The sequence below is a fragment of the Motacilla alba genome, chromosome 5 (genome assembly GCF_015832195.1).
Source record: "Motacilla alba alba isolate MOTALB_02 chromosome 5, Motacilla_alba_V1.0_pri, whole genome shotgun sequence".
Lineage (NCBI taxonomy): Eukaryota > Metazoa > Chordata > Aves > Passeriformes > Motacillidae > Motacilla > Motacilla alba.
The window spans coordinates 9756912-9891127 of NC_052020.1; the positions used below are offsets into that span (position 1 = coordinate 9756912).

General features: G+C 49.0%; 6 protein-coding genes across 12 annotated transcripts; 2 read left to right on the plus strand and 4 right to left on the minus strand.

The window, feature by feature from the left end:
• Positions 1–4627: 4627 nt before the first annotated feature.
• IVD (isovaleryl-CoA dehydrogenase) lies at positions 4628–19751 on the minus strand. Its single transcript, XM_038138909.1, has 12 exons — positions 19588–19751; positions 16597–16686; positions 15304–15355; positions 12109–12278; positions 10596–10689; positions 10209–10345; positions 9588–9684; positions 8419–8512; positions 7221–7302; positions 6649–6753; positions 5940–6012; positions 4628–5826 (listed from the first exon to the last, which is right to left on the minus strand). Exons 1-12 carry the CDS (start codon positions 19717–19719, stop codon positions 5693–5695), a joined length of 1260 nt encoding a protein of 419 aa, XP_037994837.1. The 5' UTR covers positions 19720–19751; the 3' UTR covers positions 4628–5692.
• Positions 19752–20018: 267 nt separating this feature from the next.
• KNSTRN (kinetochore localized astrin (SPAG5) binding protein) lies at positions 20019–24199 on the minus strand. Its single transcript, XM_038138910.1, has 8 exons — positions 24040–24199; positions 22959–23091; positions 22748–22804; positions 22451–22538; positions 21280–21400; positions 20907–20959; positions 20706–20780; positions 20019–20176 (listed from the first exon to the last, which is right to left on the minus strand). The coding sequence occupies exons 1-8, from the start codon at positions 24101–24103 to the stop codon at positions 20045–20047; spliced, it is 723 nt and encodes a 240-aa protein (XP_037994838.1). The 5' UTR covers positions 24104–24199; the 3' UTR covers positions 20019–20044.
• An 856-nt stretch (positions 24200–25055) lies between these two features.
• DISP2 (dispatched RND transporter family member 2) lies at positions 25056–44714 on the minus strand. Of its 4 annotated transcripts, none has more exons than XR_005257095.1 (9): positions 44436–44714; positions 36803–37249; positions 34479–34508; positions 32469–32592; positions 31531–31646; positions 31146–31264; positions 30133–30230; positions 25940–29419; positions 25056–25846 (listed from the first exon to the last, which is right to left on the minus strand). XR_005257095.1 is itself a non-coding variant. In XM_038138334.1 (9 exons), exons 3-9 carry the CDS (start codon positions 37207–37209, stop codon positions 26000–26002), a joined length of 4314 nt encoding a protein of 1437 aa, XP_037994262.1. In that variant the 5' UTR covers positions 37210–37249; positions 43039–43182; positions 44436–44714; the 3' UTR covers positions 25056–25999. The 4 variants fall into 4 exon arrangements, 3 of the variants coding, with proteins under 3 accessions (XP_037994262.1, XP_037994260.1, XP_037994261.1); XM_038138334.1 differs by adding an exon at positions 43039–43182 and having other exon boundaries at positions 25056–29419; XM_038138332.1 differs by having other exon boundaries at positions 25056–29419.
• Positions 44715–53843: 9129 nt separating this feature from the next.
• On the plus strand, positions 53844–82413 carry CCDC9B (coiled-coil domain containing 9B). Of its 2 annotated transcripts, XM_038138335.1 has the most exons (14): positions 53844–55954; positions 58209–58322; positions 58724–58828; positions 59549–59611; positions 59998–60162; positions 63368–63517; positions 69372–69446; positions 71279–71463; positions 72734–72795; positions 73301–73354; positions 73779–73884; positions 74445–74502; positions 74841–75650; positions 80131–82413. In XM_038138335.1, the coding sequence occupies exons 1-13, from the start codon at positions 55934–55936 to the stop codon at positions 75618–75620; spliced, it is 1938 nt and encodes a 645-aa protein (XP_037994263.1). In that variant the 5' UTR covers positions 53844–55933; the 3' UTR covers positions 75621–75650; positions 80131–82413. The 2 variants fall into 2 exon arrangements, with proteins under 2 accessions (XP_037994263.1, XP_037994264.1); XM_038138336.1 differs by lacking the exon at positions 59549–59611 and having other exon boundaries at positions 53851–55954.
• A 4645-nt stretch (positions 82414–87058) lies between these two features.
• On the minus strand, positions 87059–88108 carry INAFM2 (InaF motif containing 2). Its single transcript, XM_038138338.1, has one exon. The coding sequence runs from the start codon at positions 87931–87933 to the stop codon at positions 87547–87549; it is 387 nt and encodes a 128-aa protein (XP_037994266.1). The 5' UTR covers positions 87934–88108; the 3' UTR covers positions 87059–87546.
• Positions 88109–93857: 5749 nt separating this feature from the next.
• On the plus strand, positions 93858–130579 carry PLCB2 (phospholipase C beta 2). Of its 3 annotated transcripts, XM_038138924.1 has the most exons (32): positions 93863–94389; positions 97888–97965; positions 99509–99577; positions 106797–106937; positions 107604–107683; positions 107972–108025; positions 110060–110135; positions 110489–110589; positions 110896–111062; positions 111246–111392; positions 111638–111795; positions 113707–113789; positions 114148–114232; positions 115343–115514; positions 116280–116377; positions 117066–117162; positions 117280–117364; positions 117635–117759; positions 118741–118895; positions 119221–119385; positions 120343–120442; positions 120686–120790; positions 121743–121825; positions 121918–122014; positions 122187–122240; positions 122768–122978; positions 123175–123346; positions 124329–124405; positions 126046–126141; positions 126441–126498; positions 129286–129372; positions 129595–130579. In XM_038138924.1, exons 1-32 carry the CDS (start codon positions 94306–94308, stop codon positions 129865–129867), a joined length of 3633 nt encoding a protein of 1210 aa, XP_037994852.1. In that variant the 5' UTR covers positions 93863–94305; the 3' UTR covers positions 129868–130579. The 3 variants fall into 3 exon arrangements, 2 of the variants coding, with proteins under 2 accessions (XP_037994853.1, XP_037994852.1); XM_038138925.1 differs by lacking the exon at positions 122187–122240 and having other exon boundaries at positions 93862–94389; XR_005257195.1 differs by lacking the exons at positions 124329–124405; positions 126046–126141; positions 126441–126498; positions 129286–129372; positions 129595–130579 and having other exon boundaries at positions 93858–94389; positions 122768–123072; positions 123175–123293.
• The last annotated feature ends 3637 nt before the right edge of the window (positions 130580–134216 follow it).

A 134216-nucleotide genomic window follows, 5' to 3' on the forward strand; every position in this document is an offset into this window, starting at 1 on the left:
CTTTCCATGAAGAAATTCTTCCTGAAAAGGACCGTTCCTCCTGCCTGAGGAACAGCAGTGGCCAAGGGCAGGCTGCTCTGCAGCAGTGCTACTTCAGTTTTGGGTTTGGTGGGGACCTCCGTCTCCTGCCCATTGTGGCAGATTAGTGCTGGAGCCAGCAGGGTGGTTTGGGGAGAGCTCATGCTCTCGACCTCCTCATCCTCTTCAGAGGCTCAGGATCATGCCCTTTCTCCTGGATTCCTTTGGAATGACAGATCCTCAGGCAGACCCACACCTCCGGGTCTGCCCGGAGCTCCACGTGCCGAGGGGGAGCCGGCTGCCGTCCCCCCACTGGCGGCTCCCTCCTCCCGCTGGCACTGGGCCGCCTGCCATTTCCCTTTGGCGAGCACGCTGCTCCAGCCTTTTTTCCCCCCATTCAGGCTGACAACTGGGCCTCAGCATCAGCTGCTTGTTGCTCAGCATCAGCCTTTCAGCAAACAGCAGGTGCAAGCGGGGCGACCCCGGGCTGCGCTACAGTAATCCCGCAGCCCCCCCGGGCCTCCCTCGCACAATATTGTGCCCTCGGCTCAAGAATGTTTTTGTCTCCCCTTCACAGTTGTGAATTCTTGTATAGATTGAAAAGAAATCTCTTTCTAATCTTCCTGCGGTGCCGTGGCTGGGAGGAGCGGGTGCCTCGCTGCGAAGGGAGCGTGGCCGGCACAGCTGTGCGGGAGGAGCGGGCAGCTGCCGGCCAGGACGCAGGGACAGAGCGGCCAGGACGCGGGGATCGCGTCCTCTCTGCCTGCATCCGTGACGGCGGATACATGTGGTTCCGTGGGCTCTCACTCCAGCCTGGGAAAGAAACCGAATCATCACCCACACGAGCAACACGGAGGTGACACAGCGGCAGGTCCCTGCTGCGGCAGCGGCGTTGAACCGCAGCGAGTGCTGTCCGGAGCGCCGGGGAGGCTGAGGCGAGCGGGAATCTAAACACGCAGGGATTTTCAATAACGCATCGTGCTGAGCTGCAGGAGGGAGGCAGGAGCAGGAGGGAGGCTCGTGAACAAGGATGGAGCATCACCGTAGGGCTTGGCTTCAGCATATCTCTGTATAGTGAAATCAGGACATGATGACACTTTTGTTATGTGTCACCCTTACTGAAATTGCTCAAAGCTCAGCATGGGAGGGAAACATCATCCTTCCCACAGGTTACCAAAGCCTCCCTTCCGCTCATGGACCAGCTCCACAGGCAAGAAACCACATCCTCTGTCACACATATGCACAAGCACACACACTCCCCGCTGCCCTGAGAGCAGGAGGGACAGGCAGTGGGACAGAGCCGGGGACAGAGGGGCTCTCCGGGGAGCTGCTGAGAGGGAGACAGTGGTCCTGCAGCAATGCAGTAGGCTGGGAATCCCATCTGGCAGCCCCAGCGGGACTCAGGACATCCCTTTTGGGAGGTAAACTACTGCAGCCAGGTCCCTGTGGAGGATCGGGGAGAGCCACTGCCTTGCCTGAGGTGCTGTGCAAACACGAGTTCCTCTCCCACATCCTGTACCTCTTGGTGTGGTTTGACCTCGCTTGACAAGGCAAGATTTGCTTTAACCACAGCCCAGCCCCATGACGGGGCCATGGCTCCCCAGGCAAATGGGCTGTAAGCCCAGTTGGCCCCACAGACCCTGCAGCAGTTTTACCTCACTAACAGATTTTAACACCATGTCCCTTCTGTGTGCATAAAGCAAAGAGGTCCCTCACACTGTGGGCAGCCCCCCAAACACAGCCTCTGTTTAAACTCAAACTCTGTCCAAAGCTGGAAGGAGATGTGGTCCCTTCTGCCCTAGGAAGCATGAGGCAGAACACAGGAGATGTCCAAGCCCATCTTCCCCACTGTATCTTCCACTTTTCCCTTGAGTTTCTGGATCAAACACTGGCAGTGCCCCAGCTCAGTGTGAGCCCAGCTTTTCTACCAAAAGCTGATCACCGAGTCTAACCTGTGCCAAACCCCCACCTTGTCACCCAGCCCAGAGCACTGACTGCCACGTCCAGTCATTCCTTGGACACCTCCAGGGATGGGGACTCCACCACCTACCTAGACAGCCCCTTTCACTGCCTGACCACTCTTTCTGTAAAGAAATTCTTCTTTATATCCCACCTGAACTTCCTTGGTGCGGCTTGAGGCTACACCCTCTCTTCTTGTCACGAACTGAACCTCATTCCAAATCCCACACTGCTGAAATAAACTCTCTGTTACCTTGTACCGGGTTTGCATGGCCAGGCTTTGGTAGCCAGAGGGCTACAGGGGTGGCTTCCGTGAGAAGCTGCCAGGAGGTTTCCCCACGTCCAGCAGAGCCCAATCCAGGCAGCTCCAAGATTGACGTGCTGCTGGCCAAGGCTGAGCCAATCAGGAATGGTGGTGGCACCTCTGGGATGACATATTTAAGAAGAAAAAGAAACTTATTAGGCGGATAGAATAGGGTCTAGAGAGGAGTAGGGTGAGAATATGTGAGAGGAACTGCCCTGCAGACAGCAAGGTGTGGTGCAGAGGGAGGGGCAGGAGCTGCTCCAGGTGCAAGCTGAGATTCCCCTACAGCCTGTGGTACAGAGCATGGTGCAGCAGGATGTCCCCCTGCAGCCCACAGAGGGCCATGGGTGTTAGAGATCCACCTGTAGCCTGCAGAGAACCCACACTGGAGCAGGGGGATGCCTGAGAGGAGGCTGTGAACCTGTAGGAAGGCCATGCCTGTCCAGGGACCTGCAGACCCACGGAGAGAGGAGCCCATGCTGGAGCAGGACTTGTGAACCCATGGGGGATCCACCTTGGAGCAGTCTGAGCCTGAAGGACTGACCCCATTCTTCTGTGGAAGAATGACCCACAATGCAGCAGTACGTGGAGAGCTGCTGCCCATGGGATGGACTCACATTGAAGAAGTTCATGGAGAGCTGTCTCCCGTGGGAGGGACCCCGAGCTGGAGCATGGGAAGGACTCCTCTCCCTGAGCGGCAGCAGAAACAACTTGTGATGAACTGACTGTAACCACCATTTCCGTCTCCCTGCGCTGCTGCGGGGGGAGGAGTTAGAGAAGGGAAGGAGGGAAGATGTTTTTGAGGGTTTTTTTACCCCTCATTATCGTGCTCTGATTTTGTTAGTATTAAATTCAATTAACATCTCTAATTTGAGTCAGTTTTGCCTGACAGTTTTGGGTGAGGGATCTCTCCCAATCCTTATCTCAAGCCATGAACCTTTGTTATATTTTCTCTCCCTGTCCAGCTGTGGAGGGCAGTGATAAGCTTTGGTGGGTGCCTGGCACCCAGCCAGGGTCAACCCACTGCATATCTTCATGAATAATTCCCCCCACTGCTCTCCATGCCTTCTCTGCTTCGTGGCCAGCCAGCTGCAAACAGGGCAAGGATCTTGAAAAGCAGGGAAGAGGCAGCACATCCAGCCCTGCCACCAGCCAAAGGCTGTCAGGCCAGGACAATTTCCATCACATATCCACAGCAGAAACCATTCGGATGATATCCAGCAGCACAGCCCCCTGTGTTTTCCCTGTTAGCTCTGCTGCTCTCCAGAGGAGCTAAAGCACAGCCTGCACGATCTCTGTAAATGTATTTCTTTTAAATGAGAATTATGGGGAAAAGCTGTGGTTGGGAAGACAGAGGGATAGGCAGGGAAAGCAAAACCGTAGCTGTTGCTGCTGCCAGCCTGGATATGCTTTGGTGGGTAGCAGAGCCTTCACTTCCCCTCTGCTGGGGACCCCCCCCAGGAGCACAGGCCACAGCAAAAGCTTATTTTATTAGTATAGTATAAAGATTAACCCTCTTTTTCCCAAAAAAGCTCTCCCGTCCCTTTCCCAAGGCAGCTGCTGTGGAAGGGAGTGCGGTTTGAATAACACAACCCCGCTGAGGATTTATGAATCTGTCCCTGCCCCTGCCCCAAGATCTGTTAGATATTGATTCATTTTACCTTCAACTCCAAGGTGCTGGTCAGCCTGGAAAGTGAAGGCATTATTTATTATGTGTATTAAAACCAGACCTCTCCAATGCTGAAGGACAGGTTTAAAAAAATCTCTGGGTTCCTTCCACCTTAGAAAACCTAATTTTAACAATCTGAATCTCACACCATCCTGTCAGGACTCTGACACTCCCTAGAAATTTGCTCTGGCAGGAATGGATCTTAACAGTGATCCAAGAATCATTTTGTGACAAAACATAAATGTCTGGTCACATAACTAAATTCTTACATCCATGGACAGCAATGCACTGAGTATTTCCTGTATGAAGTGCACTTCAAGATTCACTTCCACAGCATTTTCAGATGCAGCTCAACAAAATATTCCTGACAAAGCACCTCTGTCCACCCTCTATCCAGAGATTTAGGCTGAAAATTAAACCCTGGGACACTTCCCGAGTGACAGCCACCCACTGAGGCTGAATAAATATAAAGCTTTGGAGCAAGGTCTTACCACCAGGATTTCAGAAGCTCTTTCTGGATTTTTGTGACTTTTATAACTCTTGGTGACCTACCTGGCAATTCAGAACAGTGAACTGTCTTCAATCTGTGGCATTTTAAAATTCTGTGTTAGTCTACTGTCACCTGGTATAGACAGGAGTCAACTATAACAAAAAAAATACACACAGTTGAAGGCGAGTTTTGTTAAAACTGCTGGGAGCTGCCTACATGGCAATGGTTTAATTTACTGTTCAATCACATTTCCAGCAGCCCGTTTCGATTTGTGATTCACACTTAAAGGCAGGCAGGATGCTGAGCAATTTCCTTTAAAAAGCTGGATAAGCCCCGATTTGCTGGATACAAGATGCACTGAGATCACTCACAAACACATTGCTCAGCTGCCCAGAGTTGGAGTGTGAGGACAGGCTTGGCCAAAACAACAACCTTCAGAAGGAACCAAACCCCAAAGAAGTCAGCTCTTTCTGCCTGCTTCATTCACAGATGTCACAACAATGCTCTGACGTGTCAACTTGTCCCCAGAGTGGTGGATGGTGACGACTCTGAGAGAATGACCTGGTGGGAGCAGTCAGTCAGCGCAGCAAGGACTTGGGCCTGCACCCAAATAACTCCAGAAGCAGCCAGAATAGGGAAGCTGCAAACAGGAAAGGAATTCTGCAAAGCAACACACGAGGAGGTTTTAGGAATCAGCACCTAAAACACTGTTTGTGCACAGATGACTCTAAGCGTTCATGATAGCAACCCCATAATGTGGTTGGTGTGGAGTTCCCAAAAGAGAAGGTATAATCCCATTGGAAGGTCACAGCAGGAAGGTTCACCTTCCAATGGCAATATGCTAAATTCTAACTGTTTAATGGCACTCAGGGCTTTTTGGTAAGAACAAAGTTGTTCCCTCATTGTCCATTTTGGTGGGTTTGGGTTCACTTTCTCTGTGCAGTGGCTGCATACCCCTTGCCAGCCTGCCTGGTGGGAGGGATGAATATCTGCCTTGCAAAACTGAGAATCAACAGCTCACGAACACCATGAATCAGGATGATCACAAAAGAGAAAAAGCACTTCTTCTTCCATATACCCTCTGATTAATTTTGTCCAAGCCCAGTCCAGCAGCATCTCTTCCCAGAGCAGGCAGAGGGGACTCCACAAGTGACGAAGCTGGAATGGCAGGCAGGAAGAAGCTGAGTTGTGCGCTCCAGCCTCACGGTCAAGGCCTCGTGGTGGTCACGGTGCTGCCTCTGCACTGGCAGTGTTACTTGAAGGTGGCGTTGAAGGCCCTGCCGATGACGAGCCTGCGCACCTCGCTGGTGCCCGCCCCGATCTCGTAGAGCTTGGCGTCGCGCAGGAAGCGCCCCATGGGGTAGTCATTGATGTAACCGTTCCCACCTGCCACACAAAAAAAGCCACAAGTCACTCCTCGTCCTTGACTTCAGGGCTGAGGGTGGGACAGCAGAGGGAAATGCACTGTGCTTGGCTCTGTCCAGCCATCAGTGACTCACCCAGGCACTGGATCCCATCCAGGGCCACCTGCGTCGCACACTCTGCTGAGTACAGGATCACCCCGGCGCAGTCCTATGGGACGGTCATGAAAGGACAGTCAGGAAAGGTGTCATCACCCCATCTCCAGTCCCTGTGCTGCCCTCATGCTGTCATCACTCGACAGACACCTGCTAAGAACCCTGAACTACTTGAATCCAAAGCACAGGGCCAGGGAGCTCCAGCAGTGTCCCTGTTACTATGGAACACTCACAGCAGGTCTGTAAAGGCCACATGAAGGCAGAAGAAGGGAAAAAATAAAAAGTGCACCAGAGAAGATGGCTCTCTCACAAAAGCCCATCAATCCCCCAGGAGGCCAACATGATTTGCTTTGGGATGCAGAGATCTGTGCTCCCACTGTTAAACACTCAACATCCTCCTCTAACAGAGGCGTGGTGACAGGTGGAGGTGACAACACCTCTAACAACTGCTACAGCCCTTACAACAACCAGGGCTTCCAATAAACACCTATTGATGCTGCTAAATCTCTTGCTTTGTAAAAGGAGGTTTGCTTTTAATTTGCGAGTGAAAAAAGGAAAAAATATACTTTGGGTGTGAAAAAAAACCCCTTTGGGTTGTGGGTACTCATTGTACAGAGGCTCCCCCCGGCTGAGGCTCTGGGACTGGAGGAATGGCTGCAGGACACACAGCCCAGGTAGGAGGTGAGCTCACCTTGGCATTGAAGTGGCCCTGGTCACAGGCTTTGGCCACATTGTAGACGTACTGCCGGCAGGCCATGAGCCGCGTGTACATATCCGCCATCTTGCCCTGCATGAGCTGCACGGCCCAAAGACAAGGGACATTAATTAACACGAGCCAGGGGAACCAGCCGTTCCCCAAAATACCTCAGAGAAACTGGACACAGGAGGAGACGTGGACCCAGCAGACATGAGGGAGCTGGAGGTTCTGTTAAGTCACAGCCCCCTAGATATCAGCTACAGTCCCACACCCGCCAACAGCAATCTCAGGGGAGCAGACTCAGAGGTCTTTCCACCTTCTCCCCACATCACAGAATACCAGAATTCCTTGAGTTGGAAGGGACCTTAAAGTTCATCCAATTCCATCTCCTTGCCATGAGCAGGAACCTTCCACTAGCTCGGGCTGCTCATTATCACATCATGCAGCCCCAGTATAAACAGCCGGTGACCTTCTCCATGCAGAGCCCCTGCCTCAACAAAGCTCTCAGTCTTCTCAGTTTTAAGGAGAAAAGAGGACAAAAAGTCCCAACTCCTTTTCTGCCTCACCTGGAAGTGACCGATTTTCTGTCCAAATGCTTCTCTGACATGCAGGTATGGAATTGCATGGTCAAGAACAGCTTGCATGAGCCTAAGAAGAGAAGAGGGAAAAGGGAAACAGTGGATCTAACAATTAATAATTATTTAACTTTGGAAACATAACCCAAGGAAAAAAGGTTCTCACAGCTGAAGTGATATCCTGCTGTCTTGCTACACCTCCACTCAAACAAGGCCAAGAATAAAATCCAAACGTCCCATATTTCTCCCCAGGGCTCATTTGGGACATTCTGTGGGAAGGTCTGACCTTTTAATTCAGGGGACTGAGACTTGAAGAGCTTTCTCACAACCACAGCCCGGAGAGTTTGTGCTCCTCTTACCTCCACAGCCCCTCAAGCTCAAGGAATACCAGGCAATACCATAAAAAGAGCACAGGTAAGAACAAGGAGGGGAAAAAAATCTCCTCCTGCTTTGTGGAAGTTGATATTTCCACGAGAGGATTAGCCCAGAGAGACCACTCAGGAGGACAAAAGGACTGTGGGGTGCCATTAATTACTGGGGAGCTTAAGGATTGAATAAATGAAGAACAAACCAGCGTGTGAGTCTCTGGATAGTGTGTTAGATTCTAAGGAATTGATAACACAAATGTGCTGGTTATTCCCTGTGTAATAACACAGGGATACACAAGCCAGCAACTGGGGACTGAAGCTGATTTATATCTCTGAAATTTTTTTTATCAAGACTGATAATTTCCAAAGCCTGCTCTGGAGGGTCAGTGGACACTGGCAGGCAGACTTGCCAACATTCTTTCTGGCATTGCTTCTCTCATCCCTTGCCCCTCACAGGGGGCTCCACAGAGATGCTTTCAAATTGGAAAACCACTGCATGAGGAGCTGAGAGCTCAAGGATGAGGCAGAGCACATTTGAGTGAGCAGTGGCTGCTGAGAGAGCCCTGAGGACCTTCAGGAGAGTCCAGTTGAGCAGCTGTGCTGGTTTTGACTGGGACACCCAGCAGCCATGGGATCTCCTCACACCTTGCTTCCTTCCCACATCTGATCCAGCCTCTTTTCTTCTGCTGCCCCAGTAACCCAGTTCTCCATCCAGGATCCATCCTACCAAGAGCTGCAGGCCCCAGGGGATCCCCATCAGGCTTGGCGATCACCAAGGACCCTTCTGGCTTTAAAACCTACAAAAGATGACAAACTCTTACCCCAGGGGGCCCCCGGACAGCACAAGCCTCTCCAGGTCCAATCCACTCATCAGGACATAGACTCCTTTGCTCAGTGTCCCCAAGACATTTTCAGCTGCAAAGAGCAATGGAAAAGTGATTTATTTATGTGTGAAACTCAGACAAGCTGCTCACTGAGGGCCTGTGTTCACTAGGGAGAGGAGCAGCCTGGGCCAGTGGAAGATGCTCACGGCAGGGGGGTGGGACTGGATGAGCTTAAGGTTCCTTCCAGCCCAAACCATCCTGGGATTCTATGAACAATGACTGAATAGCCTGAAAAATTTCCTGGAAAAAACTGTTTCAGCTTCCAAAGCCAAAGATCAGAAGGAGCATTAATGGCCAGAGGTGCCAAGTGCATTAACTTCCAACACTGCAGTGATGTGCTTCTCCATGTCATCATCCTCTTTCCACGAGAACGTGCTGTTCCCTGTGGATGACTCCTGGGACATGGTCCGAGCACCGGGGCACTGGCCTTTATGATTTCAGGGTGGAGGGATCCAACACAGTTAGAAATGTTAGGTTTCAGCTGAAACTCTTCCACTTTAGCTTTTGAAGATGTATATGGGGAGCAAGAGAGCTCCTTGGTCTGCAAATGTGCAATCTGCAATCAGGATTTTTATGAGAAGACATCTTCTCCATTTCCTCTAGAAAGGCTGGAATTTTTCTATCAACAAAAATTGCCACTGGAATAACACATACTGCTATTACAGAGGCCTCTGTTGTACTAACTAACAGGGGAAAGGATGTCCATTTTCAGGCCCTGGCCCCAGTGGAACTCCGAAGTGTTACAAAAGCCTGTTGGAAAGCCTCCAGCGACAAAACCTCTAGGGCAAAGTAGCTAAACTCCATCCAAGACAGGAGCTCTAGAGGAAACAAGTTTTTTGGGAAGCTTCAGCAAGGCTTTGGAGAAGCAGTGGTTAAGAACTAGGTCCATGAGGGTGAAGGAGCAGTGACCTGACAAACGATGTGCTCCCTCCCTGCAATCCAGCAGATTGCACTTTTCCAGTTCCATCAGCTCCCTCAGAGGCAGCCAGAGAGGAGATAAGCATCTGCAAAGCCCTCCAGGTCACAGGCTGAACATGTGTGTAATTAGTGATCCAATTTATCTGATCAAGAACACAGGAAACCACCATGATTTGAACCCAACTCACCGGGGACCTTGCAGTCTTCAAATATCAATTCACAGGTATTAGACCCTCTCATTCCCAGCTTATCCAGCTTCTGGGCTGTCCTGAAACCTGGCATTCCCTGCAAAGTCAAGACAGTAAAAATACATTCCATGTCTCAGTTCCAACAGACTAAAAAAGATCTCATGAGAGATCTGTGAAGTTCCCCTGACCACAGGAACATGTGTAGGGTGCCAGGAGGGAGATAAAGTGACCTAAGAACAAGACCAGATCTAAGTGCAAGTGCAGAGAAAGCAAATGGACAGAGAAACACACACATATTAACCCCATGCACCCATTTTCTAATGCACATAAACAGCAAATAAATAAGTTATTTGGACAGCTGCCAACACAGGCTCTCTACAGCAAGGGCTGGAAGCTCTGCCAGTAACTGAACTGCTCTAATAATGAAGTTACATCCATCAGAAAGTTCACTGATCTCAGATTTTGTTTTATTAAATGTTCCTTTCCTGCCTGAAAGGCTGAAAGTAGTTTGTCTTTGAGGAAGAGGATGGCAGCTATGGAAGGAAAACCAGCTGACTTCCAAATGAGGCAGTTCAGATGAAGGATTCTGCTTTAGCACCCTGAGGGAATGCCTGACCCTACCCTCTCCACGATGAAGGCGGTTATGCCTTGGGAGGCCGGGACAGCGTTCATGTCAGTTTTAGCGTAGACAATGAGAACATCCGCATCCGGCCCGTTGGTGATCCAGAATTTGTTCCCATTCAAAACGAAGAAATCTCCTGGAAGTTAAGAGATGAACTCTCTTAGCTCATGACAGCAACACCGGCATTCCCATTCCATTTATTCCCTAACAGGCTTCCCAGAATCACTTAGGTTGGAAAAGACCTCCAAGATCATCGAGTCCAACCTTTGGCCCACCACCGCCTTGTGAACCAGTCCAGAACCCTGAGTGCCACGGCCAAATGTTCTTTAACACCTCCAGGGATGTGGCCTCCAGCACCTCCCTGGGCAGCACAGGACAGGCTTTACCTTTCTTGTCTGCTTTCAGCTTCATGGACACAACATCAGAGCCAGCGTTTGGCTCGCTCATGGCTAAGGCTCCAATGTGCTCCCCACTGATTAGCTGGAAGAAAGGACAAATATTAGCAAAAGATGAAGACCAGCAGCATTGTTTGTGTCTCTCTGTAGCCCCCTGGCCTGTTTTCCTGCACTGAACCTCCACAGTCACTGTTCTCTGCAAGAACTCAAACGAGAGCTGCTGTTCCCAGCACAGCCCGAGCAAGGAGCTCCCTTGTGCTGCATGAAGCAACAGAACCAAATCCCAGAGGGGTGAGAAGGGTGACTCAGCTCTGTCTGAGCTACACAAGCACAGCCCTGCTTGCACAACACATGAGGAAGGTGCCAAGGAACCATGCGGGCAGCCATATGCCTGTCCCCAGCTCCTGCCCAGGCTTTCTGCTGCCCTTTTACACAAACAGAAGCTGATGAACACAAAAGGCCAACGAGGGGGTGAAAAGGGATGGGAAAGTTCTCTGCAATGTTCTCATGGCCCAGTCCCCCCACACTCACCCCACAACAGCAGATGGACCCTCCTCCTGTGCCTGCTCACACCAGGCTCTGGCAGAGCTGTTGCTTCTGCTTCACTGTTATTTCATCCTGCCCTTTTCTCCTTGCCTTTTTTCCCCTTCCCTGTTTGCTTTCATCCATCTTCTCCTCCTTTTGATCTCTACTTTTTTTGAAAAAGAAGACTCAATGCTTAAGATATCTTCAACCAGTCCAATCCATCAGTGCATTGCTACAGAAGTCCCCACAAAGTGCTCAAATCTAGTTAAGCACATTTAAGTGCTCCGTCAGGAGCCAAAACAAGTCAGAGCTGAAGTGACTTCACATCTCATTGACAGGCAGAGAATGAAGCATGAGAATACACCTGAGGAAGCAGGACAATTCGGAGTTACACATTTGCAGGCTGCACAGTGCTTTGAGAAAGTTACACTGTACTTTGCATGTTGTTTAAATCAAGTTTCTTGTGCTGATAATTTCACTGATAATCTCGGTAGCTGGGATTCAATGTGCTCATTGTTTTTATATGCATTTAAAACCAGAAATCTAATTAATGCACTTCTAAGTTGCAACATCAATGCCCCAAGTGATGACGAAGTTTCACATGTAGTTAATTAACAGCCAAACCACGCATTTGGGCACTGAAAAATGGAGAATGTAAAATAGAAAAGCAGTGACTTTCACTCAGAGATCTCAGAGTGATTTGGGAATTTGAAAGAATATTCTCCGGAGTCACCTGAAAGCCTCCCTTAGTAACACAGCTCCAGAGAGCTGGGCTGTGCTGCCTGCAGACAAGGACACGGGCATGGGATGAGGTCATTATGGATTAATAGATTAAAAACTGACAAGCCAGAGACAGGCAAGTTTGGCATGTTCAGTATTTCCTAAGGTTTGGTCACTGGAATCTGCTGGTGCTTAAGATGTCATCCTTGCAGCCAGGACCCAAATGCTTTCCAGTGCTGCCCCTCCTCCAGCCACATACCTTGGGCAGGTACTTGTGCTTCTGGGCCTCGTTGCCATTGCGCACGAGCTGGTTGATGCACAGGTTGGAGTGGGCCCCGTAACTGAGCCCCACGGACGCTGAGGCACGGGAGATCTCCTCCATCACCAGCACGTGGTCCAGGTATCCCAGGGCAGATCCACCGTATTCCGCTGGGAAGAGAGGAAAAAGCTCATGTTACCCAGCACGTGCACAAGAGCCCAGGGCTGGCTCAGTCTCCAGTGAAACCCAAGACACGGAGAATGCTTCTGCATTGTAAAATCAGGCGACCCCTGATGAAGGGAAACGGTTGGCATCTGACTCCATGGCTTTGGAATGCTGAACATTTGCTTTATTAAAACTATATTATATTACATTACAACTATATTAGATACATACTATACTGTATCATAGTTCTAACTACTGAAATACTCGTGGCTGTCAGCCGACAGTCCCCACACACACACACACACACACACACACACACACACGTGGATCCAACTGGTCAATGAATCAAAACACCATCACCAGAATCCAATCAAGCAATCACCTCAGGTAAACAATCTTCCAATACATTCCACATGTCCAAAAACACAGGAGCAGCAAATGAGATCAGAATTGTTTTGATCATTCTTTTCTCTGCTTCTCTCCGTTCAGAGGGCATGTGTGAATACCACACTTCTGGGTTTGACTGTTGCCATCCATTGAGCTGGGCACTTCTGGCTTTCCCCATCCTTTCTGAATTTCATTTTCCTCATCTTAAAGTCACAGGGATATTTTGTCTTCAGCATAATCCATAATTGACTCGTATAACATAGTTTATATGTAGAACATGCACAAGGACACATTTTGAACATGCTACTGACATTGAGTAATTATGAGTCCTTCTTATCAACCTTAGTATTATCACCAAGATTAAATCACAAGTTGCAACGTCCTTAAGGTGAGAACAAAGGAACACAGGCAAGGTTTGTAAAATTCATGTATGTTTGCCCGTAAACAAGTGAGGAATTCTCAAACTGCTCAAAAATGTGACACTAAGGACTTTTCTAAGCCTACAAATGTGCAGGACACCAGAATTTTGATGAGTGGCCAACTGAGAACAAGAATGATCCATAAATGTAATTCATCAGTGACAAGCAAATAGATTTCAAGAGAGGATGAAGCGAGACAGAGCAGCACTGAGACCCTAGCTAGGCACATGGAGTTGAGCTTAAAACTAATAGTAAAGATTAAAATCGCACAGTAGAACAGGGAGAGAGAAGGGAGGTTAAAAGAGAAGGCTGAGAAATGCGTAACGGCCTTGAGGAGCCAACAGCCTACATAAACATACACACATGTCCCTCTAAACACATTTATATACACAGAAATACAGTCACCTCCCAACCTAAAAGCTTTGTTCTCCAGGTAGGAAGCAAATGGTTGTACTGCTAAGAGAAGCACTACAGCAGGACATGAACAGCAAGAAGCAGCTGGGGAGTTAAGCTGGGAGCACTTACTCGTCACCAATGTGGAGGCTGCAAGCAAGAGCAACAAAGTAAGAGCAAATCTCTGTCTGTGCCCAGAGTGACCAAAGGACACAGCTCCAAGGGGCTGCTGTCCCAAATTCCTCAAATTAACACCACAGCCACTGGCATCACACACAGCCTTTCCTCCCATGTCCCTCATTTTGACTCCTGCTTTCATCTGCAGGGGCCTGTATCCTCTAAAATCTCTCCCTACCACAAACCCAAGTTTAGGGGTTTGCTATCAGCATCACAAAAGATGGGCTTAACAATTTTTCATGTATGCCAAAAGAAGAGAGTTTTTTATTAACTCCTATATAATGGTTGGGTTTGGTGCTTTTGCCTCAAGAAAGGTGAGGTGACTGTGAGCAGCATAAATCCGGGATTGCTTTGCACTGCAAGAGGAACAGGAAAATGATCCTGCCAGACACCTCCTCATATAACACAAACCATGCTGTGATTTCAAATGATGCTGTGCTTTCGAAGCTACTCTTTGTATATGATATGCCTGTATTACATTCCATGGAAACGACATATTTACATTTCTTCACTTTGCACTTTATAAAACAAATGGAAAGTTATAAACACCACAGTTATCTTAGTTTTAGGAAGAAAACAAACAGCACTGTTATTCAAAATGTTCCCTTAATAGACTTGATGCACTGGCACCCAAACATGCCATTTAATCGTGTACACCCTCCTAAGATGGCACACCATCTTTATATCCTAAATCCCACTCTCCTCCAACGAAACCAACATCAATAAAGAGACACGCAACTCCACAATCCAAAATAAAGTGAAAAATCCTGGGCATAGGAGGGTTTGAGTGGTAAACCTTTGAGGAAATCAAGAAGGACAGGACTCGTGAGGGGATGGCTTATTTATAGTGTGGGAAACTGCTGTAAGCCTCAGGCACAACATCAAAGAAGAAAGAAGGTAAGAGTGAGGAAAAACAGGAGCAGCAGTAAATGGGGAAGAGGAGAGAGAGAAAGCAGAAATGCAGAGTCTTTCAGCACTGAAAGCGAGGCAGAGGCATTATTCCAACGCATTGCTATTCAGCTGGATTCTGCAGAGCCTTTGCACAGCCACATCCAGAAAACAGACTTTTCCATGGGGAAAGAAAGGACCCATCAGCCGCTTTTCTCCACTAAGGGCTTCTCCTCATTACCCTGCCTTGGTGCATTCAGCACGATCACACTCATCTGTAGCACTCATCACAACACTTTTTACTAACCTGCACAAGGCTGAATAAGATTTCCCCTGATTTTTTTCCGACTGGTTGGCTGTGGTCACTCCCCATTAGTTACCACAGCCTTTCAGGGCATTATTTTAGACCCTTTAACTTCTCCCATTACAGATGGATGTTTGTTCTGGGATACTTTTATCTCTAGGTCTCATTCTTCATATTAGAAAGGCACAAATACCTTTGAGCTACATATGTTACATCTGGAGAAACCATTTCTGAGCAGTGCTTTTAAATTGTGAAAGGCATTTTGTCTAACAATGAAAAAGGATCCAAAGTCAGACAAGAAGAAAAACAGTTGGGAAAGAGTTTTTTAAAACACAAAGATAGGACTAAATGGATGCCACATCACAGACAAGGCTGTGGTGAACTGGAAAGAGAGAGTTTAAGTAGTCTCTCATTTGTTTGAAGAATCACCCATCAGAAGGCAAAAGATCAGAAGAGACTTACCAGGGGCTGTGATTCCCAGAACTCCCAGTTCTCCAAGTTTCTTCCAAAAGTCCTACAAATACAGAACAAATAATCAGCCCAAACTGGCAGTCTGGGCATCAGCATAACAAATTTCCCCGGGTAGCTCACTGGACACATCCATTTATCTGTGAGATATCTTGAGAATGAGGCAAATACAACCCTAATTCCTGTTCCTCCCCCAGTGCAGCTCCATCCTCGGAACTGAGAAACCACACAGATTTAAGGACACTAGTTATGCTACACATGGGAGAGGTTTGTGGAATTCAGTGAAAATTCACATGCCAAAATTAAATTCTGGAAGGACACCTCCTAAGATTTAACTCTTTGCCCACTCCAATGAAAATTTTTGTGTAACAGTATAAACTATCCATTACCAAAACCCTGGAAATATGAAGCTATGAGATGGCACTTGAAAATTCTTCCGGTAAAACGGGAGCTGGCAACTAAAGCCAAGGAAGCCTCCTCGGGGAAGATGAAAAAAATGGGAATGCTACAGCCATGACAAAATGCAGTAGCAAAGGATGTTGTCAGCAGGGAGGCCCACACGTGTCCTGGTGGGGCCATCTCCCTGCTGCTCCTTTCCTCTGCTATGTGGTGGACACATAGGTGAGTGCTCCTCACGTGGCCTTGGCGTCCGGCAATAATTATCAGAGACTTCAAAAAGTATCATACAATAGCTCTGGATGACATCTGGAATGCCAGGCTAAATTTATACACTTCACTTCAAAGCTGCACATACATCCCTGGAAATGTCAACATCAGAGCTCTAGGAAATGCTGACAGATGTTAAGAGCTTTTTGAGTCTTGTGAAGCTTACAAAAACCAATAGTCAGATCTCTCATTTCCATCAATCAAAGCACCCTGTGGCACAGGATTTGTTGGGTTTATTAGAAAGGCGAGTTTCAGCATTTGTACACAATGTTTTCACAGCAAATCTGAAGAGGAAATTCATGTCCAGAAAAGGTACTGAGCCAGGAGTATACAAAGCACACACTGGGGAAGGAGCCAGAACAGACAGGCAGGAATCCCATGATAAGAACCCAAACGAGACCATTATTAATCTTCATTATGAATATTATTGCTGGGTTCTGCCCCAGGTTGCTGAAAGTTGGTAACAAATGCTAAAACAGGAAATCAAAAAAAGGTTTTCTCTGTGGCTTTTAAGTTTGAAAAGTTAATGCACATGTTCCTGTGGTGTGGCTTGGGATTGTCTGGACTAATGCAGAGATCAAAGCCCAGAGAGGCTTTCAGAACCACACATGAAATACTTGCCCGCATGCCTTTGAATTCATTTTCCTGGTCAATCTGTTGGGCCTTTGGAGCCAAATGCTCTTGGCAGAACTTTGTCATGGTCTGTCTAAGCTGGGAAAAGAGGGGAGGAAAAACACATCCATTACATCTCAGCAATATATTGTCATCTTCTTCCCCTGGATCCTGCCAACATTCCCTCACCGGGGTAGTCCAGCATCCCAAACCCAGAAGCACAAGACCATAAGGAAATCAATGGTTCAGGTTCCTGGCTGAAATACCACATAAGAGGGTCGTCTCTTTAATCTTTTAAAAAGGACCTCATGTACTTTAGTCCCTCACAGCATTTAACCTTAATTGTACCCTGACACGAGAGAATGTTCCTGAACTCCTGCCTGCACTGGGGTTTCAGGCATATTTTTGGGCAGGGAACTTGGGAAGCTGATGAACTGAGTTGATAATGTGCTAACTCCATCTCATAGCTGCTTACAGCATCAGTTAATTGTGCGCAGATGCCTGCAATAAGCAGGGATACTAATTAAAACCTGTTTGTGTGTCAAACTAGAACCACATTATTTACCTTACTACCTTCTACAGTGGGGAAATTTGATACAGCCAGGAATGTTCATTGATCCAAGTGTTAAAAACCCAAAATATTTTCCTAAATTTTATACTCTGAACACTTACATGTATACTACAGAAGTCTATAAGCATACTATAGTCTATAACTATACTATAAGCATACTAACAAAATGTATACAATATCTTGCATGTTTTTAACAGGAACATTTAAAAACTTGGTTTTGATCTTATGGTAGAGTTTAATAATCTGTTGTTTTTTTTTTTCTTTTTGGCTCTTTATTCCCACACATTAATTCTAATGAAGCAACAGTTTTAGAGACTGAAACCCTGAGCTCTTAAACCAGAACATGCCCACAGTCCTGTGTCTTTCTCTGACCCCCAAACCCGAAGCATCCCCTTTTTTACCACTGAGAAGATATGTTAAATTTCCACAGTCACACAGATCCTGGATTCCAGTACTAGTAAACAAGCTTTCTCCCCATTGCTAGATTTATAAACCTAAAAAGAACCCCAAAAGACATCAGATATCTTTCCACTGTGACAAAGCTGACTGCATTACACTTCAGCAAAGAGCTTAGAATAAATTAAGACAAGCTTAAAACCATAATAAAAAATCTTAATCAATTAGAGATTGAGGAAGGACTCAGGCAGCCCTGATACCCTAAGCCAGTTTATAATAGTTATATTGCTTTAATTTGTCACTAATATTACTGAAGATTATTTCTGATTTTTTTTTTCTTTTTAGCTTTTCCATCAGACAGATAGGAACAAGATGAATATTTTACACCTTCTTTTACGTCTTCTGAATAGAGAAGTACAAAGAAATGTCAGTTTGAGCTGACAAGGCCATTAACATGAACACAATCATGGCATGGAATAATTCTGTAGCAAGAAAGAAGAACAAGTAAGCTCATTTTGCACATCATATGCTTGCACTATCAGAATTATCTGGAAAGTGAGGCTGTAGCTCCAGTGTTTCACTGGCAGGAGCCTGTGTGGAACAGCTCTGGGAACACACTGCCCTTCACTCCAAGCCCTGGGGCAGAAGGGAATACATCTGGAATGGTCAGCACTTGGCTGCTGTTGCACACAGAAGAACACAGCACAGCTAAGGATCATAGAACATTCCAAGCTGGAGGGGATCCACAAGGATCATCATCTGTTGGAAATGATGCAACTTTCCTAACTAATTTTTCATTAGCTGTTTTAATTAATTGTAAGCATGCACACTTGTAGTCAGCATTAGTTAAGTTTCTTTTTTACAGACACTTATTGATACTTTGATCATTAAATCACTGAAACCTTAAGTTTGCTAAAATTAACCCTAAAAAACACCAATAAACAAAGCCTAAGGAAGCTGAAGATTGGACACCTGGGATCTTAAATTTCTGGCCCTTCAAAGACGTGTTGGAGTAACCAGAAGACACAGACACGACTGAGGCCTAGAAAGCTGGAGACTCCCAATTTGAGAAAAAATGATAAAAGGGCTAAGAAAGTGGGCCAGATTAGCATGAAGAGTGAGAAATCAATAACCAATAGAGGACAGAATACTAATGAATAAGGAGAATGATATAACTTAGAACCAATAAACTTGAATTTGTTTGTTTGCTAAAAATGCGTAAGTGAAAAAGTTTTGTGTCTTGGGTTGGTGTGGGGGTCAGAACTTTTTCAGCCACACAAACACCTCTTGGTCAAGAATAAAGTAATGCCTTACTTACTAACTAACACTAAAGACAGTGGAAGAGGATTATTTTTCCCAGCGTTTTCAGAGGTTTTCGCTAAAAAGTCCAACTTCCAGCCCTGCACAGGAAAACCCGACAATCTCATCCTGTGCCTGAGAGCGTTGTCCAAATGCTCCTTGAGCTCTGGTAGCTTTTGGGCTGTGATGATTCCCTGGGGAGCTGTTTCAGTGCCTGACCGCTCTCTGGAGGAAGAGCCTTTTCCCAATACCCAGCCTAAACCTCCCCTGACCCACCTCTTGCCCTTCCCTGGTTCCTGTCACTAGTCACCAGAACAGAGACGTGCTGCCCTTGCTTGTGCCCGTGCAGGAAAGCCGTAACCTGCAACGAGTTCAAGAATCATCCTAAATCTTTAATTGCCCCATTGGGCAGGAGAACAAGCTGCGAGAGCCGCAACGCTTCTTTTGGGAGGACGCGCCGCGATCCCACCAAGCGCTCCTTGGACGATCACGTTTCTGACGATTACCGCCTATCCGAGAGGCCCGAGGCGGAGCCCGGGGCCGTTCCCTGGGGCAGCGCGGCGCTCCGTGGCGAGGCCGCGGGCCGGGCCGGGCCGGTGGCTCCCGCGGGCCGCGTGTCCGGGGCCGCCGCGCCCCCGCCGCGCGCGCGGGGATTGGGCGGCCCGCCCCGGCCGCGGCCAATGGGCGCCCGCCCGCTCCGCCACACCCCCGGCCGCGGAGCGGCGCGCCCGTACCTGGCGCTGCTCGGCGCTCAGCCCGTTCACCGTGTCGTCCACCGCCAGCCCCGCGCCGCCGCGCCGCGGCACCGCCAGCGCCCGCCAGCGCCGCGCCCCGCCCGCCGCGCGCCCCAGCACCGCCGCCGCCATGGCCGCTCCCCGCCGCAGCCCCGAGCGCAGGCGCGGCCCGGCCCCGGAACGCCCCGCCCCGCCGCCCGCCTCCCGGCGCCGCCGCGGCTGAGCCCACGTCCTTGGAGCACCTTTAATGAACTAAACCCACGAACAGCGGAGACCGGAGCAGAGCGGCGAACGCCCGACACGAGGCTGACCGGCCATCGCGGCTGCCTCAGCCCCCTCGTCCGTCCCTGCGCCACCAGCTCGGCGTTTGGATCGCCAAACGCAGGAACTAGGCTTGACAAACAGGGACCACGGAACTAGGGGTGAAACAGCACAAGTCCCAGTCCATCCTCGTGCCTCACATTGCCAGGAGCTTCCCCAGCGCTTCAAGTACGGCTTTCCATTCCTTAATTTGAGCTTGGAAGTAGGAGTGCTTCTCCAGGGCATGCTGGCTCTCCTCTTGTGCTGATTTCCACCTGGCCATGGCTGTCTGTGGAGAAGTCAGTGCACACCTCGTTTTACTAACACCAGAGTAAGAAACAGAAAAGCCAAGTCTTAAAGCATCTGAGCTCTTCCTCCTAAACTAAGATAAGTCTGGGACTTCTTTTACCTTGATTGCTTGTGGAAAATGTAAATTTATCTATGGCTAAAAGTTAGGAAGTCTCATATAACAATTATATTTTAGCTCTTGGGCTTCTTATTGAGAATTGAACTGTAATTTAATGACCATTTTGGTCTGTATATAGGTAATTGTTGAAGCCACTTGTGTTCGCACACTTCTCAGAGATCACCCAGGGTCACTGCTCTGCAACAGTTTCCAATTTAAATCAAACTCTCTGACTTCCAGAATAACAACTTGGCTGGTGGATCGCTCTATTTAAAAGGGCAGTAAGTTTCATTAACAAGTGTGTTTATATTGAAAGAGGAATACTGCAGGTTTTCACCTGGCTCATGTGGAAGAAAGGAGAATTGAGAGGAGGAGCAAAATAACCTCCCCTGCCTGCTCGAGCCAGTCTTACCTCAAGCATCTCCTTCTCTTTTGCAACTCTGTGACAAAATAGCATCAATTCTTCCGTGACCTTCTTAGTTAGCATCTGAAGAGTCAAAAGGAAAATGACTTTTAAATTATTCAAATAAATGTGAGTCTCAGCTGTTTCAGCATCAGGAGAGAAGGGCAGGGGCACACAGACCCCTCAAAGGCCATTTCAAGCTTTTCTTACTGTTGTCTTTTCCCGGCAAGCACGCGTCTCTTCTTCCTCCTCTATGTGGCTACCTGTAAGAAATTCAGGAGGTGCGTTCGTCAACCTCTAATATACACATAACTCTGAGAAGGAACAGCTTTTCAAAGTGACTTTCTACAGCAAGAAATACTAAGTTAGTTTATCCAGGCCAGGGCCTACTACGGGAAGCAGTTCTTTCTCCCAAGCCACAAAAAACTCCCCAAAACCCCTAAACCCTCTAATTCCAGCAGTATTCCCTAAAAATGGAAGCACAGTCCAAATTTCTTATGAATAGTCACAACAGAAGGAAAAAAAACAAACACACATTCTGGAAAAGGAGTACCAGGATGTAAGCAAAGTGCAAACTCCTTACCAGGATTGATGTTTCTGCTTTCTAAAATTGTCATGCAAGTCTCCTGAATTTTCTTGAGCTTCTCAACTTCATGGACCAACCTCTCGTTCTCCTTCTTTAACTCCCTTGACTTGAGAGTGCCCTGGTTAACACAGGTTGTACGTGAGGCAAGTTCCCAAGGAGATTTTCTTCTCCTTAGTAATACTGACACTAACAACTTCACAACACTGCACTTGGCACCAAGAATCAGACATTGCCTTCTGTCTCTACCACCACCAAAATTAGGCTGCTGCAGGTCCTTGCTCCTGCTTCTTGACAGGATTAATACATTTATTACATCCACACACCAGAGCAATTACTAGAAAAATCTGATCATGGACAAATTCCTTCTAGGCAACTCTATCTTTTCTTGTGCTCCCTGTCATTTATGTGAACAATGCACTCACTGAGGAGCATGTAAACATTGTGAAGAAAAGGGTGTCTCAGGTCCTTAAGCCACAGCATTATTCCCTACACAATCCAGATATTACCAGGCAATTGGATAAGCTGATCAACCTCCCAAGTTGAATGCAATTCTCCAAGAGGATCAATAAGCATGTGGATTAGGGTGATCTGGCTGATAGTGTCAGGAGCTTTGGGAACATTTCCTAGGAAATCTCAGAGGCTCTTAAGAAACTCAAGCTGTGAGATAAGAGGAATGATCATCCCACAGATTGAGAACTGGGAAATAAAGTGAGATTTTACAGCTGTATGTTACCAGGTGGGCCTCCTGTACATGACAGAAGCGGTACCAAGCGTGTCCTAGAGATATCTCTGAGAGCCAGGGAATAATGAAGTGCCAATTCTGACTCTACACCTGATTCCACAAAATCAGATCTGTTTGAAACAGAAGTCCCTGAACAGTGCCAGCTCTCTCAGCCTTTCCTCCAGTCCCTTAACCATCTCTGTGGCCCTTTCCTGGACTCTGTCCAGTACATCCATATCTCTTTTGTGCCAGGAGCCCAGAACCAGACAAAATATTCCCAGTTTGGCCTCCCCAGAGCTGAGCAGATGGGAAAACAACTTGCAGAAGAATACAAAGACATTCTGATGAAGACAAGAAAACAAGCAAGACAATCCTTAACATGACCCTGTATGGATCAGAATACAGAAATTACTCAACGATTTATTTATTTTTCTCTCCTATCCTTACCTCTCCTCTTGCTAGTTGTTGTTTGAGTGTTTCCACCAACTGATTCTTGTTTTTCAGCTCTGCTTCTAGTTGGTATCTGCTGAGAGGGCTGTGGAGTTAAAGAGCAAAGACTCAGGGACAAAAATACCGGTGTTGCACATCTCCTAATTTCCCTTGGCCCTTTTTAAAGCGTTTGCTTTTGTTTCTGACCAAAAGATTTAATTAGCAAACTTGGCAGGAAAGCTGCAGATGGGTGAGAGCTCATAACAGGAGAGCACCACAGCACAAGGACAACCAACAGAGATGGGAGGCACAAACCGTCTGGCCACTGTCTTCTTTGAAACTGGTTCCACTCTCTTCTCAGACTTAGGCAACCTTAAAGGAGAGATAAAATACAATTACCAGAAGATGACTATGTTCTTGCAGATCACCAAGCCTGTTAGTTTGACAAAATGTGCAAAATGAGCCAGATTTAGGACATCTGCCAAATAAATCCATCAATGTTTTGCTTTATTTTGCTTTGATTTACCCTTGGTTTGCAGGCTTGAAGACACTGTCTGCTGGAACGTTTGAGGCAAAGTGAAGACTGGGAACCGCGCTGAGCTCTGGCTCTGATGTTTTGCTGACACATTTTCTCTTTGAAGGAAAATTCATTTGCAATTCTGCGAGAAAAAGACAGCTGTGAAAATACCACAGACTAGAAGCAACCTCCTTTAAGGCCTCTTAAGCTGTTAATTTGAGGTAAAGCAGTTATATCTGGCTAGAATGGAGACTTCAAGGTAGAAGTAACTAAGAGCAGACCTCAAGTTTTACCCAGGACCAAGGGTCCAGAATAAGCCACAAACAGGTCAGATGTAGATAGACAGTGTTAAAATACAATTACCAGGCTAGCCCTAATTAGAGTTCGAAATGATAATACACAATAAAAAAGATCTCAACATCAAGCAGACATCGTGCCACAAGGTTGTTGTTCAATACTGGAAGCAAAACAAAAACAGCCCACATGAAACTCTGTTAAGAGACCTCCACATTTTGCTACGAATAATAGCATAGCTACTAAATAACAAGCTACTAAAATAATATAGAACACTAGCTTTTTATGTAGAGTTTATTTCTCTTAAATCACAACTGTTCAAGTATATAAAGCTTTGTTCACTCAGTGGGTTTAGGAAGTTGCTTTTTTTCCCTCAAGTTAAGTATTTTTCAAATGACACACCCATGAGCACATTGACATTAGAGCACTTCGGAATTTCCACCGATATAGCCCAGCTCCCATGTTTTTAACGCTAATCCTGGGTGCATCCCGCTTCTAAAATGCTATAAAGTGCTGTAAGCAGCATTAAAAGATTTAGAAAAGTAAGAGACTGTGAATGAAGCATCTTTAAGGGGCCGCTGCCTTCAGCCGGTGGAAGGTACACACAGCAGGCTGAGCGTTAACCTAAGTCCTAAAGAGAGACCATACAGTGGAATAAAGCTTCTAATTAGAGTTTCGAACGGCCACCACGTAGCCAGGCAGCGATGGAGCTCCCTAACGCCGGCGCTCCGCTGCACCCCTCGGCTGAACCCCGCCAGCCGTGCCCCCCAGGTGCCCGTCCGTGCCCCGCTCTCACCTGCGGACGGCTCGGGGCGGTGGAGCCGGGTGTGCACGGGGATGCGGGAGAGCCGCCTGTCCATGGCGGCCGCGCTCCCCTCACGGGTTCAAACTGCGCCGCGCAGGGACGGTTGGGCGGGCCCGCGCATGCGCGGGAGGGGGCGGCGCAGGCGGCGAGCGCGCGGGGCGGGGGTTGAGCGCGCGGGTGCCCGCGCCGCTTCCCGCTCGCGCCGCGTCTGCCGCGCGCCGTTTTCTGCCTCGCGCCCCCTCCTGCCTCGCGCCCCCTCCCTCAGGGGAAGCGTCGGCGGCCATTACGGGGCCGACGGCCGCCCGCGAGGCTCCCGCCCTCAGGGGAAGGCGGAGTGCCGTTTCCTTCGTTCTTTCCTTCTTTCCTTCCTTCGCTGCTTCCCACTGCCTCTCACTGCCTCACCCTGTGGCTCGGGCACTCGAGGCCCGAAGATCAAAGGGGTTTGTGGCCGTCTGTGAGGACGCGTAGGAGTCAAAAGCTGTGAGGGTGCCGGTGCTGCTGGTGTGTAAGGTACTAAAATTGTCCTCTAATGCCGCAAGATGAAAAGAGGCTTCTGTGTGAAATGTTTCCCCACTTAAAGACAGTTTGCTAACATGGTTTTCATAATGGGTGGGCAGTCTCTCCCGATAGCGAAGGGGAGCAGCTCCTTGAGGAGGATGCTGCAGTTCCAGCCTGAGGGTGGCTTTGGCTGCCTAAATACCCACCTGAACATTCACTATGACAATTTCAGGATAAAACCCTAAAATTGAAACATGAAAAATACAGAACCACGCAACTGACGTGTTTGACATGTCAAACTCTGGTATTAGCTGTAAAAGTCCATGTCCCTAATGGGTATCAGGGAGTTGCTGTCTGTCCCCCACAGCACAGGGATAACTCGTGGATATCAGAAGAATTAAGTATTTTAAAGATGTATACTTCCCTTTGGAAAATGTATTGCGCACTTAAAAGATTAATAAGTACAATGCTCTTGGTGACAATGAAGCACCACACAGATTTTAGCAAAAGTTGTTATAAGCATTTATTGTATGTCAACTTGTAGAGAGAATGTTTTATTTTTCAACAAATAAGGGCAAATAAATGTTTGTTTTCCTGTTTGTTTCTCGTAGAGGGGGAAAAACCCTAAATTTCAAGATTTACCAGATATGTGAATTTTAAAAAGTTACATGTTTGAGGGGAATGCCTTGAGTGGAAACACTGTGTAAAGAGGACACAACAAGGCACATGAGTCTGGGGGGGACAAGGACTTAATCCCTCAAGGGGGAAATTCACACTGAAAATCTTTGGCAGTATTAGAATTCCTTCAGATAAAACAAACAGAAGTTGTTACTGGAAATATATTTGGGCTGGATTCTGCAGCCTCTTCCATGGTCAGAAAGAGGCTGTGTCAACTCAGAAGTCTTGACAGGACTTTTTTATAATATCTGAGCTATTTTGATGGGGTCTGTAGATCTGGACTTTGCATAAAATAGAAAATGAAATACTTTATGTCTTATTATTCACAATACACTTCACTTGATACCTAGATTTTCAGTAGTTCAGTTTTGGGATTTTTTTAATTTTTTTTTTTTTTTAACATGAGCTCTCTTTCTCTGTCATTAAATACCTGGGGAGCTTTGCCTCGTTATTTATCTCAAGCAAACAAAACCTAATCACCTTGTAGGAAATGACAAACCAGGTGTACTCGGTAAGTCCTGTGAACAGCTGTGAACATGGCACCACACACTGGAAGTCAAAGGGCTTGTAGTCCATCAGGATGGCTCTCACATCCTCTCACTGGCATCAGATCTGCTGATTCCTGTGAAAACACACGTTTTGCACAGCTGAAATACTAAGAAATAGTCTCAGTCTCAGCTCTAGGAGAGGTGGGAGGAGAAAAATTGGTATTTACAGCTCTAAGGACATTCAGGCTTCCCCTTTCCCTGGCAGCAGCTTTGCTCTCTGCGAGGTCTCAGCTGTTGTAACCAGAACTTTGTGCACTGGATCGTTTGATCCAAACGTCAGGCATGTCTGGCTGGCTGTTGGGCAGCACGACCGGCCCTTCGTTCCCCAACCCGAACCGATTTTTCCATGAAGAGCTGTTCTGCTGTGATGCAGCCGGAGAGACATCAAAGACAGTCTCCCTCAGGTCCAGCCGCAGGGTATCTCTCTTGCCGTTCAGGTAACCTCGCTCTGCGTTGCTGTAGGAGTCAGACAGCTCTAAGGCATCGGGACAGGAACTGGCTGATTCAGCGAGCTTCAGGCCTTGCTCAAAATCGCTGATTGACGTCTCGCTGGAGATGTTGAGCATATCAAAAGAGCTGCCAAGAGAACAAAGGCATCTGTGGATTTTGTAGATGTCAGCAGCAGGGAGAGGGCTGTGGTCTGAGGTATAATCTGACTGCTGCTGGGCAGTGTCACTGGAGCACTGGGATTTATTGAGCTGCCTTTCTTCTTTCATGCCAGCTGGCTGGATGTGGTCCAGCCCAGACCCATCCCATGCTTTCAGACCGTACTTTCGACAGCGACAATCTCGGCAGAGTCTCTCCCTGTGAATTTCTGTTTCTGAGGTGCTGTGCTTGTAAGGAGAGGAAGTTTGCAAGGCGGGACACTGGCACAGGCTGACCTGCTGGTCTCCGAGCGTGTCCTGCAGACTCTGTCTCTCTCTTTCCAGGGAGGGGTGCGTTCCTGCTCGAGGGCATCTGTTGTCTTCGACTTGTATGTCTTCAGAGAGCACAGAGGGCCGGTTGGACAGCTTGCTTGTGGACGTGCTGTTGTCAAAACTGTCACTGAGTTTCCTGGACAAGGGCTGGAGCTCGTATTGCTCGTTTGCAGTGTTGGACTCCTGGACCTTCCGCAACCGGTTTTGCTTCTCGCTGCCCCCACAGGCAAAGTCTCCGTTCGGCCCCGAGTCATCAGAGTAGTCTTTCATGGTGTGGGCACAAGGCCAAAGGATCTGCCCGCAGTTCTTCTCCGGGCCAAAGAAGCAGCAGAGCGACTGGAAGAAGAGGCTGGCAAACCCACAGCTGATACAGTTGATCATCATGATGAATATCCCCAGCTTCCTGTAGGCCAGGACCGTGGCAGGCAACATAATGACCCCTGCAGAGAAGAGAGCAGAAGCTGCCATGGCTGTGGCACAGCTCATCTGCTTCAGGGAAAAGGCCACTCGGCTCAGGCGGTCGGAATGGGGGCACAGGTGATAGGAGATGCAGTAGTTGACAGTGAAGTCAACAGAGAGACCTACTGCAGCTGAGATGAAGAGAGACTCCACGGCGTTGAGCTGCCACTCCAAGAGGACCAAAAGGCCAGTGGTTACCAGGACAGTGCCTGCAATGGCAGTAACAGAGAACACGCTAAGGAGAACGTTCCAGGTCGTGAGCAGCAGCACCACGAAGGAAATGGCTATGGAGAGCCCCATGACCACCATGGTTTCTGTGCTGAGACTGTGCTGGAGGTTGTAGAGCTCTAGTTTACTGGTAAACCATCCGTTCTGAAGCCCCACAGGGGCAGTTTTCATTTCCTCTGTTATCCAGAGGCTGATTTCCTCATAGAATTGTTTGGCTCTGCTGTAGTTGAAGGTATAATGATAGATAGTTTGAAACTGCAGCACTAAGGCAGCAACGTTTCCCTCCCCATCAAACCTGAGGCCCATATCATACGTTTCTGCCCCTTCCCTGCCCTCTTCCAGGAGCATCATTTTGATGCAGTGCAGGAAGACTTCGCTTCTGTAAGGGAAGGAGAACTGGTTACAGCAAAGGTTGAAGCTGTGGTCTCGCTGGGAGCACTGGCGACTGTTCATCCACCTGAGGAACTCCTCCATGAAGCACACAGTAGATTTCTGTTCTGCGTCAGGGTAATAGAAAGTTTTGTTCTTCACTTTTTGGCAGAATTCAAGGAGCCACTTCTGGGCATCAGGGTTTTGGATGGTGAAGGTGGTGTCTGTCACTAGGGTGCCGTTGCTTTTTGGATTGAAATGGTCCCCATTATCCACGGGCAGAATGCCCCAGACTATGGTGACAGGCATACGCTGCCCTTCTCCGCGCTCCAGCCTCTCAAACATGAACTGGTGGCAATACTCGGAGTCGTACCTCTCGAAGGGATGGCTCAGCCTGAACACTTGGACGGACGATGTCTCCAGAGTCGGGAGTTTGAGTTTGGGGTTGGAACAGGAAATGTAAGCACCTCCTATGGCTAAGGCAGCAAACCAGCAGATCCAGATGTACCGAAACTTGATGACCCCACAAGGCAGAAGCTTTTCAAAGAGCAGCTTGGAGGTTTCAGACAGCGTGTTCTGGAGAGCCCGGAGGATGTAATGGACGGAGAGAGCGACTCTCTTGTGGCTGCTGTTGTTCCAGTAGGCTTCTGGCTTGTAAACACAGGTCGTTGCGATGTAGCGCTCGTAGAGCACGGCCGAAGAGGGCAGCCAGGTCATCATGAAAACCAGGTTCACCAGCACCGAGGTGCCCATGTAGACAGCGAAGCAGCGGATGGCCGTGATGTTGCTGATGTAGCTGGCATAGAAGGCAGCACCAGTTGTGAAGCACGAGGCCAGCATGAGATAGGCAAAATGGTGCATGGTTTGACTCACCCACTGAGCAAGCCCGGCAGAAGGGTTCTGGCTCTTGCTGAGGTTCCAGAGGTCAAAGAAGACAAAAGTGTGGTTGGCACAAATGCTGCTGAGAATGATGACCGCCGTCAGGTTTACAAAAGGGAAATAGGTGAATCTGAAGGCCACCTTGTACGAGAAGTAGGAGATCATCAAAGAACTGACAACAGCGAGCAGGACCATCAAGGTAATAAACACTGAGCGTAAATAAAAATAAATGCTTAGAAAAATAGCTAATATTGCCAGGACTGGATACTTAGTATCGAGTAAAAGGTAGTGCTGGAATAGTTTCTGTTTAAGGCCCAGGTCCATTCCAGTGATAGATGTGTAGTTATCAAACAGATCCCAGGTTTCAAGGTTGTCTAAGTAGATGCCCATCATAGACGCACCTTTTCTTGTAGGCAGGAAAAGCAGGCTGTATTTGAGAGAGGGCACTTGGTACTCCATTGTCTGGGGACTGAGAAAGTCCCTGTCAACCAGGAAGTGAAGCAGCTGGTAGATGGCATTGAAGCGGGTACATTTTTCTGGGACTTGGGCACACTGAGAGTGTTTCTGTCTGGCAGCTTCGGGGCCTATGCAGGACGGAGTGAGGACACCTCGGTGGTAGTCTGGAGCACAGGCACGGAGCAGGGCCAGGGTGTGGGAGATGTCTCCTTGGGTTATCTCCAGACACGAAGACCTGTTGTACAGGACAGCAATGTAGTTCCCCAGGGACCAGCTCGGGCAGCATTCGTTGGCTTCAGTGCGCTGGCAGAGGTCTCTAAAATGCACGTGGGAGCGTATCTGAAAAACATGAGGGGGCATCAGGTCAGACCCTCTCTTGCAGCCTCAGTGTTCCTTACTCACTGCAGTAATTCTCCTGCCCTGTCCTGTCCTGTCCTGTCCTGTCCTGTCCTCTCCTCTCCTCTCCTCTCCTCTCCTCTCCTCTCCTCTCCTCTCCTCTCCTCTCCTCTCCTCTCCTCTCCTCTCCTCTCTTTTTCCCCTTTCCCCTTTATCCAAGGTGTATCACCCATCCCTGACCATCCTCCCAGGGACAAATCCCAAACACCAAAGTTCTGGAAAGTTGGTAGCCTTTTGCAAAAATTAAACCCTGTCCATTATTTATATTCTATAACTGCAGATTTGAAAATTTGGCTCCTATAGCAAATACAGCTCATCCAATTAAACTTCCCCCTTGCAAAATTTGCCACTAGTCTCCAAGCTGGTAGCTCAATTTCTGTAATTATGCTCTGCTGCCCAAAATCCTCAGCAGCTTCTGATGGACGCCTTTGGCTTCTGGACCAGCTCCTGTTCAGTCTCCATTTATTCTTGTTTAATTTGCAACTGGCAGGTGGGATCATCCCTATATTGCCAAGTAGGTGAAATGTTTTGGAATCCTCCCGGTGAAACCTGTTGCATAGCTGTTTTTTGTCTGGCATCCTCTCAGCAAGACATCAAAGATTGCAGCAGACAGAAAAGAGACAGCCTGTACTTGTGTTCTTCCTGCCATCACTGACCTTGTCTTGTTCCATTTGACACATAGACTGAATTGCTTGCAAGTTCCATAGGCTCCCAGCAGTTGTGGACATAAATACCAGCTGGGAATAGCTCTTTTCTGAAATAAAGAAGAAGAAAAAAAATCATAAAAGGATTAGGTAATGAAGATGAATCGGCCAGGCTGTTTGGAGTAGACTCTGTCTTCACAGAAAAAATAAATATATTTCTCTGTCCGTAGGAGTGCTCCGGAGGGCTCCCTGGAGGGAAGCAGGTCACAAGACAGTCGTGAGCATGTGCCTTGTGTGACCTCCCCTCTGCCCCTTGAAATTGGTCAGCAGCATCAGGGAATTTTCAAAATCAAATGTCAGCTTGCCTTTAGTGACTGCTGGCATCTGGCTCTGCATCCCTGGAAAAAAGGAAGGAGCTTGAGCTCAGCCAGAAACCCCCAAGGACCTGTGGGTTTGGTGTGTGACTTGTTTCAGAGGTGGATAGAAGGCAGGGAAGAGAACAAAAATATCTTAATGCTGTTCCTCTTCTTACTAGTGCTCATTTTGGGACAAATTTGGGGGGTGTTGGAGTTTTCTGTTTTTCTCTCCAGATTTTACTGTCATGTACATTTTTCAAGAAGAAAAGAAGGAAGGAACAGAGAGGGAGAGGAGCAGACAAGGGAGAGGGAGCAGACAGCAAGTGGGGCAAATGCTGTTTTTTCAGAGTATTCACTTTTGATATGGGTAAATGGTGAAAACATTGGTCCTTTAATGTGTGCTTGCAAGGTATATTTCTAAAGGGAAAACAAGAAATATGGCAAAGAATTAAGAAGGAGAAACAACTCTTCAGAATTTCTGAGCCAGCCTTTTGTGACCACCGAGGTATGAAGTGCTGGGAAGGCACTGTCAGAGCTCTCACGGGTGGAATTGCGCACACTGCTTGCTTAGAGCAAATTCAGAGTATTCCCTGTGTCCTGAGCTCTGACAGTCCTGTCAGTTGAGTTCTGGGTGTGCAGTATTTACTGCCTCATCAAGATTTCAGTCACCTGGGGGACCACAGAAGAATCCATCCGCTCCATAGATGGTTTCCACCATTCTCCGTGTCCTCGCTGCTTGTTCTCCCTGAGCAGCCTTCTGTCCTCTGCCAATGCCAAGGTCATCATAGCTAGCAAGAGGGCAGATTATTGTTAATAACTATGATTATTAGCAAGAGAGTGTCGGGCTGGGAGTTACATTCACTGACAAGGCTCCGGTGCCAGACACAGCAATAGGGAGCCTAAATCCATTGCAGGTGCATGGAATTCAAGCCCTCCAGTGCTTTGGTTGCTTTTAAGCATAGGATACATGGAATTCACATAGATATTTTGGAATATTGAACATGTGACTTTACAACCAACATGTTCCTCAAATCCCCCAACCAAGCTCAAATACCTTTTCTTCTTGGCATAGGGAGAAAGGGAAAGGGTCTTCTTGTAGCCTGTATGGCTCTCGATATTCCTCCACACAATGAGCTTCCTGCCAATGTCAGTGTCCCGTGGCTCAAAACCCTGCACCAAGGAAAAGAGCTTTGTCACAGCTCACTTCAGCTCAGCTGTCCTTAGGCCTCCTCCAATGCGTGGAAACTGTATGAGACTATTACTGCATCTTGGAGAGATAGACAAATTGAGCTTTGCCTGGAAATACTGCATCCCAGAGATAAGAGAAAAAATATGAACCTTTTCCCTTTCCCTTTCCCTTTCCCTTTCCCTTTCCCTTTCCCTTTCCCTTTCCCTTTCCCTTTCCCTTTCCTTTCCCCCTCTCTTTCTTTCCCATCAAGAATGGCTACAATTATCTCTCCCTGATCTCCTAAGAATTTCTCCTCCTTTTTAAGTGTAGTAGTCCTTTACAGAAATTACACTAATTTTCCTTTTTGTGGACAAACTCTAGTGTATTCTTATTTTCTCAAGATTCCTCCATGAACTGGAGGCAGGGATGATTTTAGGGAATGTGGCATTCCTCATGGAAAACATTCCATGTGCACAGTGCTCAGAACAGGGCATGCTCTCCAAAAGCCTCATGCACAGACTGTAGGAGCCAAAGCCAGCTCTTCTATCCAGTCTCTGCCAAGCCTAGCTATTCACTGTGGGCAATCCCAGCCTTGCAGCCTTGGAAAGGGAGCACAGGGAGCAATCCCAGTTTGTGTTGGCAGTGTCTCCACACTGGAGTGAGGGCACAGCACGGCTGAGGGATGAGCACGGGCTGTGTTCTCCCTGTGTGTCAGGGGCAGCTGTGCAGCACTGGCACATTCTGCTCATCTTGGAGAGATGATATCACTGGTTGGCCGTGGATTTTCCTTACATTCCTGTTATCCCTCAGCTGCAGGGACTTACCATCAGGGGTTCTGAAAAGTCAGGCAGGTTCCCAACCAGCAGCCCAGCCGCGGTGCAGATCGCCGCTGCCACGGAGCACAGCACCAGCACGGCCAGCGGCCACTCGGCGATCAGCTGCGAGTAACTGCAGGCAACAGGAGGAGAAAAAATGCAGCTGGTGAGATGCTTCTGCTCGAGCACAAAACCTGCTGCTGAGCCAATGAGCTGTGAGTAACAGGAAGAAAAAAATCAGGGTCTCTGGTTTGCACAGTTATTTACTGTGAAGCTTGGAGGCTCTAGTGCAGCTATTAATGGACATATTACACCTCTAACTGGATATTTGCAGGCAGCTCTAATTAACTTGGGTAATTACATTTTGCCTCTCTGCGTTTTCCAGCTTTTTCAATCAGAAATAATAAAAACCAGACTCTTGTGTCCTCAAGCAAAATGAAGCTTTAAACATTTAAGTTCAAAGATTGCATTTAGAAAGAGCCTCTTAATTTCCCCCGCCTTGTGCAATGTCAGCTGGTGGCTGCAGCAGTTTAGCCTACAGATTTCCAAACCAGACCCTGAGAAATCTTTGGATAATTCTGAAGAGTCCTTGAAGGTAACTGACCCAAGCAAGGCCACTGTCATTGGTCTAAATTAGTGTATTTAGCCACTGCTCTAAATTCATACATATTCACTGGAATACATTCCATTTTAATGATGTATCACAAAATTCTGATGACATCAAAACCCTTCCAGGGAAGCAGCTCACTCTGGCCCAAGTATTATTTGCCAGTTACTTTTGTTCTTAAGGAGCTTGTGTAAAATTTTCTATCCAAGTTCTGTTTTTCCTTTGGGACAAACTGTATCACATACAGGATGATCTATGAAAGTTACTCTCCCACATTTTTTAGCAGTGCAAGTTTTACTGTGTCAAGATTTTTGTCTTCCTCAGAAATATCAGTTGAAATGGAAGATAGCAGAATGTGTTCCTGCTCTGGTTTGGCAGGCTAGTTCTTTTGTGTTCTGATGTACTTCTCAAATATAAGAAATTCTTTGTTCAAAAATAGCTGACAAATATTTGTGAAGGCAAGTGAAATAGTTATGAACTTTATCTGAGATGGAATGCTTCTCCTTGCTTGGTCTTTTGCCCCTTTTGTCTGGGACTCCACCAGAGCTATTTCAGAATTAGAAACCATCACAAGCACTTCAAGCAGCTTTTCTCATGACTTTTGATTTTTTTGTTATTTTGCCTTTTTTTTTTTTTTTTTCAATTTACAATTGCCTTATCAAGTTTGTTTTCATAGACAAAGTCTTCACTATAAAAATGAACAAAACTGCTCTTTACTCATTAGAGTACCTAATTTCTGGAGGTGTTTTGCACATTTCCATGTCCAATTACCAGAAAAAAAAGTACAAAGAAAATCAGCTGCAGTTGCTGATGTCAGAAGGTGCTTATCCAAACCACTCAGAAGCAATAGTTTACAAAAGTCAGATTTTAAACAGAAGTAGAAGGTAATAAAATTATTTTAATTTTGACAAATGTATTTAAAATTTTCTGTCTTTTGAAAAGATGAGTTTATTTCATGGATGGGCTCTTTTCCTTATTGCTCCTCTGACAGGACAAGCTGGATTAATCTTACACACACAAACACACACACACACACACACACATATATATATATATATATATATGTGTATATATATATATATATATATATATATATATATATATACACACACAGAGACACATATAGAATTATATATATATATGTATAAAGCTACTGTATGGGTTAGAGCCAGGCACCTGCCCAAGAACAGCTTCTGAGACAGTGTTACTATTCATTAATGCAGGTTAAATTGATCTCACAAGCAAATGGAGATTTTTCCAAGGAGTGGAAAGCCCCAGGAGCGCTGACCTCGCCTCTGGAGCCGGGCCTGCTGGGATGTCACCAGCAGTAGCACTCTGCTTCTCCTAATAGCAGGACAGGAGAGCACTGATCACAGGGTACAAGGACAGGAAGCTTTTGCTGTTAAACATACCTTTTTGGCATCCTGAAAGCTTTGTCATGTCTGCAGACAGAAAGGAAAAAAGATGTGTTCGTTTATTATTTTCCTGGGAAGCCCAGTGCTGGGCTGATCCCTGAGCAGGTTAACCCTTGCAGCACTGTAAGCACCAAGGTGAGCCAGTGCTGACATAGTTCTGTCACTGTGTGAATTAGTTTAATGAATAATAGAGCCTTTTCCTCTCCCATTTTGACCAAACAGGATGGGAAGCCGTGTAGTCACTCCTCCTTTTGTCCCTCTCAGAAAACCCTCCAGAGAGTACTGGACATTAGCAATGCAGTCCTAGAGAAATCCCACTGCAGATCTCATCCATTAAAATCTTATCTGGTTTAAGTGCTTTTCCTGCACTTCCTAAAGTGTTTCTTGACAAAAGCAAACCTCTTTTTCAAATCTCATGAGCTGGGGTAGCAACAGCTATAGATAGTTTTTATTTTCTCTTTTGTTCAGCTCACCAAAAAGGTGACTCATTTGTTTCCTGGGTCCCTCCAAAGGCTGTCTTTTCAGGCCATAAGAGCAGAAAGCCAGTGGAGCTGCTAAAAATATTCTATTTGGATTTTCTTCACAGAGGAGCATTTGTCACTCCTACTTGAAGGGCTCTAAGAGGGGAAATAAAGAAGCCTTCCCCAGGCGATCCAACGTTTGTTAATTAATCCCTGAGGACAAGCCTTCCACCAGCATCCTGTCAGAAAAGCTGCATTTTGTTGGGTCAGGTATCTCCAGGACCTTGTGTTCTGCTCTCTCTTTCTGCACTGAAACGTCCCCTTGAAACACGCCCCAGTCTGGCCCAGCCTTGGCTTGGTCACAGCTTCCAGAAAACTGCTCCCACCTCCTTCCACAGCTGTGCCAGGCTCTGCTCAGCCAGCGCTCCCTCCTCCTCTCACCCTCCTACAGTCCTGCTTAGACTGGGAGAAGGTCCTGCTGCACTCCACTATCTGTGTTGGGCAGATGGTCCCCCCTCCTTGCAGCAGCCAACCGGGGACCTTGAGGCAGCTCATCCTTCCTAGCCTTGTTATGAGTGGGAGGAATGGAAAAGCAGTGGAGGAGAGCTCCCCATGGCAGAGTCACTCCGGGTGGCTCATGTAATAAATGGTTCTGTGTTTTGCTCGTCACGCTAATGCTCTGTAGATTCGGGACAGAGAGGAGCAGAGCAAAAGCCTCCCCAGATTATCAAAGCGAGGTCTCTCTCCAGCAGTACACTGCCCATCCTGTGCTAATTCCCTCACAATAGCTCTTCAAGCAGATTTGCTTGGATTAAAAACCTCATTCTGGCATTATTATGTTATCACTTTTCTGACTGCTGGTGCTGCACACTCTGCCAGGGATTTACAATCTAGTTGTGCATCCTACTTAAATAACCTGTTACAGGGGACGTGGTTGGCAATTTTGTTGATAGCATTTGAGTGAAAAAGGATCCAGAAAAAGGATCCAGGAAAACGATTCAGAAAAAATCGTTTGACTGCAGTTCCTCTACACAAACACAAGCAAATTAAATCCTGTGTAAATAGCTGGAAAATGAGACTCTAAAGGGCCTTTGTGCTTAACACTGCAATGCTGTACACAGGCAAGAAAGGAATCCTGTGCCATCTTTTATCAGGATTCAGTGGCTACGGCTACAGCAGTGAAGGGATCATGATCTCTTGTGCCAAGAGTAGACCCTAAAAGGCACACTCGGGAGGAAGGATGGTGCTGGCTGGAAGGAGCAGAGGTTATAGCTCAGGCTGTTGTTACCCAGGCACTGCACACAAATGGATTCTGTCATGGACAACAAAGAATTCATACACTGGTTGCTGCCCAACCTGGAAAGCCAAATAATGTTCCCCCCTTTTGTATCTCTCACCGCTCAGCTGTAGCCAGCATCTATTACCCTCTGCTGCCACTCCCTTCCAGCACTGGCAGCAGCTTCTGTGAGGGCAGGAAAAGAACGAATTCTGTTCCCACCACTGAGAACTCTGCTAAGCTGGGTGGCTTGGAGTGCAAAGGGAGAAAGTACAGAGGTAAAGGAAGATGGGCCTGTTCACAGCAACATGACCTAGGAGTGACTGAGTGACCTTGGCTTAAGCCAGCCACTCCCTTGAGAAGGAAATCCCACCTCTCCCTGGCATGGGAATGGCAGCTCTCTGTACACCACACAGAGGTAGAGAGCAAACCGGATCCTTCCATGTGTTTTGGAGCAGCTGCTGCCCCGAGCTGAAGAGCAAACCCATGTTTCGTCCATCGCAGCTCAGCCCGTGCTCATCCCTCCCACTTCCCCCCAGGGAGTCTGGAAGATGCTCTTGAGCCGCCCTCCCTGTGCCTCTTACCTGACTGTGACAACGTGATGTTGCACCGGCCGCCGCTGCCCGGGGGACCACTGCTTCCAGGGCGTTTCCGAGGCCTCGCGGTGGGAGGCTGGCACAAGATCACCGCTGGAAAGGTGGGAACACAGCACGGGCCTCTCGCCGTGCCCGGGGAGCGAGGGCAGGCCGTAGCTGCCTCGGGACTCCTCCTGGTTGCAGGGGTAATATGGGTGGTGCTGCTGTGAGTCCTGTGAGCTTGATGGCACCTGGCCGTTGGACTGGGTGGAGACTGGCCCAAGTGTGTGGCTGGAGGAGGGCAGGTTGTCTTCTCCCAGCCCAGGGGATGCAGGAATGGGGCAGTGATGGACTGGGCAGATTTTTTCCCAGGAAGTGCCACTGTAGCTGAGCTCAGCATTCCCAATCTCTGGCATGGCAAGGCAGGTCTGACAAGGTCCTGCATTTTGTTTTTCCCTATGAGAGAAATGAAGGGGAAGGTTAAATGGGAGAGGTTGAAAGGCTGCACTGGGGAGTTGCATCCCAAGAACTGGAGATGCTCACAGGCCTCCCACATAACACAAATGTCAAACCTCACCCACTGTATCCTGTACCAGGAGTCTGCCTAAGGGCTGAACTGGATTATGCTTTTTATAAAGACATCCGTGACTCATTCAGAGATCCCAAGTGATGGAGAATCCAGTAATCATCCTTTGTGTGTGTTGCTCCAAAAGTTTGAAAAATTGGGTAATATCCCACCCAAAAATTCTCTGGAATATTTCACTGTGGCAGGGGGGATCCTAACTCAGGACCCAGAGAAATTACAGGGGTCAGGACAAACAGAAGCCAAAGGAATCTGCATGTGAAGAAGCCACTCAATTATCTGCACTCCTTGGGAGGATTAATTAGTGTGATTGCTCTGCAGGAGGATTGGCACTGCTCCATGTTGGGTCAGCAGGAGAGTGAGTCATCCCTGGCACTGACACAGCTGAGCAGTGAACCTGAGGGCTGTGACATCTAACAAGGCTTCAGCCTCCAGCCTGCACATTCCTTAATGGATCCCATGTCCTGCATGCTTCACTGGGCTCTTCAGGAACTTTTTAGACACACATCTCCCAAGGATGACAGCAACAAATTTTATTGGTCTTACCTTGTAGGAAGGGGATGGACTGGGATCTCTATAGATCCTTTGAAACTTGACTGTCCTCTGGCTGCTGAATTTACTTAGACAAAACATTTGCAGACTCCAGTTCCCAAGTAGTGAGGTGTCTGCAGGATAGGCTTTCTTCTCTCCAAGGAATGTAAATTATTTCATTCCTATAGTTCTTGATTTATGGAGCCTGAGAGGTTTTGCTAGCTTGGAGAAAGTTTGAATAATACTTTGAGGGATTGCTTAGTATGTATGACACCAAAAATCCCTTCACACAGAATAGACCGAGGTCCTTCTGACCCCAAAAATGCTTTAGGAATTACTGTCCCAAGAGATGCAAACACCAGCAGTTTCTGGTCCTTGTTCAGAGCACGTGCCATGGTCTCTTTCAGCTGAATTATGTGTCTTGCTGCAGTGCCTGGCATCCAGGATTAAGGACAAGCAGTTCAGGCCAGCCAGACTCACAAAGTGTCTCAAGTCATCAAAGAATTATGAGTGTTGGAGCAAGACTGCAGTGAGATGAACTTTAGCCTAAGGCACCTGGTGTGATGTGGGAAAAAAATGAAGGTAAAAAGTTGGGGAGAGGATTTTTTTTTATATTTTGGAGAGTCCTTCTCATTTATTTTTCTCACAGCTTTGGAAAAGGGCAGAATTTTAGTGATTACATGTCTCTGGAATTGCACCCAAAGTTAACTGGCATGACATTATTAAAGACAAAAGAATCTGGAGAATACTATTAACTCAGTATTGCTTGAAAATGGCTATTTTTTCCAGAAAGCAGGACATATTTGCCTTGGCAGTCTGTGCTGTGTACTTTCCAACATCAGCTGAGTTTATCAACACTGATAAACTATATTTCATGATTGTATAAAATGGGCTTATTTCATTAAAACTATTACAGCAGTCATGTTTGGGGTAGCAGTTGCACCACTGCCGATGAGGACACCCATGGCACAGGCATCACCTGCACACTGTACTAGTCCTGTACAGTAGCTTCACCTGCACACTGTACTAGTCCAGGGACCAGTAACAGAGAAATCTTGCCTGATTTAGCACCATCCAATGCTACATTTAGTTTCTAAGGCTAAATAAAGAAAGCTGCAGCAGTTACAGACACAGATAGCACATTCCTGGGTCCTGACTTCAGAAACCATAATTGATGTGCAAATGCAAAGTAGCTGGAAAGAAGTAAGTGTCTGTGCTGAAGCAGGTGCCAGAAAACCAGCAGACAGGTGTGTGCACACACCTTATCTCACCTCAGTGAGATAAGGTTGTCCCCAGCAGTTCCAGTGCTCATTTGCCACTAAGCTGCAATCAAGGTACTGGTAAGACTTGAGCTGGTTCAATACAGCAAGAGGGAGAGCAGCTGGCAAAGCAGAGGCTCCTGAACTGTGACAGTGATATCCCAGTCACCCACAGAACTTGTCAAATAACACCAACAATAGGCTTGAAGTCCTAGCTGTCCTGTCCCAGGTGGATTAGTGACAGGATTACCTGGCCTTTCAAGCGTGCGATTTGTGTTAGAGCTCTGTGTAAAGGTAGTTCACAACAGGAGACTCCACACTTGTCATATATGAGATTACAAACGCAGAGCCAGCAAAGCTGCTCAGGAGATGCAATCTGAAATCTTGTTTGGGGTTCTTAGAGCTCATCAGAGCCGTTCCTGCACAGGGAGGGATTCAGGTGCAGCACGGGGCAGGAGCGCTGCAGACAGACCAGGGAAAGATCAGGGTCTGTGGCAGTCAACACATAAAATGACACCTTCAATTAGTCCTTGCACTTCCCTACTAATTATAGTGGCAGCCTGATGGGAGGATGCTAAACCACCATGTCCCCTGCAGTGCTGGTGAGCTGCAGGGGCAGAGGTTGTTTGGGACGGCTGACCTGGAGGGTCCCTCCAGCCACACTCTCAAGCTTTCAGTGTAGATCATCCCGCTCTTCCCATGCGCTCAGTGACTTGTTTGCGGTTTGCAGTTTTGTACTGCGGGGAATTTTCATCAGAGAGCTGAGGTGATGGTAGTGCTATGCTTTGACAAGGTCTAGACCTTTTCTGACTCCCTTTTTGTTGCCTCTAAGTTATTCTTTTTCCTCGACCTTGATCCCATTGTTTTCCCTAGCTGCACACTTTAAATAGGTGATATTCTCCTACAGTGCATAATAATTCATAAAGACACCGCTGCACTGACATCTTGTGTTTTGGTGTTCCGACTATACCTGTACTATATTTCATATCTTTTTTTCTTTTTCAAAGGAAAAGCAAAATTCTTATCCCTTTAAACTACTGTATCTGCACAGTAATCTGGGACCAGAGGCTTTTCATGACTTAATTAGCCTGTCTGCCTCATCTGAGGGTGAGTATGTGACACTGGACTGAACAAAAGGGCTTTTACAAAATACACTTTGAACATGGTCAGGGAGAGGCAGGAGACCATGTGATGACAAATTCTTCCTCCACAAACCCCTCGGCTACAAAACCTCCTGGTGGGGAAAGCAGATGCCAAACTCTTGGATATCGCAGATTGCCTCCGGGTTTTCTGCACATACGTTGGTAACGCTGAGTCTAATATTTCACACAAAATCACACTCTCTTTGTTTACCATCTTTGCTGTGAAATGCTGTCAAGTTCTGCTCTTCCCTTGCATGTCGTTTCCTAACTCAATCCCTGACCTGCTCAGTGACTTCAGATTCTGGAATAACTTTGTCAAGTTTGGATCATTCACTCGTGACTTCTCTCCATTATCTCTTTCTCAGACTAAACAATTACAGCTCTGTCAATCACCCTCTGGATATGAGTTCCCTTATGCTCATCCCTCTCCAACTCCATGACAATGTGACCTTGGCTATCCACAATCTCCAGGGAAACCTGGATCTTGCAAATAATGATGGGTTTGGATAATCACTGCTGGCAGCTCAGCAGAGTTCGAGTCTCCACTTGCTGCTCTCCCAATTAGCTGTAGTGCTGGTGAGCTTAACCTTTGGTCTGCTGAGGTCTGCACCAGACACGTAGGCTGCTCCTTCTTTGCCTGAAACCATGTCGCTATTACTTTTCTGGGCCCTCAGGACCCTGAACTATGTTAGAAAAATGTTTCTGGGGATTTTTGATGTCTGTTTGCTGTCAGGCATGAGGAGAAGAGGGCAGAGCACCACACTGGACTCTGCTTGCCACACTGACACTAACAAAGACTTCTATTTTTAAGATTCATTCCCACTCTGGGCTGTGTCAGATATTTGATGTCTTTGGGATTAAATGAGCAGAAATGGTGTCTCGGCTGCAGAAAAGCCTACAGAGGCAGCTGACACCCTCCATATTCTTTTCAAGGCTCAGCTGGATGCGACCAGAGATATGCTGGGAAAGGAGAAAAGAAGGGGTGTAAGGGAAGGGATGGACTAGGGTTAACTGCTCCTGTTACCCACACCAGTGGGCTGTGTTGCTCTCACTGTTTGCTTCTCTGTCTCTTGCCCTGAGATGTCTAGACAGAATAATAATCCAAATTGTGGACCTGCCCAAGCCACTCTGAGTGCAGCAGTGCTTCTCTGAGATGAGTACCAGGGCACAAACACCCCACATTATGTGGGAGACCCAGCAAAAGGACTAGAGCTTCTTCCCACAAGGAAACAGGAGAGAGTCAGGATTTCTGAGGAGACAGTTTTCTGCTATTCCAGGTCTGCAGGGATGTGGGGCAGTGGTGGGATACAGGGCTTGTGGCAGGAGCCAAGGGCTGTATGTTGCCAGTCCACCCCCCTGGCAGGGATTATCTCCCTCTTCCAGAGACCAGCATCCTTCTGCCCCACAGAGAATGGCTGCAGAACCTGGCTTTAGGCTTTAGCTGCTCACTCAGCCCAGCAGGGTGGTTTACTGGAAACATGCCGTGTTGGCTTCTTGCTCCCAGCACATTCCCTTTAGGATGGTTTCGTTCTGCAGCACACAGAGCCCAGCTGGGGTGGAGGAAGCTTTGCAGGCAGGGAAACAGTAGCATACGGTCACCTTCCTTTTCCTAAGCGACTCCAGTTTTTGGCTCTCCCTGGTCTTGCTGTCCCGCCCAAGCCACAGCAGCAGGGGAGCACATGAGGTTCTGAGAGGGTAATGGGCCAAAAATATTCAGCCTTTTGCAGGAATGGCACCTTTCTCTGTTTCTCTAATTCCACCCTCGTCACCAAACCCATTTCTATAAACACTGCATTTTTTTAATAGATCATTTCCCTCTTTGCATACTAAAGAGAGGATCAAGAAAAGCACTTTGCATATGAAAGATGGGAAACACCTACCGAGTGAATGGAGCTGTCTGATGCCTGACTCAAACTACAACTTGCCAGAGGAGTCTCAAGGGGGAATAAAAACAAGGAGAAAAATGGCAGAAGTCTGTACCTTGCCTACAACCAGAGCCCTTTTTCATCAAGAACCTTTGCTCAATTAGACATTAAGTGCCACAAAATTTCAGTAATTAAAAAAAAAAGCTAGTTTGTTTCTCTTTCTCCTTTTTTTCCTTCCTCTAGCAGAGTTTTGTTTGCATATCATATGTACAAGTGTTCCCCAATGAAAAAGAAATATGAATTCTTTCTGGATTAAATCCATGTGCTGTAGGTCAGCTTCCATCTAGACTAATAGCTTTTTCCTGGAGAGCTGTAAATGACTTTTTAAGAATATGCTTTTATAATGGAATTTAAATTTCTCTTTGAACATACCACCAGCAAAACTGCAGTGGAGCTCTTGAGAAAAAGAGCTTTTTTCCTTGTATTTTCTAAGGAGATAAGAATGCCCTTTCCCTGGGATTAGGGAAGGGTTCATTGCGTTTCACTGTCACCTCGTTATCCAGCTCCCTGTCTCCCTGACAGGGAGAGACAGGCACTCCTGAGCAATCCATCTCCTCCTCTGGCTGCGGCAAATCCTTGTGCACGGAACAATTCCTGCAGAGTTCTTTTGTTTTGCTTTTTCAGTCTAGCAGCAGGATCGTGCATACCCTTGAGAAGACCTACAGTTTTTTTGTTAGTGAGACTCCCGAGTATGTTAAATCATCCTGAAAAATTAATGAGACTGCAAAACTCTGCTTCCCACATAGTCTGCCAGGAAAAGTTTAGTTTTCTAAACCTTTCCACTGACTCGTGCAAACAGCCTTACCTTCACGCCAGGCAGCTGCTGCTGCTGCTGTGGGTACAGGTGTTTGTGCTGGGATAGAGCCAGACATGGAGGGCTCAAGGTTCCCATCCAGCCTTCAGTGCCAGAACAGCTCTGTCTGCACTGGGAAAATCATGTTTGCCAAGCCTTGTTTTGAAGAAAAAAAAAAAAAAAAAGGAGCAAAATGGAAAGGGAGAGGAAAAGAAAATCCCCACCTTGGTGTCCCAGGCTGAAAGAGGCCAGGAGGAAGGTGGAGTTTTCTGACATCTGTGGTTTTTTGCTCATGCGGCAAGCATTGATGATGAAGAGCCTTGGCTAGGGCAGAGGGTGGAGACCACAGAGCTACGACTGAGTGAGCAGCAAGGGTGAAGTTCAAAACACACCTGTGTCAGGTGCCTTAACTTTCTGTAACTTACCTCTTGCAGGCTGCAGTGTTCATTTCAAGACCTGTCTGAATGGCCAAGGAGTACTCAGACAAGCAAAGAAAATGGCTCCAGCGACAGCTTAGCCCCCATTGAATGCGCAAGGTCTAAACCAGTGCTGGATTGTGTGAGAGTTGCTGAAGACAGACCCACAGGCACGGCAGCCTCTGGCCGGGGACATCAGAGCTGTCTGACGAGCAGTGAGTGCCCCGTCAGTGCTCCCGGGCGGGTGGGGCTCCCACAGCGTGAATATCCTGTAGCAGACAGAAATGGAACCTTTGGGCTTTCAGAAAGGATTTGTGTGCTGCTGACCTCGGGGTGTGCTCTGTCAACCAGAATCTGAAGAGCTTAGGTCTGTTGCCCTGGTCTAACGAATGCCAATGTACTTGTGAATGTGGGATGGCTCCTTGCCCATGATTACGGGCTTGATGATGTTTTCAGAAAACGATGATTGTGGCTGCTAACCTGCCTTAAGACACCAGGTAAGGGAGCATATGGCACAAGGGGATGAGGGATGTGGAGCTTTATGGATGAGCTCTTTGGACTGAAATAAGTCTCTGTCTGAAACACGCTGAGCTTCCCAACAATAGCTCTCCCGTTGCTGCAGAAGGGAGAGCACACCATGTTGCAGGATCGAAACCTGCCCGGGAGGCCAAACCAGGAAATCCCCCTGGCACGACTAGCTATGCATGGTGTTCCTGGCCCCAGGGCAGGAGCAACCAGGACCCCGGCTGGGCAGCCCACATCGCCAGAGCCCGAATCGCGGGTGGGCAGCTGGGCAGGCAGCGAGGCACTCCGTCTGCACTCCCGGTGGGAGGACGGGACACACCTCGGCGGGACTGGGGGGCCCTGGTTCCAGGAAAACACGGTGACAACCTCGTGACTTCCACACACAGAACCGGGGGTGGCGGCAGGGCGGCAGTTCCCACCCGCCGGGGCACCGGCTCCGCGCCCCTGTCCCGATCCCGCAGCTCCTACCTGGGCGAGGCGGGGTCGCGACCGCGGCGCGTCCCCTCGGGCCGCGGCTCCCGGGGCGGCGAGGCGGGCGCGGCCTCCATGGCCGGCGGCGGCGGGCGCTGTCCGTGCCCGCGGTGCTGAACACTCCGGAGCGGTGGTGGCGGTAGCGCCCCGGCACGTCCCGGCTCTGCCCGGCTCGGCTCGACTCGGTGAGGCGCGGCTCTGCCCGATTCGGCGCCGCTCTACCTGGCTCGGCTCGGCTCGGCTGGGCTCGGCTCGGCTCGGCTCGGCTCGGCTCGGCTCGGCTCGGCTCGGCTGGGCTCGGCTGGGCCGGGCTCGGCTCGGCGCGGCGCGGCTGGGCTCGGCTTTGCCCGGCTGGGCTCTGCCCGGCTCGGCGCGGCGCTTGCGCGGCCGCGGAAGCGGAGGCGGGCCCGGCGCGGGAGGGGGGGCACGGGGGCGCAGCCGCCGGCGTCAGGAGAGCTGCGGGGGGAACTGTGAGCCCCGGGCCAGCCTGGCTGTCGGGGATGGGGCTGAGCTTAAACGTGCGGAACAGGAGCTCGGGGCACCGGGCATCCTTTGGGCGAAAATTCCCTCAGCCCCGCAGTTGTGCTCCTGCTTGGCCCAGGCTGGGAATGCTCCCCGAAGCACTCCTGGCTCTGTGTGGCAGGTGCAGGGCAGCGTTTTGAATTGTTGGTTTTCAGAAGCATTAAATAAGTAAATGATTTTTTGAAACAGATGGCAGGTTTGAAACAACTGAGTTGAAAGCATGGAGAACACAAGGAGGTCAGGCATGTCCGCCTCTTTGCAGGATCCTTCAATCCTTGTCTATCCATACCATGACATTGCTCTGAGCTGGGTGGTAGCCACACGTGTCTCCTTGTACATGGGGCTAGCTTCCCACAGAGCTGGTGGAAGGTGGCTGCTCCTTCTGTAGCTGCTCTCATGCCAATAACTATGGCAATGACTCGTGTAGGAAGGGCTTGGGGCTTTCTTGTGGCTGTGTGTATGGCCATGGGAGTGACAGCAACCTTCTCTGCCTTGTCATCATCCTTTGTGTGGCTGTGGGGATGGCTGTGACCTTCTCCTTCCTTATAGCCACGTCTGTGGACCTCACAGTGGCAGTGACCTTCTTTCTCATGAGGATGGCATCCTTTTTGCTTCACACATACAGAACAGCTGAAGCAAAAAGGGAAAGTATTAGAGCGGAGGGTATCCTATAACTTCCACTAATCCTCTAGCTGCTTAGAGTAAGCCCTTCCTGCCTTAATGACTTAAATGCCCGAGGCAGTTTAAAGAACAAAAAGCTTTTCCTAATGCCAGGGTGGGTGACTCTCCCACCGAAGGCTGACACCTCTCTGAACCCAGCAGGAGGGAGTTTTGAGGACAGGCTTCGGGCAGCACTGCTGGCCCAGCGTGGTGCTCTCTTCTGGGCAGGGCCATAGGGGAAAAGCCTGCTGTTCTGAGCCTTAGCCACAGAAATGTCACTTGCCTGGTAGGATCAGATCCACTGTGAGGAGCAGCTCCAGAGCAGCTTGATTTGGTGTGGCCCAGCAGGAAAGACTGAAACCTGGTATCTCCTGAAAAGATTAGCTAGCATTTATGTGGTGACAAGGACATAGGTGATATTTCCTTTTCGTTCTTCCCAAGGCTAAATAAAAATTCTTGCAACAGTAATGATATTAATAGAGCCATGGGAGCCGCAAGGATGGTGGGAATCAGCTGGATTCCAAACATCCCACCGGTTCTGACAGACAGGCACATCTTACAGCTTTAGTTTGGCTCAGCCCGAGGTGTGAACTCCTTGTCTGGTAAGTGGGGGTGATCACGCTTCCTCACTCCCACAGCTTGGCAGGTTTCCTCTGTACTGCTGCAAGGTATTCAACACACGGATTAATTATTTTTTATTGCCCTTAGCCAGGGGCTACAGCAGGGCTTGTGCTCCCAGTTGGCTGCAAAGCACTGCCTGAGGCAGGCAACAGCATTGCCCACGTCCCTCCTGGGGCTGCTGCTGCACTGCCAGGGCTGGGGGGACTGGCTGTGGCGGCCAAATCCAGGAATCCAGGAGGCCCTTACTTCAAACCTGCTTGGCTCTTGCCCCTGCAGTGCAGCAGAGGAGGAGCTGCCTCTCCCATCAGCCGGAAGCTGATGCTCTCCTTAATGTGTTGTGTCATTTGGAATATTGCCACTCTGTGACCTCCCTGTGCTTGGCCAGTTTGAAACTGGTGGGGCAGATCTCATTGTCATTCTAGGGGAGGCATGTGCTGATACCAAGATTTCCTCTCCTTACAGAAACAACCTAAGGGTGAGCAGGAAGGACACATAAATGGGGTTCCCAAACTATTTTAGGAACTAGGAACATAAATGCTTCCCACAAGACAATTCCATTAAGATGTGAACATCCTTCATCCAGAGGAACTCTTTCTTTCACAGTGCCTGGCAAACCACGATGGGTAAGTCAGCAGGATGGAGGCCAAGTGGTCCAGAGCAGTCTCTTTGGATTGGGATACATCCCTGCCTCTCTTTCTGCAGGCAATGCTACCCCTATTCTCAGGGAAACCATGCTCAAGGCTGAAGTGGTGACACCACCATGATGTTTTGCACAGTGCAAAAACATTCATGTCATGAGTTTCATGGACACCCAAGCCCTTGAAGTCATCGTGGCCAAAGCAAGGCTGGGGATCATTGCGCAGCTGCCTCGGATTGCAGCAGACTGCTGGTTTCCAGGCAGTGTGCAATGGCTCATGGATCTGCAGCCAGCTTATGAACCCTGGTTTGTCACTGCTCACTGGAGCAATGAAATAGCCAGGGTATTTCTGCTGCTCGAAGCCAGTGACAATGTGCCAGACACCTCCCATGCTGGAAGATTTCCCTGGGTACAGCAGCAGTCCTGGCTCTCCTGCTGCATAAACCTCCCATTGTCTCAGCCACTGAAATTGCTTCCTTAGCCAGAGAACAGCTCTCTGGCGGGGGCAGCACTGCATTAGCCAACTGAGCCCAGTTCACTTCACTGTGCAGAGCTTATTTTACAGGTGAATGTAGCTGCTCACCTCCTGAAACTTCAGGAGGGGTTAATTTAGAGATACAAAGTGCTTTAGTCAGGGTTTCAGTGCCAGGACCTGAGACAGAGCTGTTTGTCTGAACGTTTACATTTTACACCAAAGCCATTAGCGCTGGGTGCCTGAAGAGAAAGGCCCAGACGGTTGCTGTGTCTCCTCTACACAGGCAATTCGAGGTGCTGCTGTCCCAGCAGCACAGCACTAGCAGTGTCATTGTGCACAGAAGGTTCGTGTGTCTCTGCAGATGTTTGCACTCCACAGAGCCCACCTTTTTCCTCCTTGCTACTGGTCCATTATGGCCTTTTCCTTGTTTGTAGGTGCAACAAAATTTTGAGTTCTTAGGAATATAACTACCTAAAAGAATAAGATTTAGTGCCTATTTGTTCAGTGCTGTTTGTGACCTGTACTGGGATGGGCTTGGAGGAGCCATCACCTTCCAAAATCTGTGCAGTTGCCTGTGTTGATAAGAAGCATCCTCCCCAGTATACGCCATTTTAAGGCATAAGGTTGAAAGGGGCTCAGGAATCAGGCTCACAGGTCGTTTTTGATTGTCAGTCATCATTTCTGCCCAGGATGTGTGCTGGAGCGTGGCCCACACGCTGCACAGAGAGGAGAGATCCATGCAGGGCCCTTCTCTCTTTCTCAGGCTTCTGCAAGGCTCCTGCAGTGCTGGAAACCTCTGAATAGCTGTTGACCAATACCAGGGCCGAGAAGGTTGCAGGCATATGGCAGTTATGTTTCTGGGCACTGGTACATTGCAAACTGAAGCAAATAAGAGATGTGCTGAATTTGCAGTGTGTTTGAAGGGGCAGGAGGCCCACGGAGACCCAATTCCACTTTGTCTTGGCAGGGGAAGTCTCACTGTGGCAATATTGTCCCATTTTTCCCAGTGCTGTGAGCTGGGAGCGCAGCCACATTCGCTCTGAAGCCGCCCATATGTTCACACCATTTCCAAGCGTGACTGACAGTGAGCCAGTTCCCTCCAAGCATCCTGAGATATCCAGACTAATTCATCCTTTGTACATAAATATTCTTCCTATGACATTTGGGACATAAAATCTGAGCCTGGGGAAGGCCAGAGAAGGCACTGGGATACGTGGCACACCTTAACTAACTGTGCCTGTTACAATACCTTCACAGCCTAAACAAGGTCCCAGTGGTACCAGTGCCACCATGTCAGTGTCATCCAGAGATGGCCCAGTTGACATTTTGCCGAGGAAATTGGCCAAAACAGCTCATTTCAGGAGGATCTGAGCCTTGGGGGGATGAAAACCAGTTCTTTTGGCTCAACAGCAGATATATGAGTGGAGTGGAAAGCTCACACTTCTCATGTTTGTTCAAATGCTTCTGGTTTTTTTTTGGTTAGTAACTGAGCTTCAGAAACGCTCCAAGTATTTCATCTGGTGCTTCCAGAAAAAGACATCTTTAAATGTTTGTTCCAAACCTTTCTCATCAAAAGGTTTCAATAACAACAGGGCAAAGGAAGAGTGTTTTTAATAAATTCCTTCTGAAGGTACTGAAGGGAACAAAATATTCTAGGGAGAAAGGAAATGGAACTTTTTCTTTTTACAAACCAAATTCTGAACCCTGTATTGTAGCCCATCCTAATCCCATGTGTTTGGACTGCACAGTGTCCCCAGGCCTGGGCAACACCTCAGCCTTTCTGCAGAGATCAAGTTAGAAGGGCCAACAAAATATCCACATTCCCAAAGGAGAATCATCTGCCTCAGGATCTCACTTAGGGACCCAAAATGGTTGCCCAGAGAAAGGTATCACCCTCTTGAATTATGATTACCTCCTGTTGGAGCAGGGATTATTGCACTTTCAGAAGTTTTCTGCCACTTGAATGAAGCTCTCAGCAGCCAGGCACAGCCCAGCAAGTCTGCAAGTGCTTCATGTGGTACCTAAGATTTTTAGCTTTTTATATTTTTAATATATTTGTGGCTTTGTAGATTGTTAAAGCATGGCTATAGCTTCTAGTAGTTTTCCTCTCTTTCTTCCCTACATTTAGGAACAATAGGGTAACTTTATAAACCTAAATATTGTGTAGTCTTATTTCAAGAAGAGAGCCGACTACACAGACGTTCTGGTTTGCAACGAGAATCTGGACCAGACATAATAAAAATGGGGCAAAAGAAAGCTCTGAACTGCTTCCAGTGGACACCCCAGGAATTACTACCTAACCAACTAACGTTTTAAGTGGACAATATATGATAAGTATACTAATTGGCTAACCTTATAAAAATTGTAGAATTACTATACCATGTGTGATTTTTTGCCATATAGTGTACTTGCAAACTTTCAAGTAAAGGTTTCCTTTTATATTCACTCTAACATTGTTGGAAATATCTATCTATTTTTCAGGCACCACATGCACCTCCACCCCTTCCCTTCACCCAAGTACTAATTATTGTTGAACTAGTCCTTTAATATTTAATTGCCACCTCGACTCCCCTTTTCATCTCCTCCCTTCCCAGGCGCCTCTGAGCCTCGTGCAGGCTGGTCCTTCCTGTGTTTGTGCTCCCAATCAGCTGCACACCTTGACCCTCTGCACAAGAAAAGCCAGTCTTCCTGCTGAGCCCAGTCAGAATCCATGCAGCATCCGTGTGAAGCGGCACCGCTGGAGCCCGCGGAGATTCTTCAGTCCAGTTCAAACCCTGGAGCCGAGGTTGGTCTCTGGAGCTTGCTTTTGAGTTCTGCTGGCAAAGGGAAATGAGATGGTTTGTTAGGCTTTAATGGAGTTTGGCTGGGATGAGAGGCACCGAATTTGCCACTTTTTTCTTCTTGCATCAGACTCAAAGTGGGTCACTACCATTCGTGTAGCCCCAAAGCAGGCATAATATGGAGTAATTGTGACTTCTTAGAGTTCATGAAGGGCATGTGACCACGTCAAGAGCAAGCTGGCTCCTGGCTGCTCATTTGCAGCTTGTGAGCCCACGCCACTGGGCAGTCCATGTCCTCCTAGATCTGGGCGGAAGCCATGGGCTGGAATGGGGAACCTCCCTGGGCCCCTGCTGATGACAGGGCAAACAAGTTGCTGTCTGCAGCATTCCATGCTTTCCCCAAGGACTACATTTCCATAAAAGATGAAAAAACCTGCCTGACTGGCTGTCCCGGCCACTTTCCACATCCTCACACCCTTCCAAGGCTGGGTCCTGTGTCCTACATCTGAAGGCTGGGTAGTGAACAAGGTCAGCAAACCTGTATTTGTCCCTGCTAAGTGTGTCTGCAAGTGAGAAAAACTAAGGGGACAGATTAATTTTTCATTTTCTCAGCCTGTGACCACTTCAAAGGTCTTACACTGGAATGACAAGTTTTCAGGAGCAGAAAATATTGGGAGAGCTGGCCAGATCATGGGTTTTTCAAGGTGGCATTAAACACGGGTATGCACAGAACTCACCCACAAGACCTGAGGCAGGACCCTGCAGGCTGCAATGATGCACAGGGAAGGGGAAAAGAGGGGATGTCTCGTTCCAAATGGGAAGAGGGCTGCTCTGCACATCCTGAGATGTTTCTGTGCTGTGCCATGATTGGTATCCCTGTGGAAGTACCAACAGGCAGCCATGGTCCTTACTGCTTTTAAGCAAGACCAAGCTGCCATTACATGCTTTAACTGTCTTTGGTAGTTTTAATTTTGATTAATTTCAAAACAAATGTCTCAGCAGCCCTTTGATCCCCACGAGTCTCTCCAGCTGAAGCCCATTTAAGGTTCCTGCCTGGTCCCTTTTCCCAGTCTAGGGAATATGCTGACCTTTCTCCTGGCTGGAGGAAACACCTCAACCCCCTTTTTAATCCTGCAGTGCAGCTGCTTGAAGGACCAGAGCTGGGGGAGGCAAGAGGAATTGCCTTATTGTGTGCTTGGTAGGAAGCATGCCTCCAGGCCTCCCGGAACTCTTCTTTGATACAGTGTTCCCATCCCTCCCTCTATCCAAGGCCTGGAGAAGGATTGCTAGTTCAGCTCAGGAGCCTCAGGCGGCACATCGCTGCACACAGCTGTGCCTTGACACTCGGACCTGTGCCTTATCTGCAGTCCTGACACATGATATGAAAACAGCCTCCGACAGCATCCAGACTTCAGTTCCTTCAGTGGGCTTTTGGCAGCTGCCTGCCAGATCCTCCCAGCAGTTCCCGAGTGCCATCTGTTGACTCGATAGCGGTCATGCAAAAAATGGAGGGGAGCCAGGATAAGGCTGGGTGAAGTGCACTTGGGAAAAGCGGCAGCATGGGACTAAGTGGCTCTGGAGGAATTTCAGAGAGTGCAAAAGGAAAAGGAGAGGGGATTTCAAGCTGAAGCAGTTCCTGCTGGTGGAAGGGCTGATGAAGGGATACCAGGAATGCTTCTTGGGGCAGGCAAGTTTGCATTTTTTGAAGAATTAGATTCTTTCCTTCAGTCTTTGTGTAAGGTAGAGAGACAGAGTCTTACCAATAAAATATTGGGCAAAACTTTGTGCCAGCTGCTGAGTGCTGTCCTGGAGCAGGGAGATGGCAGACTCCTATCAGGGATGGTTCTTTGTGCCAGAACTGAAAGGCCTTGCAGCACACAATTACAGAAAGCGTCTATTTCACTGTCACAAGCACAAAACTGAGAGGTCATTGCCCTGCTTTCCTTCCTTGGCCCCAGAAAAATCTCCAGCAAACTGGCCAAAGTGGAGAGCGAGGGCTCCAAGCAGGCAGCTGGAGGCTGTGCTTAAGGACAGTCAGCTGAGCCCCTGCGCAACACAGCCACAGCAGGGCAATGCAGAAAAGCCCCCCTATATCCTCTTGATTCCTCCAGCTTCCAGGCTTTCCTGAAGGAAGCTACTCTCCACCCCAGAGACTGATCCTTAGGGGCATCTCAAGGTTAGCAAGAGCTGACAGATCCATGAAGCAGAAACCACAGAGCCAAGCTGGGTACACCTCATGTGCCCACTGCGCTGAGCAGTTTCAGAGATGGCACCAGCCAGAGCACAAGAGAGCACAAAATTAGACCATCCCACCTATGAAAGGTCTTCTGGGATTTTAAAGAATAAAGAGATTAACTCTAGGTGTGGTGTACAAATTGCTGAGTGAGTAATGAGGCTGGTTTCTCCAGATGTCCTTCCTGTTGCACATGGTTGCAGGATACACTTGTTGTCTGAAGCACTCTGTCAAGCTGCTGCATGTGGGAAGCGCTGCCACCAATGGCTGGAGAGAGCAGGATTGGTGTCCTGCAGCCACCCAGGAGGGAGTGTTGCTGTGAGCAGGATTCAGTGTGTCCTGAAGTCCTGCAGGACTCTCAAAATGTCATGCATCCAGCACACCCCGCTCACTGGAGCAGGAGACTGGGAACCTTCTCTGGCTCCTCTCCTTTCCAAAAGCAAACCTCTGGGTATTGGAATCCTTGGTGCCTGGATGATGGTCCAGAAGGATTGCCCATAGCTTGATATAGGCACAGACCTCATCGGAAGGCAGTGCCAGCTTTGGGATTGACACTGCACTTTAGAGAAAATCAGGGGTTTTGACAGCTTTTTACTGGGGGTAGCTGTGGTGTTACTGCAGCCCTTTCTGGCCACAGTGCTGGGAATAATTAAATGTACATGCATATTCCTAATCCCACAAATCTTGGCACATTCATAGGGTTCTGTTTTCTCCTGTGACTGTCCCAAGGGCACAGGCAGGTCCCCAAACCAGCCTGTTTTGCCCCACTGCTGCAGCTGCAGAAGCTGCTTCCTTGACTAGGCCCTTTTGCCCCTGGGTTTCTGTGTCTGCAGTGTTCACTGAGGGTTCCCATTGAACTCAGATGATGATGCAGAAGTAGATGCTTGTCATTTGTGCCACTCAGACATGGTAAAGGACAGCTGAGACATGTCAGCTCTTCATATTGAGGTCAGGAGCAGCTGAGACTGCCCTGGAGGGAAATGCAGCTCTCCAGCGACATCAGCAAAGGCAAAGGTATTTTAGGGATCTTCACCCCTGTTCATGGCACTGCTCATTGCTGGAAGAGCTTGGTCACACTGCGAGGAATGCCAGGATGCCATGGCTGTGAGGTCTGGAGAAGTCTGGAGAAACTCCTTGTGAGCAGTTGGCTTAAGCCTTGATAATTTGAGCATGACATGGGCAGCACAATGGACCCAGCAGTACGTGGTGTTCACCCTGCACTGCACACAGCACCCAGCCTTGGAGTTTGGGGTAATGGTTTCTGTTTTAACCTGAACCTCAGCATCAACATAGTGTGCAGTGTCCTTGAGGCAAGAGACATGACCACCACCCAAACAGGATAATGCACAGGATAATGCACTGGGGTCCCTCACCCCAAAAGGCCACGCAAGGACTTGCACCCGCTTCCTTCAGGGTGGCCTTTCGGCGGCTGTCGCTTTGTTTTCTTGCCTCGCCTGGCTGCCAGCAGGCACGGAGAGCAAAGGAGCAAACAAACTGTACTGCACTGCAGGAGGGGTGCTGGGGGGACACATTTTGGGTGCCGGGGTTTACATCCCTCACCGGGGCAGGTTGTGGTGACTGGTCAGGACAAGGTGCCTTCCGGGAGGCAGATAACAAACAGAAACGCAGACAGTGCTGGATGGTGCCTATGCTGGTGAGGGCTTCAGTGTTTCCATGAACACTGACTCCCTGACTCAACCCAGTCCCTGGCTGACCTTGTCCCTGTGGCCTCCAGCCCAGCTATAAATGGGATATCACTCTGCCCTCAAAAGTGAGTGTGCCAGCTTGGAAAACCAAGGCAGTGCCATCCCAGTTCCCCTGTGTTCCCAGGCCAAGGTAAAGCTCCACGCGACTCTGCATCTCCTGCACAGCTGTGTCTACCACAAACCTCTTGACAAGCGCTTGGGCTCTAGCAAAGCTCTTTTTCCCCAATTTTCTGCCCACAGCTGAGTCTTCATTTCCTTCATCAAGCCTGAATCCAGAAGCACTGCCTTGGAAATGGTTTCAATTTCCTTTCATCATTGAGTAGCTACTAATTTATGTAGGTCAGTCTATCCCTTGAAGAGCTTTAACTAAGCTGTGCTTCCATCTCCTTAGAGCCTTAGCCGTGATGTCCAAGTCATGTGCAAAGAAGGGACCAGATTCTGAGTTCTGCGAAGTCTTTGGCAGATTTCCCTTCAACTACTCCGAGTTTCAGGTCAGTCTTCTTGGATTTTGTGAGGAGTTGACCTGCTTAAAGGTCTTAGAGTGGAGAGTGGGCAGCAGTGGACCAGCTTGGTTTTTTAACATATGAACACTGCAGGGCCCACATTAAGGGGGGGCTGTGCATCAATCCTTGGGCAATAAAACATTCCCTGGTGTGCTTCCATCTCCTGTTTGCCTCACACTCGATCTGTGTCCCTCAGGATGGAGGGAGGGGGCAGCCAGTCTGTGCTGGGGGAGAATGTAGCACATGGCCAGGACACACGGCTGAGGTTTGTTCAGCCTGGAGGAGCCTCATTGGGTCTGCAGCTTCCTCACAGCTCCGATCTCTGATCTCTGTGACCAGGAGCACGAGCCGAGGGAACAACTGGAGCTATGTCATGGGAGGGTTAGGCTGGATATCAGGAAAAGGTTCTTTCCCCCAGAGGGTGATTAGGCACTGAGCAGGCTTCCCAGGGAGTGGGCACAGCCCCAAAGCTGCCAGAGCTCAAGGAAGGTTTGAACAATGCTCTTACACACACAGGGTGGGATTGTTGTGGTGTCTGGGCAGAGCCGGGAGAAGGGCTGGATGATCCTGTGGGTTCCTTCCAAGTCAGGATATCCTACGGTGAGGTAAGAGTTCATGTGGTGACTCAAGATGCAGCAGCTGAATGCTGTTCCCTCAAAGCCCCGTTGCTACTTGTGACTCTCCTAAGGGTTGTTTTGGCAGCTTTTTTGACTTACAGGAGTCCCTCTGCTTCGGCTGTGTGCTTCCTGCTAGTCCTGCTGCCAGCTGGTGATGCCCACCCCACAGCCCTCTTCTGTTCCTTCCTGAAAGAAAGGCCCACTTTAACAGTGGGGAAATCATTCCCAGAGAGTACTGAAATTAAACAGAAAAAGGCGAATCTGACCCATGTTTTCCCATGCAGGCTCGTGCACACACTCACACTCCCAAGACATCCAGGACCCCAGATATTTCCCGGCCCCGCCAGGCGTGGAGCCAGCCATGCATAACAAACAACACGACCCCGTGAATGGCCACGCAGCGAAGCCAAGCTGTTTGCCTGATCCATCCGTCATTGTTCAGCCGGCTTTTCCCACTTTGAACGAGGGTTTGCGGCATCAGGAAGTTAAAAGGAGTCAGGAGGGGGGAAAAGGGGGAGTGTTTCTTTTAAAAAGAGAGTGAGATTGGAGAGGAGGACACAGGCACTCCAAACCCTGTCTGTGCTTGGTATATTAGGCAGCCAGTGCTCTTGGCTGGGAGCCCAGACGAGGCTTTTGTAATCAAAACATGATCTTGTATGCTGTGCAACCAGTGCTGAGAAAGGCCGTCTGATGGCTCTCCTCTTTTAGCTCTGCTCTGGAATCCGCCGGGCTCTGCCGCCGATGTCCAACATGCACCGAGCTGTGAGTGCTGCCTGCGCGGGGCCTGGGAGGGGCGGGGGCGCTGGGGTCCCTCACCCCAAAAGGCCACGCAAGGACTTGCACTCGCTTCCTTCAGGGTGGCCTTTCGGCGGCTGTCGCTTTGTTTTCTTGCCTCGCCTGGCTGCCAGCAGGCACGGGGAGCAAACAAGACGTACCGCACCGCGGGAGGGGTGCTGGGGGGAGCGCATTTTGGGTGCCGGGGTTTACATCCCTCGCCGGGGCAGGTTGTGGTGGCTGGCTCAGAACAAGGTGTCTCCCGGGAGGCAGATAACAAACAGAAACGCAGACAGTGCTGGATGGTGCCTTTGCTGGTGAGGGCTTCAGCTGCAGCTGTCAAGGAAGATGATATTTCTTAAAAAGAGCGGATACATTTGCTTACGCAGAAGGACGTTAGCACGGGCCGCTCCTGTCCCCTTTCCCTCCCCCCACCTCCTGCCATTCACACTTTCCCAACCCTGCTGTCTCCGAGGTCTCGCTGTAGAAGCAGGCGATCGTAGAAGTGTGTGGGAAAACAGTGCATGCAGAGACAGTGTGGAGCGAGGTGTCCCTCCAGCCCCCAAGGAGCTGCGTAGCCCGTGTGTGTGCCAGTTAGGAGAGGGGCTGTGACACAACGCGATGTCGTCATTTAACTGAAGCCTGAAGCCGATAGCTTTCAATTTTCTCCTTTTGTGACATTTTAATTTGCAATAGAATGAGGCCTCTCGTTCCGTGGCTATGCCCTGCTCTTTGGGGAGGCTTTGGGTTCAGCTGATTGCTGATTCAAAGCCATCGCGCGTTTGTTCTGCCAAAGCCATTTATAACTCTCTGTCGCGGTGACATACGGGCACCTTGGCTCCCCGGAAGAGCTTTACTCTGGGGAGGGCACGGTGGAGCCACTTTCCATCCCGAGCATCAGCTCCAGCACGGGCTGGGGCAGCGGGTTTATTCCAGAAACGGAGGACAGGGCCCGGCCCCCTGTTATCGGCTGGCTCGGGGCGGCAGCTGGCGAGCAAACGCTGACTGGGCTGAAGTGTACAATGGGTGAGCCCCTGGGAGCTGAGCGTGGGCTCCACACGCTGCCCGGCGCTTCGGCTGCGGGGCCCTGGTGTGCGAGTGAGCGACCCCTCCCGCTCACAGCTCCCCGCATTTGCTGAAACAGGTTGTGGAGAGAGAAACACCTTAATGGCTTCGTTAATAAAAGGGAGGAGAAGTGCTGAACACCAGCAAACTTTCCTTCCAGTGACTTGTTTCTAGCTGCAAATGGAAGGACCCCCTCCCCCCGGTACCAGCCGTCTTGCAGCATAGACAAAATGCTGACAAATGGGCAGAGGGAGAACAGCCTGACAGGCCTTCTCCATTTTTTGCTTTGAAAAGAGAAGAGCACAAATACAACCTCTGCAGGAATTTTAACGTTTTTCTCAAGCCGGCAGCTCTGCCAGTTCTCCTTCAAAAGAATCTGAAGATGAAAGGGGTGTGTTTGAGGGCATGCACCACTTTGATCCCACCCTCAGCAGCCAACACCCCAGAGCTCGGTAAACAGCGAACCTGCCAATTTAGTGCTCCCAGAACAGCTTCTGTTCAGGTAAACACCGAATTTGGCTTTAATCAGCCTTGCAAAATGCCCATGGAACTGTATCCACCCACAAAAGCAATCTGCTCACCTGTCGCATACCCGATGATGAATGGCAATGGAAAAGCCATTCGTTTCCCACAGATCTTGACAAAATCCCATTGTACAGCAGAAGAATGTGTGGAGGCAGTTTAAATGTTCTTGTTGTCCCACCTGGACACAGATGTGTGCCTGTGTCCCTGTGTCCTGGCGGAGCAACCCTTGGCAGGGGCTGTTAGATCAGATACTCCTCACGGGAGACGCCAGTGGAGATGGGCTGGCACAGGAGCTGTGGTCTGTGTCATGAGCAGGTTCTGCTGCCTTTCCCTCACTGATGTCTGACACCCAGCACACCTCCTCCATGCCCGAGAACACGCTAAGGTGAGGGTCATGTACTGCATGCAGATAAGCAGGGCGTTAACTCTGGAACCCACTGACAGCCATCAAAGTGGGGCAACAGCGCTTTGCTCAAACTACCTCATTGCTGAACAGAAATTGTAAGAAAAAGAAAGGCGAATTCTGTCAGGAAAAAGTCGGGGAGAAGTAACAGGAAAGATTCTTTCACTTCCCACCCTGTCCAGATAGAAGGAGCAGGTTTCATCCTGTTGGTAAGATGACTGAGAAGAGCTTTGCTCCTTGTGTTTCCAGGATGCTGCTGTGGATGATGCTGTGTTAAGGAAGAAGGAGCAGAAAGATGTTGAACTTGATAAGAAAATCTTGGCTTTGCGGAAAAAAAACGAAGCGCTGATACGAAGGTACCAGGTGAGTCTGCAGTGCCTTACCTTCCCCAGCTCTGATTTTGGGTCCTCAACTCACAGTGTAAAGAACATTGTCAGCACAGTCAGAATAACTATGTTACATCAATAGCATGTTTATATTGGAAACACTCAGAGCAGGTGCACAGAGCTCTGCCTTTAGCTTGGGCTTTACCTTAGCCTTTAACTACAATTCTTGAGTTGCTTCGGGGAACAGACACTGACACTTGCCTCGCTGCTGCAGCATCTCCTCGCCCACTGCCACCTTCCTCTGTCTGCATCCCATAACTGGGACACAAATTGGTCCACTCCCTCTTAGAGGTGAAGGTGGGTCTGTTTAGCAGAATTAAACAGGAAAATGAACAGCATCCAGGTACAGGCTTGTGATAAGGGGTATCTGTGTTTCAGGAAATAGAAGAGGACAAAAAGCGAGCGGAACAGGAGGGAATGGCTGTTACCTCCAGGAGGCCCAAGCAGGATGGACTCACTATTACCATCACTAAAGCTCACAATGTAAGTGGTGCCTCTCCTTCACCATGGGCCAGGTCTCACTCCAGTCCTGCTGCTGCAAAGTGGCATTTCTGAGAGAGACCATCCACAACAAAGTTCTTTGAGGCACAGGAAATACATCCTAAGCCCTGAAAAACGTGGGTAAATTCTGCAGAGATGTGTGATCAGGGTGATTTTAGGTGCTGCACATACGTTTCCAGCCATGCCCAGGCACCTCTGCCCATGCACAAAGAGAAAACTGGCAGATGACTGGGTGTGTGAACAGGCACACTCGGCCCTGGACAGGTCCCAGGCATCAGCATCACTGCAAATATGTAGGCAGAGTACATCAGGTGTATGTGTGTGTGTCACTGGAAGCATCAGGAGTGCCTCTGAGAATGCCATAGGCTGGGAAAACTTATGGTCTCCTTAGGCTTTGGGAGTGAGCAAAGCAAGTGGCCCTGGGCCAGAGGCTGTGAGTCCCAGGTTTCCTTCCTAATTGGACCAAATCTGATAAGCCCTGTCCACCCATCCTGGCAGCATGGGGCTTGGGAAGCCAGTCCTGCATTAACCCCTTGGTGAACTCCTCTGCCAGAGCTCATGCAGAGCCTGCTGAGCCAGCCCACCCTGCTTTCAGCACTCCGAGTTGTTGGATCCAGGCCAGTGCATTGCTCCCCTCCCACCCTGGCCACGGCCCTCGTCTCTCTCGGGGTGCGCTGCTGCACACATTTTTCTCTCATACAGGACCTGAAAGATGCAATTACCCAGACTGAACACTATGGACAAGATAGCCCAGCCCTCTCGATGGTGAGCACCACCCTCAGCCATCCACTTGGCTTCCAAGGCCACCTTCAGCAGGACTTAGGCTTTCCCAGGCTAACTCAGTGTGCTGCAGAAAGAGATGAGGATGGCATTTCTTTCCCATAACTCTGGCATTTTAGTCTGAAATGTCAAATTTGTAAGTGCAAAGGATTTTTCAGCCCTGCTGTCTTTGTGGGTTTTGCTGCTGAGCAGACAACAAGCCCCTTGTTCTCCAGGAATGTCACAGCAGTGTGCTGGGCACAGAGAACTTCCTGGGGGCAAGGGCTGTTCTGTAGTTGCCTTCCCGCTTGTGTGCAGGTGTGTTTGGGGAAGGGAATCACATCCCTGAGTCAGGAGTCTGGATTTGCTAATGGAAGTGGTTCATTTTCCAGGACAAAAGGGTGGTGAGTGAGAAATGGGGAAGCCCCGGTCCTACAAGCCCTGGGTTTGGCATTGGCAGTGAAGAAGAGGAGGAGGAGGAGGAAGCAGATCATATGTTCACATTCAGGATGGGGAAGAGGATGCAGCTGGCTGTTACCATGGACAACAAAGCAAAGGTGAGTAGGGAAGAGGATTGCTCTTACATTGCGGCCTGTTGACTTACAAAGGGGCTTCTGTTCTGCCTCTCACTTGAGCTTTCTGTCCAGCGTGTCACATCCAAAGGGAATAGTTCCCTTACTGCTCGTTTCCTCTCATTTCGCAGTTTTTCAGCACAACCTCAGAGCTACCACATGCTTCCCTCTCTATATCTGATACCCAGGAATCAGCCCACAGGCCTTGCTAACCCCCTCAGCAACACCCTCCACCCAGCCAGGTGGAACAGTTCCCTTTCTAAGGAATCAGTCACCTTATTGCCCTCCCGGGCCACTCTGGTGTTAAACCGTATTGCTGTGCCTTGAAAGAGGGGCTTGCTTGGTGACACTGGTGTGACTGAATGAGGCACCACCATCCTTCCTGTGACCACTGCAAGGTCCCAGCACCAGACATCCTCAGCTGTGCGGGAAACCACTCACATCCAATCCTCAATAACCTAAATCATAGTCAAGAAAGACACCCCAAAGGAAAGCCAGTGGAAAGTTTCACAAACTGGACAGAAGTTCGGGGGTTTCCTTTGTTCCCCTGTTCTTTTTCCTGGCACACCTTGGATGAGTATTTTTAACACTGCCTCTGCAATCTGGGGCATGCCTCAGATATGAGATGGGCACATCTCACCTTACAGTGACTCTGTATGGGGAGTGGTGTAGTTCTGACTAAGCTAAAGAGCTGGTGCCAGAGTCCCAGATCTCTGTCAGGCAGGGAATGCCTGAGGACAAGCCCTGTGGAGGGGAGGAGTTGGCTCTGCCAGGCACTGTGGCTGTAAACCTGCTCTCTGTCCCCGTTGGCTCTGCATGGGTGCTCTCCTCACATGACATCTCTCACTCTGGGAGCTGGGGCACCAAGGACCAGGATTTCCCAATGTGGGACGAGCAGGCTGGGAGATCACCCAGACTGTTAAAATAGGAAACAAGGAAAGAAGACACATGTCAGCAGACACATTGAGCAGAATGTGCCTTCAGGCGAGGCAGCTTAGCCAGAAGCAAAATGGGGAGGGAGAGAGGGAAGAAAGGAGGGAAGGAGTGGTAAAGGGAGGGAGGGCAAAGGGTATTACACAGCAAATCTGGTGGTCTCCCAGCCCGGATGTGTCTAGCTACCACATCTCTGTTTCCTGTATTTCCTTTGAGTCTTCCTTGCCATCTGCTCAATAAATGCAGGGTTTAAAGGCTTTGCCAACACACCAGCCTTCACACCATGCCTTTTAACATCCAGTAGCCCAGGGATGGTGTCACCTCCATGTAATCCAGTGATGTTCTTTGAGGCTTCTGTTGTGCTCGAGGTGTTTGGGCACAAGGTTCTTTGTGCTTGTTCTCATGAGGGACTTTCTCAAACAGCAAGTGATGAAGTCACCTTCAAATATCCTCCCAGCGCCAGACGTCCCTGGCAAGAGGTATCTGTGACCCTGTAGCATGTCTAAAGGATGAGCCATCAACACCTAAACACTGAAGAGCTCTAGGGAACAGCTGTTGACTTAAGATGAATAAATGCTTGATGTAAAACTTGTGGATTAATAGCTTGCTGTTGCCTTCTAAATAATTTCTGGGCTTACTTTCTTAATAAAAAAAATTATGTTAAGTAGAATGCCAGACACCTCATACAAGTGCTCTGGGTAGGGCAGAGCCAGGCCAGTCTCCAGATCTGGCTCTAACCTCTGCAGTACAGCCTAGAATTACTGAACCCAAAAGCAGAGCTAGAAATCCCCAAGGGAATATGTAACAAGGTTCCCACCATGTCTCTTCATCTGGGGCTGACAGGACAGGCAGAGCCAGACCACTCCTCTCCCCTGCATCAGGCTGACTCAAGAACTATCTCTGCTGAAACAGCAAAATCACACAAATGTGAAAGATGAATAAACAAGAGACTGAGGTTCTGCTGCTGGAAATACTCCAGTGTCTCCTAAAACATTTATCATGTGCTAGGAAGCCCGATGACTGAGAAGCCATAAAAAAGGTCATGCTGATGGAGGCTGTGAACAGGAAGGCTCTCTCCTCGCTAACATCTGCACTCCTAGCAGAGCCAAGGGAAAATGAGGTTAATGTGAGACTTCTTGATATCACATGTTATGGCAAAGGCCCTGATTGCATGTCTTCCCTACAAATCAGAGGTCTGGGTGTGCTTTGTGTTTTTAAAAACAATTTCATAGCAACAAAGAGTTCCCAAGTTTCACTAAAGTTTTCTTGGAGATTTTGAGTACCTTTTAAATCAAGACTCCAGTAAATGTGAAAGCCCAGGGTGGAAAACAGAGTAAAATGCACCATCCTTTAGAGAGGGAAGCTGCTGAGGTTCCTTCATCCCATGAAGATGAGCAGGCTTCATATGGATGAAGAGAAAAGAAAAAGATCAGAGATAATGATAGATATGACTTATTAAGTCTCTCATTTCCTTGTAAGGCAAAAATAAAAAGGCACATGATTGGCCTGAAGATGATACTTTTAAATGAGAAAAAGTATGAGTATCTTTTTGTACAAAAGATGTGCTCATTTTGTGGAATTGATGGCTGAGGGCACTGGCAGGACATCGGCCAGCAACAAAGATCATTAACAAAATAAGAAACAGATGTAAATCTATGTAGTGGAGTCATGACATTAATACAGACAGCTGTAAATAATATCTGAGAGGGGTAAACTGCCCTTGCTCAAAGAGCTTATATATAAGGTTTCTTAAGTATTCCACTGCTGAATAAATAATTCCAGAAATACAAACACACAATGACTATGAAACGATGAAGTGCTAATACACTTCAAGGGAGTAACTGCTATGTGGACAAGGTTGAAGAGAAGCAACCCCACTGCTCCCCTTCTCCTCCACCTTCTAGGCTTATGCTCTAAGGTTGCCTCACATTTTACTGGGACATGTTGTATGAGGAGGGGACAACCTCACATTTGTTTCCAAGACACAGACGCAAGCTTAAAATAAAACCATCCTTCAGTGTTCATGCTGCAGATTATCCGAGCAGGGTAAATCCCACCAGGCTGATGTTGTGCTCAGCTAAACACACCTCTGCAATATCACAGATCCCTTAGAGTGGGGAGGCAGCTTTATGAGCCAGGGGGACTGACTGTTCAGCTCATTTTCTGTTCTGCCAGCCCCAAATCCTTTGCAGTTTGGGATGGCCACTCTCCTAGGAGGGCTAATCGGGATGTCCTTAACTCAGCGTGTGCCTTCCAGGGCAAGAGGATCGTCAGTGAGAAACGCTCCGAGAGCTTCCCTGGCCCGGGCCGAGTGCCGGACCTGAGTGAGGAGGAGATGGACCATTTGGTGGCTTTCCGACGGGGAAGGAGGATGCAGATTGCCATCACCATGGATAACAAGGAAAAGGTAAGTACAGTGCTAGTGACTGGCCTGTGACCTATCCATGGCATCCACTTCTGCTGGCATGAGGAGAGCCTAGCCACAGGATGTTGGGAGACACTCTGTGTTAATAGTGCAGCTTATCTCCATATCTCTGCCTTCCATCCCTGTGAAAGAAGAAAGCCACGATCTTTCCCCTCTTTTCCCTCCTCCGTGATCCTAGCTAAAGCTAGAAGCCTCCTAAACACACTGAGTTCATAAATAGAATAGCTGCTTTGGAAGGATTGATGAAAGCACTGCCAGATATAGGGCATGAATCTCACCTTGTCTCTTACCAGCTTTTCTTTGAAACCACACAGCAGACTGGGACAGGAGCAGTGTCCTCCTGACTCACCGCACAGCTTAAACGTTAACAGAGCTGGGCTGTATCTGCCTCTGAACCACATCCTGCTGTGCCTGGCCATCACCTGCTGAGTGTGCTGGCTGAACTTTGTTAATCTTTGAAACATATTTCAAATACTTCTTTACAAATACCTTTCTCTTTACACACACAGAGGCATGTGCTATTTTCCTCTTTGGAAGCTTTCACAGATAAGAAAGAATGCCTGCAGCAAACAGGGTCAGCAAAGATTGCGTAGGAAAACAACACTTGGTGTAGCTACCAAACACACCCAGGAATGCTGGGAGACATCTGCAGCCCCTCTCTGGCACAGTGCCAACCATTTGCTGCTACTACCCACGCTCATCTTCAGTTCTCCTCCTCCCCGGGGCTTACCTAGGCTCCAGGAGCTCAGGTGCTCCTTTCTTGTGGCTGCCAAGCAGTGCTTTGAATGCCATAAACCTCAAATGAGCTGCCTGATTGAGCCACTGGTAACCCTAGAAGTCCCCATGACAGACATCGCTGCTTCAGTCTAGGCATCACCAACATTCCTGGATGTAATGGGATTGACCTGACTGTGCTGTTCCTGCCCTTAAGCTTGTCAAATGTACTCCTGTAATGTGCCAGGCAAGTGTCTTCTTCTGCTCTCTGCTGGGCCTTTTTAAACACTTGACTCTGAGGTCATCAAGGTTAGGGCTGTACTAGGAGAGAGCAGCAGGAGGAGTGCCTCGATGTTGGCTTTAGATCCTGTGCTCTCTTAAGTGTATGGACTGCCCTGGAAGGTAATCTCTTATCTGGTTTTATTATGGAATATGAAATTTGAGGCTGAACATCCATGTTTTGCCATAGTTTTGGCAATGCCTTGCTCATATTGGCCTCAAAGCATCTGGATTCAGAGCATATGAGGGTGGGCCTAAGGCTGCACTGACTAAAGCCACAGAATCATGGAAGTTTAGAATCCCAGACTTGTTCAGCCTTTTTCCCTGACAGCTCCATTTGCATTTTGTTCCTGCATCAGGGGAAGTAGTGAATAGATCATTCCCAGGTCACTTCCCAAAGCACAAATGATTATATCAACCTCTTTCATGTCTCCCTTCAGCTATCTCATGTAACTTCAGAGATTGCCCCTATTTAGACTTGTCTGCTGAGGACTGTTCTTTAGTTCTGATCATTCTCATTGTCCCCATTTGTGCTTTTGTTATTTTTACCATATACTTTCAGTACAAGCAGACCAGAACTGCACATGGTATTCCAGCTGCGGGCTCTCCAGGATGTACTCAGTGACATAACAATGTTCTGGTTTGTTCTCTATTCTTCTTTCAACAAGTTTGCATTTTCTTTGCTTTTTTTTTTTTTTTTCCTAAATAATTGAGCTAACATTTTCAGAGAGCTAGTCACAGTAACACCAAAATTTCATTCCTGACTGTTAATCATAGCTCAGGACTCATTACTCTGTGTGTGTATACAAGAAGGGACATTTTTCTCTGTGTGAGTTATTTTGTATTACTGATATTGAATTTCAGCTGTAATTTCATGATGCAGGCATTCAATGTCAAGAGATCTTTTGCAGCTCTTTCCGGGCAAATTACATTCTTTGCCCTGGATGATTTAGTATCATCAGCAAACTGTCATCCCTCTCTTCAGCTCCTTTTCCAGACCATTTATGAGCATGTTGAGCTGCACATGTTCCAGTGGCACACTCCTGCTAATCTTGTGCCACGGAAACCACCATTTTCTTGCCACTTTTTCTTTTCTATCCTTTAATCAGTTTTTAAAAGAGAAACTTCATTTTCATCCCCATATTGATCTGCTGCTGGAGAGCCTGGTGGGGTGTCAGTGGCATTGGCTGGGTAGCTGTGTGTTAGGACCTGAGCTGGGACCCCTGATTCAAGGATTACCTTCCAGTCTCTCATTAACCTCAGCATGGTTTATCCTTTGGGCCTTTTTACCTTGTGCCCCAGCTGGTTCCCTGCTCTTTTGGGGTTCCCACAAAGGCCTAGGAGAAAGAATCACATCCATCACTCCCCCTCCAGTAGCCTGGCCACTGTCAAACTTGCTTCCTCCTCTGTGCATGTGTCAAATTTATCCAATTAAAGTATTTGATGGGTTCCTCGTTACCACACATTTTCTCTATTTTTATTCCTGATGAAATTCAATAAAGAAAAAAAGTCCAAACTAACAAAACAAAACAAAAAAATCCCCAAAGAGGAAAACTGCTCCCATTCTTGCTGCCCGTGGTGCTTCTGGCTAACCCCATGCTGTCAGTCCCAGACTGCAGCAGAGCTGAGACAGGAGCTGCCAAAGAGGAAATGCAAGGGAAAAAAGATGCTTTCATGATCTCCTTTTCTGAGACAGCTCCAGTGCCATAAGCAGAAAGACTCTTTCACTCTCTGTTAGCCCAGAGGGCTGAAGGGACCAAATTATCCTGTCTCCTTGCAGAGTCCATCGCTCTACTGGTGCAGCTTCATGACCTCCAGCGCTGCTGCTGGCTTGGAAGTGCCACATCTGGGACCCATCTCTGCCTGGCTGCCCCTAAACCTGCCTCAGGGCTGGAGACAATCCAGCATGTAGGGCTGGAGGGCTGGAGACAATCCTTCATTTTTAGCCCTAAAAAGCCACTCCATGCTTTGGCAGTGTTTCAGGCTCATTAGTACATTAGAGCTGGGAGCCAGCAGCCCAGGACCAGTGGAGCACAATGGTTAATTAACAGGTTACAAATCATCTTTTAAATGGGCAGTGGATAGAGCTTCAGGGCTTTTAAACTGTCCTTTTATTAACAGAGTTTCCCAGGATGGTGTATCAGAAATGACTGTAATCAAGAGACACAAAAGCTGCTTTCAGGGACTAACACAGAGGAGTCGGACTTGGTGCTTGCAGAGGAGAGGAACCAAACCTGTGGCAGGAGAAACACTTTCTTTTACATTGCAGATGGGAGGGAAAATAGGCAGAGAGGGTGGCTGAAAAGTCTTTAGCTCCCTTCAGGCAGCACAATTAAGGAGGCAGATTTTTCAAAAGAGTTATAAAAAAATCCTCTCATGTACTAGTTTCAAAAATCCTGCCCAGTGGGGAATCTGAGCACTAGAAAAACAGCTTTAAGCTCCTGCAAAAATCTCCTCATTTCTTCAAAAAGAAATGCCAGTTGTGGTGCTGACACGTGCCTGAAGAAGTAGGTACCAAAAGGTTTGTTTAACTCATCTGATAGTTCTTATTTTTAACAAAAGAAGACGTTAACCAGCCCAGAGATTTTGAAGCCTGTCAAAGCTTCTGGTGAACTGTTAGTACAAACCAGTGCTTGGCTGGATAATGGCATCAGTACTGTCACCATTGCAGTGGCATTAGCTGGGAATATGTGTGCCAGGGGGTCAGAAAGACCCAGTGGCAGAAGGCATTTGGGATCCCAGGGCTGGTTTGGAGCAGGCTCTGCCCCACCTTGGGCCCCACCCTGGGCCATTCTGGACTGAGAAACTGAGAAATCTTGGCAGAAACCTCAGGATAAACAATCATAATCTTCCTTGACTGCTTCAGGCTTTTGTGTCCTCCTCCTGCTCTGCAGGAACAGTTACACTAGGAATGATAAGGTCCATGTCATTTGTCTTAATTTTGGGGGCAGAGAGGAAGAAGGAAAAGAAAGACATGTTTTGCTCCCTCTTGGCCTGGGTGTGTGGTGCAAGAGGAGCAGCTCTGGGGCAGCAGGACAACAGGAATTCTGCTCCTGAGCCAGTGCAAGAACCAGGCTGACTGTTCTCTGCACAGCTCAGACCTGCTGTCCTGGTACAAAAGAACTGCATTTTTGTGGTCTTCTCCATTTTCCACAGTGCTCTCTGAGAAGCAAAAATAGAAGCAGACTAAGGCAAAAGGCAGCTTGCAGTGAGGGTGTAAAAGGATGAAGGATTGCGCAGTGTCTCTGTGACCCAGGTTTGTGGTGGGCGCTGATGAGCGAGCATTCCAAATGGGATAGCCATGGGGGTGTAGGGCTCTGGGAGAGCAAAGTTTCCAGATTTGTGTTGTTTAATCTCTCAGTAAATGCTCAATTTGGGACTGCAGAGAGTCATTCGATCTCTCACTACAGGGTTCTTCGAACAGGGCTGCCAGAGCAGGTGACTTTGAGTCCAGAGGGAGCATTTTTGGTTATATAAGTTTTCATAGCAACATTTTGAAATAAATCCCCAGTGTCATCTTTCATCATATCCCCCCCTTGCAACAGGTAGGATATGGTGAGGGGCAACTTCTCTGAGCCCTCTGCATTTTTCCCAAATCTTTGCAGAGAAATCCCAGGACAATATAGCTAAAATTTCCCTTGTTATTTCCAAGGGTCTATTTGAACAAACCTTCATCTGTACTGGAGCTACGAGTTGGACCAGTGAAGCTGTCATGCACCAAGTGCAATGACATTCCATGAACTGTATGGCCACACTTCCCACCTGCCTCAGACTTAGCATGTGTGGGCAATCCCCCAAAAATGTGTCCCCAGCTCATTCCCTGCATGATTCCATGGGGTACATGAGAACAAGCTGCAGCAGCATGAGTTGCCTTAGGAGATTGGGCAGAGCTGCAGGTATCAAGATTGATATCCCAAGTTTCCCTGTAAAACGAAAGCTGTGTCTGGTGAATGCATGGAATAAAAGTCCTGTTTCCAGCCTGGGCTGGACCTCACCACGCTGCCGCTTTCTGGAAGGGCTGAGCTGGCAGTTTGTGCTGCCACGTTCCTCATTGTGTTTCAGTTCTGCTTGGCACTGCAAAATGGCAGCAGGACAAGCTTTACCCCCCACAGCCCCAGCCCTGTAGCTGTCCAACCAGGCAGGAAGCCTTTCCTAAAAGATCTTTATGCTCTGCAGACTGTTTTGTTAAGACCCACTGCAATCTCACCCTGGCCTCTGACATGGCTCTGTCTCAATTATTCATCATGCGTGGGGACAGAGACCTCCTGGCTTGGCCCGTGTTTAGTGCCTGTAACTCACTAAGAAACAGAAGCTGATTGTCACCTCCTGCCAGGCTGGGGAATATCAACACCAGAGCAGAGCTTACCAATCTGGTGGCAGCATGGGTAAACCCCATGGAAGCAGGGACGGACCGTGGTAGAAGGATGCCATGTTTGCCAGGGACTGAAATCACTCCTAGTTTGACCATGCTGGGTTGTAGCTGCACCACATAGCTGCTGTTTGTAGCTATCCAGATCTTGTACAGTGGGATTCTAAAATGGCCCAAATCTGTAAAGGTACCTGAAGCTTGGAAAGAAACAGGACCATGCAGGACACCACTCTGCTTCCCACCTGGGAGAAGGAGGGACCTCTGAGAATGCTTTTCTCATGCACCCCTTGCTTTCTCACTTCTTTTTTTTCTACATCAGGTTGATTTGGGGCCCCAGAAAAAAATCCTTCATCTTTTGCTGATCTTTTCTGAGAAGTTCTTACATGCCCTGATCGGCATAGGTTCAGGTGCTGATTCCCCCGCGAGGAATCCTTGCTTAATCCTGAAATAAATCCCGTGTCTGTTCTCTTGCAGGGAGAAGAGCGGAGAACAGCAGAGAAGAGGAGATCAGACAGTGACAGAGGCCCAGAAAGTGAGCACAGCCGGAAGGTGAGTGGGGCCCAGGTCCCTTTGTAGGGACACTTGTCTTGGAAGAGGGAATCAGTAGAATGTGCCTTCCCACCATAATCCTAAAGGAAGATGACCTTTGAGGTCTCTTGAGACCCAAACCATCCTGTAATTCTGTGAAGCAGCCTTGTGCTCTGATGTGGCTCCCACTGTTCATCACTCCCATCATACAAAGCTTTGTTGAGCAGCTGACACACCTGGAGCAAGCAGCACTGGAAAGGTGACAGGGACCTGCCTCCACACCTTGCCATGGCTGCTCAAGCCCTTCACACAGCCATAGGGATGTTAGGAAGGGTAACATGCTCGCCCCCGTGGCAGCACAGTTTTGGCTGTTTCCTCTCCCAAAACCATTTCCTTGTGGACTGAAAAGCTCAGGCTGCATTAGCTACAGCTCCTCACTTCAGCAGGAGCTGAGTAGGATGGAGGTAAATTAAAGCACAGGCCTTCCCACTGACTGTTTAATGCAAAGCCTGGAGACATGCTGGCTCCCTCGAGCCTGCAGATGCTTTAATTAATGGAGCACAAATAGAATAACCCCACCTCAGTGTGATTCATTAGGAGGACACAGATGGGCTCTTAGACACTAATTCCAGCTGAGCCCCCCAGAGCAGGAAGGGGGAGCACAATAGCCTGTGGTCCAGCTAACCACAGCTACGCTGTAATTGAGGTGAGGGACCGACTCCTCCTGCCCTCTAGGCCCCCAGCCATTTCTGCCTCTCCCCACTAGAGAGCACAGGCATCGGCCTCAGTCCTTCCCTTGCTTTTGGCTTTATGGATGCATCAGGGTCCATCCTGGCAGGACCCACATTCTGGCAGGACCCCCTCATCTCTCCCTCCTTGGGGACACAGTGTCAGGTCCCCAGCTCCTGCCAGCTGAGGAATGGAGGAGCAATTGGTGCCACCCCAGCTCTGGCCCACGCAGGTGAGTCACCTTGGTAACAGGGCTTTCAGTCCCTTCTTCCTGCTGCTTCACTTACCCGCAGTGCAAGGCTGAGGAGTTAATTCCTCTTTGGGGAAGGTGTGAGGGTGGCTGGCATGGAAGGACACGTGTATGAGGTGATGAATTATCTGCTGGTAATTAGCACCCCAGGACTCAGCTCTGCTCTAAGCTATTCCCTACACACTGTTGCTTGACAACACACCACAGCCTGTCGGCTCCTGCTTCCACCTCATCCATTAACCTGACAGCTGGGCTACTTCCCCCCCACATGCTCCATCAGCTCTGAATTGTCTTTCCATTAAGCTTTAAATTTTTGAGCAGTGTCAGCCCTTAACCAGTCTGTCATGCGGAGTGATAAACCAGGAGCCTGACAGCAGTGAAGGTAAAGAGCCCCTTTGCTCTGGGAATGCTGCTCTTGAGCACAGGGTTGGCCGCAGCTCTGTGACTGTGGGCTCCCGTGGATGCCTGGTGGTCACACAAGGCTGGCTTCCTTCCCTGCCTTCTCACTGTGAAGGACTTCACAGGCATAACTTAGATTTATGTATCCCAAAGTCTTCAGGTTGGGGGACTCATCATTCAAACCCCGTTGAGAGATATTGCAAGCACTCCAGGAACTGACTCTATGCCATAAGTAAATCTTAGCAAAGGTTCCTGCCTCAGTTTCCCCTTCTGTAGAGCCAAAAACCCCCAGTGTATTTAGGCTTTGGGTAAAGCAGAGTCCTGGTGTGCACACATCACTTCAGAGAAAGAGCTGACCTTGTCCAAAGCTGTTTTCAAATATTCCTGAATATTTGTGGTGATGACAGTACAAAGTACCCTGAATGCATCTGTTTCAGACAGTTTTATTAACCAGAAGCTCTTTTCCCTCCACTAGGATGGTGGGAAGCCAGTCCAGAAGAGCCCTGGAGACGTGAGTTTCCCCATGACTGGCCGGGAGCGCTCGGAGTACATCCGCTGGAAGAGGGAGCGAGACCAGATTGACCTGGAGCGCCTGGCACGTCACAAGAATGCCAAGGGCGAGTGGCGACGGGCTTGGGATGTGGAGAAGTCGGAGCACATGTAGGTCCTTCCCTGTCCCAGGGTGCTTTGCCTGCAGCAGGCCTAAAGCCAGTGGTGGGATCTTGTGCAGATACTTATCAATCCCATGCTGTCATGTGCCTGACCCGATCCACACTGCTGCCTCTTCCTCCCCAGACCATGCCCATAAGTGGGATCTGGTATCAGAGTGATTCTCATGTTTTCTTCCTGATATGAGCTCTCCTGAGAGGGGATACCATGTGCTGACAAAGATTGCCTGCCTTTGGTCCAACCAGGATATGGACTGTAGGAGGGAGGGGAGCATGAACCAAGGCTCAGTCTGCATCTGGAGGGTGCTCTCCATTTCCACACAAATAAATCCAATGGCAGGAGCGTACAGGTGGAAACGTGGATGGATGAAATTGCATTGCTAGTCCACAGGTTCTCTAACTGCCCCCACTTCTTTGTCCTTTTCAAGCACAGGAGAGCCCAACATGCCTAAATCCTCCTCACTCCATAAACTGAGCCTGTTTGGGCACTGAGGGGCAAGGGGGTCACTTCAAAAGGCCACCTGTGTCATACAGGGACAATGCTGAAAACAGCAATGTGGGACAGCTGGGAATGGGGCCGGACACGTCCCTGCCTTAACCACTGTCCCTCTGGCTGTGCTGGTTCAGCTGGGTCACACCAGCTAGAGAGCTTTGGAGGATGACTTGGCACCTGTAGCAGGATAAGCTTCTGGTAGGGTGCAAAGTTAGGGACTGTTACAAAGGTTTGGTGATAGAACAGTTTGCACAGGACAGGTAGATGGGACAATCTGAGGAATGGAACCAAACACATCAATTTTCAGTCACTGAGACCCCGATAATTAGGGATGAATTGACTGAAGTTGGTGCTGAGTGTTGATGTCAGGACAGCTCTGAGCCCTACTGTTTTTAAGAGAACAAGCAGGACTAGAAGCCAACCAAATGGTCTAATTTGAGATGACAAATCCTGAAGCTACTTCAGATTCTATTTGGAAGCTTGGGAAGCTGCATTTAAGTGTAGTACAGTTACATCTATACATCTATAGGAGGTTCATAACATTAATATATACATATGGGCACTGATGTAAAGGTTTTAGAGGTTCTTCTTTGGAGTAGAACTACCTCACAGCCTCAGTTAGCACATGCCGCTTCAGCTGCTGCTGTGCCTATGGGCAGGTGCAGAAGAGCCAAAGGCCGGAGCTTGCATTGTGCCAAGGGCTCCTGCCCACACTTTGCACACTGGAGGAGGATGGTCAGGTCTGACAATGCCTGTTTTTAACCTGCAGGTTTGAAGAGGACTTTGTTAAGGATGGGGAGCCAGCCTTGGATAATCCCAGCAGTAAGAAAGGTTGGCAAGGGACACCTAGACTCTGTCCTGACGCTAGTGAACGCTGATCGTGCGCATCCCAGTGCCACAGCAGCTGTCGTGGCTGCCAGCTGTGAAGCTCTGCTTTCCTGGGCAAACGCCTCTGAGCTGGGGGCTCAGCCCTCCCTGCTGGGCAGAGGGCTCGGGGGATGGGATTTGAGCAGCTGGGCGCTAGAGCTTTGGACCTTCCCAGGGAGAGCAGTGGCTTCTGTAAGCTGGTACAACGCAGTTTGGAGGCGCAGCCCTGCCTCCTTTCCCACACACTCGTTGGAGAGGCAGTCCTATTCCAGAGCACATCATCTGTGATCCCTATGGCACATGCTGGCTTCTTTACGAGCATAAGTCCATCCTGGCTCCTGTTTCTCAGGAGATGGACTGGCAAAACAAAGCTTTCCCTCATGACACCCTATTTGAACATCAGATTTTTTCTGCCTGTCCATTGCAGACCCTCACTCACTTCAGTGCATCCTTTGTTGTGTCCTTGCAGGGGGAAGGAATGCAAGGAAATTCCAGCACAGGTCCTTTCCTGCGGATGGGAGAGGTGAGTAAACCACAGGATTGTGTTATGTCACCCCACTAAATGCCAGCACCTCTGATATCCCTCAGGGAGAGTGTTCTCTCCAGACACTTGCAGATTTGAAGAGCCTTTTGGAACACACCACATGGTTGCTCTCATAGCTGTGTGCAGGGGAGAAGTTTTCCAAGAACAGCACAAGTAAGACTGTATCCAAGGAATAAGATTTAAAGTTAGAATTGGAATTTGGAATAAAAAAAACAAAAACATAAACACCCTAAATTCTTGATTTATCTTCATTACTTTAGAAAATATATGTGCATTATGCACACAGCTTCAAAGGCTTCCCACCTCAGAGGTCCTGTCCAAGATTACAAGGATGTTGGCCTGTTCAGTGGTCCATCAGCTGCTTCTGCCTGCTTTTGCATGGCATTTCCAACCTGTTTTCTAGGTGGAGGACATCATGGAGTGAATGTGAGCGACCCTGGTCCGAAGGCAGTGCCTGCTGTGAGCAGCCGAGCCAAGGGGAAGGACAGACTAACAGGCAGAGCCAGAAGGTGAGGAGCTAGCAGCACTGCCATGGTGTGCACGTCCATGTCTCACTCCTGGCCTAGTTATGAAGAGGCAACCTGTGCCAGGGCCTCACCATACTCCCATGGAAGCATATCCCACCTACCACTTCCCTCTGTCAGTGAGCTGCCATTGGCCCTTGTCCTGTCACTGCAGGCCCTTGTAAATAGTCTCTCTGACTTCCAAGTTTCTTCAAAGTAATTTTAGCCTTCAATATCTGCCTCTGTGTCTGCTGTTGTGGAGACCTGGGACGCTTGGGAACTGTCAGGCAAGCAGGACCAGACTGTGGCAGGTATCAGCACAAGCAAACTCTATCTTCTTAGTCTGTTTTGGCAATTGGAGTTCATGTGTTCATTACAATTAGAATTACAACAACCAGTTCATTAAGATTCAGTGGTCTCAAATGAGTGCCTCTGGATAGGCCTGGACAAGGGTCTCAGACAAGGAATACCTGGCCCTGGAAGGAATCCATGTCTGGGTGTCAGGCAAGGGACACTGGCTTTGTAAGAACTTCAAGGCCTAAATTCTGATTACTTTTTCTTAACAGATGGGATGCAAAAGAAGGCGAGGACATGTCTCTTGTGAAGGATGACCTTGATGGCCAGGTGAGTTCCTGAGTTGCAGGCTGGCAGCTGAGTTTTCTAAACACATGCACTATCAGGAATACTGGAATCTCTAATCTATTCCAGAGCTGGGAGACTTCTGTTAGCAGTGAGACTGTACTCACCACTAATACTCCTCACACGGCCTGGTGTGACAGCAGCTTCACCGCTTACACTGACCCTCTGTCAGCACAACCACCTCACCTGTTCTGGTCCCTGAATGCTTCTCCATCTATATCCTTTTACATCATTTTTCCTCGGGTTTTCAGAACCATCACAGGCAAGAAATACAATATACTGGTATTTTAATAAGCTGAACTTAATATGTCCTTTTTTATCAGAGGAGCCTTGGTATGGACAGGCGGAAGAGCAGAGGTGACGAGGGGGTGGAAGAGAACTGCACAGCTGAGCTGGAGGGAAAGGGGAAACAGCCAAGCCTCCAGGATCACGGGGCCTCCTCCTCACAGCGGCTGCGAAGTGGGAAGGTCCAGCCTGCCCAGAATGGCCAGAAGGAGGAGCAGAGGGGAGTGAGGGGCTGCAGCACAGAGGTGTCTGTGGCCAGCGCTGGGGACTCAGAGCCAGGGCCCAAGCCAAGCAAGGAAAGTGTTGGGGAAGATGCCAGTGGGAAGCCTGGCACTGCTGACGTCTCCCAGGAGAAGGAGAGCACTGACAGCACTGCTTCACAGAGCCTTCAGAACACTCTGCAAGGCACCAGGCCTGGCAGCGAGGAGACCTTGTCACTGCCCGTGGGAGCAAATGTAGATGGAGCTGGGTTGGAGAAGCAGCCAGCTTCGGAACAGGAGTCCTCTGAGAACTCTTCCAGCAGCCAGGGAGGAAAGCTCGACACAGCAGCAGGAGACAGACTGGATGCAGACCAAGGACAGTTGGTGAGCAAAGGAGGGGAAGAAGTGACCCAAACCACTGCTCTTGAGGGACAGGCACTTGCACTGAAAGGAAGTGAAGATGCTGAAGGCACTGAACACCACGAGCCTTTGCCCCCAGGGAAAGCCAGCTCTGACAAGGCTGTTGAGCCTGAGCAGGACATGGCAAAATCCCAGTCTGGGGACGGGGACCAGCCTGAGGACTGCAAGGACAAGGACAGTGGGGACACTCACAACTAGCAGATTGCCCCGGCTTGCCTGAGACGTAAGGTGAGTTACCTCATTAATGCTCTCAGCCATAGTACAGGGCTACAACTCCATTTTCTGTGGTACAATGGCACCATACCAGATAACTGTTTAGAAATGTTCATTTGCAGTGCTAGGATCTCTAAGGTAATTAAATCTGTGGATCACAAAGGCTGTGCTGGAGTGGGTGGGGAAGGAATGCAAAGTCAGACAGAAAAATTTAGACAGAAAACTGGGCTGCTGAAGTTGGTTGATGACACACGCATTAGTTAGGGCACATACTGGTCTATTCCTGGGAAACTATGACCTTAGAAAGGATGGGAGGAATAACCTCAGTGGGATGAGTTTATTTCTGTCTCTGGGGTGACCACAACTCGAGGTCAGTGTGGTCCTTCCCCAAAACACCTGCAAAGCCACAGGGGCCCACCTCGTGGGCAGAGCTCGGAAAAAGGTTGATTGTATGTGGGATTCTCTTCCCAGTAGAAGGTCTGTGAGTGTTACACTTTGAATTACAGATGGTAACACTGATGTGCAGGGCAGTGCATAAATACACAGAGTGAGATGATTCTTGGTGCAAAGGCCCAAGAACCAAACAGAAGGGAGGGAGAACAGAGCCGGTTATGGAGCAATGCTCCAGGTTTTACACAAACAATTTTTCTTCCATCAAGGCAAATACAAAGCCAGGAGAAGGAACAAAGGATGACAAGCACAAAGTTAAGGTAGAAATAAGGAGGAAGGGGAAAGGAGAAAGGGTAGGGGCTCTTTGCAAGGTGTGTTTTTTCCAGGCAATGTCCTGCAGAGCAGAACATCACACTAAACCGAGATGAGTATTTCCAGAACACAGTCCAGCTTTCCTAACATGGGAGTGGCTCTCAGGATACTCCTGCCTCTCTTCTTCACAGAGGCAGCAGCTCTGTTCCATAAGTAGGCACTGGAGGCAATGAGCTGCTCAGAGCCAGGCAGGCAGATCCCCCCACCAAGTGCCTTTCCCAGATTCCAGGAGCTTTTCTGCAGACCCTACACAGCAATGTGTCCCCTGGTGTTGCTCAGTATTCCTCTCAGAGGTACAAATGAGCTTAGGGATGAAGTGGCTAAGCTGCTAACAAAGACTTTCCCTATAATCCAATCCATATAAAAGGCAGGGAGAAGTGCAAGCGTCATAGTGATTTCAAAAAGACAAAACATCAAGAACCAGCAGGAGCTGGTTCTATGTTTGAACTAAAATTCCTTCAAGTGAGGGAAATTAATTCCAACAGCATTTAGGAGAATGTTATGAAACACCTGGATGGACATAGTGGGAGATTACTGTCCAGCCACGCCTCTCCAATCTACCAAAATTCTCACCAAATTAGAGGACGGAGGAATTAATGACTACTTTGCTCACTCAGGATAACTTTAATTAGACTCCAGCTAAGAGGAAACAATAAATTAGAGTAGTCCATTTTCATCTCAGCGATGGAGATTCCCATGGTTTGGTAATAGGGCCCTGAGTCCACTTCAGAGCTCAGCAGGTATATGTAACAGCTGGAAACATCTGTACTCAGTGATAACGATGTGCTGGCCCCCTGCCCTGCTCGTGGGGCCTGTGTCCTACTCACATTAAATGCAGATCTCACATCCCTTCCTGCACAACTGCAGCCCTGCACAGCCACCACGTGGGTTTCACAGCTCCCCCTCCCAAGGTCTATTTATGGCACTAAAAATCTCCAGCACCTTCAAATCAGTGGGAGATGCTGTGCAGAGAGTGTGGTGGGGCTTTCATCCTTCGCTTCAAATAACAAGGAATAAATATTTACTCGAAGTGCAGGACTGGAATCCCTGGAGAACATCCAACAAGTCCCAGAGAAGTAAACGATACACAAAAACCACAGAAGCTTTTCCCTGAATTCTCTTGAGAAAATTAATCTTAACATCTTTAGAGAAAATGCAGCTGGGGGTAGATTTCCAGAGCAGCTCCAGGGATCTGACCTTGCAGCACTGGCTGACGTAAACAGGAGTGGGGCAGGCAGGGCCTGAGTGCTGCAGGACGGAGGAGGTCAGCAGAGGTCGGCTCTGATGCAAGCCAGCGCCCAAGGTTGGTGCAGGAAACAGCACAAGCAGAAACCAGCACTTCCCAAAACAGTTGCAGAGCTGCAGAAGAACAACCAGCTTCCTTGAGGTTCAGGAGACAGGAAGATACCATCTGCTGGTATGTTCGGGGAGTTGGCCTAGGATTGGCAGGGTCAAGGGCTTGCCTTGAATAGCATGGGCTTCCCTGGTCCTTCCTGCAGCCACACCACCCTCTGGAGCCCATCCTCATGCCATGGGCATTTTAAATTCTCAGAGTGCCTCTGAGTACTACCTAAGTGGAGAGCTTAGTCTTTACACAGAGTCGGGGAGTGAGACTTGACATAGCTGTCTCCATATCTCTGGAGTGATGGCACAACATGGAAGGACAGTGTTAACCTTGGAAAACACAGGGATTCTGTGAGACTGGTGCAAGAGACTAGGGACACACAGGGAAGGCTCCAGGGCTGTTGAGAGAATGTTGTTTAGTCTAGGAATATGAAGGCAGAAAGCAGTGGAATTGTGATCTCTGTAGATATGTGAGTAGTGAACACCAGCAAAGGGGAAGAAACATCCAAGCAAGAACACAATGCTGGGGCAGGGACCAACGTGTTGGAGAAGCCCGGGAATAAATACGGGAGAAATAGGAAAAGGTGGCTTCCAGAGCACTTGGAAGATCGCCATGGCTGAATCCTGAGGGCCTCTTACTGGAGCTTAACACGTCTAAACATAACTCAGGGCTCTGATGGGCGAGCTGCCGCCATTCCAAACACCGGGAATGGAGCTGCTCTCATATCCCACAGTTGTTCCTGCTATCGCAGACCTTCATCAGCTATGTTCAGCTGCAGCTTCAGGGAGTTCTGCACATCCCTCAATCACATGGGGCCTGACCAGTAGGTCCCACAAGGACCTGGTGTTGGCTTGGCTTTGAAGGCCATCGCAGTGACATCCCCCAGCCAGCCAGGCTGGGAGGTGTGAGATGGATAGCAGTGATCTGCAACAGTCCTTCCCTGTGACACTGACACACAGAGGGAATTCTGCCATCACAGAATTCCCACTCCTCTGGCAGAGCCCAGGCAGCACACGGGGGCATTGCTGCCCTGAGCCCCAGCTCACAGCCAGCCCACAGCTGCTCTATCTCCCACTGGCCCTGGAGCTATGTATGGGAAAGAGGATGCAGTAGGAAGTGTGAGAAAGGCTAATCACTCTGGCTAATTACCAAGAGTAGTAATGACTTTAAAGCCCACCAGTGTCTTGGCTGTAAAGACTCACTCATGCATGGGAAGAAGGTGTCTGTATTGAAAGGATAATACTGCAAAGCAGGAAAGGGAATTGTCTTCTAGCACTGAAACACAGTCAGAGCCTTCTGAAAGCATCAATGATCAAATAGATCCACAATAGGGAGAACTCGTGCTGGAGTCAGCTCAGACTCATAAACTGCATTACTTTACAATATCTGGAGCACCAAGTGTGACTGACAGTCTGCTTCTGGCCCTTCCCAGTGTCATTAAATCCCAGTGTGCTGCCACAGCACTGGGCAGCCCTCGGCAGCAGGACACAGCCAGCCCTCACTGCTGCACACAGCCAGAAGAAGGAATTAAGTCTCCAGCAACAACCTCGTCTCAGCTGTACACAGCATCAGTTGTGTCAGCACCTCGGGTCTGGTTTCAATGCAGTTCCTTATTAAATATATGTGGCCATGTCTTTAGATGATTCCTTGAGAAGCTTTTTTTAATGCAAGCCAAGCTTCTCCTGCCTTTGGAGGATTTAATCTCTTCTTTTTTATATCCCTCTCCCTGTCCTTTCTTGGGAGCTTTGGGAGCTGAAATTTGCATCAGCAAAAGGCAGATCTACAGATTTAAACATGGATGCAGGAAAATGCCAGCCTAGCAATTCTGAGCAGCACCCAAGCATCTGGCAACTAGAAAAGAATAAAAAGTCTGCCTTTCCCAATTAAAATGTCTGGGTCTGGAAGAAGCTCTAGGACAGCAGGCTCCACTCACAGGATAGTTTTTCATTAGGAAAAGCTGATTCAGCCTCTGCCCTTGGGGTTCACAAGTGCTGCAAACCCAGGCCAGGTTCACCAGGAAGGATCACAAAGCCCTACCTGAAATCAGCCTCTTCTCTTGGTGCTCCAGGTGCTGAACCAGCAACACAAGAACACATCAGGATTGTTGTTCCTGAGATATAAGGAAAGAGTAAAGTTGATGTATCCCAGAGGAGGACTGAGAGTGTTTAATCCAGACTGGTAGAGTCAGCTCATCCCCTGGGCTGCAGAGCCTCCACTGCTCCTGTCTGATTTGGCAGCAGGTATCTGGGTTATGCCCCAGCGGTGCCTCCCAAGCAGCCCCAGCCGTGCAGGAAGGGCAGGGTGAAACTCAGCAGACATTTTAATTTACAGCTCAGCAGTTCCCTGGAGACTGATAATCCTGCGGCTGTCTCTGCTCTTGTTTCACAGGATAACGTGCTGGAGGCAGTGGAGGAGAAGAGGAGCACAAGCTTGTCCTCACTCTTTTACCTTCTATGAAATCAGCTTTCAGCACCTGTGCAGTGCCCTTCAGCACCATTCACAACGCGGGGTCCCCATCACCACCCACTCACAGTTCTGGCATCCCCCTTCCCTATCCGTGTGTGAAAGGACAGGGAAGGGTGCACACACTCCCACCCTACAGAGAAAACACCATCACTTATCTCTTTGTTTGGCATATATTGCAGCTGTGTGGCAAGCCAAGGAAATGTCTACTGGATGCACTTTATTTTATTTAATGACTAATTCTTTTTAAACTTATGGCTTGGGTTTCTGGGCACACATGCTGTTTTTTCCCCAAAGGCTGGAGGCATGTGCCAGGGGCTGTGCCAGCAACTGGAACAGCAGGAAGAGGTGACTGGCAAAGCAGAGGGTTGATATGTTAAGGTATAGTTCACTAGGTGGGTGAAGAAGGTGTATTCAGAGCTCTTGTACTAGAGGTTTGCACGTGGTTGAAGTGTTGGCAGAGGTGTATGGTAGTGGCAGGGGCTGCAGGGCATGAGCAGGATGGATGGATGGATGGATGGAGCGCTTCTGACAAGCAGAGATCAAGCCAGCACCTCCTCCTTGAAGAGCCTCCAGCTGTCCTCCCCTTTTAGAGGCTGAGGAGCACATCAGGATAGTGCTTTGTGCCAAGGAAGGTGGCTGCTTGGGTGACTGGGTGTGTGCAACCCAGCAAACTCCGTGCCCCCTTCCCAAACATAACTGGGCATCCCTGCAGCACAGCAAGGACGGGGACAGCACAATAATCTTCCTCCCTCACCACACTGCCCAGAGCAGTTGGCAGCAGGACCCAGGCCAAACTGGAGCTGGAGGTCTAAGACTTTGTATTAAACATTTTCACCTTCCTGGTTGTGCCTTCCATAGCCTTGTGTTTCATTAAGAGAGCAGGAATCCTCTCTAAGCTGCCCTGCAGACCTTCTGACCGGGCCTTAAATATACCTTTCAAATGAAGGATCTGGAGGAGCTTTACAAGCACAAACATGCAGGAATTCTAGCTGCTTGGCCTTCCAGTTACAGCAAGCTAGGACCCAGCTGGAATACAGCTACCAGTTAAGGAGAAGGCACAAGGAATAACACAACGTAATTTCTGACTTCTGAATGACAGGGCAGAGGGCACATCACCCTCACTTCAAGGCTGCTCTAAAATCTGATGCCAGAGTAAGCGTCCCTGGTACAGGTATATGTGGAGACTGCCTGCAATGTCCTGAGGGATGTTGGCTGACCAGGCTGGCAGACTGCCCTGGAGATCAGCTTGGCACGTGTGGACTGAAATACTCTATGCTGCTTTAATAAACTAATATTTGCACAGACAAACATTTGTTTTCCCACGTGACTTAGACCCGTGACACCTATCATGAAGCACAAGCCTGGGAATTTCTTCCATGTGCCAAATTCAGGAGACTTTACTGGCATCACACCAGGTATTATCAAGAAACAGAGCATGCAGCTTTTGTGTTTTATCAGTAGAATCATCTCTACCCCACCAAAGCCCAGACTGGGTTTATTTGGACTTATCCAACACATAAAAGAACAGATAAATAGAAGACTGTAAAACTGCTCCAGGTCCTGGAGCTTCTCCATCACTGTTAAAGGCTGGTTCTCCTTATCTGACTGGCTCAAAAACGTGCTTGCAATTGTTTTGTTTTTTAATTCATTATTATTTTGTACATCAGGTCTCTGACCTGACTCTTGGTCCAGTCAGACTGAGTCATTACCAGCATTTCCCAGGAGCCAGCTTGCCTCATGGTCCACGGAACACACAGTCTCAGCTCAAGAGCTGTTGCACCCCAGGAACAGTTGGACACATGGCCAGGCAGGAATTTTACATTGCCGTGGTCCAGTACTGTGTTGAAGAGATAAAAAACCTTACTGCCCTAGACTCCATTCTGAAAGGAAAACCATCACTAGTCCTCCATTCCCTCCTTTTTTTCCTTTCTTCCAAGTGACTTTGCAGGTAAGGATGCCCAGGGAGGACTGAGTCTGATCCAGGCTCTGGGAATGGGACTGGACAGTTTGTGCCTGTTCTAAGTGTATTTTTTCCTGCTCATTAACACTTTGCTCAATGCACTTTGTTTGGTGCCTGGGTTGTGATTTTTCATACAACTGTGGCTTAGCTGTTTCTTCTTTATGGTGAGAGAAAAAACTGAAAAGCTGACAAATCTGATGTAGAGGGATTATTTATATGAAATAAAAGTTGGAATGAGGAAAAACCTCCTGTGTCTTACTATTTATCAGTTCCACATGTAGAGATTTCCAAACTGAATCAGTAATCTCTGCTTTTTAGAGCAATAGCTCCAGTTCAGAGCACCAATTCCTTCGGGAAGCACTGAACTCCCGGGCTAGCTCAGCTTCCTCACCACAAAAGCTCCCTGCAACAATGCCAGGAAGATGAGGATCACTTTTTCATTGAGGCATCAGAGCCACCATCTCATCACCACTGCACTTTTCTTGCAAGCAAATGTAAGGACAGCTCACAGAGTTCAGAGTCACCTGCCTGCACAGGACCTGTTCCTTCCCAGCAGTGGCTGGTAGCTCAGGGATTTTGTGGAAGTTGTTCTAGCTTTTCCAGACACAAGGAAAGCAGCAGCATTCCCAGGCAGAATGCTTTTTCTTTGAAACCAAAGGATCAGCTGGCCACTAGACAGTGTTCTTTTCCTTAAAAATGCAGAAATCAATTTCAACATAGCAACTCTGTAGCTAAAACTATCAGAATTGATCCCAGACTAGTGAGTCAGCTCTTGCATAAAGAAGGTAATTTAAGAAACTTCAAGCCAAGGACAAAAACACATTTGGATAAGTTGGAGATACTTGTTTCCAAAGCAATTACTGAAGGAGGCAATAACACAAAATCCTGACAGCAGTTCAGCTCTCCATTCCTACCTCAACACGTCCAATACCTGCAGCAGGAGCATACACACAGACCACTAACCAGTAAAGCCCAATACAGAGTCTCTAGATATAAACATAACAGAAAATTTCACTGGTTTTCCACAACGATCTCCCTCCAGATAAACTGGTTGCAAGTGGCAGAGGACACTGGCACGTAGCTATCAATTTTGTATTTTAAGTGCATAATACAGTGATTAGTGCTTTTCAAGTCAAAGGGAGGCCCAGAGCAACAGAAGGATACAGCACTGCTGGGAAGCTCAGGACATTGCCTGCTGCCTTTCCTGGAAAGGTTGTACAGCAACAGTTCAACCAACTCCCAGGCTCTGCAGCACTGGCAGGCAACATTGGGAAGTCCGTGGCTGATTCCTGCTCACACCATCCCAGTGCAGTGACACAGCACCTGGCCAGCTTTCCCAAAACTGCCTCTGAACACCTATGGAACAGCCACAAGCCAAGCTTCATCCCCTTAGCTTCATGCTCCAGCTCACTAGGACTGTTTCTTATGCCGTTCCCCTCTCTGCGTGTTCCAGCAGCTCCAGGACTCAGAGCCAGCCGTGGGTAACACCCCCCTGAGCAACCCACCGAGATCAGCTTTGACTTCTCTGGGGGAAATCCGCAATGCCCAGAAGCAGCCACTGGTTTTGTCATCATCCCTACACCACACAACTGCTTTTCAGCTATGCACAGAGATTAAGCCAAGATTCCCTGTCAGAAATACTGCACAGGAATCTGGGATTAAGATGATGCGCATTGCATCAGATGAGCCCGCAAGAGAAGGCGCACGGGGAAAAAAGAGCTTTTAGAGATGGAAACGTGAGCCAGATGCTGGAGCAGATTACATGCTCCAGTAACTCTTTTCCTGCTATTTCCCTTCCTTCTGGTCCCTCTGCATGTGAGTTACACTAAATGCTCTCCTTGGACAAAGTGGGCTCATTGAGACAAGACCGGTATGCACAGGCAGAGGGCAGGTATTAGATGTCTACCACAAAAGCAAAAAGCTTTAAGGTATTTCACTCACATTTGAGTATTTCTTTCATTCAACTGACTTCCAGACATCTTCCTTCCTCACTGACGTGCACACATGGGAACATGGCAAACCTCCGTTGGTAGGTGACACGCAGGACAGCAGGTGTGTGAAGGGAATAACCCTCCACAGCAATTCCCAGGAATCAACATCTTGAATCACGGGGTTACAGTAATTTCTACCTAGGAAACAACACACAACCCCATGCCTTGTCGTGTCTGATACAATCACACTAAGTGAACCTGAATTTTGTTATTTTTTTGAGGAGCAGTGAAGGGGAAGGGTGAACTGGAGCTGAAGTAACACAACAGACGACACAACCATCTGCCTTTTAAACCTCAGCTTTACCCCAGACTGGTGACTGCACCATTTTAGGGCACTAAAGCAATTCTGCTGAGATGCAGATGACTGTCTCAGTACAACGATAGCAACATAATGCAAAAATTCCCGGTCCAAGTATCTGTTGCAGCCAATCTACTTCCCAAGAAATCCCTAGTGCCCTGAATTTTAAGTTAGCTTACACCTAGAAACCAGTCCAGATGAGCCATTTTTGTTACTAGAGTATTTGCAAAGTACACTTAGTCACCGATTTCTTCAACAGTCTGTCATGACAAGAGTAAAGAGCACAGCAACGGGCTCATCACAGGCTGGCAACAGCACCCCAATGGGAACACATCTGCCTCCAGAGGGCTATGACTCCTGGCTAGGAAAAGAATGGGGAAAAGATTGTAGCTGAAGAATATGGGACCAGAAGATTTGGAAAGCCAGGCTGCTACAATCACCAAAGCTCCCTGGCCATTAGGCTGGCAGCCCACAACCCTTCTGCATCTTCTCCAGGCAGCTTCCCCTCCCCTACACGCTCAGTACAACCAGAGTGAAGTCCCAGGATGCTCCAAAGCCAGTTGTAATAGGTACAGAAATAGCAGCATTTCACTGAAATCTGTTTGTCAGCAGAGGAGAAGATGCAAAAACACAGTCTGGGAACTCACCAAGCCTGCACTTTCCTACAGGAATGCAGACAGCCACAACCATCCTCGTACTGGCTCATCAACTATTTTTAGCACCAGAAGGGGAGGCAGCCATCAGTGAAGGGCCTGTTCCCTTTGATCCAGAGGATCTGAGCACTGTCTCTGCCCAGAGATCCTTTGCTACCAAAACCACAAACCAGGTAAAGAACTTTAGGTTGTTCCTGCTCCTGACTACAAGGCATCCCTCAGCAGTTACACGACAGGTTGGAAAAGGGCCACGCAGCCCATTTAATTCCATTCACTTCCTCTCCCCTCTGCACCACGCAGCCAGGCTCTATTAGTCTTCTGAGAGCAACTGTAGTTAAAGTGAAGGATGCCAGGAGGCCCTGGGCACTCGGCGCACATTGGATGCACCGTTCGGAGCAGCTAGAGTCACCAGCTCCAAGCTGCAGGCTAGCAGCAGAGAAATCCCAGCATCCATGTCACTGCACGCAGCTTTATTTATCTCCAAGGTTTTACAAGTTAAACACAAGCTCCTTCTCAGAGACACTTCCCAACCGGTTCTGCATTACCACCTGAGCCGAGAAGCAGACTCGACTCAACTGGCACCACAATGAGCCTGGTTTCTCTGTCATTCATTTCTCCCTTGGGAAGCTGCAGGAACTTTCCCCCACAATCAAAGGTGGACCCCAAGGCCAGGAAAAGGCATTGATGTCACCAGGACGCAGAACTGCTGTGGGCGTGAGCAGCCCCACAGAGAGGGATCAACATACTGCAGGCAGAACCACCAAAGGAACACAATCCCCCACTCACAGAACAGACACCCGTGGGGCCTGGTGCTGCTCCAGGACACTCAGCCTTCCCCCTGCGGATGAACAGGGAGAGCAGAGAAGCACCTCAGGAGGTGACAGCTGACACAGTGCTTCCAGCTCTTCCACCTGCCCCGCAGGAGGGTGGCAGTGATCCCATGATTTTGGCTAAAGTGACTAAGCGGGATCGTTTTGTCCGTCCCACTAGCTTTTTGTTCCAACAACACAAAGCATTCCCCGCATGCTCCCCAGAAAATTGGAACGGAGGGTGAAAAGAAGATCACAAACCACTCTCCTTTCACCTCATTTCTCCCTGCTAACCCTCTGCTCCTGGTTCTACCTTTCACAGATGCTGTAAAGGCAATGCCCAGCTGATGATGCAGCCTTAACAAACCACCACAGTCCCAAACTCCAATTTTGGTATGAAACAGCTCTTTTCAAGCAGCCAAGTGCCGTATTTTATGATACCTTTGTGATCTGCACAACTGAAGTACGTATGCCACGTTACACCACATTTGCATCCCTCAGCAGAAGGAATCTGAACTGCTGTGATTCTTTCATAGGGATGCAGCACAGCCTGGCAGCCTCACAGATTCAGCCGAATCCATCCATCTGGAAAGCAGCAGCTTGGAACAACATGGCTCTTACTGTTTCCTAGTTTATATCCCACATTGCAAAATCATTAAAGGCCATATTTTTTCACCCTGCTCATCAAGAATAGAAGATTTCTGAGGACCACAGGGTAGGAAACTATGGAGCTGGGAGGACAGCCTTCCCAGGACTCACCAGGAGCTGCCTGGGCCAGACCTGCCCTGGTTCCACATGCCCCAGAGGTGCGGGGACGATGTGTAAGGGCTGCCATCCCTCGCAGGCAGCAGCACGAGGGTACAACCGCGCCGCAGCTCAGAGCCCACCAGCACCCACCGCCACAGCTCCACCTGCTCTGCCAGCACAGATCAAACCTTTCCAGCACCACTGCTTCGTTTCCACAATTAGCCACGTACAGAGGTTTCTCCAGCCTCACCTACAGAGACCAATGACAAATGAATCAACATCATGTACCATAGTTGCCCTTTGCAGAGGCCAAATTTTTGCTACTCAGACCCCTTCCAGTTCAGCATTCCTCCTCCCACCACCGAAGAGAACATACTTTGTTACAGAGACTTTCATATTGGGAAAATATTTTAATATAGTAAACAAGTCAATTTACCTTCCACATATTTTAAATAAGTTTATGCTCATCGTTAAACAAAACTGTTTTTACTTCAACAATGGATTACAGCCTCTAAATTCGTATTGTTCCCAGCTGATCCTGTAAATAGCGAGGAATTTTGGACACCGATATCCTTGTATAGGTAACAGACTGGCATTAACAGCGCAGGAATTCAATGCGGGTTCAAAGGGAGAAGCTAGCCCTGGTGAGGAAGAAAACGAAGCCACAAAATTCCCTTTTGAGGAAAAATCGGGGGGAAAAGAAGATACCGCAGTTCCACCGAGTCCAAACGGGGCCGAGTCGGTCTCCAGGTCAGTCTCCGGTCAGTCTCCACGGGCGCTGCACGGTGCCGCAGGGTCGGGCGAGCCATCGGTCTCCATCCTCGGCCGAGCCCCGCGGCCGCATCCCCGGCGGCGCGCGGCCTCCCGCGGCCCGCCCGCCTCAGGGGCTGCCGGCGCCCGGCCCGCTCCCGGCCGCGGGCGAGGGGGACGCGGCCGGCGGGGCGGTGGCGGCGGGGCCGGGGCCGGTGCGCGGCGGCGCGGGCGGAGGCCCCGCCGTAGGTCCGGCGGGCGCGGCGCGGAGCTGCGCGGGGGTGGCGGCGGCGCCGGGGCCGGGGCTGGAGGAGCCGCCGCTGCCGCGCACCGGCTGCCAGATGAGGCTGTAGTAGACGGCGAGCACGATGGCGGCCAGCGAGACGGAGAGCACGTAGGCCAGCACGGTGGCCAGGCGCACCCACTTCTTGTTGGTCTTGGCCGCCATGCGCGCCTTCTTGTCCCCGGTGTAAGTGGCGGGCTTGCCCCGCTCCGCGCCCGCCTCCTTCTCCTTCATGGGGGCCCGGCCCTTGGCCCGCTGCTCCACCGAGCCCTCCGTGCTGGCTCCGGCCCGGATCGGCCGCCGCCGCCGCTCAGGACATGCCGGTACCGCCCGCGCTGCCGCCGGTGCCGCTGCCCGCGCTGCCCCGCCGGGGGCGAGGGGCGGAGCGTAGGGGGCAACCCCGCCCCGAGGGGCGGCAACGACAGGAGGGGAGGGAGGGCAGGGGAGGGGAGGAGAGGGAGGGCAGCGGGAGGAGCCCGGGACACCTTTAAAATGAGCCCCCTCCCCGAGCTCCCGCCTCTCCTCGCTTTTACCCGCCTCGGAGTGAGGGGTGGCCGGTGAGCGGTGCTTCAGGAGCGTTTCTGGCACGGCCTCCTGCAACGTGCCCAGCGCTGGAGGAGGTCAGGAATCTCCTCTCTACCTTGGCTTCCCGGCGAAGTCATTTTTTGCGGTCTCCCTGATGCAGGTGTGTGCTGCCTGCTCCTCTGTGAGGCTGCAAGAGTCCCCGAGCCAAGTGGCAATTTTTTAGAGGGGAAGGCTGCCTTAGTTTTGTCCAAATTTGGCTCTCCCAAGCCCATTATTGATACAATCTAAACCTCCTCTTAAGGTATGGCTTCACCTTACTCCACAGGTGTTAGTCCCTACCAAATTGTTCTACTGTCTTGTTCAAAAGACAACTAAAATGCTGATTTGGGGTGTAAAATAGATTTTTTTTTTCTTTATGGTACAAGAGAATTACTTTTGGGAATTATGCAGTCGCGCCTTCTGCAATTATTTTCTCCCTCCCTTTAATCTGAGGTCAGTCAGGTGTTGTGGTTGCAGCAAAAACCTCTTATAAACCAAGACTTGGTGATCTGGAGGAGGCTACAGCAACTGGAGAACTGCCTGTTGCCCAGAGGCTTCTCCAAGAAGACATGTTATGGACTAAATGGAGTAGCTGCAAAATAAGTGTAATTCTTGGAAAGGAACTTTGTAGCAGTTCCTACAAAATTGATTTTCTAGCAATTTTTCAATGTGTTTTCCCTCAATGATGGGTTTGCTCCAGCTCCTTCTCTTTATTTGGTTCAGCAGGTGAACTGATGATGAGTTACTACCTCCCGCAGGTCCCTTCCCTATGCTCTTGCTTAATTCCAGTTAAGAGGCAGAGCGTTGATGTGTACCAGGAATGCCTCTGGGTCTCAGTGAGGTCTCGACAGTTTTTGCCTGATGCTTGTCAGGTTGAAGCACTGAGGCCTGAACAACAGGCCCTGAGCCAAAGCTGACCTCTCGCTGAACCTTCCCACCAAATGATGTATGAATCCACTCATATCAGCCAATACCGTTAGCAATATGATAGCTGTATCTGTTCACTCTCAAAACATGTCTTCACCTTTCCCTATTTAGGAATCAGATAAGGCTGGATGTGCAGGGGAACTGTTGGAACATTCCCAGCAAATGTACAGAGTGTGATGGGCTTGCGATGTTCTGCCTTCAGCCCAACAGCTTCACCTCCTTCTTGCGTTCATTTGTGCTTGCTCATGCTGCAGTGGAGACTTGCTCTTCCTAAAAAACACAATTCCATGGTAATGTTCAAGAAATTCAGTATTCTTAAGGCTCTCTTCTCCCTGCCAACCCTTTGGTCTCAGGGCTTTGAGTAAGACCAGGTTTGTGTTCATTAAATGTGAGGTCTTGGCTTTTGCCAAGGTCAGGTGAAAGCTTTTCATTTTATTGTGGACAAATAACTGGGTGTGAGCTTCTCTCCAGGCAGCTGTGAGCAGGTCTGTGCCTTCTTTGCTAAACAGAGCTCCTTGCTAACAACCACCCCTAAAGGAGCTGCAGTAATGGTGCTTGCTTTGTCCTTGGGGTTTTAGCAAAACCACCACGCTGTGCTCTGAGTAGACTCCTGTGGTGCAAAACTGGAGCTCTGGGATCTTGTAAAGTCAGTGACTATGTCTGACACTAGACATAGCTTGCAAATTATCCCTCTCTAGGATTCTTCCTAAAGAGCACAAAAGAGATCACTTGCTGGAGAGTGGTACGTGATGCACCCAGGGACTCCTGCCACGGAAGGAAAGCTGCAGAGTCCTTAAACAGCCTTCCTCCTACCACTCCAAAAACTGCTCTGCGGGCTCCTGTTCTTTAGAAGCTCCTTTAATTTTATTTCTCGTGTCTGAGAGTCCACTAGAAAGCTTGAATTCTGCTGCTACCTCTTGCAGTGGGATGTTTGTTTGCTCTCCAAGGGCCCCCGAAGGATGTAGCTAAATGAACCTGTGTTATTGATTTCCCACAATCACAGTCAGTGAATAGCCTCCCAGTGCTGCAGGATAGGGAAGACTTAATTAAGAGAAGATTGCTGGCCTGACATAGATTCTCTCCATGCTTCTGAGAGTAGCAGAATACTGGATGGGATGCCTGGGACATCTCTCTGAATTGTGCAAAGGCCTTTGCAGGGAGGAGGAGAATGCAGTAGGTTGAGGCTGGATATTACAGAAATGAGAGCTTTGGGCTAGCATGTGGAGAAGTGAAGGGAAGACCAGGGCTGATACCTGTTCAGTTTTGTGAACTGAGTAGGCAAACAGTTGGAATAAGTTGGGCTGGTGCAGTGGGAAGTAAATGTTGATGAGTTTAAGAGCAGAATGGGGCTTTCTCCCCCAGTATCCTGATTTCCTCTGCAGTGTTTTGTACTGGAAGTGAATACAGGGAGGAACTGGCTGCATCCACTTCCAGGTGTGGTACAAGTTTCTTTCCTCTTGTTACTCTGCTACTGAAGTGTACCATGAGACGGGCATGTTGTTTGTGTGCCACTGCTCCTCATGCTCTTCCTTTCCTGTTAATGACCTGTCTTGGAAAGTCTTGTTCTTTCCCAGCAGTCAGGAATGGCATGGTTCAGCCAGCCCTGGGCAGCAGTGACCGGGCACTGCAGGAACGTGTGGGATGTTTAAATGTGATCCTGCTTGCAGCACTCACCGCGCTGTTTGGAAACACGCTGAAAGCTGTCAGTGCTGTAAACACAACACGCTGCCCAGTGAGCAGTTAATTACAGGCCTAACCGTGCCTTGGTGGTTGGACAGATAGTTTCTTGGGGTTTGGGGTTTTTTTGAACAAGACCTCGCTGCTTTTATGGTTTTGTGGCATCTGTGGCCGCTTCTCTGTGCCATAGTCCACTGCCCTCTGACTTTTGCAGATCAAGCTGAAGAGTCATACTGAGAGCTGTCAGGAGTCCTTGGCCTTGTGGTTTCAGCTCAAAGTGGGACACAAGATACGTCCCTGTACACACACTCAGCACTTCTGCTCTCCAGGGTGGTAAGAAAATATTGGCTTTGTGGTCTTAATGTTATTGTTAATCCTTTCCGGATTGCCAGCGCTCTGAGGGCAGAGCCGCCACAGGAGCAGTGGGATGGGCTGGCATTTGCAGAGCTGGGAGTTCACTGCTGATATGCAGTGTCACAGCTCTTCACTAGAGGACAGCATTACACATGGCAAAGTAATTCTCCCGCAACAATGCTGGGAGAGATTTCTTACAGATTTTCTGTGCCAGGAGTAAGCTGGGGTGGAGGTTAGAGTAATTTGCTGGACGTCAGGAGGGAGGTTTAACGGCGTGGCTTTAATCAGTGTCTGGAAATGTCATCTCCTAAACCTTGTCTGAAGGGTGATGCTGCCTGCCTTGCTGCTGCATGCACCCTGGTGGGGGGTACAGGCTGCTGGATAGGTAGCACAGGGAGAGAAGGAGGAATATTAAATTTTAAAAAGGGAAATGTTTGTATATCAAAACTGTTGTAGCAAGTGGTGGGTTGCCTGGCAGGGAAAGTATGGGAGGAAAGCAAGGAGACAGGGATGTGGGATGAGTGTGCACTGGGTAATGGGCCTTACAGGAAAGAGAAAATAAAGGATGCTTTGAATAAACAAATACTGCTCAAGTGCTGCTGTTCGTGCCTGCTCTGATGTTGGAGCTCTCTGCAGAGGGCAGGACTGCTGCTCTATCCTATCAGAGTTCCATCAGCCATCTCTGCATGCAAGGGACAGAGGCTCCTACAGAGCAAAGAGTGTGAAGTGGAAGATAAGGAGGCTGGGTTGGGCAAGAGGAAGGGAGCTCCAGCTTTTGTGACAACCTTTGTGCAAGTGGGGGTTTGTCCCTTGCTGTTGGGCATCACGTGGCCTTGCAGGGCAGCCACCAACTTGGGCACTGCTCTTCATGCTGCTTGTGTTTGCTTGGGTCTTAATTATGATTTCATTATTTATTGAATTAAGGTTTTATTCCTTATGGGAAGCTGACCTTGAGTGACATGTGATTTAAGCTGTGGCAGGATTCTTGCTTACTTTGTGGATGAGGCAGAGAAAGCTGATGAATATCCAGATGTGAGAGAAGGACAGAAGCAGCCTCTCAGTGAGGCCCTGGCAGGAAGCACACTTGGTTCACAAAGCTGTGATAACTGATAGTACCAGTCAAGCCACGGGATCCAGTAGCTGTGACTGATCTCACCTGCCCTTGGCAGTACCAGGTGGCAAAGCTCATCCCACCTCTCACTACTTTGCAGCTGTCACCTCCAGGGCCTTCCTGCAGTGCTGTCAGTGTTCCAGAGGCTGGGAGGACTGCAGCACCTCTGAGCAAGATTAATGCTCTCTATTCTCTCCATTGCTGCTCCCTAATTTAAAGGGAAGCAAACCTGAAGCTGCTCTGGCCTTGCAGAAGAGATCAGGCGAGTGTAGAGAACTTTCACTCTCACTGCAGCCTTTGTCATCGTCTGCTTCTTTGCTTGGGAGTAACCACTTTTCCTGAGTGTGCATCCTGGTGACACTGGCTTGGCTGGGCCTGGAATACCCAGTGACCCTAAGGAAAGAGAGCCAGCTGCCTTCTACTGGATAGCCAATTCCTGTAAGTGCAAGATTGATAAGTGCAGAAAATGCCATGGTAGCTGGAAATGTGGAAGCTCTCTTATTCCCAGTGTTTTTTTTGGCAGACCCCTTGAAAGACAAAGGATGTTGCTCAGGGTTCTCTTTTCCTGCAGCAGGGATCTCTGATTCCTGCCTTTATTGTTTTACAATTGGAGCACTTGCTGGAGTTCCAATTAATCTCTCCTGCCTCATGCCACTAGCACCTGAGAATGCCCTTAGGATTCCTTCAGTGACCATTCCCCAGCTGTCCAGGCTGCTCCAAAGTGCCAGACTTACCACATCAGGGCTGGGAAGAAAGGAAGGAACAAAACATGCAGCTGGCTCCCCTTACAGAGTGGAAGGGGGAGGTGTGGGGGGGTGTGTTCCCCCCCTTTTCTGTGCTACTTTTGCCAGCAGCTTGTCCCTTTTGAGCCATGGCAACCTTGGCTTTGATAGGAGATGAGGGTGACATCCCACTGTGTGCCTGGCAGTCCACAGCAATCACAGCGCAGTTATTTCCTCTTGTAATTAGTTGTGGGGCTCTGCCTCTGGCTAAAACTGATCTTACCCATGTCATGCCTTTTCATAAGCTGCTCTCCAGGTTAGCCAGTGCCCATCAGCCAGTGGAGCTCCTTCCCTCCTCTGCTGCCCTAATGGAATTCCTTCGTTCCAAGGTCAGGAGCAGAGTCTGGTTTTGGCCCTGTTTGCCTTTAACCTTTTCTGCTTTTGGTCACTTCCCTGCTGCTTTGTCCCTATAATCCCCATCTTGCCCACCTCTCCTGTTCTGTGTCCCACGAATCTGCCGCAGAGCCGAGTGAGTCTGTGGAATAGCGCAGTTCCTGGGACTCTGGGAATGTTTGATTTCATCTGGGGAATTTCCAGCTGCCCTGCTGGTCTGTCTCACTTTGAGGCTGACATTCAGAAGAGCCCATAAGAGAAAGGAAAACTGTTTAAGACTGGACAGTGCAGTGCGTGGCCCCAGAAATGGCATCTGTCCAGAGCAAGGAAGGAGTTTGTTTCCTGGGACATCTGGCCTCTTGCAGAAGGGGGCAGTCTGCTTGTAGCCAGAGCTGAGCTGCTCCGTAACCACAGCTGCTGAAGCAGTTGGAGCGTTTCTGGCAATGCCTGTACTTCGTCAAGAGAGCATTTAAGGAAGTTGAGTTGCGGAAGTTCACCGAGCTGGGTGCCTCACCAGCACAGCTCCAACGAGTGGATCCCTGCTGGAGGGACGGTGGGTGTTTGTGCCCACCGGCACCCCAGCCATCGCCAGCCTTCCTCTGGGTGACCCTGGGTGAGGCTCTGCTTGCCTGGAGAGCTGTTGATTTACAATGCAGATTCATCGCTCCTCGCCTGCCTGTCCCTGCCCCTCCTAAATTGGGCTGGGATATAAGAGGTTGTTTGCTCTCCGATGCCAACAGTGGTCATGGCAGAACGCCCTGCCACGTGAGAGGCAGAGATAGAGGAGAGGGGGCTAAGGAGGAGTGAACTGTGCAGTTGCTCTTGCTTCTGGTAGCTGAGGAGCCCATCTGCAGGACCATGTCTGTGCTGAACCCTGTCCTGCAGCCCACGGAGGTGAAGGAATACCTGTGCAAGGGCGACCGCTTCATCAAATGGGATGATGTGAGTACTGGGGTGTTCCTTCCCTGGGCTGTGCCTGTGGTGGCAGGGAGACACTGGTTGGGTCACAGTTTGTGGGGAGGCTGGGAGCCTGTGTTCAGTGTGGCATCCCACCTGACAGCAGAGATCTCTAGAGGGGAGGGGGGAACTGGGAAGAACAGGAAAGCTGAGGACTGAAGTTAAGGGGTTGTTGTGTGTGTGTGTAAGGGGTTGGGGGTATGTTTTCTACTCCTTTTGTAGTGGAGGATGGAAACAAATGGAGTGAGTGTGCACTGGGTCTGTGTGTGCAGCCCCTGGTGTAGGACACAAGGTCCAGCCCTCAGGAAGGTGGTGACCGCTGGGAGTCTCTGTGGGGTGAGATGCAAATGCCACATTTGGACTTTCTGGAGGAGCATGAGGGGTAGGATCTGCTCCCGAGCAAAGAGCACGCATTGCACTTTTCAGATAGAGATGAAATCAGGCTCCAAGTTGCTTCCTCTTATGGCCCTGTTGCCTGAGTGGATCGGGGGTGAGCCATGGCCTCCCACGCCTGCCTGGCCCCTGGGCCTGGGAATGACTGAACAGCAAAGGGCCTGTGCTTTAACAGGGCTGAAGCCTCAGGGTGCTGCAGTAAGCTGCTGCTCTCTCCAGCTCATTGTCCTCTATACTTTCAAAACAGATGCTTTGCAGTCACTGCCTTTCTGTGTGAGGGGAAGAAAGTGTAGAGCAGCAGCAGTTCATTGGAATGTAAGGGTTCCCCTCCTCACTTTCTAAGGAGGCAAAGGAGTGCTTACCCCAGCACCCACAAACCTGAGCAGGAGGAGAGCAGCTGTGCGTCTGTGCTGTCTGGAGATGGACTGTCTGCTGTTGAGCATGAATGTTGATACAAGGGGGAAGGCCCAGATTATGGTTATTCACAGGGGTCTGGGGAGATGGTTCATGTGGTGTTGTAAATGATGATCAGAAGGAGCCTGCAGCAGCAGTGCAGGAGGGATTAGCACTTTTGTGAGTGTGAATCTGGAAGAGAGTGTTCAGTCCCAAAGGGGCACGTCAGGGAGTGGATCACCTGTGTGCAACATCAGCGGGGCGGTCCCGCAGCTCTGAGAATGAGAGCAGTGTACTGTGCAGCTGGCAGGAAAGATGGATGTGAGCAATAGGAGTTGGAATATGGCTGCCAGTTCCCCTGTTAGCAGTACATAAACAGGAGGATGACACCGGGGTACAGTGAAAAGCACAGCCTTCCTCTTTCCTGTGGGCCCACTGCCTGCAGAGTGCACTTGGGACTTCTTAGAATTTGAAAACTGCTTTCTCAGAATAACAGTAGCCAAACTTGTCTAAAATTGCTGATGACTTTGTGCTCGGTCCTTGGGGACCATTCTCCCAAGAACCGGAAGCTGTTAAGTACTTCACTGGGTATTCCTGGGATAGGTTCCCCTGAAAACCAAGGTGAGTCAGTTGGGCTTCCAAGACCCACCAAGTGTTTATTTCCTGCTGTAGCTGTTGATTAGTGAGCTCAATTCCCATCTGGATCTTTCCTTAAGGTTTATATATTTGTAAACATTTCTAAGCGGTTGCCTCAACTAAATAGTTTACAGGCTTGATCTCCACCAATAAAGAAAGGCTTCTCCCTGAGTGGGCTGTTCTGGTCACATTGCTCCATCACATTGGGCTTTCCCAATCCATGGTTAGAATAGGCTGCAGAGGATGATGGTGAGAGCTCCAGACTGCAGGATTGCTGCACTTGAGAATTCATGAGTGTTGAGTTTTTTGTATCTCTTTCAATTGACATGATGGTACTGTTGGTAACAGTTTTGAACTCCCTCCGGGATAAGTGAGGCAAAGGAGTTAAGGAAGATCAGATTGGCCTCTTACATCACTGTTCAGCTTGGGACTGAACTAGGGCCTTCCAGCAAAAAAACAAACCCACAATTTTTCTACAGAGTCCTCACCTTGTCCAGCTTTGGTAAGGCACTGTCTAGAGGAGAGAGCAATGGATCCCTGACAGGCAGGACTGTTCTGACCTGTCCTACGGAGTTAGTTGGGGTAAGGAGCAGCTCTGCAGTGCTTTCTTCAGCATCCAGCAAGCTGGGGCTCCTAAGCAGACTGAAGAGGTGAAGTTCTGCTACATGGGTGGTAGCTGAGTTAAAGAACCAGCTGGGAACCCTGTCAGAACCCCAGGCAGGGCACAAGGCAGTAGCTGACCTCTTGAGCAGGGCCGATGGGTATGAGTTTGGCTCTGTGCTGCCTCTGAGTCCTCATAGTAGAGTCAAAACTGTTCCTATGTCTGAAAGATTATGGATTACAGGATTTTAGCAGACAGTGTTTGCTTTTTGCCCCACAGTGAGAAGCAGCCAGTTTGGCCCCCAGACCATTTTCTGTAGAATTGTCCGTTTCCTTTGCTGCCAGGAGCTGCCCCATTGGAGAGGCTGCCTGCACCCCCTGGCAGGCCTGGCCCTGCCTAGGAGTCTGGCTGGCAGCAGCTTCCCTGCAGCCTCAGCTTGCCCTCCAGAAAGCTGCTTTGTGGGAGATAAGGGTAATCTAGAACATGGCACAATCCTCTGTGGTGGAACCGTGGGGCCTGTTCTGCTCTCCGTGGCCATGTGTGCAGGGAGCCAGCCCAGAGCTCTGGGAACATGGATATGGTGCTGGGCAGGCCAGTGCTGGCCCTGGCACAGCAGGGGAAGACAAGAGGCAGTAAAAGGACCACATATGGCGTGCTGTGCAATGAGCACTTTACTGCAAATATTGTGCATGGAAATGGAGGTCCCTGAAAATATAGATACTTCACTCTAGAGTGTATGATCTGAGTAAAAACCTGAAGAATCTGAGACCAAGGGACAAGTACAACTTCCAGATTTCATGACTCGTTTCATATTAGCAGAGATGTGTTTCAGCTTCCTGAATCGAATCTGGAGCCTTCCCAGAAATGGCTGTGTGGGTTCAGGATCAGCCCCAAATGATTTCACCTGATTGCAGCCTCTAGTGTGGGTGTCTGCATAGCTGCTTCTTTTAGTGGTCAGTGTAGAGACAGTCTGTGGAGTTTCAGAATCCCCCTCTAAAGCTGCATAATGATGCTGCATTGATGCATCCCCTTCTTGAAGCCTTCCTGACATGGAGCCCAGATAATCTGCAAGAACACCTGGATGGGAGATGCCATGGATGAATGCTTTCTCTGCTTGGCCTGGGTTACTCCTGAGCTTGTAGAATGAAGCAGGTCAAAGAAGACTTTTCAAATGAAACAATTAATTGAATCTCCAGATGTTTTGTTATCTCAGTTCTTTGTGTAGAAAGCTCCAAGAGAGCTGTTCTTGTTAAATGCACAGGTTAGGTGAGACTCAGGATTCACCTTCCAGAGCCTCACAGGTGTCACTGTGGAGATGTCCTTAAATCCTTGGGTTCTTTTTCATAAATCCCAGAGGGTGTTCACCTGCCTGGGTCTGAACTGGGAACCTCGTGTCCCAGGATGTTTTCTTCAAGTCACCAAGGTGCCAACATTCTTTCTTTTGTTGTTTTTTCTGTCAGGAAACATCAAATGCTTCTCCTGTGATTCTCCGAGTGGATCCCCAGGGCTTTTACGTGTACTGGACCTATCAGAGCACGGTAAGTGCTGAGGCTGCACAGCTCGGGCTCCAACCAGCCAGGTCAGGTTTGTGTGAGATGGCAACACTGCAAGTGCTCGAGTCCTGCACTTGGGAGCAAACTGCCACACTCGTTCCTCTTAGCAGGGACACCCCACCAAGGAGTGAGAACTGGTCAGTGGCAGGTTGGTCTTCACAGCACCAGGGAAGTGCAAGAACTGAAGGTGTGAGTGTGGCCTTTTTGTGCCTTTCACGCTTTCACCTTTTTTGACTCCTGCAAAGCTCATTATGTGTCCTTCAAAGGACTTCATGGAGAACAGTTGTGCTGACATCCCTGTCACAAGCAAGATACAGGATTCTCCTAACCTGCACAGTGGGGCCATTAACTGACTCATTGGGGTTTTAGACTTTTCAATTAAAAGTAGAGACCGTAGTGATGTGGGGCCTACACGGAGTCTGGAGAGCAAGTTGTGCTCAGGGTGATGTTTGCAGGCAGCTGGAGCAAAGCACAAGATGCCAGCTGCTGGAGGAGAGAGAGGCACCACACACAGAGGAGAGAGAATTCAGTTCCTCACTGATGAGTACATCAAATGATGGAGAGGGAGGTGGAAGGCTGAGCTTACTTCCGCTTTCCAGAGCAGGCTGTGGTTCAGCTCTGCTTCCTCCGCCTGACCTACATGCCATGGCAGAGTCAGACAGTCCTGCACAGGCCCTGGCCAGGGACCTGCTGGGTTTGGGTGAGCTCTGCCTGTCCAGAGATTGTGCCCAGTGCCAGCTGGGAGCGGGCACTGCTGCAGCCACATGCCCTGAGAACAGTGTCACAATGCTGGGGACTGTCACACCCCTTGATGTCTCTGTCACTCCTGTTCTGCTTTCAAGGTCCACTTGGGCAGTAGAATATCTGCTCTAAGGGTGCCAGCAGGAAGAAGTGGAGCATGAAGTAAGGCAAGGGGAGCTGGTCTCACCATGGAAAGGGAGATACTTCTTCGGGATACCTGGGAAAGCAGCTGGGGGAAGGAAGCATAGCTGCCACAAGGAAAGCCAGACTGGAAAGGGTCTCACATTCCTGGAAAATGCTGTTGGTTAGCAGCTGAAGTAAACTGAACGGCTTTTGCACTAGGGACTCGGAAAGCAGTGGGATTAGGAGTAAAATTACTTCCTGCTTAACAATAAAATGGGGATACAGCCAGATAACATGGCATCCACATTATCCAGGAATGTGATCTTGGAAAATAATATTATCTGCTGCAACAAGTATAATTTGTTCTCCATATCCATGGTGAGAAGAAAAATTAGTAACAGAGGAAGGAAATTCAGGTTGGATATTAAAAGAACAAACAAGACAGCAAGCCAGTAGTGAGGACACACAGGGGCTGCCTGGGGAAGGCTGTGCAGTGTCTGCTGTGGGAATAGCTTCCCTCTCTGCCTTGTTCCTGCTGGGACAGCTCTTCCACAGGGAAAGACACTAAGCCAAACCTGATTTACAGCTTCTGGGAGCTCTGTCATGGAGTGCTTTCTTCATCCTTTGTCTTTCCTCATTTTCCTTGTCCTTATTCTGTTTGTAGGAAAGAGAAATTCTGGATATCACCAGCATCCGAGACACCCGAGCAGGGCGATTTGCCAAAATGCCCAAGGTGAGGCCACAGCTTCTTTCTGTCCTGTGTGTCAGTGGAAAGGCAGGGCTGCCTGAGGTTTTGGTGGGCTCAGGCAGTTTGTCCTGGATTTCTGTAGGAAGACGCTAGAGAGGATCTCATCTCCTTGTATCACAGCTATGTAAATACAGAAAAGCAGTCTTGACTCTCGTCCCTGACCTCTTAGGAGCCCTCTGTGCTCCCAAAAGCCGCACTTCCAGACTGTGGTAGATGGGCTCATTGGAAGGAATATGTCAGAAAGCCAGGAAAACCAATGCACCAATGCTGAACTAGTAAGTCCTCCTGGAGACTCTGATGCTCCTGCACTGAGGCACCGGACCTGCTCTTGTGTGAGGATGCACAGGGTACCCACCGACCTGGAGCTACAGTGCCATTCCAACAGTGTCTGCTGGGTTTTTCCCTTTAAAGGGAAGAAAATGCATTTTCAGAAAAACTAATTGGTTTCCCCCCACCCCCCATATATTTTTACACTTGCACGTGATCAGGGCTTTGTTCTCAATTTCAGTTATAATTGAAACTTCTTGCAGCCCTTGTTAGGACTTTGTTTCTGGGACGTTTTCTTTGTTTAAGTTTTCCATGTATGGAAAAGGCAAACAGAAAACTGCAGTAAAGCACAAAGGTGGAAAAGGGACCAAAGAAGTAAAGCTGATGATGCGTCATGGGGTGACATAGGTGACTCTCTAAGGCAAAAGGGAAATGTTTTGCAATATGTCCTGAGGCTCAAGCAGTCTTTTGCATAAGTTGTGTGCCTGTTTTCTCAATCTGCTCTGAAAATACCTATTCAGAGCTCCCCAAGACCAGTATTTCTCAAAATAGCATAAAAAGGTGGGTGCTAAATGCACAGCAGAGCTCAAGAACAGTACCCATCATAAAAATCATTTTTCCTTCAGAGAAACTGCCTTTTTATTATAAGTTCACTAGAATGGAAAATATTTCAGTTTTCAATGAGCCTAAAACTTTGTCAGCAACTTGTTTTGTTGGAATTGTGCTTTAAAAATGCTGACAGAGGTTGATTTTCATTTGAGACAATAAAATATTTGGGGTTGTTTGAGTTGGTGCTGCCCTCCAGATGGGACACACTAAGGAAGAGGCTGACTTAAAGGAGAGCTATGAGATACCCTTTTCTAGGGTATTAAACTTTGAGAAATAACCTGTTGCAAAATGAATTGATCTTTGATATAGATAATAAATTTCTGGGGGAAGTACTGAGGCCATGGCTGGATGTCCTGGTGGTAACAGGAGGCTGGAGAAACATGGCCTAGGTTTCAAGAATTAGTTAAGGAAGACTAATTGGAGAGTACCAGAAGAAGACAGTTTGCCAAGGGTACAGAATTATTTGGGGTAATAAAATAATCAGGCTGGTTTGTAGGAAGACCTTGAATTGCTGATTGAATGCATGATCTAATGAGTGATACATTTTATACAGATAAAAATCAGGCAATGCACACAGAAAAAAATCCCTCATCCTTCTGTAATAGCAGGCCCTGAATTGACTGTTGCTACTCAGAAAACATCGTGGGTGTATGGTAAAATATCAACGTAGTGTTCTGCAGTATTTGCCTCCTAAAAGTAAATTGTGTGTTAGGGATTATAAGGAAATCATTAGGAAGTTGTGCTATTGTGTACACCCCAAATGGATCCATATTTATGTGCAGTTCTAGTGTGCTCTCCCATTCAGTGACAACTGGAAAAGGAATGGAAGAGCAGCAGGATTAACAAAGGAATGAAGTGGCTGCTGGGGGCAGAGCATCTGAGTAGGAGGGACTGTATTCTGGCAGGAGGAGCAAGGTGAATGGGATTGGAGTGCTGTAATGTCAGCAGCTGAATGGAGAAGGGGAGCACCAAGCGCTTACTCAGGGTTTGAAGCAGTTACTCAGGGTTTCTTCCAGTGCAGGATCTCCATATAAGGTGGAATTTTCCAGAGGTAGGAGTGGCACAAGCAGGAGGTGCTGCTGCTGCTGTCCCACCTCATATCACCATGCCATTGGTAATGCTTCCTGCCCACTCACAGAAATGTGAGTATAAAACGTCAGTACAAGAAGGAAATGCCCTTAGGGGGTTATTAAATGTGAGATAATGCCTCTGGGTTGGAAACTGCTGAATCCTAGATTGCTGGGAGCTGCAGGAATGTGTCAGAGAAGTGCTGGTGCGTATGCCCTGTTCCAGCACTTTTCCCTAGGCACCTGGATGGAGCTGCTCTGTTCTAGTTGTTGTAATAGGCCAGGGATGGGATTTTAGAGCCATGGGAATTGACTGCAGCTCATTTTTGAAGAACAACGATGCAAAGGTCAAGCACTGACTGATTTATTAAGTATTCTCAGTGAGCAGAAGCGATGCTCTTGATGACAACCTTTGCTGTGAAAATCCCAAGTGCTTTTTGAATTCTGCATTTTACAGAGACTCATTTGAAGTAAGTCCCCTTTTTATTTCAGGGAGTTTTCTGGAATTCTGTGATAACATGTAGTAAAATGCACTAGACTAGCTCCTTATCCATCTTTTCCTTGTGGATCTTGGGAGGTCTTGTGTGGGCACTGAAGGGGTGTTGAACCACGATGTGCCATCTGGGTCTGCAAGACTGTTACTTACACATAGCTCTGCTGTCCTTGATGCCTCTGGCTTAAAGCCCTCAGGGTCGTGTTCATTTGGCTGTCCTGAGAGCAGAAGTTCACAAAGGAATGCAGAAAGCAGGGAAAAATTCTTCTCATGAACAACCACACCCTCCACATGGGGCGGCTCTGTCTGGGGCGTTGTTACAAAAGGCATTAAATGTAAACTGGTGTGGTGAGGCAAATAAAAATCGGTTTAGAGGTGGAAGAATGAACATGGGTGCTGTTCTGCCCTGTTGCAAAATAGTGGCTTGGAATGGTTGTAGGATAGAACTGTTGGAACTAATACAAAGAGTTAACTTGTTTCACTGCATGAAGGTAGAGAAGAAACGAGCCATGGGCCTTATTTAGGACAAGGATGAGGACAAGGAGAACAGGATCGCAGCTGTAGGAAGAACTGTGGATGGCACCAGCACTAAAAGGAACGTCCTTTCCCCTTCCCTGCAAGTGATGCCCCAGTCAATCTCTGCAGAGCAGCTCTGAGGCCAAGCTTGTGGCCTGGTTTTCCTGCTGGATTGTGACTGAAGGAAGTCCAGAGGAAGGAGGGAGCTGTATGGAGAGCATCTGTGCCACTGCTTTCCACAGCAAGGGGCTGTGCAGGTTTGGGCTGTGGCTCAAGGATGGTAACGTGCCCTCAGTTTTGCAGTCCCATGGCACTGCCAGGTTTCCCTGGGAGGGGGTGGGTCACCGTGGATGTTGGGAGTTCCCTGCTTTCAGTAGCACTTTCCCACCACTGCCCAGCAGGAGGTTTGGGGTTTTTCTGTGTAACCTCTACACACAGCAAGAATAATAACACCAAAGCAGCCACGTGAAAAACCACTTGAGAAGAGACTTGCTGCCGTGTGCACTGCCAGCACAGGTTACAGCTGGAGCCCCATCCATGGTTAGGGATGGTTAGGGAGCAGGTGAAGTGTGAAAAGGGACTCACCAAGGGCTGCCAGCCATGGGAGCAACCTCCAAATGGAAAGGGCCCTTGCCTGCCTTCCCCAGTCCTTGTCTCACCACAGAGCAGAATCTTGCCCGGCCCCTCCTACGCAGGGCTCTCCTCTGCGAGCTTCTTTTGAGAGCGGTTTCGTGTTTCTGCCGTGACTTTTCTTCGCAGATTTTTTTTTTTTTTTTTTACATGGGGCAGAGCAAACTTTGGCATGTGTTCAAGAGAATAATAAAGATAAGACTGAGCAGTGCCTTTGAACAGCAAGGAGACAAGATTAAAAAGCTATTGACTGTAGGTCAGCCGTGTGCCGATGCAGATCGGGCTGTTATTTACAATCAGGTCTGTGTTTTCTTTTCAGTGATGAGGAACAATAAGGGCTGCTCCATTTGTGGGGTTTCTTGTGGTTTCTTTTTTAAGGCACCAAGACCCTGGAATGCTGACAGAGAATCTAATAATAATAAAGCCAAAATACATGATGTTTTAGGCCAGACTTCTGGGCTATTGCCTGTGTCTTGGGGTTTGTTTAGATGTTTCAGGAGGCATTGGCTTTGAGACAGGCATATTTTTTAATAAAAACAAAAGTTGTACTTTCTAATTGTCATGATTATAAACCGGCTTCATCCTCTGTCCACGTTCTGGTGGTGTTGAACCTGGAGCTACAGCCTGAACTGCACATGTACAGGAAGAAAATTATACCAAAGCATTGAACTCATCATGTTTTGAGATAATAAAGTTGAAGCCAGTGGGAATGTTCAGGAACCACGCAGGACATCACAGTGCCCTTGGAGCTGTGCTGTGGCTGTGAGCCACACGCTGTAAACACTGTGGGTGGTCTGTGGTTCTGCTGCAGCACAGGCAATGACCAGCTCTGGCATTGGGATTCAGCAACTTGTGAGCCCAGGATGGAGCTGAACTTAGTCTAATTCCAGCTCTCCAACTGCAGAGTGGTCATATGGAGCTGTATGGAGACACCAATCTGTGAGCGTGCAAGAGAGAGGCAGCACAAGCCTGGGTCTGGCAAAGGATTTATAAGTGGTGAAGCAGGAGCTGAGCTTGGAAAGGGCACTTGTGAGTGACCTTTGCCATGCTGGGCCCTCCTGCTTCTGCCATCGTTGTGCAGTGAGTTCTGGGGCCACACATTCTCCCCTGTCCCTGGCAGTGTGTCCCTGCTGGATCGCAGAACACCGTGGGCTATTCTGTGCCTGGGAATCTGAGCTGCTGATTTTCCAGTTCCTTTAGGTAAAACACTGAGGGCTGAGAGTGCTTCACTGTGGAGTTTTGTCTGCCTGTGTCCCTGAGATGCTTGGCACAGGGACAGGTTGGCCCTCCCCATTCCACAGCCAGTATCTCCAGTGTGGAGCAGCAAGGCTAATGGGGACAGGAGAGTTACCTCCAGAGTCAAAGGCATCCCCCAAATATCTCAGGGCTTCCTTTTTCACTTCTGGCAACCAAACAAGAGCTCTCTTCTCCAGAAGAGAACATTTGTTGTCCTAGTGCCACGGGACACAGCTCTGTCAGGGCACAATGACACAACAGGTCCTGCAGTCAGTCGGCTCTGCCCCCTCTTGAGCAGAGAAAGGACCATCCCTCTCTGTCCTGTGCCTGTCTCTGACTCTTTGTTTATATTTGCATGACAATTTGCTTCTCTCTGGACTATGGACTGCCGTACAGCTGAGGATTTTAGGGAAATCAGGAGGGTGGGACATGAAACTCCAGCTGACTCCATATTTCAGCCACTCTGCTAGTAGGTTGTTTTCTGCTTGTCTGGGTTTTTTTAAGGGGATTTGCTAAGAGTGTTTCCCTTCTGATTTGCATGGCTAATGTGTGTCCTGCTTTTCACGCAGCAATTCCTATATTTCCTTTATGGCTGCCTGCAAGGTGGCAGTGAGTAATCCCAGACTGAAGCTGTGGCACAAGGCGCTAAAGGAGTGCGGGTTGTGAAAGAGCCACGATGTGGCACCAGGTTCAGAGCTCCTGCACACAGTCTCTGGTCCTCTCTCCACATCTTCCTTGGGTGTTGGATGCATCACTGCCTGGATAAGGGCAAAAGTGCTTGGCTTGCTGGGACATGTCCTGGACAGAGAGGTCTGGAGAGAGCCAGGTGATGAATGTCTGCTAGAGAGCAGCGTGCGGAGAAGGAAGGGGTGGGAGGAGCCCCGGACAACAAATACAGGAAATGAGTTCAGCACAACCACAAGTTCACCATTGTTTGGGGCTCCTCTCCTGTACAGCCCTGGAGCTGAACAAATGCTTTTGCAAGATGAAGTCAAGTTTGGAGTTAAAATCCCAACTCTTTGCTGCTGGCACTGGAAAATTTAGCTCCGACAAGGAGTTGCCACGAGCATGGGAAGGAGATGTGGGTGTTTGGTGGTGCTCATGAGGCAAGAAGGAGCCATTTTAGAAATTCCCTTGTAGAAAATAGGCAAATCATATTCCTTCCCTTCCATCCCTCCAAATGCTCTGGGATTAAACAGGTTTCAGAATTACCCACCCCCTTGGAGAGGTGCTTTTCTAAAATAAGAGACAGCAGTCAGATGATCCAGAGTTACAATCCACCCTGTCTTGTTTTTCTTAAAGATGCTCGTTTGCTACAGATATGACAAAATTGCAAATGCTTCAGAAATTAGGAAAATTGAAGTAAAAAAATGCTGCAGTTCCTTATAAAATGCTTATTCAGCTGTGTGTGTGACATGGTGCTGAAACCTGAAGGTGCTGCAACCTAAAGGTGTGCTCAGATTCCAGCTCCAGTTTATCTTCCAAGTCTGACCTGCTCTAACAATCCCAGATTGTGGATTTGCCCTGTTTCTAAAGGAGAGCAGGTGCTCTGACAGCTCCCTGTTTGCTTGGACAGGGATTTGTCCTGCACTTCAGATAATGGATTGCTGTGCTTTATTCTAGGAATGGAAATTTTTATCTTCCCATTATAAATAGCACCATCAGTAAAACTCTAGGATACCTTGGATACCTTGGCTTAGTGACACCATGCATAGGAATGCGGAAAATGCTGAATAATTTAAAGGATTCTATAAATACTTTCATATGGTGCTGCAATCCAAGTACCACTAATCGGATGATCCTTCCACTTAACAAAACAAAACAAGTCTCTGGTGAGCCATTGCTGTAGGGTACTGGAATTGCTATGGAAAAAAACACTACTACCAACTGACAGCAGCAGAAAATGGGGCTTGAAGGGGAGGAAGCTAACTCTGAAGTGACAGGGGGTGCCAAAAAACATATTTCTTGTGGAGGGAGGTTACACATAAGGGTGTCACTCTAATACACTTCCTAGTGTGTGTGTTTTGATAAAATCAACTGGTTACACACCTCTGGCACAAGCAGGCCAAACCCTCCCCTGCTTGTTTGCAAGTCTAGCCTGAAGTTTCAGAATTTTCTTTAAGAGCAGTCTCCAGCTGTGACTTTTTCAGGCTTGTGCAGGGGTGTTAGTTATGGTGATTTGTCCCGTGGAGGATCCAGTAATGCAGACTCCAGAATAAAGATAAAAAATAAGGAAAGCAAAGGAAAGGAAGACTGCACTAAGCAATTTTGCAACCCTTGAGATGCTTTCTGTGAATTTGGACCAATGTGTGTCTTGGGTCTGGTTTTTTGGGTACAGTTTTCCCTCATTCTCCAATTACTCCCATCCGTTCTGTTTCTTTTGCAGTCCCTGAAGCTCCGAGAGGTTTTTAACTTGGATCACCCTCACAGCGCCTTCCTGCTGAAGAACATGACAATTGTATCTGGCTCTGACATGGTTGACCTCACTTTCCATAACTTTGTGTCCTATAAAGAGAATATTTGCAAGGTATCGGGGCCTGAGGTCTTGGAAATACTGGGAGCCTCTAGGGATTGGGGCATTCAGTGGGGAACAGGAAAGGAGAAGGGGAGACATGATAATGTAAGATAAGAGCTCAGACATAATGCTGGGCTCTTTCAGCATTACTGACAAGGTTATAAACAAGCAGGTTTATGTTCCAGAAGCTTCTGCCCTGCACAGAGAAGGACCTGTAGAAAACTGGTCATTGTTGTCTTTCATGTGTTTGGCATGGATGACTAGGCAGCTGAGAAGCAGAGAAGTTTCAGCTCCTAGTGTTTATAGGCAGGAGGGAGGTGATAGAGTGAAGCTCAGGAGTCTCAGACAGAATAAGGGGTAACAGTTTTAAACAGGAAGAAGGTAGATTTTGATTGGATGTGAAAAGAATTTCTTCCCTGTGAGGGTGGGGTCCTGGCACAGGTTGCCCAGAGAAGCTGTGGCTGCCCCATCCCTGGAAGTGTTCAAGGTCAGACGGGGCTTGGAGCAACCTGGGATAATGGGAAGGTGTCCCTGCCCATGGCAGGATGTGGCACTGGATGGGTTTTAAGGTCCCTTCCAACCCAAACAATTCCAGGGTTCTGTGCCCTTTCCCTGTTTGCTGTGTACTTCTTGGAGCAGCTCAGTAGTGCCCAAGTGCCTCTGCCCTGTTTGTTCCAGGACTGGGCTGAGGATATTATGGCCATTGCCCGGAATCCCCTCACGTACAACGCTCCCCGCTACACCTTCCTAGAGAAAATGTAAGTCCTTTCTGAGAAACCTTTTTCTCTGAAACATCCATGTCCTGCTCTTTCTGACAGTACTTGAAAAAAAAAAAAAAGACTTCAAAGCATCCAGGTCCCTTGGCAGCCTCCAGACCAAGGGCTGGGTCATGCCAAGGTTAAGCTGATGGTCTGTAGGACCCCGATTTTCAGTTCACTGTTAGACTGTTTTCCCAACTGCATGTTTTTCCTTTCTTCTCACTTAGTAGGATCTCTTAAGATGGTACAAATGCATTTTTGTAATCTTGTTTGGGTTTTTTTTCACAGTCTAGTGAAGCTGAAGTTGCAACTGAATGAAGAAGGAAAGATTCCTGTCCGGAAGTGAGTGTGGATATTTATTTCATTGTGTGTTCAGTCTACAGGCAGAGCAGCTAGTGAGAGAATGGTTGCTCAGTGGCTTCAGCTGTCTGCTCTTCCTGCACCTCAGAGGAGGAGAACTTTCCCTCTCTGTCCAGGCCATGGAAGTGCTCCTGCTGCACCTAGGTGACACATAATTTGAGTCTGGAAAGGAGACTTTGTGGTCCTCATCCACAGCAAGAAATGGCTTAAATAGCCACAGATATAATTTCCTGGTTGTTACCAAGAAAAAACCAACAAAACAAAGTAATTTTGGTAAAATTCTAATCACAGATTATTTGGCAAACCTGAGCTGAAAGGTGGATGAGGTGTAGGATTGTTTCCCTTTCCTGTAAGGAGTTCTCCATAGGAAGAGCTCTTTGCTGGACTCCCCACCTCACTTGCAGCAGGGCTCCTTTGCTTTTCTTGTCTTCTTTCTCCCCATGTGACCATTCCAGTCCTTCCCCACTTCCTCCATCCCTCAGCCTTCGCTCTGGATGTGCATGAGAGTGAAGCAGCTCTGGTCCAGTGTCAGTGCTGGTTTAGGAGCAGAACAGGTGGAGATCTGTCCTTCCCTGTCCCCAGCTTGGCCTTGTGCATCAGGTAGGGCTCCCATTAGAATGGGAAGCAAAGCCCAGCCTGTCCCTTCTCCCCTGCACTATGTGGCATGAATCTGGAATTGATTTTGTGCCATTCAGTGTCTTCCCAAGAAAAATTGCTCCAGGGCTGGTCCTGTGGTTCTTCTGTGTTGATTTAGCTCATAGAATGACAAAAGGCAGCACTGCCATGTTGAATTCCCTTTTGGGTCCATAAATCACCTTTTGTTTTAAGAATAAGGAGCTGCAGACAGTGCATTTGGGAAGTTTTGAACCACTCTGCTCTAGGTCTGTGCTGTGTTACAGCATCACAAGAGGTGAGCACTAATTGCCCCGAATAAACACAGGCTCCAGGGTGCGTTGTAAGGCAGAGCTGTGCTGGATTAGGGCTGTGCTGACTAAATGGACTCCTGGAGGGCTGAGCTTTATTCAACACTAAACATTTTTTGTTATTTGTTTTCTAAACCACCAACCAGCAGAATTTCATTGTCAGAAACCAGAATATTCATCAAAGGACTGTTAAAAATGTGTAGGTCTGTAACGAATAACGCACTAGGGAAGAGTGCTTTGAATTAATCCTTAAAATGCAAGCAAGGTAGCGTTGCTGCAGGGAGAAACCAGCTTATTCCACAGCAACAAGCTAGAAAAAAATATCTGATACAGGATGTACCTCTCCTCAGTGCCCATTTCTTGCAGAATGGTAAAAATGCAGACCATTAAATAGTCCAGATTAAGAGCAAGTTTTATAAAAATACTCAGTATCTCCAGGTGCAGGTAAATATAAGGCTTTCAGGATTCCTGAAAATTCTGAAAATTCCACAGTCATTTTCCTTTCCTTTAAATATGTAAATCCCTCTGGAATCATACCAAGGCTGCTGCAGTTTTGCCTTGCAAAGGGCAGGGTTTGCATGAGCTGCTGCAGCCCCCCCCAGGCACTCCCACCTGGCAGCACAGAGCACTCCCTTGTTCCCCTGTTTGCTGTGAGCACCTGTGACTCCAGGAACTTAACAGAACTGAGGCTGGCTTTATCCCTGCTGGAGACCATGGTGCTGTTGACAGGGATGTTCTAAAAGGAGGGAAAGTTCAGTTATTGTTACTTCTCCACAGTACCATAGGAAGCACCTCCAAGAGGGGCAGAAAAGGACAGGAGAGGGATTTTGAGTGACAGGGCTCTTACAGAGCCCATAGCAGAAATACAGAACTTCTGCTTTAAATCAGCAGTCAAAAAATGCTGTGTAGGTTTATCAAACTCAGTCCCTCAGTTACTGCCCTGGAAAAACACTGTCTGTCTTTGCTGGTTCAGGCTTACAGTCATCTTGCCTGTCTCCCTTGCTGTGCATGTGGAGTGTCCTGCACTGCCTGCAGCTCCAGCCCCCCGACCTCTGTCCTCCCCATGGTGATGTTTGTTTGCCTGTCTGGTCAGTATTTTTCAGATGTTCCCTGCAGACAAGAAGAGGGTGGAAGAAGCATTAAGTGCTTGTCATCTGCCAAATGGCAAGGTAAGGGTTTCTCTGGGTATCCAGAAGTGTCATTAACTTGAGAAAGATCTTTTCCCCTGCCCTGACTGGGATACCTTTGGCTGTGAAAAACCATCAGCCAAGATGCTCGCAGTTGCTTACCTTACCCTACCACTGCCAGGCCTTAACTCTGGCCTGCTGGCATCAGCTCTTAATGTCTTCCAGTAACACCAGTGACTCCAGCACTTGCTCTGTGTGGAACAAAGAAACAGCAACACCCGGCCAGATGTTCCACTCATTACTGGGGTTGTCACAGCCAAGTGCTGAGCTGTGGGTGTTCATGACAGGTAAGAGTTTGGGTTTGTGCTCCTGACACATCTTCACTGCATTCTCAGAATGATGCCATCAACCCTGAGGACTTCCCCGAGCCGGTGTACAAGACGTTCCTCATGAATCTGTGTCCACGACCCGAGATTGATGAGATATTTACCTCACAGTAAGTTTCCCTCAAGCCACGGCCCAGAACTTGGTCTCTTGTGGCAGAAGATAGACAGGAAGGAGGGGATTTAGTGTCATGGAGTTTGTCTGGCCTGAGGCCTTAGAAGGGCAGGATCTCAGGTCACTTAATGCCTTCACTCACGGCCTGAATAAAAAGGATGAGACCTGAGTGTGCTGCAGGACCTTGAAGTATATGGGCCCAGAGGGAGGATCAACCTGAGGAAGGATCAACCTCTCCTATGTGAGAAGATTTCTGGGGTAATTCCCAAGCCTTACCTCTGCCCCTCTCTGATTCTCTCTGCAGCCATCTAAAAGCAAAGCCCTACATGACCAAAGATCACCTGGCGAAGTTCATCAACAAGAAGCAGCGTGACACCCGCCTCAATGACATCCTCTTCCCGCCAGCCAAACCTGAGCAGGTGCAGAGCCTGATAGAGAAGTATGAGCCCAGCGGGTTTAACATCCAGAGAGGTGAGTCTTGTTCAGCCCAAAGCTCTGCCATACAGGTGGGAGGACAGAGCAGATCTCATGCCCTGTACCGTCCTGCTTCCCAGGGGAGCAGTCAGCCTGGTTCCCACAACTCTCTTTCCACTTCCAAAGAGGGGCCAGAACCGTTCTATTTGGTGACCATGAACAGCTCTGTTTGCCATTCAGGGCAGCTGTCTCCGGAGGGGATGGTCTGGTTCCTCTGTGGCCCCGAGAACAACCTGATAGTGCTGGACAAGCTGATGCTGTACCAGGACATGACCCAGCCACTCTCGCACTACTACATCAATTCCTCACACAACACCTACCTGACAGGTATGGCTGGCACACCCAGGGAGGGGGGAGGGACACAATCAGCCCGGCGGATGTGTGTGCCCCGGGGGCTTTGAGGGCTGGGCTGACTCTAAATGCTGTGTGACATGAAGCAGTGTCACCCTGCAACCGAAAACATCCTGTCAGTCTGCTGCATCCCCCTGCTGAAGGCTGCCAGAGACTCCCGTTGCCCCTGTGCGTGCAGGAGCTGTCCTGTGCGAGTAGCTAACGCTGAGCCTCTCCTGCAGCTGGGCAGTTTTCTGGGACGTCCTCTCCCGAAATGTACCGCCAGACGCTGCTGGCCGGCTGCCGCTGCGTGGAGCTGGACTGCTGGAAGGGCCGGCCCCCGGATGAGGAGCCCATCATCACCCACGGCTTCACCATGACAACTGAGATCCTCTTCAAGGTAGTGAAGAGCTTTCTCCGTGGATGCTTTCCCCTGCCTCCTTTTAGACTGACTGCTGAGGGAGCCAGATGGCTGAGGATGTTTGAGAGGAAAAGATTGATGGCGAGGTGACAAGTGAATGAATGTGTGGGTAGAAGGAAAAGTGAACAGATAAGCACTGTGTTGGAGTTTGTACAATTTCGGAATGGGAGGAGTAGAAGAGAGGTTGATAGCTGGATGAAGATGGATGGATGGATGGATGGATGGATGGATGGATGGATGGATGGATGGATGGATGGATGAGGGAAATATGGGAAGTCAGGCAGAAGCCATGGGGAGATGGCTGAGCTGAGGTGTGTGTGTACACAGGGCTGTGCCACAGGATGGATGCACAGAACGTGGCATGAGGCCGGTGGGTTTATAGACAGAGGCACATCAGAGGAGCGAACAGGATGGCTTCTAGAAAACACAGCTAAAATGAGTTTAGCTTCTGGTCTGCAGCAGGTTTCTGTGGCTGACTGCCGCAACTGGAGGCTTTTGGAAGAACAGGGTTCAATTCCTTCCTAATGACCTGAGTGTTGGAATGTGTTTTGTGGAGCAGCTGGCTTCCCTGAGGATTCAGCTCCCAGCCTTTGGAAGCGCAACACAAAGCCAGGCAGTACAGGGCATTTATCCACAGCTTGCAAGTTACAAATAAAGGCATCACACTGACTTTTTTTCTTCACTCCTTTACACAGCTGCTACCAACAGGTAGAGGTGCTTTAGATGTTTTTTCCCAGCTCTTTATTTTTCTTCCGTATCTTCCCCCCAATTCCCACACTTCACTATTACTAAAATATTTATGTGTGAAGGGGAAAAAAACAACAAACCAAAGCAGTCCTTAAGGTCAGAGGTATTGTCCTCAGACTCAGTTATTTCCAAAGCCCTGTGGTACCACTGCTGCTTTTTGCACAGCAGGTCGCTGCAGATAGAACAGAAATAATGGCATTTGTAGCTGCTGTAATTGCAGAGTTCTGCTGAAGCCTGGGACCATTCCTCAAGGAAATTATAACCTGGTAACATAGCGTGTGCTGCGTTTTGGTTTTACATAACACATAGTCCTTCCTTCCACTACAACTCCTGTGGCCTTTTAGTAGCATTGTCTGAGGCTTCTCCTGAGAGCCTTGAGGCTTCTGTGACTGACTCCCAGTGGTCCATGGAGGAGCAGCTGTGGCAGCCTCCCTCCTTGCTGAGGTCATGGCTGATCCAGGATTTGGGATGATCAGGGGACTCTAATTGCAAAGGAGCAAATGGCACTTCTTTACCAATTAGCAGGACCAGAAAGGAAAATAGTGGAAAGTTTGTGGCAGTTTAACAAGGGCTTGGGGAAAATATTATTTTTTCTTACATCATTAATGCTGAAAAGGTTTCCATGGTATTTGCATTTGAAATGTCAGCACAGCTGGTAACTGAACACTCCAGCTCTCTTTGCTGCCAGGCAAGAGGATTTTATAAGCAGCAGAAATGATAGAGAATTGGGCAGGTTCAGAGGTAAGTATGGATAGAGTTTGCAGTGGTTTAATCTGGTGCTGCACACACCTTTCTGTGCCAGTTCAAGGTGCTTGGGGCAGGGGTTTGTCCCGCTGGCCACACGTTCTCACGTGCAGTGATATGTGCACTGACCTGTGCAGCAAAACAAAAATCTCACCTTGTTGCATCTTCAGCTTCATTTTGGTGCAAGCTGTTGAGTTTAGCTCAGCGTGGATCCTCTGGAGCTGGAAATCTGGGCAGGTGTGAAAAAGATGACACTTCTCACCTTCTTACTGGGAGAAGTTTAGTGACTTTGAAAGGAGTTCCTGAGAGACAGTTGTGGAGTCTGTTCAGTGGGAGGTCAGCCGTGTCTCTGTTATTAATGACTGCTGAGCTTCTCTCTGACCGTGGCCTCTCCCTCAGGATGCCATCGAGGCCATTGCAGAAAGTGCTTTTAAAACATCTCCGTACCCTGTGATCCTGTCCTTCGAGAACCACGTGGACTCGTGAGTGTTTGGTGATGGGGAGAACTGGCTGCTGTGTCCAGAGCAGAAAATACACAGGCAAGGGCTGCTGGGTTTGAAGTGAGTGCTAAGCTGGAGTGAAGCATTGACTGAGGTTTCTGAAGCAACTGAAGGTGGGTCAGAGCTGAAAGATGAGCCTTAACCTGCAGAGTGGGGTGATCACAGTTGTGCAGCCTTAGGGTTGCAGAATATGAACATAGAACTTGGCTTGGGAATGGGACCTTAACATCTGCATAGCTGAGATGGTTTTCTGAGTAGAGCACATGGGCATCTTTTGTTCATGCCAAACTCTGATTTTGGGCATTTGCTTTCCTCTTCACTGCTGCCTGATCTCTCTTAGGCCCAAGCAGCAGGCAAAGATGGCCGAGTACTGCCGAACAATTTTTGGAGACATGCTGCTGACAGAGCCACTGGAGAAATACCCGGTATGAGGGAGCTGGGGCAGGAGGCCGCTGGGAAGGCCTTTCTGGAAAACTTGGTCACTCCTGGTGCTGGGAGGTGCCACAACAACAGATACAATGCCATGGACGTGGATCCTGGTTCATAGAGATAGTTGGAAAACTCTTGGTTAGCACTCTGTCACCTGAGGGGCTCTGGGCACTGAGCTCTGGGTGGCCAAGGATGTACCAAGGGTACCAGGTGTGTTCTGTACACGCCACTGGTCCAGCTCTGTCTGCCAGCACTTGGAAACAGGAGCAAAGGCCCAATCCTGCTTCTAGCCTGGAAATATTCCCTTCCAGGCACAGGTGGGCAGGTCAGTGTCATGTGCTTGGAATAGCTGAGGAAAGTCCCCCTCTGCTTGACCTCAGTCTTCATCTTACCTGTACAACAGGTATTTCTGGCCTGCCAGGAGACATGGTTTTAAACATCTGAGCAGGATCTGTGTTCTGCAGGGCACGAGGCAGATCCTTGGTGTGCACAGAGGAGGGGCAGCTAAGGCACCTGGCCCAAGCATCTGTTTGAAAGCACTGAGACCCAAAGAAGAGCTGCAAAGAAGCAGTGAGCCAGCAGCAGCTGCTGCCCACTGCCCAGCCCCATGTCCAGGCAATGGGAACAGAGGGATGAGGGGGGGAACAGTTCAAGAGATCAGCTAAGCTATTTACAGGCCTTTGCTGTCTGTGCAGTCTGTCACATGTCCTTGTCTTGAGCCACCTCCTCTGGGATCTTTTTTAAATCTGCTGCAGGCAGTGTTTAAATCTGGCCTGAGTACTGATGAGGGACTGAGGATCTGGGATATAATGAGAGAAGTAGGTGGAATGGGAAGCCAGAGGTACGTGGATGCCTTCAGGCCATCTAGGTGTTTTTTTTAGCAGGATGGGTGGCTAGGCAGCATGGCAGAGCCTGGGAGGTGCAAAATGCTGGTCTGAAACCACAGGTGAAATCTTAGGGAAAATCTGCATTAATCTAGTGGGATATGCTGGCAGAGGGAGGAAAGGAGGAGCACAGTGGGTGAGAGATGTGTCTGTGCACTGCAGTTGGCCGGGGGACAGGGGAGGTGAGTGTGTGAATTCTGTGATGAAGTTTATCTGTTACAGCTGAAGCCAGGAGTTCCTCTCCCAAGTCCTAAGGATCTCCTAAGGAAAATCTTGATTAAAAACAAAAAGAACCAATCTATGTCTGAGAAGAGGCAGAACTCTTTGAAGAAAGGGAGGAATGTGGAACCAGAAACCACTGAGCAGCCAACCTCTGTGGATGCTGAAGATACTGGTATGTCTGAAGGGGAGAGGGACTAATAAAACTGATGGGCAAAGCCTTCTAAATCACTCAGTACTTGGTGAGCTTGGGACAAGCCAGCACTAGTCATTAAATCAGTTATTCCAAGCAGCAGCAGAAAATTGAAAGATAAATGAAATCTTCAGAATATTTTGAACACTTCGTCCAACCAAAAGAGACAATTATTTACCTGCCCATCATCCCTTAGTGATCCACTGATACACTCTTGGCTTTTGGGTTGAGGGAAGGGGAATAATTTGTTACTGCTTGTAGCTCTCTGATAATCACAAATTCACCACAGCCTAGTTCTTCACCATGAGGGCCTTGGAGGTTCATAAAACCTTCAGCCCCTCTCTCCTCCCTTCCTGTCACCTCCTGGGCTCAGGGCCCCTGTAGTAGAACAGTCCCTGTCATGGTGAGAGCACATGATGTCATGTGAGGACAAGGTGAGCACCGCTGCAGAACACCTGGAAATGGGCATTTATTCCTGCAAATATATCTGACCTTGGAGGGGAAACAGCCCAGTGATTGTTACTCCTGAGTGTGAGGGGAGCCTGCAGCAGGAATGGTTTGGTCTCTTGGATGTGCTCATCTTCAGTGTACCAGTTCATGTTTGGATTTGGCCAATAAAATTGTAGGATTCTTCCCCTCAGTGTTCCAGCATTACTTGGGGATGAGGTTTGGCAGAGCCCTCCACTGCCAGCAGCCTGCAGGGTCCTGTGTCTCCTGATCCATACCACTGATAGCCTGTGTGCTTAGTCTGGGCAGGTGATGTGGCTGAAGAGGAGCCAGAGGAAGAGGATGAACAGCTCAGAAATCTGGATGAAGAGGAAATTAAAAAGATGCAGTCAGATGAGGTACTGTCACAGTTGGTTCTTTTCCTTTCCTGTTTGGATTTTTGCTGGCTTCCATTTTTCTCTGGGGCTTCACCCTATTGAATAGAGATGAACCCAAAGTGCAAAGGGGAATGAATCTGCAGGGGGCTTTCCATCCCCCACACTACAAGACTTTTGCAGGAAAAACTGAAAAAGAAAATTTGTTGCAAGCATAAAGAATGTGGCAGAGGAGTTACTGCTGACTGTGCATGATTTGGAGATAACTGTTTGCCTTGGGGGTGTTGAGAGGCTTAGCCTTGGTCTGAGAAGTTGTTACTGAAAGTGCTGCTGCTGAAGGGGGAGGGAGGAGATCAGCATTCCCTTGAATAAAAGGTCTGTTTCCCATTTCCATCTCCCTGGTATCCTTTGGAAAGGAGGAAAAACAACATCCCCGTTTATCCCAGACTCCATGTTCTGAGAGGTCAAAGAGATCCTGGGCTTTGTACATCCTCCCTGGAACCTCTCCATGTGCCTTGATTCCGTTTTTGCCCAGCCATCCAGAGGTCCTGTGCCCCTGCCCACCATGGAGCTGTGGGACTGGGAAGACAGAGAAACTGGAGCACTCTGGTCAGGGCAGCCACCAGAGCTCTTTAGGAGGCCCTGGTGCAGTTTGTTTCATCTCCGGGGAAGCTCTCCTTATCTGTTCCCTTTTGGATTGTTCTCTGCTCAGGGCACGGCTGGCCTGGAAGTGACGGCGTACGAGGAGATGTCCAGCCTGGTTAACTACGTACAGCCCATCAAATTCAACTCCTTCGAGGTCTCTGCCAGTAAGTCAGGCTCGGTCCCTTCGGAACCCAGGCCAAGAGCTTCCTGCCTCCGTCAGTCCCCTGTGCAGAACGGGGACTGGGCGTGCCTTGCTCCTAAATGCAATCTCCTGTTTCTAGAGAAGAACCGGAGTTACGTCATCTCTTCCTTCACCGAGACCAAGGCTTGCGATCTAGTGAGCAAGTTCCCCGTGCAGTTTGTAGAGTATCCTTTTGGCAGCCCTTTTCCGGTGCCGTCGGGTGCTCGGAGTGGGAGGGAGATTCTTGACAGGATGCATCCTGCCATAGCCAATGTCAAGGCTGCCAGATGTTTGTCCTTAAGTGAAAAGTGTATGGACAAGGAGCCTGAGCCTCCCTGCAGTCTCGTCTGGAAGGCTCTGAGCATCGGTAGCCGAGCTCGAACGGTTTTTATAATGGGAATATGTGGGCTGGCCCCAGGGCACACCAGGAGCAGTGTTTCCTATAGAGCCTGTAGATACAACAAGCGGCAGATGAGCCGCATTTACCCCAAAGGCACCCGGATGGACTCCTCCAATTACCAGCCCCAGATGTTCTGGAATGTCGGCTGTCAGATGGTGGCACTCAACTTCCAGACCATGGGTGAGTGTCGGGGTGTGCTCCAGCCTCCGAGCAGGCGAGGTCAGGCACTGCTGGTCCCCTGGTGCTCCTGGTCTCTGTCTCTTCCTTTTCTGCCATTTCCCTGGTCATTATTCCATGTGCCTTTTCCCAAAGTGCTGTTCTCCTCTGATTTGATCTCCCACAGACCAACAGCACTTTTCCATGCCCAGCACAGACCTGACATACACACACACACACACACACACATATGGACTGCTGTCACCCTGTGTCTGGGCACTGTCCCTGGCTGTCCTTTTCCACGATGTCACACTGAATCATATCCATGAGGGCACCTGCAGCTCCCACCCCCCAAGTTGCTACCTGTACAAGGCAGAGGCAGAGCTCCATCTGGCCACAGCACTGACCTGTCTGTGCCATTATTTCCAGGATTTTGACCTGACCGGGGGGAAAAGGCCTTTCCTGGCTGCACACCAGCATAAGAAGGAAAGAAAAGCCTTGGCAGAAAGCTGTACCTTACCCCTCTTCCTTCCTCAGAGAGTTGTGTTATGTATAGAGCATAGGAGCCTAAAGGGAGCGAGTGCAAGGTTGATTCTGAGGAGGATGACAGTGCAGGCAGGTGCAGCAACCACCAGGCAGTGTCCTCAGTAGTGTCAGACAGAAGATGGACTCAGAGGAGGCCCAAAATGAAAGGGGGAAGGAACAGAGGAGCTTAGACAGTTACTTATTCCCGCCCAAAAATAGCAGGTGCTCCTTAAAGCAGGTTTTAATTTAGTTCTGCCCATGACTTAAGGTGCAAGCACAAGCAAACCACTTCCCTTCCTTGCAACAGCTGCTGTAATACTTTTCCCTCTAGGGTGCTGAGAGGCTTAATTAGTTTTCAAGATGGCTTTGCGAGCCGTGGGCTGGCAGGGGCTGGAAGCTTCCGGCAGCTTTCAGCTTCCTCACGGCACGCAGGCTGCCTGTCCCTCCCAGGCCCGTCTCACCGTGTTGCTCTGCTCTCAGATGTCCCCATGCAGCAGAACATGGCCCTGTTTGAGTTCAACGGGCAGTGTGGCTACCTGCTCAAGCACGAGTTCATGCGGCGCCCTGACAAGCAGTTCGACCCTTTCTCCGTGGACCGCATCGACGGGCTGGTGGCCACTACTGTCTCCGTCACGGCAAGTACAGCCCGGGGACCCTGTCCTGTGTCACCCAGGGGGACTCTTAGTGCCACACGAACCCGCGGAGTCCCGTGAGAAAGCGTTACTGTGGCAACTCCCAGGCTTGTCGCTATTTTAAATTAATCATAATCACTTGAAAATGGAAAATGAGCATCTGCCGTGGAGAGGGAGCCAAGGCTGTGCTGGTAGGGAAAGAGGAAGTGCTGAAGCAAGAAATAGAGGTGAAGGTAAAAGAAGAGCTGCAGCAGAAAAGCTGTTTTGGGGTGGGTCCCTCTGTTTTATTCTTCCCAGCAGTTGCTAACTCCGTTTGCGTTGTTCACAGGTACTCTCTGGTCAGTTCCTCTCGGATCGCAGCGTCAAGACCTACGTGGAAGTGGAGCTCCTTGGGCTGCCAAGGGATGCCAAACGCAAACACAGAACCAAACTGACCTCCACAGCAAACTCCATTAACCCTGTGTGGAAAGAGGAGGCTTTTGTTTTTGAAAAGGTGAGAGCATTTGATAGTAATTTAGGCAGAGAATCCTTAAAGCTCCTGATGGCCATGAGCACTGCCTTGGCAGAGGTCAGTGCCAGCAGAAGGGACTTCCCTCTGGACATCTCGGGCCTGGCTTTGGACATTCTCAGGTAACATCCAAACAACAATATCCAAAACAAATCTGCATTAATATTTCCCAGAACAGATAAGGGGTATATGGGAATAGTTCTGGAGATAACAGGCATCCAAAGTCTCCCCTCTATGATGCCCTCTTGACACTGATCAGTTTGGAAAACCTCCAGCATCAGAAAGGAACTGAATTTCTGTGGTTAAACTGTCAATGAGAAACAGCCAAACTGGAGCAGTAATGGGACCAGTTTTCAGTTGTGCCAGAACATGGAAAGCTGCCCTGTCTCTCCCCAGGAATTCAGTGATCACCAATCCAGCTGCAGGGCACAGGGAAGATAAGTCAAGTATACATTATACAATTCATCTGTCAGGCACACTATGAAGCTACAGATATTTTCAGCCTACTTGGCTAAAACATCCTCCTTTCAGAAACACTTTGAAACACTCCTGGCAGAATAATTTTGAGTTCATTTTATGGCAAAAGAATACAGGGAAGGAGGGAGTCAAAAGCCTTTATTAGCAATGTTACCATGTTTGCTAAATTATCCATCCCAGTTCATTCCAGTGAATTCTTCCTGGAAGCAGTGGTTTGGAGGGTTTGTTGCCCTGTTTTTGTCTTTAGGTAACCTGTGATCCTGGGCAGGCTGAGAAGACTGCATTTGGTGGAGTTTCTGGGCATTCACCTAGGATGTCTATGATTAACTCTGTCCTTAAATTACAAGGATTACAATTTCCAGGATGGCACTGCCATCCTGGAAGAGATGGAATTGTTTGGTTGGAAGGAGTGCTATCAGGAGTTAGAGGTGAGGACACTGGTGCCTTACTCTGCTTTTCCCTTAGATCATGATGCCTGAGCTGGCGTCTCTCAAAATTGTGGCTTGGGAAGAAGGAGGGAAGTTCATTGGCCAGCGTATCATTCCCATCATCGCAATGCACCCAGGTAAATCAGTGGAAATTCCTTCTGCTGTCCAGTGGGAGCCATAAAGTCCATACAAACAGCTGCACACTTTGCTCCTTAATCACCGTGCCCACAGGCAGTGGAACCTTGAAATCCATCTTGTTATAGCCTTGGCTTTATCCCATGATACACAGGCTCCTCCTGTAAAGAGGAGCCTCGGGCTGCTGGAGCAGACAGGGAGGGACAGGATGCCACCAGCTCAACTCCCTCCCCTCTGTGCCCCAGGCTACCACCACGTGTGCCTGCGCAGCGAGAGCAACATGCCGCTCACCATGCCCGCCCTCTTCGTGTTCCTGGAGATCAAGGATTACGTGCCAGATGCTTGGGCAGGTAGGGAGCGCTGGAATGTGTGTGGGGGTGCTTCTGGCCTCCTCCAAACTCTGATTCAGAAGTATTTTTCCAGCCTGGGAAGTGCTTTCCTGCTGCACCCTCAATTCCTTGTCAGGGTGTGTCTTGAGTGCATGCCAGCATCCTGTCGCAGCCTCGCTGCCTTGGCAAGAGCATGGAGGCTCCCGCTGCAGCCGTGCCTGGGTCCCACCTGAGGTGCAGTGCAGGTGTACCAGGCTCCAGTGTGGAAGGGCGCAGCCCTACCCTTGTTTGGAGGCAGGGAGAGGTCTCCTTGAGGGAATAGGTGACATCTCTCAGGGGCTGCAGAGAACAGGGGCTTTAGGGAGGTTTTAGGAGGGATGCTCTTCCCTATTAGAAGAGAAGAGAGGTTCTTGCTGGTACTGAGATATGGGGACCTTCCTTTGAGAAGGGTCAGAGCTGGATGTGACAGAAGCCTCACCAGAGGGATCAACTGTCATGACCAAACTAGAGTGCACCAGCATCAGCCACAGGAGCTCTTGTGAATACTTCTCGTGTTTGCTCTCTCCTCCCCTGCGTTTGTACAAATGAACCTTATTCACAGGGGAAATCCTGAGAAATCAGATTTATCACATTTTATTAAAAGATGAGGTTTATAGATGAGGTTGGGCTGGAATTGGAGCAAGCAGCTGTGCAGGTGGGAAAAATCTTAACCTGGCCCTGGCTTTTGGGAGCAGAGTTCCCAAAATCACTTCACAGAGCTATCCTGAACATCAGTTGTGAGCCATGGCCTTGGACTGGGACTGAGGTGAAGAAGTGAAGAAGCTTCCCTTCCTCCCTCCCTTGTGCTGTCAGGGAGACTTTGGTTACAAGCAGAGAACACAAACTATTCCTTCTTCACAGTGTCCTGCATTGGCAGGGAAATGAGTCCATGAGTTGTTTGCTATCCAAGCCAAGCCCTGCTCTCTGTTTCCAGATCTCACTATTGCCCTCTCCAACCCCATCAAGTTCTTCAACCTGCAGGACAAGCGCTTGAAGCTCAAGGATACCTCGGGGGAGGTGAGTTTTTCCAAGTTCTGTTCTCTAGAGCACCTTGCATGGATTCACTTGAAATAATGGAAGTTTTCATTTACCTCTGATCTTTGTTTTAGAGGCCTGGCACACAGACAAACCTCTCATCTGCTGAGACTAATGGGGTGGCAGGCTCCACTGGGAAACCCAGCATTCCTCCCTCTAACGGCTCCACAGGTAAGTTTCCAAGAGTTTCCAAGCATCTAAACATCTTGGCAGTTTAATTAATTCTTCTGTACTGACACCAACGTCCTTCACATGGGCTGTGTTCTGGTGAGCTCTCCTCTGTCCATTTCCAACCTGGACATCCAAGATGGGACATTAACAGGAACTTCTTTTGGGATTTCAGGAGCAGCAGTGTTCACCAAGGATGAAGCTGTGTTAGAAGTAATGCAGATGGCAGGTAACTCCTCATGCTGGTCACCTGGGCTGAGGCCCTGCCTGTCATCTTACATTTCCAAATAAAAAGACATGTCCCAACCCTGCCTAGTGTAGCCAGCACTAAATACAAATCCCAGGAATCTTAGGGCTCCAGACAGGTTTCCTTCAGCACGCCTGCACTCCCTGTGCAATGTGTTATTCACCTGCTTCTGGGTGCCTGAATGCAGTGTGATGCCAATTCCTGCAAACACGAGGCCTAATTGTGCCTCAAAACTGAACTGAAGGCACAAGAGGAAACCTGTTTCACTCAGGATATGTTGGCAAATTACTGTTATGTACATTGCTTTTTTAGGAGTTATTCCTAAAGAAAAGTGTTTGCCAGGACAGAATATGTACCTGGGGAGAGGAATCCCAAGGTGTGGAGCAGAGGGGGCTCTGGTTTGGGTGTGGTGATCCAGGGACATGTGTTGGAGCTGTATGCTCCAGTTTCCCCACTCCAAGCCTTGGGAGGGAGCTGGCACTGTTCAACCCTTTTATTTTGTGTTTCAGAGCCTGAGACAATCACCCTCGCTGAGCTGCAGCAGAAGAAACGCTTCCTGAAGCTGCTGAAGAGGCAGGAGAAGGAGCTGAGGGAGCTGGAGTGGAAGGGAAGCAAACAGAGGGAGGAGCTGCTGCAGAAATACTCGGTGCTCTTTTCGGAGCTGGCCTGCCCTGGGGGCAAGAAAAGGACAATACGCACAAGGAAAACACAGAAGAAGAGGTAACCACAGCCTGGGGTCACCTTCCCCAACCAAACCAAGGATCCCCAGGGAAACATGGCCTTCCCTTCTCTGCAGGAAGACGGAGCAGTGCAGGCACGTGCATGCCCCTGGGCTGTTCTCACGGAGGGTGGGTGGGAAGGTTGGGAATGTATTGGCATGGCGAGAAGCAGCACGGCCCCTGTTTCTGCTCTGCAGGAGCGTGACCCCAAGTGATGCTGGTAGCAGTGCAAATCCTGTAAAAGCAGCAGAGAGCATTGATTGCCACTGGCTCGTGGAGCTGAGGGAGAGGCTGGAGATGGACCTCATCCACCTTGGGGAGGAGCACCACAATCGCATCCGAAGGAAGAAAGAGCAGCATGCTACCGAGGTGAGGGCTGCGAGTGTCACCTGAAAACGTGTCCTGGGACAGCCCCAAAAATCCCAAGTTATTCACTAAACTGAGCTTGGGAATGTGGGCCCAGAACATACCTGACACATGCACAAGCCAGGTAACTGAGAATGAAGACTTGAAGTGTATTTGTTAGAAGCCCTAAAAATCCTACAGAAACATTTTCATATGTCTGCTATTTTTTAAAACAAGAGTAGCATTGCCATGGAGCACATCACGCTCCATCTGCTCCAGCTCTTCTGATGCCTTAGCACAGAGTTAGTGTGGCGTTAGTGGCTTCACACCTTGCCAGGTGCCAGCTCTCCGGGAGCCTGGGAGCTGGGGTGATGTGGGGGTGGGCTGAGGGTTCACCAGTGGCACCATCAGAGCGTGTTCTGCTGCTTGACTTGGTGGAAGTCAGAGTCCAGGTGAGGGGAGTCCTGCAGGCTGAGCTCAGCCAAGGCCAGAAGGAGCCACGGTGGTGCCTGGGGACGGAGTGCAGGCCGTGGGATGGTGGTGATGGTAAATCCAGCATGTGCTATCTGTTCCAGTGAAAGGGGAGTGATTCCAGGCCTGGGAAGCCTTTTCCCATTAGTGTTTTTTGAAGGAATTTGCACTGATACATCTTAAATCTTCAGTTCCCTGGTGCACCTTAGGCTTGACACGCCTCTTGCAAGCTGTGTGCAACCCTGAGGGGAAGATAACACTTGGGCACTGGCTCACCTGGGAATCAGGTTTCTTACCTGGGAGAGGAACCAGGGATGAAACCTTCCTGTCTCAGTGGTACAGTGGGGCCTGCACGCACAGCTGAGCTCACTCCTGTGCCAGTGTTTGCACTGAGCCTCGGGGTTTCAGAATCTGTTGCTCCTGGAATTCAATGCAGGGAGTTGTACAGCTGGCTTGGGTGCAACTGGATACAGATGGGGTGCAGTGTCTCATCCTGGTTTGTTCCCTTTTGGTCTCGTGTTCATCCCTTAAACAGCAAGTTGCCAGGATCCTGGAGCTGGCCAGGGAGAAGCAGGCAGCTGAGCTGCGGGTGCTGAGGGACACATCAGAAAGGTAAATATGGCAGTGCAATCACAAACAATGCCAGGTTCTGCTCCAGGCAGCACTTTCTGCTGCATCTCGCTGCTCTGCTCTGCAGCCAGGGAGGGAGGATGGGGAAGAGAAGGTTTTCTTTTCCTTTGGTGAGAAATTGAGGCAGGGGGATGTGACGGGATCTCACGCAGTGGTACGGGGGGAAGATGCCTCTCGTGATCCTCGGAAGAGTGTTCCTGCCACGAGGCACCAAGCAGGATGCAGTGTTCCAGTGAGCAGCCTGGAGCCACTGATGGGGAAGGACAGGAAATACACTGCTGGTCCCTGGCTGCCACCCCTTGTCTCTTGCAGTCAGGACCTCACATTAATCCCTTCCCGGGACTGATCCGCTCTATCTTCTAAGTGAATTGAGCATCTTGGCTCCAGTATTTAAACAAACTGGCAGAATCAATTGACCAGTTTCTAGCCAGACATGTATCCATTTGTTCTTGCAAGAACTTTGTCCTGAAGCTGAAATTCTCACTCATTCCTACTTCCCATTAAATGCTGTCTCAGTCTTTAGTTGCAAATTCATATAAAACTGCCTCTTTTTGTGTCCTGTCCCAAGCCAGAGACTCTTTATTCAGCTATTCAGCATATTCAGGCAAGTCTAAGGAAACAGGTGAGTAGCCAGGCCATGGTTTGCTGACAGTAGGATGTCATTAGTACAGTCACAGCTCCCTGGCTGGGAGAAGCTCCAGAAAGATTTCAAGATCTGCAGCAACAGGCAATGAAATGGCAGTTCAGTTCAGCAGGAATAAATCTAAAACAATGTGAATGGAAAACCCTGCCCATAGCCCATCAGTGCACTGGTTTTGGCACTCAGGTAAGAGATCTTCAGCTGCTGTGGATGTTCTTCATTCCCAGCTCTGCAGTGGCCAAAGTGGCAAACAGGATTTTGGGAATTGTACAGGGAAACAAAAAAAAAAAAAAGATTGAGTCAGCCTTGTGCCACTGGATCCATCTGCATGGAGCTGTCCCCTTCTCAGTGTGCCATCCCAAACAAATAAAGTCTTTGAAAGGACAAGAAGAACAGGCAGCACTGGGGAGGAATTTGTGCACAAAAAGGAATTAAATGGGACAGCTAGGAAAACAGATGTTTGAGGGGATGTGACAGGAATGTGTAAATCATGAATGGTCTGGAAGAGGGAAGGGATTGCTCACTGTTTCTCAGTGGAAAGAAGAATGGGACATCAGTGGATGTCTCAGGCATGTCTGTCACATTGTGTATAAATTAAGTACTGCTCCTCTCACAGCAAAGAGCTGGGAAATCCAAAAGTGAAGGTAAACTCTAAAGTATGAGTGACATCATGGAACGTGATACCTGCACAGATACTGGAGGATGGACTGGAAACTGGGAAGGTGGAGGAGGGAAAATTTCCTGTACACTTGTTCTTTCTTACACTTGCCTTTAGCATGTGTTAGCATCTGCCTCCACTGCTGGGCCAGGACACATCCTGACTCAGGACTTAAAATATCCTTGAGACTCCAGGCCTCCTGCTGCACAGTCTCCCACGTTTGGTGTTTCAGGACAATGGAACACTCCAGAGAGCTGTGGATGGAGGACTGCTCTGCTGTCTGGGGCTGGTAACCAGGCTGTATCTCCTCTCTTCTCTCCACAGCAACATTAAAGACATTAAGAAGCGGATGGAGGCAAAGAGAGTGGAGCGGGTCCAGGCCATGCTCAGGAATACCAGTGACAAGGCTGCTCAGGAGAGGTGCGGGAGTGGATGTTCCTGGGCTCTGTCCGTGCAGGATGCAGGGTCTCCTGCTGACTTGGAAGATGAGAAAGTAGAATTTTGCACCCAGTTATTTGCCTTATGGCTCAGCCAACTCTGAGTGGTGTTTTGGTGTTTGTTCTTCCTAGAAGTACAGCAGCTTCTGTCTGTGGTAGGACAGGGTGGGAATGTAACACACCTGTTGATCAGCATAGTACTGATCAGTACTATGACTGACAAATGGGTTTTATGGAAGGAGAAGAGCTGGATTTTATAGGGTTTTATCATTTTCTTTAAAGGTTGAAGAAAGAAATTAACAATTCCCACATTCAGGAAGTGGTGCAGACAGTCAAACGGGTGAGTTCAGAGGGGGCAGGCTGCCCCAGCAGCTCTAGGTTCTGCAGGGAGAGCAATCAGGGGAACTCAGTGTCCAGGGCATTTGTAACCCACAACTCGGGAACAATGGGAAAGCCTGGTGGGAGGAAAGACACCTCAAGGGCCCCAGCTATGCCCCTTGAAGACCCAGTGCCAGTCCCTGTCTGTTAGTGTCCGCATTTGAGTCCATTTCTGTGTGTCTGTGAGTGTCAGCATTTGAGCCTGTGTCCATGTATGTGTGTCTGAGTGGCCACGTGTCCAACTGTCTGTGTCTCTGTGTGTGCATGTGTCTCTGTGCATACAGTCTGTATTCAGTCTGTGTGTCGAGTCCATGTGTCTGTGTGTGTACCTGTGTGTGTCAGTGTCTCTGCCCAGGTCTGTGTGTCCCTTTGTGTACGTGTCCCAGTGTCTCTCTGTCTGGATATCTGAGTGCATGTGGCCATAGGTCCAGGTGTCTGCCTGCCAATCTGTGTCCATGTAAATCTGCCAATGTGTCCATGGGTGTGTGTGTGTCCTTGTGTGTCTGTATTTGTTCACATGCCTGTGTGTTTGTGTGTCCCTATGCCCCTGTGTCTGAGATACTTTGTGTCTGTGTGTCCATGCATCTGAGTGTGTGCATGTGGGTGTGTCTGCCTTAGGGTGAGTCTCTCTCCACTGTGTTCATGTGTGTATCCGTCTATGTCTGGGTTTATCTGTGTGTGTCCACATGTCTCTAGATCCAGGAGTCTGTCCTTGTGTGTATATCCATGTATATTTGTCCGTCTGTGTCCCTTTCACCAGGTGTCTTGTCTTCATGTGCCGAGTTTATCTGTCCCATGTGTCCAAGTGTGGGTGTGTCTGTGTGCATCTCTGCACGTCTGGGTGTCTGTCTTTGTGCCAGCCTTTGTCCTTCTGTGTCCCTGCATGTGCGTGTGTCCGTGAGAGTGTGTCCACATGTCACTCTATTCCCTTTGTCCCTCCGTGTCCCTGCGTGTCCGTGAGAGTGTGTGTACATGTCACTCTATTCCTGTGTGCGTGTCCATGCAGGCGTCTGTTTCTGTGTGTGCATGAGCCCATGTCATTGTGAACCTTTGTGAACCTTTGTGTCTGTGTCCGTGTTTGTCTGTCCTTGTATCCCGGAGTGTCTTTGTGCTGCCTGTGTCCCTGAATGTGTGCGTATGGCTGTGCCGGAGGGGGTGGGAGGATGTGTCCCTGTGTTTGTGTGTCTGTCTCTACATCTATCTGTGCCTGTATGTCCATGTGACAGTCTGTCAATGTTTGTGTTTGCATGTGTGAGTCTGTGCATCTCTGAGTGTCTATCTGTCCATGGGTGGGTGTGTCTGTCCATGTGTGTCCATGTCCAGGTGTCTTTGTCCATCTCTATCCATGTCCTTCTGTGAGTGTGTCCATGTGTTTGTCCGTGTCCAGGTGTGTGTATCTGTGTCCAGGTCTTTTTGTGTGTCTATGTGTTCTGGTGGGAGTCTGTGTGTCCATCTGTCTGGGTGCCTGTGTCCAGCTGTGTGTGTCCGTGTGTATTTCTGCGTGCCTGTGCTTGAGTGTATGTTCACGTCTGTCTCTGTGTCCATGTCAGTGTGTATCTGTGTCCTTGTGGTGGTCCATGTGTGTCTGTTTGCCTGTCCCTGTCTGTGACCATGTGTCTCTGCCTATGTCCCCATGTCCAGGTGTGTGTATGTCTCTGTGTCAATGTAGCTGTGTCCAGGTGTATGTATGTCTGTATGTCCCTGCGTCTCTGCCTAGGAATGTGTGTCCATGTCAATGTGTTGTGTCTGTGTGTCTGCCTGTGTCTGTCTGTATGTTTGTGTCTCCCTGTGTCCATGTGACGATGTTTGTGTGTGTCCATGTGTCTGTGTGTCTTTGTGTGTCTGTGTCCATGTCTGCCTGCATCCATGTGTCCACTTGTACCTGTGTGTCTGTGTCAGTGCGTCTGTGTCCTTCATCTGTGTATGTCAGTGCATCTGTATATGCATCCATGTCCTGTGTCAGTGTGTGTGTCCCTGTGTGTCACTATCCATACCCATGGTCCGTGTCTGTACGTGTCTCTGTGTCCGCGTGTCTGTGTCCATGCCTGTGTCTGCATCCTGTGTCTGTCCATACGTCTGTGTCCGTATGCATGTCCATTTATCTGTGTATGTGTGCTTGTGTGTCCCCGTGTCTGCATCCATACCTCTCTGCCTGTGTCCATTTCCGTGTGTGTCTATGCATGTGCATGTGTCCATTTGTCTGTGTGTCAGTGTCTTTGTCTGTGTTCACATCGGGGAGGCTGGGGGGGGTGTCAAGGTGTGTGTCTGTGTCCCTGTCTGTGCATCTATGTCCCTGTCCATGTGTGTCCAAGTTTCCGTGTCTGTGTGTGTCCACTTGTCTGCCTGTATGACTGCATTTGTGTGTGTCCCATTTTTGTGTCCATATGTGTGTCTGTGTCCCTCTGTGTGTGTCCATTGGTGTTTGTGTCCAGCTGTCTATGTCAGTCTTCATCGGGGGCCTTGTGACTGTGTCCATCTGTGTGTCTGTCCACGTGTAGCTGTGCCTGATTGTCTGTGTGAGTACAAGTGTCTGTCCTTATGCAAGTCTGTGTATCCATGTATCCCTGTATGTCTGTGTCCCTGTCCCTGTGTCCCACGTGCCCATGTGCACTGAACCTGCCAGGCTGTCACGGTGGCCCTGAATCCAGGCTGCTGCTCCTGGCCCACCCTGCTAGGCTGAGCTTGGGATGCCCAAAGCCCTTGCTTATAAAACTGGACCCTGAGGGGGATTCATTTATTCTTTTTAAAGGTGACAGAGAAGACTGGCAGGTTCCAGCAGAAACTGGAGGAGAAGCAGGCAGCAAATCTTCAGTCCATCAAGGAGAGAGAAAGTCAGGTAAGGACAACATTTAGGGTCAGGGCCGTTCCTTGGCACAAGCAGTCAAAACCCCCAGAGAATCAATCTTGATGGCCGCCTTCAGCCCAGCCATTCCCAGGGGGTGACAAAGTGGATGAGAGAACCTACACAGAAGCCAGAAGGACCAACAGCTCATCCCAGAGCTCCTGGTCTCTCTGCTTGACTCTAGTGTGTGGGAATGACCTGATTCTCCATTTGCAGCTCCAGCAGCAGGTACGGGTGGAATATGAGGAGAAGTTGAGAGCTCTGAACATGGAGGTTCAAGAGATGGTGAAGAACTACACCAAAGGCAGCTTTCCAGGAGAGCCACAGACTGGGAAGGAAGCAGGTCAGAGCATTCCTGAGGGAGAACAAGGCTCTGCAGGCCAACTGGAAGCAAATATCCCAGTGGCAGAGGTGCGCAGGCTTACACTGGCAATGACTGAGCCCTCGGGAGCTGCAATGGATGTGGAGATAGAAGAGAGCATATTCTGAGATAAGGCCCTTCTTACATTGCAAGGAGTTACACGGTGAAGTAACAACCAGCTTCACCAACTACTGCCATCCCTTTCCATTCTGGGGAGCTCCTGAAATCCTTCAGGAATGTACTACATTATCCCAGGTTTCTGGAAGCAGTCTGGAGAGCTCACCCTTCAGAGTACTGCACCCCAGCCTGAGCTCTGAGGCATTTCAGCAGTGGGAAAGGGCCTGTGCCTGCAGACCAACTCCCTGTTGGCATCACAGCAGCAACTACAGGAATATTTACTTTGCATTCGGAACAGTTTTTAGAGTCAGTTCCCTCATCATTCCTCACATGCATCTCTTCACATCAGTCCAGCTCCTCCTAACATCTTCCACACGGTTCAATGGAACAGCAATAAACAAACCTAAACACTGATACAAAGAGGCACCACAGGGGGGATAGGGGTGGGAAGTGGGCTCAGTCACAGCAAACCACACCGTGCTCTGCGTCCTGCAGGAAAACAGTTACACCTGAAGCTGCATTAATGAACAATTACAAATGCTGCTATGAAACAAACCAAACCCCGGGTCAAGCAGGTATGAGACAGCACGTTCCAAGCCTAGTCTGAACACCCAACAAGAGTCCACCTCTCCCCTGTGGTGTCGCCAGAGTACTGGAATTACAGATTGTACATTTCTGAGCTATTTATTTTCTAAAAAAAAATAAAACATAGGAGTTCCTAAACAACTGGGTCACCTGTTACTTAGCTGCAGTTAATGTGCGTGTGTGACCATCTCGATGTCTGTGTAGCTGTATCCATGTCCCTGTGTTTGTGTCTAAGCGTCTAGGTATGTACATGTATGTCTGCATGTGTCCATGCTTGTGTGTCTGGTGTCTGTATGTCCACGTGTGTGTGTGTCATCCATGTCTCAGTGTGGGACTGTGTGTGTCCACATGTCTGTCTGTGTCCATCTGTCAAGCTGTGTCCCTGTGTATTTCTCTGTGCCCGAGTGTGTGATCGTGTCTGTCTTCGTAGGCATGCATCTCTATGTGTCCATGTTTGTCTGTCTGTCCATGTCTGCAAGCATGTGCGTGTGTCTGCATGTCTGTAGCCAGGTGTGTGCGTCAGTCCTTGCATCTGTCCTCTGTGTGTCTGTCCCTGTCCCTGTGTCTCCACATCTCTCTGTTCATGTCTCCATCACAGTGTCTGGGCCTGTGTGGCTGTGTCCATGTCTGTGTGTCCCTGTGTGCCCATGTGGGTGTGTATCTCTGTTCTCTGTGTGTCAGTGTGCATTCCTGTTCCTGTGTCTGCTTATCTGTCTGTGAGTCTGTGTGTCCACGTCCCTGTGTGATTGTCTGTCCATCTGTCTCTAGTGTTTGAGGCTCTTCCTCATCAGAGGACAAACATCCTAGCAAGGTCCAACTGCAGCCAGCGAGCAGTTGGAGATTTTAGCTTAAATCCAGAGAGGCAGCACTGGCAGTTCCAAACCGGGGCACAGGGGCACTGAGCCCTGCATCCTACACCAGTGTGTCACCAGCTTCGGCCACTCAAACTCCTCAGAGGAGCTTTTTAGAGGTTACTTTAAAGGAAAATTTGTCCCATCTCTTGCTGGAGGGAACCCAGACACCAATGTCAGACCAGAACGTGGGCACAGGGTGGCCCCTTTTCCACAGACTGCCAAAGTTCCAGAGCTGGGTTTTTTTCCCTGAAAACCTCTCTGGAAATGAATCCCACAGAATAAACCTGAGTCAGAGAGACACACATGGAAAGCCAGGACACAACAGCAGGGCCAGGGTTTGCCGTTTTCCTTCCTCCAGGGCCACACCCTATAGATCATGTTGCGCAGGGACAGTGGCAGTGGCAGGCAGGACATGCTCTGTCCCTCCACACAGCCGGTGACAGGGCAAACACTCCAAGTCAGGTTGGCCAGGTTCAGTCTCACAGGCTGCTCCTACCAACAGCACCGGCACAAGCTGTGACACTGGACAGCACCACTGGAGTCTCCCTCCCTCCAGCCTGCCACGATTCCCCAACAGCTTCACTTTGCAGCCTGGAGACCTCCGATTCCTGCCTGGCTTCAACTGCTCCCTCAGGAGCCATCTGAGAGGCAGCAGAAGCCATTGCTCTGCCCTCCTCAAGCTGAGCTCCTCTGTCCCTTCCCCATGCAGAGCATCGGTGCCCTGACAGCTCTGAACAGCACAACCCCAGAGGCCAAAGCAAGGCCTGACACAGCACCGGAGCAAAATGCTCTGCAGGGGCCTCCTTGATGGGCGTTTCAAAATTGACCAGAGCTCAGCTGGACTATGGCACAGGGAACTTGGGCACGTAGAATCCATGGCATTAATGTCCACTGATGTTTGAAACCTGAGCAAGGAAACCCACCACAACAACTCGTGCCCTTACAATCCCATCACAGTTTCTGCACTGCAACCCTTCTGTTATGGAACCCAACACTGGCACAGGGGATTAATGCCAAATTTCATTAAAAACAGCTGCAATCTTTTACAGAGATTTCACCTCAGTGCTAAAAAACACCCTCTAAATGTACTTTTCAGAGTGCACACAGAAGCACCACTAAAAGCAAAGCCTGGGCTCCCATGGAGCACAGACCACACTCTGCATCACCCCATTTCTCCCCAGGGTGCCTCTGAGCCCGTGTGCCGTGGTGCCTCCAACACCTCCCTGCCTGCACAAAATGGGGGAAAGTTCTGCAAGATGGGAAATGGACAAACAAATAAATAATAAATGATAATAAATAAAGGCACTAAACCAAATGTTACTGCAAGGGTTCCCGAGCACACCTTGAGCCCAACCATCCCTCCCAGCAGCACAATTCAGTCACACCACGGTTTGGTTACTCACGGACTCCAGAGGGGAGAGGCCATCTGATTTTCCAGCACTATTTCTTCCCACGGGATTCAGACATCCTTGAGGATTCCTTCCTGTGCAGCCCTGCCTGTGTTTTCACTTACCTGCCAAGCACAGGGCAATGTGGTGTTTTGCTCAGACAGGCCTCTCATCAGGCCTGTCATTACACACAGAACTCCAATTCAATGGCAATTGAGACAATAACATCTAGTCAGACACTGAACAGCAGCAGATTCAGGTACAATCTCTGATCCTTTCCAAATTTTCATCTTTTAAATGGCATATTCTAGATCTCAAAGTGAGGCCAACCTTTGTACTAGACAATTAAAAATTAGATAGTGGGGATGCCTAAAGCAGAGGAGGACTCCAACCCCAGCAAGGGACACAAACAGGAGACACTGCACCTAAATGAGCCCAGTCCTTTTTACCTCCATAACAAAGGTGGTGCTGATGGGCCTAAGGCACTCAGAGCAGGAGCTGCTGCACAGTGTCTATTCCATTTTAGAGATACTCTCACTGCCCCACATGTATCCCACATGTCAAGATTCCCCAAGATTATCTAGATTATTATTTGTTATCCCCATTTATAGCCTGGTCAGGGCACAGCCAGAAGCTCTCCCCAGTCTGCAGGGGAAGAGCGGCACTTGTCTCAAACCAAACTCAACAATGTCAAATTCAGGAGCCTCATTTGAACCAGGGTCCTTCTGTTGCCACTGGTTAAAAAACAGGGGCCTCTACACAAAGATTTGTTCTGTTCCAAAAGAAATGGGATAATAAGCTGCTGCATCCAACATCAGAGGCCTGCTGGAGGAAGACAGGCACCATTATACATAAACCAGTGCAATTGGGATGTGACAGCACCGACAGACTCCCTGTTTGATTCAGCAAATTGTTCATATAAACACCATGTGCCATCTTCAAAGGCCTCCTGGATGCTGATTGCTAGAGCTATGCCAGCAAGGAAAAAGGCTCCATACCAGCAAAGCTGACAGGAAGGAAAATAAAAGGGAAGGATTCAGGGGAAACATGACAGAGAACAGCAGCAAACCCTGAGACACGAGCGCACCCTTGTAGAAAAGGAAAGATACTCAGAGAAAACAGCATCTCTGAGCATAATTACCCACTGAGTAGGCTCTGAGCTCGTCAGAGAAGAGGCTACACCTTGTTGTACAATCAGATGTCACCAAGCATACATGAAATCCCGACCTGAACACTACTGCAATACAAATTCCAAACCTGCTCTGCATCCTCATCCTCCTGCCTGGCTGCCTGGTTCCTGGGGAAGGAGCTGTTGGCCCTGGAGACGGAGCTTCAATCTTTCAGCTAATCTAGATTTATCTTAGGATTTATGTTTGATTCCACACTCATCTAAGTAATGGAGCAGTTAATTGGTGCTGGGCCGTGCATGAACTGCAAAGAGAGAAACATAAGAAGCAGGAATTGAATTCTACATGCACAGGAAGACGGATCCTTTCTGCATTCCTCACAAATATGGTAATGAGATTTTAAAAT

Excerpts from the sequence above, each read along its gene's own strand:
- IVD (XM_038138909.1), bottom strand. The coding sequence starts at position 19,719 with ATGGCGGCGGCGGTGCTGGGGCGCGCGGCGGGCGGGGCGCGGCGCTGG. Across the intron at positions 16,687-19,587 it reads TGAGCGCCGAGCAGCGCCAG|CTTAGACAGACCATGACAAA; the intron begins GTACGGGCGCGC and ends CTCTTTTCCCAG. Across the intron at positions 6,013-6,648 it reads AGGGCCACTTCAATGCCAAG|GACTGCGCCGGGGTGATCCT; the intron begins GTGAGCTCACCT and ends ACCGTCCCATAG.
- KNSTRN (XM_038138910.1), bottom strand. The coding sequence starts at position 24,103 with ATGGACAGGCGGCTCTCCCGCATCCCCGTGCACACCCGGCTCCACCGC. Across the intron at positions 20,960-21,279 it reads AAGCAGAAACATCAATCCTG|GTAGCCACATAGAGGAGGAA; the intron begins GTAAGGAGTTTG and ends AATTTCTTACAG. Across the intron at positions 20,781-20,906 it reads CTTGCCGGGAAAAGACAACA|ATGCTAACTAAGAAGGTCAC; the intron begins GTAAGAAAAGCT and ends TTGACTCTTCAG.
- DISP2 (XM_038138332.1), bottom strand. The coding sequence starts at position 44,515 with ATGGAGGCCGCGCCCGCCTCGCCGCCCCGGGAGCCGCGGCCCGAGGGG. Across the intron at positions 37,250-44,435 it reads CGCGACCCCGCCTCGCCCAG|GGAAAAACAAAATGCAGGAC; the intron begins GTAGGAGCTGCG and ends TTTCTCTCATAG. Across the intron at positions 34,509-36,802 it reads CATCACGTTGTCACAGTCAG|ACATGACAAAGCTTTCAGGA; the intron begins GTAAGAGGCACA and ends TTCTGTCTGCAG.
- CCDC9B (XM_038138335.1), top strand. The coding sequence starts at position 55,934 with ATGTCCAACATGCACCGAGCT. Across the intron at positions 58,829-59,548 it reads CCATCACTAAAGCTCACAAT|GACCTGAAAGATGCAATTAC; the intron begins GTAAGTGGTGCC and ends TCTCTCATACAG. Across the intron at positions 59,612-59,997 it reads ATAGCCCAGCCCTCTCGATG|GACAAAAGGGTGGTGAGTGA; the intron begins GTGAGCACCACC and ends TTCATTTTCCAG.
- INAFM2 (XM_038138338.1), bottom strand. The coding sequence starts at position 87,933 with ATGAAGGAGAAGGAGGCGGGCGCGGAGCGGGGCAAGCCCGCCACTTAC.
- PLCB2 (XM_038138924.1), top strand. The coding sequence starts at position 94,306 with ATGTCTGTGCTGAACCCTGTCCTGCAGCCCACGGAGGTGAAGGAATAC. Across the intron at positions 99,578-106,796 it reads GATTTGCCAAAATGCCCAAG|TCCCTGAAGCTCCGAGAGGT; the intron begins GTGAGGCCACAG and ends TTTCTTTTGCAG. Across the intron at positions 126,499-129,285 it reads TGGTGCAGACAGTCAAACGG|GTGACAGAGAAGACTGGCAG; the intron begins GTGAGTTCAGAG and ends TTCTTTTTAAAG.